The sequence below is a fragment of the Cryptomeria japonica genome, chromosome 1 (assembly GCF_030272615.1).
Source record: "Cryptomeria japonica chromosome 1, Sugi_1.0, whole genome shotgun sequence".
NCBI classification, from domain to species: Eukaryota; Viridiplantae; Streptophyta; class Pinopsida; order Cupressales; family Cupressaceae; genus Cryptomeria; species Cryptomeria japonica.
Genome location: NC_081405.1, coordinates 305920121 through 306064299, shown reverse-complemented (window position 1 = coordinate 306064299; position 144179 = coordinate 305920121). Strand labels below are relative to the sequence as shown.

Sequence of the window (144179 nt, the reverse complement as noted above, 5' to 3'; positions counted from 1 at the left end):
TGAAAAACATTATAAGCTTTAACTAGTTGTAAGATGTAAGCTTGAGAATTTAAACTGAATAAGTGTAACTGGAAATACGATAGATAGCATGGCAGTATTTTCTTTCTTGGTTAACAATATTCGATGCATTAAATATGAATATAAAAGAAGCTTAGGTTATGAACATCGTTCAACAATATTATAAAGGAGTTATTACATACTCATTTTTAAATGGTTAAACATTGAGAACACGAATTTCTTTGATAGATAAATGCTACGACTTGTAGAATAAGCTAGAAACAAAGGTTAAACATTTCATTGTGAAATGAAAAACATAATAAACATGAATGTTACCATTTGGATGCTACATAAAAAATAGAACAATGAGAGGATTAAACTGGGATGAAACTTAACTTCAGATACCAATTATAGTGGCCATTTATTGGTTACGTATCACTACAAACAACATTGGGATATATTAATGCTGCAAAATGTAATCAATCTAGCTGCTGCAATAGAAAATTACCTTATACCGAAAGGAAATTTAAACATAATTATAAGGAAAAGATAATTCAGTATAATTTTTAGATTGAGAGTTCATACCTATGAAGACGAGGTAGTGATACACTAAGTCGTGAGCACATGTATGGATTCAATACTAAATCAACCAAGTGATTTAATAAATGAAATATGATTTCATATGGATGAATTTTAATTAGGGGCTTACCCTGTCCAATACACTAGGCCTTAAGATTAAACATATGAGTAAACCAAAAAGCCACAAGAGTCAATATGTAGTTAGCATAAGGGACAGTCAAGATGGTTTGGAAACCTTCACTTGTTTGAATCTAGCCAAGTAGGGTGATGAATAATGACTACACGCATTAGCATGTTGCAACTTATTAAACCTTTGGCCAAGGTGATGCCATAGAATGTAAGTGTCAATTAGTTCATTTTAGTTCAGATATGTATCCTAGTCAGAGGTCATACTAGTTAGGAGTTGCCTATGGTGTGTGATCGACTAGGGATTGCATAGGGTCAAACACCAAGATGGCATTAGATCCAACATCTATTACTTCCATGTGAAGGGTCGGGCCTTTCCATTTGGAAATGGTATGAAGGACTAGTAAGTTTGTGGTTAGGTGGAAAAGCGCCATGATGATACTTCCCCTTTCAGCATTGTAAAGATTATCTAAAGTTCAAGATGGAAACCAAAAGTTGTAAACACTAAACCTCTCTTAAGATTTATTTATGTTTGTACTATGTTATGTTTATGCAATAAATCTCATGCAAGTGTTATATATTCTTTCTAGTTTATTTCCTTCTTATATTTAAAAAATATATATATATATCTAGCTTTTCAAACTTTCAAATTTTTAGTTGCTAGTTTTATGCATGTTATAATTGTATTATGTCAAATATAAGATACATTTATAGATCTAATGGGGCAACTATTGTATGCTATATAAAACCTATAAAATCCAGATTCTAGTAAAGTATATCACGGAAAACCCAATACATCTATAAATAACATATACAAGGGAAATATCATGAAATATCATTCTAGTGCTATCAAAACCTATGTTTCTACAAAAAGAGGCAGAAGAAGAAAAAATGTGTGAAGAAACCCCTATGGAAGGGGTTGCAAATATTTTAAGATGTGCCTAGGTAAATTTGAAGGCTTTAAAAATGTAATATTTTTTGTACTTACCTAGACGTCATGGCTAAGATAACTTCCAAGAGAAGAAATATAATGATAATTAAAGTAATTGAAAAAATGTTGCAAGAGAAATTAGGTTAGTTGAATACTCTCATCTTTGACGATGGAAACAATATTTCTACTAAGACTAGTTGTAAAAAAACAAATTTGTTCTACTCCTAGTCCTATGGAGGAGGAATATGCTATTTATTTAGTTACATTACATTTATAATGTGTTAGTTATAATTGGCAGCATCATGGTTTGGTCACACAAGGAAATATCCCTATGCAAACAATTGATAAGTTCAATTAAATGATTTTTGATTGCTATAAGAAAAATATGATAATGGGCATTTAAGAGAACATGCATACATCAAACAATAGCACTTTGTCAAATCCCATGTTACTTTATTTTGACAAGTTGTAGTAATGGTTCCTTACATATTTGAAAATAGATTATTTATTTATTTATTTAAGGGTTGTTTAAAACCTTCAAAGGCATTCTTAAGGTCTTTTTACCCATTTAGTTTCAAATCAAAAGAGTCATATCACTTGAGTTGTCTATGCTTAAGGGAAGAAATCCACCTCATTCCTAAACACCCAATTTTGGGTAGCATAAAGGAATTTTTTTTAAATGGCCTAATTGATATTCACACCCCAACTACATACAACAAAGAAGATGATTGAATAGTCAAACATGAAATTATACGAAAGAAGCTAAGTTTTTTCTATAAGGAGGCATGGAAACTAGGCCATAGATGCCTTGACAAGGTCCAATTCCATTATATTAATGTAATATCCAATGATATTTTGGATCCAAAAGAACTTATGCCAAAACTAACTATAGGTAAACATGATCTAAAAAAGGTGAAAGATCAAATCATGATAGAGGAACACTTGTAGCTCTCTCTAGAGCACCAAGATATTATTTGTTTGGAGTTTTAAAAGTTATATTTGAACAATGGATCATGATGCATGTTAATAGTGGCACAACCCATAATTTAATCAGGATTTAATGGTTAAGAGATGACTAAAAGCCAAGGATTTTGAAGGATTCACCATCCATGCACCAAACAAATCTAACAACTCAATATAGCCATGAGAAACCATAAGTTATGTAATGAATTCTATGTTATAGGTTTAGGAGAGGCTAAAAAGGTTTTGGATGTATAATGGTTGCACTCATTTGGTGATTTTTAATAGTACCATCAATCGACGAAGTTCAATTTTAGATTTTAAGGGAAAGATGTGGTACTTGGAGTATTTTTTCATGGATCACCTTGAGTGCTTACAACTAAAATAATGGAGAGGACTTTTTACAAAGGATAAGTTACTGAAGTGACAAGTTGTTTGGTGATTCCTACACATTCATCCATTGGTAAGAAAGGCACCTATCATATTGATATTTATAATATTATGTATGAGAATAGTGTGTTGCTTAGTGATTTAACTCTAGGATTACCATATAATAGAGGATTTCAATATATCATAAAACTAGAGCGAGGCTCTAAGTCTATCATGACCACTCCTTACCACCACCCAAAAATGTATAAATGGGAAATATAAAAGTCCATGAAATAATCTTGAAAATAAATCACATAAAGCCTAGTTCTAGTCTATTTTATTTATTTATGGTTCTTGTGAAGAAAAAGGATGGTACCATGCAATTGTGAATTGATTATAGAACTCTAAAAGAGAAGATAACAAAAAAATAGATATCCCAAGTTGGGAATTGGCACTCATCCGGTGAGTTCAGGTGGTTTCTGGTACTTTCATATTGGTCTAGGGTTGTCATTGATGGCAACTCTTCTTGGTGATTCGATCCGGCAATTGTGATTCATCTTATTCGAAAGATGAAGTTAACTGGTAAAATAGGGTATTTCAGTTATGTTTTGGTCTGGAATGATTTTCGATGATTGCGGTATTTTTGGTGATTGTTTTTGTGATCTCGGTGATTGGGAAGACCTTTAGGAAGCATGTGATTATAATCTTTTGGTCTGGTACTACGTTTTGTTTGAGATTGAAGCCGACTTGATCTACACATTACACTTATTGAAGCTGACATGAAGGAGGTTGCTTTTGTGGTAAGGCTAGATATATAAGATCGATTTGGCGATTGATTTTTGGTGTGTTAGAGTTGTGGTGATCTATTTTTGGTGTGATTGAGTGCAGCTTCACATGCATATTTTGCTTTCAGACCAACCGGTAGCTGACTGAGATAGAAACAGAGTATTCAACAAAGCAAAGACAATCAGAGAGTCAACACTTAACCATAACTCATTTTTGCATAGTCAGATACTAAGTAAGAGTTCATTCTATTGTACTTTCTCATTGTAATCAAATTGTAAGTCAGTGAGACTTCCCTGAAGGTTGTAGCCTTTTGGGCAACTTTATTTGAGTAGTGAGCTTGAATGCAAGTGCATTCCCCATCTATGTAATATTTATGTACTCCTAGCCATAGTATATGAATATTGTGGGTTCTAGCCCCACCATGGTTTTTCCCTTTCCGAGTTTCCACACAAAAATTTGGGTGTTGTGGATTTGTGTATTCTTAGTTGCATGTTTATGTTCTTTTTCTGTTATGAATTGTTAACCGGTGGATAAAAAATAAGTTTGTGGTCTTAACTTTTGGTAGATCACTGATTCACCCCCACCTCTCAATGATCTTTGATTCTAACAATTGGTATCAGAGCCTAGTTCCTCTGAGGAAGCTTAACTGCTTGAGGAAGATTTGGGAGATTGATTTAATGGATTCTGGTTTTCAGAGACAACTCAATGTGGCACTTGAGGATCTTGATGCAACTAGAAGTGAGGTATGTACCTTGAAGAAGAATTTGAATGTTGCTAATGAATTCGTTAATGAGATGAAGGATCAAGCAAGTATCTGCAGAGAAAAGAGGAAGTAATTAATGGACGAGTTGAAGGAGAAAGAAGATCAAATCATGGAATACTAGGACAAAGCTGATGAGGTTAACAAGATTGAGAGAGAGAATGTTGCTTTGAAGAATGAGATGCAATCCATTATGATGAGACTAACTAAAGAAATTGAGAACTGGAAGAAGAATGAAGAGAATTTGGCACAATCATTGAAGGAAAGAGTTGATGAATGCTTTAGGATTACTTATGAGAATGATTAGTTGAATCTTCAACTGACACAATCAAATAATAATGGTCAAGGACTTGAAAGACAAGTTGCTACCTTGAGGGATGAACTTGATACTGCCAATGAATACAAAGACAAATTCAAAGCTAGTTCAGTAAGGCTTGATGAGATGCTAGAAAGTCAGAGAAATGGAAAGGATATGCGAGGTCTAGGATTTGAGAAAGGTGAATCCTCCGAATCTGGACAAGGCAATGCAAAACCTGATAAGAAGAAGAGCAAGAATCCTTCGGTAAGACATCCTAATGCTCATAAATTTAATGGTAGATATTTTACCTAAAACATGTTTGGTCATATAGCGAGTCAATGTAGAAGTAGGATGAATAATGGAATGTGAACAATAACAATATGATGAACAACTTGAATAATTTTTATTTCTTTACCCGTCAGTGTTTCATATGCAATAACTTTGGACACAAGGAAAATATGTGTAGAGCATTAATGAATAAATTTTAGAACAAAAGATTCTATGCTTGTGGAATGTTTAAACATATTTCTAAACAGTGTAGGGCTGGATAGAATTAGATGAACTTTAGGCCTATGAAGAATAATGTTGTTTGTCGAGCATGCAACAAAACTGATCACATTGCAAAGTACTATAGAAACAAGAACAGTGCTCTAGTAGACAAGGACAAATCAAATGAGAAAGGAAAATTGAAAGTAGAAGAGATCAAGGAGAAGAATGAGAATATGTGGGTGAGAAAGGATGAATTGAGAACTGACAACGAGTCTGCACCCAAATCTGGTGCAGGATCTTCAACCGATAACTAGGGCTTTATGCCTTAGGGGGAGCTTTTCATGCAGATTCTAAGAACCCCCTCTTCGGTGGTCTACAATCGATTCTGAAAGATTACAGAAGGACTGAATCATATGTGCAGATGATATCCAGAAGTTTCTGAAGGATCTTGTGCTCCGATATGAAATTTCATGAAAATCATGATAACTGGTTGTTGCATTTATTACAGTGAAAATTAGGTTTTCGAAGGATAAAAGTGCATTTAAAGACTTCATTTGTCACAATGCGATCAAGCGAGTAAAAGCAAAGGTGAGAGCAAAGCAACTTGGCGATTTCAACAACAATTTCAACAACTTCTAAGTGAATTTTAGCGCCAGTTGTGAAGTAAGGTATTTATCTATTTAGATTTTCAATTTTTTGCAAACCCTAGGATTCAAGATGACTTCAGTTTCTGGTATTGCAACTCCTCGAGTGGTTGAAATCAAGGATAGGGCTCGCCTTATTTTTAAGAAACATCTATTTAAATCAATTGAGGATGATCTGAAAGGTGAATTCTCATCCATGCCATACGATGTGCTACACAATGAAGATATTGAGGCCTACATTCACTGGGACCTTGAGGAGCTTGGGAATGCAGATATGTTGGACCTGTATAACAAGCATTTGGCCGATGATTTGTGGAATCTTAAACCCGAATATAAGGTGCTGCAGGATAAGGGTTTCTCACAGTTCGTACATTTATCGTTGTTTGATGAGGCATGATGGATCCGCTACATCCATAGTCACGTGCACGATGAATTCATATGGCTTGACATGCCCCACAAAATTACCAAGCAAGCAATCCATGTTGTAACTGGTTTGGATGAAACCAGTGATGTGCCCAACCTGAGAAAGGTATCGAATGACACCATCATAGCTACCACTGGATCCAAGTTTGACAGCAGATCCATGACTATAAATGATATTTTGGAGAATGACATGAATTTTCTTCAATGGTAGTTGGATATAAGGTATACCAGTCCAACTGGTACAACTCTATCTCCGATACTACTATCTACTCTGCATATCAGATGCTCAAAGAAGATAATAGGTATGATCTATGCACTACACTTCTGAATGAGTTATTGAGAAATCTAAAGAAAATAAAGCAGGATAAAAAGCATACTTTTAAATATGGTACACTCCTTATTTGCCTGGCACTGTACTTTTGGCATGAGAAACCTGGTATCAATGACAAGGTCCAATGGGCATATGATAGATCGATGGCCATGCAAATCAAGAAAGGTCTATGGGGAGTTGGTGATGCAACCATGAGGATATCTACCCTTTGGAGATATTTCAAAACCTTTCAAGCAACCATGAAAATTAGGGAAAGGATTCTGAAGGAGGTGGTTGAGAAGTATGAGCAAACCATTTGCTTCATGGTGGATAAGGATCAATGTCTGATGGAAGCAGTGGAGCCCCAGATTGTCTGGATCATGCCCATGGGGTATGAAGTTGACTCTGTTATACTTGAGGTGTATGCACAACACCTTCTAAGTCAACCGGTAGATCCCAAGGAAGGGAGATTTAGGACATTTAAGGAAAAGGACCTTAGTTTGCATATGCAGTTCATTGCCCCTCCTCGGAAGAGAAAAGTAACTAAGATGTGAGAAGTAGTTGATCAAATGGGGTTCACCAAGGAGGAGCTAAAGAAAGAAAGAGAAAAATATGCTCAAAAGGGGCCCAAGGTTGATCCGGTTCCCTCCAAAGAAAAACCTAAGGCAACTAAGTCTGCTCATGCTCTGGTGGCACAACCTACAAAACCTACTCCATCCAGAAGAGGTGTGCTAAAGAAAAAGGAAAATCCCAAGAGATCCTATGTTGCAATATCTCCAGTGGCCTCAAAAACTGAATCTAAGGAAGAGGCAGGAAGAGCTAAAAAAAAGGGAGAATTTGTCAGACTGGTGAGAAAGCCTCAATCCGGTGGAGCACAACCAAGCAAAAAGACTAAGTCAAATCCTGCTCCCTTCGAAAGACCCCAAAGAAGCAAACAGGTCAAAATTCAACTCGACAAAGACCTTGAATCTAGGAATATACAAGGTAATTACACAACAATTCCTCCACTATCAGCAGACCAGTTGATAGATGAGATATTAGTGGATGAAAAATTGAAGAATCTTGAAGCAAATTTTGAAAATTTTGATGATGGTGACCAAAGAAAAGTTGAGGAAGCAGTAGTATTGTATTTACATAATTTTAGTAAGACATTAATTGAATTAGAAAAGTCCATTCCAAAGGACTTGTACAGTATAATAGATGCTATAAGGATGAATGCAGGTAAAATGGATAGAGAAATGAAGGAGAGAGAGCTTGTAAATAGATGTACATGTATTACTCATGATGAAGTTAATAGATTGATTTAAGAAGCTAATAAAAATGAATTCATAAGTAATAACATAATTAATAAATTAATGATTGGCAATGTAGAGGAGGTAAGGAAAGAGAGAAAGGAAATATCAAAAAAGATCATTCAAATTGACCCTCTGTATAAAGATGCATTTAAATCATCTCAGTCGAAAGACAAGCAAGGTGATTCTGGAAGTCAGAAGGTTAAGAGTCAGTCCAAAGATCAACCGGAAGACCAAGGGAATACCACAATTGATGTTGAGACCAGTGACAATCCTTCGGTGACTGATAGCACTGCAGCCCCTATAATTCAACAAATTGATATTGGGGACAAGGGAGAGAAGAAGGATGTTGAGTCAAGAGAAGCAAAGGCGGACAAAGGAAAAGGCATAGATTATCTGACAATTGTCACTCCTTCGGTTACATGGATCCCACCTCAAATAAATCTTGATGGCTCAATAGATCTTGAGAAGTTGTCTCCTGCAAAGAAGCTTATGGTTGCCACTGCAGTCCAAACTCAAGCCAGTCAAGATTTGTAAAATCAAAAAATGAAGAGAAAAAGATAATTTTGATTTCCATAGATGTTTTTGCAGAAGGTGGCTTCCAATGTACAATTAGATTCAAATAACAGCCCCTCTGATAAACTATTACAATTGATTAACGATGTAAATAGAAATTTTGATTCTTTGGAAAAGATGGCTACCCAGAAAGTTTTGGACAGATTTAAGGAAGTTTGAAAACAGACATTCCTGATAATGATTGAAGATGACAAGGTTACATTGAATAAGAGATTGTGGACCATTTCTGACACATTGTCAGAATCCGGTAAATTTTATAAACCTTGTCTCATTTTGCCTAAATTCACTATTGATATTGGTAAATAAATAAATGGTTGCTAGGGTAAGCTTGCAAGTATTTATCAATCTTTTGATCCCAATGTAACACTAACCAAAAGCATTGAAGGACATATTATAGCCCTAAATGATCAGATCTTCAGCGTTCAAGCTGATAAGGAGAAAGTTTTGAGGAAACTGGGTGAACTCCAGAACCTGATTTCCATCTGGATAGATACTATGCTAAGAAATAAGGCAAATTCTATGAAGGAAATGGCCTGACCCGTACCATCAGATCTGAGAGAGTTTGAAATTCATGCTACAGTATTCAATGCATTATTATAATTTTGGATAATCTAAAGAGTGGATGGGAAACTCACCTGGGATTTTTGAAGACTACCTATGCTGACCTATTCAAATATTTGTAAAGTATATATCATTTGTATATCAGTTTTGGGTTGCACCCCATCTTTGGCATTGTTGTCAAAGGGGAAGAGATGAGGTGAAAAATGTACAAACTAATTGTGTATAGAGTGTATAGTTTGGTGTATTGCAGATTCTTGGATTGTTGATCTAAGGGGGAGCCTTATAATTCTTTCATTATTTCCTCTGGTGTATAGGTTTCATAGGTTTCAACACTTAGCCATTTTTCATAGGTGTTGCCATCAATGCCAAAGGGGGAGATTGTTGGCAATTGACACTCATCCAGTGAGTTCAGGTGGTTTTTGGTAGTTGCATATTGGTCTAGGGTTGTCATTTATGGCAATTATTCTTGGTGATTCGATCCGGCAATCATGATTCATCTTATCCAGAAGATGAAGTTAACCAGTAGACAGTTAATCGATAAAATAGGGTATTTCAGTAATGTTCTGGTCCGGAATGATTTTCGATGATTGCAGTGTTTTTAGTGATTATTTTTGTGATCTCAGTGATTGGGAAGACCTTTAGGAAGCATGTGATTATAATCTTGTGGTCTGGTACTATGTTTTGTTCGAGATTGAAGCTGACTTGGTCTACATGTTACACTTATTGAAGCCGACATGAAGGAGATTGCTTGTGTGGTAAGACCGGATATATAAGATTGATTTGGTGATTGATTTTCAATGTGTTAGAGTTGTGGTGATCTATTTTTTTTGTGATTGAGCGCAATTTCACGTGCGCATTTTGCTTTCAAACCAACCGGTAGCTGATTGAGACAAAAATAAAGTATTCAACAAAGCATATGTTAGCGGTAATATTGTATGGAATAAAATAGTTAATTAGAGAGTACTTTACTTTCATTAGTAATGTAACCGAGGGATGGTAGTTACGGGTGCGACAGTTGGCCCTTGCATCCCCTCGATACCTTTATATATCTCAGAATGTAACTTGTAAAGGGGAGGATTATGAATGGAATAACATCTCTTATATTTTATCTGATATCTATGGCATTATTATTCTGCATTATGTGTTTTATCTGTATGCTTTAAGCTATTCACCCAAGAGGATAAACATTTGGCGTCACTGCCTAGACATACTCGGGAAAGGAAGGAGCGAATGGCGCACAAACACGATGGGCCTTCCCGTTGGTGAGATAAACCCAAAGGCCGACGATGCGCAAACAGAGCTATACCACGGAGAAGACACTGCAATGAGGGAATTATCAATCCTCCTTCAGGTGGCTATCGAGACCTACATCTGAAGAGAGGCCACAGAGGCTGAAGTCCCAACAAGTGTCATGTGGACCGCACTAGAAGTTAGCCCCGCAGTAAATCGATTGATGAACCACCTCCCCCGGTTGCTTGCACAGGCATCACTGGCACAACAAACTCGCTTGGAGGAGATTGCCTAGGAAGAGCGACACCAACAAGTCCTCCAACAGTACAAAGAAAATAGTCATTAGGAAGCGGAGTGTGATGGCACGAGATCAAGGGGAAATTGAACACTAAAACCCAAGAGGAATAAAGAACATTCTATACTATAATAATGGTGTCGTACTATTTGTTGGTATTTTGGTATGGTTTTGTCATTGATGTCAACACCTACTAAAACACTAGCACTTTGGAGATCCAACAACATTCACCGGCAAGCAAGTAACTACTGCACAGTTACTGGTATATGGTTCACCGGCAGGATATAATGATCACTGGCACTTGGAATGATATGGCAGACACTTGGTAATATCAAAGATATCGTTTGGACACTTTGTTTTGAAGAATTAATCATTGGTATATTCATATTTGCATATTTGCTTTTACCGGCAAATAGGTCCAAGGTTACCTAGGGTTACACCGGTAGGTTTATCTTTTCCAAATCAGCATGGCACGCTTTGGAGATGATTAATTATTGTTGTAAATGCTTTAAGCCGACATGTTTAATCAGTTATTGCATCGGATATTATATTGTTTGTAAAATGTTTTTATTGTAATATCTTGTAGAGTCGACCTACTAAAATTGGTCTTAGGTTATGGTATAAATGTAAGATCTTATTTGTAAGATCGAATGTGGAATGCGAAAAAGAATTGTGAGAAGGTATATGCGAGATTAAGCAGAGCTATACATGAAGATATCATTTGAAGGTGAATCTAGGTTTTTGTGAAAGCATATCAGCATTACACCGGTATTGAATCCAGCATATGAAGATGCTATTTTGTGCAATACATTCTTATTGGATTTAACCATCCAACTGTAGTCAGTGTGACTCCCTTTTTGTGATTGAGCGGTAAGCTCTAGGCTATTGGTCTTTCTGCATGTGCAGACCCCATTTATGTACACTTACTATCTGCAGTAGTATCATCTGATTGTGGGTAAGGTTTCCCACCATGGTTTTTCCCCTTACAGGGTTTCCGCGTACAAATATTAATGTTATGTGTTGTGGATGACTTTATGTTTATGTTTCATGCATTAATCTTTACTGATATAGCAATTAACTATTAACATTGTCTACCAGCATAGGGTATTAAGCATTAAGTTGGTTAAGTTGTTTTTGGTTTGAATTTATTTGACAACTGATTCACGCCCCCCCCCCCTCTCAGTTGTCTCCGGGACCTAACAATTGGTATCAGAGCTTAGTCCTCTTTTGTAAAAGTTTAACAACTTGAGGAGATCCAATGTCTACTAATTATTTCAGGAAGGACAGTCTTAAACTTGATGGAACCAACTATGGGATATGGAAGATCAGAATGGAGACACATCTGAATTGCATTGGTAAAGACATCTGGGAAGTTACAAAGAAAGGTTATATTGTTGTTGTAGCTAGTCAGACTAGTTCAACTACCTTAGCTAAAGATGAGGAGAATGATTGCAAAGCAAGATAAGCACTTTTGAGCGCATTATCAGATCAATAAATCATGGGATTATCAGATAGGTCTACTGCTAAAGCTATTTGGGATCATTTGGAAACACTGAATGAAGGAGATTCCACAGTCAAGATTGCAAAACTTGAAAGCTTCCAAGTCAGGTATGAACATCTGAAAATGGAAGAAGATGAAAGGATTTCTGCTTTGATGGAAAGAGTAAATGAAATTGTTTTGGGTATTAAATATTGTGGAGGAACCTTAAATGAGGATGAAATTGTTTCAAAATTTTTAAGAGGGTTGCCACCAGCATATAAAATGAAGGTTACTGCTATAAATGAGTTGAGAACAATGCCTAATACATCAGTAACTAGGGATACATTGATTGGAAAACTTTCAGCTTTTGAAATTGAGGAATTTGGTCCTGTTGCTACTATAAAGACAGATTTGGCCTTTAAAGCATCAACATCATTTTCTCCATCATTTGACAAATTAGATTGGAAATCCTTTTATGCAAGAGAACTTGAAGAAACAAGGAAGGAGAATGAATAGCTTGAAGAATGTGAAGCACTATTTGTAAGGAAAATGCCTAAAGGTCCAGTTAGAAGTAAGTATAAAGGTGAAGCACCCTTTAAATGTTTTAACTGCAATAAGATTGATCATATGGCCTTGAGATGCCCTGATAGACATGCTAGACTAAGAGAAGAAGCTAGAAGAACATACAAGCCTAATCTTGAATATCAGAGATACAAATTTAAGAAGAACAAAGACAAATCTTGTTACATTGTTGATGAAGGTGTGACTGATGATTCTGATGAAGATCCAGCAGACAATGGACGAGTTTTTGTTGCTATAACAGAAGATCAACTGGCACCTACTACTCAACCGGTAGAACAAGCCCTAGCAGCTAAAGTTGAAGTAAAGGATGAATGGATCATTGACTCGGGATGCCCACATCATATGACAAGAGACAAAGGTAAATTCTTGAACTTTCAAGAATACAATGGAGGTTTAGTAAGATTTGGAGATGACAAAGCATGTTCAATCAAAGGTAAGGGTACAATATCTCTTGATGGTAAGCATAACACTTACAATGTCTACTATGTTGAAGGATTAAAGCATAATATTCTAAGTATAGGTCAATTAGTTGAGAAAGGATTTCAGTTACAATTTAAGAATGGAAAATGCAAAATCATGAATAAAACTGGTTTAGAAATTGCAACCGGTAATCAAACTAGAGGTAATATCTTTTATTTGAATAACAGTGAAAAGGCATGCTTGATTTCACATATAAATGAGAGTTGGTTATGGCATAAGAGACTCTGTCATGTAAACTTTGATTACATGGTAAAGATCAGTACTTCTGAGGCAGTTAGAGATCTACCTAAAATTTTCAAACCTCATAATACAATTTGTAAGGAATGTCAATTTGGAAAACAAGTTAGAGCTAGTTTCAAAAGTATTCCAGAAAAATCCAATAATGCCCTTGATTTGATTCACACTGATTTATGTGGTCCAGCTAGAACTAAAAGCTTACAAGGTGATAGATATTTCAAGCTAATTATTGATGATTATTCTAGAATGTGTTGGGTTACTTTTCTCAGAGAAAAATCAGAAGCACTTGGAAAGTTCAAACTATTCAAAGCAATGGTTGAAAATGAAACCGGTAAGAAAATCAAATGTTTAAGATCAGATCAAGGAGGTGAATTCGCATCTAAAGACTTTAATACATTCTATGAAGTGAATGGAATTAGAAGACAGCTATCAGCACCTCGGACACCACAGCAGAATGGAGTTGTTGAAACGAAAAACAGAACTATCTTGGATGCAGCAATAAGTATGTTATCTGAAGCAAATTTACCACATGTATATTGGAGAGAAGCAGTCAGCACAACGGTCTATACATTCAACAAAGTTCACATCAAAGGTGAAACCGGTAAGACCCCTCATGAACTATGGTTTGGTAATACTCCTACTCTTAAGTATTTCAGAATTTTTGGAAGTAAATGTTATATTAGAAGAGATGAGTATATTGGCAAATTTGATCCTAGAAGTGATGAAGGAATATTTCTTGATGTTTTAACAAGAGATTGCAGAAAATTGTTGAGAGTACAAATGTAAAGATTGATGAACAATTCAGAGGAACTTCAAGGTATATAGACTCTGAACCAGCAACAAAAATTGTGACAAATGAACCTACGCTAAATCCACCGGTACAGAATGAAGATCCAGTTACCCCGGTACCATCAGAGAATTCCACAGTAATTGAAGAACAACAACAAACTAAGACACCCCGATATGTAAGATTGAATCATTCTGAAGATCAGATAATTGGAAACAAATTTAAAGGAGTTATGACAAGAGGAAGATTGGCAAATGAAGAGGTATGTCTTATTTCTCAAATCGAACCATCATCAGTTAATGAGGCATGTGAAGATAAATTTTGGATTAAAGCTATGGAAGAAGAATTAGAACAAATTGAGAAAAATAATACTTGGACATTAGTTCCCCGACCTAAAGATAAAAATGTAATTGGAACAAAATGGGTATTCAGAAACAAACTCAATGAAGATGGTAAGGTTGTTAGAAATAAAGCAAGACTAGTGTGTAAGGGATATTCTCAGAAAGAAGGAGTTGATTACAATGAAACCTTTGCACTAGTAGCTAGAATTGAGGCAGTCAGATTATTCTTGGCTAGTGCATCTCACAAGAACTACAAAGTTTATCAAATGGATATTAAATGTGCATTTCTGAATGGAGATCTTGAAGAGGAAGTATACATTGAACAACCTGATGGATTTTCTTTGACAGTTGACAATGATATGGTTTGCAGGTTAAGAAAAGCTATGTATGGATTGAAACAAGCCCTAAGAGCTTGGTATGCAAGGTTGGATAAGTATCTTTTAAATATTGGTTTTACTAAAGGAAATGCAGACAACAATTTATTTTACAAAATAAATAATGATGATATCTTGATTATAGAAGTATTTGTTGATCATATAATCTTTGGAGGAGAAGATGGATTATGTAAAGAATTTTCTATTAAAATGCAATAAGAATATGAAATGTCTATGATTGGAGAAATAAAATTCTTTTCAGGATTGCAGATTTCATAGACTGACAAAGGTATATTTTTGAGTCAATCCAAATACTTGAATGAGTTACTAAAGAAATTTGGGATGGAGAACTCTAAACCGGTAAGCACACCTATGACTACAAATGACAAATTATCTCAAAGGGATGAATCTACACCTGTTAATCCAACTAGATACAAATCTATGATAGGAGGTTTACTGTATTTGACACAAACCAGACCTGATATTATGAATGCAGTATGTATTGTTTCTAGATTTCAAAGTAATCCTAGAGAAAATCATGAATCAGTAGTAAAAAGGATTTTTCGGTACTTACAAGGCACTGCAAATCTTGGATTATGGTATCCTAGAGATGAAGATTTTGATCTATGTGCATACACAGATGCAAATTGAGCAGGAGATGTAGATGATAGAAAAAGCACCACTAGTGGAGCATTCTTTCTTGGAAAGAGATTAGTTTCTTGGTTGAGTAAGAAACAGAGTTGTACATCTTTATCAACAGCAGAATCAGAATATGTTGCAGCAACAACTAACTGTACACAGGTACTATGGCTTAAGCAAATGTTGAAAGACATAAAGGTAAAATGCCAGGAACCTATGATAACACTGCAGCAATTGATATATCTAAGAATCTGGTATTACATTCTAAAACAAAACATGTTTCTATCAAACTAAATTTTCTAAGGGAAAAAGTTGAAGAAAAAGAGATAAAACTGGTTTATGTGAATACTAAAGAACAACTTGCAGATATTTTCACAAAACCTTTGCCTAAGGAGACTTTTGAATATCTCAGGGATCAGATTGGAGTCATACCACCACCGGTAGAGACTTAAACAGTTGATGATTGTCATCAACCGACATAATTTACAAGAGAAATCTTTTACTCCGGTCTTTCATGAGAAAGCTACTTCTCAGGGGGAGTAGTTGGTATATTGAATTGATTGGTATTTTGTTGTTGTAACTTTGGCATTTGATGTCAAAGGGGGAGAGATATCTATGGAAAAACACATTATCTTTTAATGAGAGATTGGTATTGAAGAACTTTGGATAACACATGTTGCTCCTAGGGGGAGAGATTGTTGTTTGGGAGAGACTATTACTCTCTGTATTCTGGTTATGATCTTTTTGGAGATTGTTGGTTTTTGGCATTTCTGTTTTGGCACTTTGATGGTTTTTCCATCTTGTGTTGTCATCAATGCCAAAGGGGGAGATTGTTGGTATTTTGGTATGGTTTTTTCATTAATGTCAACACCTACTAAAACACTAGCACTTTGGAGATCCAGCAGCATTCACCGGCAAGCAAGTAACTACTGCACAGTTACTGGTATATGGTTCACCGACAGGATATAATGATTGTCGGCACTTGGAATGATATAGAAGACACTTGGTAATGTCGAAGACATCATTTGGACACTTTGTTTTGAAGAATTAATCATTGGTATATTCATATTTGCATATTTTCTTTTACCGGCAAATAGGTCCAGGGTTACCTAGGGTTACACCGACAGGTTTATATTTTCTAGATCAGCATGGCACGCTTTGGAGATGATTAATTATTGTTGTAAATGATTTAGGCCAACATGTTTAATCAGTTATTGCATCAGATATTATATTGTTTGTAAAATGTTTTTATTGTAATATCTTGTAGAGTCGACCTACTAAAATTGGTCTTAGGGTATGGTATAAATGTAAGATCTTATTTGTAAGATCGAATGTGGAATGCGAAAAAGAATTGTGAGAAGGTATATGCAAGATTAAGTAGAGCTATGCACGAAGACATCATTTGAAGGTGAAGCTAGGTTTTTTGTGAAAGCATATCAGCATTACACCGGTACTGAATCCAGCACATGAAGATGCTATTTTGTGCAATACATTCTTATTGGATTTAACCATCCAACTGTAGTCAGTGTGACTCCCTTTTTGTGATTGAGCAGTGAGCTCTAGGCTGTTGGCCTTTCTATATGTGCAGACCCCATTTATGTACACTTACTATCTGTAGTAGTATCATTTGATTGTGGGTAAGGTTTCCCACCATGGTTTTTCCCCTTACAGGGTTTCCACGTACAAATACTGGTGTTAGGTGTTGTGGATGACTTTATGTTTATGTTTCATACATTAATCTTTACTGGTATAGCAATTAACTGTTAACACTATCTACCGGCATACTTAACTGGTTTACCGGTATTAAGCATTAAGTTGGTTAATTTGTTTTTGGTTTGAATTTATTTGACAACTGATTCAACCCCCCCCCCCCCCCCTCGCTCTCAGTTGTCTCCGGGACCTAACACTATTGACACAAATTGTATCCGACAGGATGAATTAATAAAGAAGTGTTCTTTAAATTTCATGTGTTGTTTCTATTTATGGGGGTGTACGAGAATTAATGCCCAACCTATTAAACAAAGATAGAAATAAGAAAGCACAAACAGAGGAGTGGGAGGCCGCACAGAGGGCCTTGATTCTGGAACAACAAGTAGAACATAGACGGAGGTTGAGGCAACTTGTCGAAGGACAACCTGCCAAAGGATGGCCCGAAGGGAACCAAGGAGGTGTCATAGAGGGGGCAGAAGCCGAAGAAAATTTCTACGCATCACCAAAACACCGTAGGGTGAGAAGCCACGAAGAGTTTTAGGAGGAAACAAGGTTACGGAGGAATCTAGTCGAAGAGACCCGGGATCAGTTTGGGAACTTATCTCTTATGTCGTGAAGTGAGGACCACCAAAGGGAGCCAGTAGTGAGTGCGGGTGAGAACGGAGGGGAGGGCAACCATACGACTGTAGGTGCGGGGGAACCACAGACACATGATAGACAAAACATCGTACCCCTAGTCACCCAAGCAGGAAACACCATCGGCTCAGGAGGGAGTGGCGCGGGTGCACGACAAACACATCCACCTCCATGGACATGACCCCCATCAATGGCCAATAGGAAGAAGCTACCAAAATTCACGGGCGATGGGAAGGAGGATCTCGTCAGGCACTGCAGAACCTGTGAAACCATATGGGCAACCAATGGTGTCACAGACCAGGACGAATGGACGACGCAATTCCCAGCAACATTACGGGGAGTCGCCATTGATTGGTACTTGGATATTGATAAAACTACAGTGGCCACATGGGACACACTGCAGAAATCCTTCGAGAAGGAGCTTTGCCTACTCCGAGATGATAATGAAATAGTGGCAACACTAAACAAGGACAAAAGGAATCAGTTTGTGCCTACAGAAGGCACCTAAAGGAGCTAATTGGGAAAATGGAGAGTCAGTCGACCGACAGACTCAAGAAGAGGTGGTTCGTAGAAGGCCTAAAACCCAGTTTGAAGAGGAAAATGAAAATAGTCCCTCCTTTGTCATACGATGATGCATACAACAGGGCTATGGACTTGGAAAGTGAATACAAAACGTCCAAAAAAAGGGGAAGTCCTCCTCCGAGGAAAATGATTCTTCCTCTGATGCGAGTGGTAATGAGGGGTCGAAAAAGAAAGTGACAGCCCTGCAGAGGGACATGGAGCGCATGATGAGGGAATTTAAAGCGATGAAAGGCTCAACTAGCCAAACCGAAGGAGAGGTTTGGTGCACAGAGTGCAAGGAGGAAGGACATACGAAGGGTACATGCCCGAAGAAGGCCTTTTGCAAAATTTGACAAGTAATGGGACACTCCATCAAGGAGTGCCCATACAATATGAAGGCCCGAAGTACGCAAGTGTTGTTCACCAAGTAGGCCACAACATCCGCACCAGCGGGTACGACCCAACAAACCAACACAGTGACATCATTTGGAGGTTACCGAGACAACAAACGCGATGGCGGAAGGAATAACAACAATAACAATAACCGAAGCCGTGTCCAATATGATGCCAAGGGTCGGCCAATGATCCAATGTAGGGCCTGCAATCAGTGGGGGCACTTTGCTCGTGATTGCACGAAGGAAGTAACCCCTCAACACCTCTGCCGATGGTGTGGGCCAGGCGACCATGAGGATGCAAATTGCCCTACACCAGGAGTAAACCTTTTGAACATAGAACCTACAAAGGTAGAAGTCTTGGCAATCACAAGAGCACAAGCCAAAAAGTCTGCATACCCAGATCCTCGCACGGAGACCGAGAGAGTGCAGGAAGCAAGAGATGAGATCACAAAGGAAATGGCCGCACAAGGACAAAATAGCCATGAGGCCGCAAGACCGTCACGGACTAGGGGAGAAGAGAGAATCTTATGACAAATATTGCAATTGGAGGTACTCGTGAAGATTCAAGACCTCCTTGAAACCATGCCGCAGTTGAAAACGCCTATCTTAAACTCCATACCCACACAAGTGAAAAAAAAGAGGTCGTAAACCCCACAGTCAACCCCATGTTGTTGGTAGTCAATAGCAGACGCCAACCAGCGGTGGTAGAAATGGGCATCCTTGGGACTACCTTGACAGACACTATTATGGATGGAGGGTCAAGAATAAATGTGCTCCCAGAAGCAACATGGAAAAAACTGGGAAAGCCTACGTTGTGGTCTCCCACGTTCAACCTACTAGGGACAGATCAACATGGGATGAAACCCCTTGGTACCCTCATGGGCCAGTGGGTGATGATTGGCACACAACCATTCGTGCTAGATTTTGTAGTAATTCCACTGAAGTAGAAAGGATATGACACCATTCTCGGGCGTGGGTGGCTCATTTCAGCAAAAGTGAACCATAACTGGAAGCGGAATACTCTTTCCTTGGAAAACGTGGGGAGGAAGTACGTGATCAATCTTCATACGCAGATGATGAGCAAGGAGTTAGCTTCATCCTCTGACTCGAAATTAGAGGGAGAGCAGTTGGGCAAGGATGAAGATAGATGTGGCATGGAGCCTAGTGAAAGAGGGGTGCTAGAACTGGAAGCATGCTCGGGGGATGACGAGGACTCCTTGAATGGCCTCTTCCACTAGCAAATGGGAGATTATGAATTGTTTACACCCTCATGCAATGTATTGAGTATCAAGGAAAAACCAGATATATTTCCTCCAGAATACAGAGAGTACAAGGAAGGGGAGGCCTCGGTGAATGAGACGTCGGCACACCAATTCCCGAAGGGGGAGCCTATTAAATATCAAGAAGCCAATTTGAAGGAGACAAATCTTGGGGGGACGGGTGACCCCAAGATCATCCTTGTCGGAGATGACTGGAACCCAGTGCTAAAGGTCGCAGCCTTCAAAATTTTCCTTGAATACAAGGATGTCTTTGCATGGATGTACAAGGACCTGAAGGGCGTGCCCCCAGAGCTATGTGTACACCGCATAACATTGGTACCGGGAGCACAACTGGTAAGGAAACGACCTTACTATATGAACAAAAATTATGTTGCACGGGTGAATGACGAAATTGAGCGGATGTTGGAAGCGGGCATAATCTTCAAAGTGCAGATGGGTGTCTCCCATTGTGATTTCCCTCAAGAAAGAGGCCAATCAGATTCGGATCTGTGTAGACTTCCAGTGTCTGAACATTGTCACTATTAAAGACCCGTTTCCCATACCCTTCACCGACAATATCCTTGAGGAAGTGGTTGGACATGAAATCTATTCCTTCATGGATGGGTTCTCTGGGTACAACCAGATATCCATCACGAAGGAAGATAAGTTGAAAACAACTTTTGTGGTGGAGGACGGTGTGTATGCATACAACTGAATGCCCTTCAGTCTATGTAATGCACTTGCGACCTTTCAGCACATCATCTTGCACATCTTTGACAAGATGTCCGTGGGGAACTTCAAAGCCTTCCTGGACAATTGGTCTATTTACAATGGATAGGACATCCACCTAAAAACCCTCGTGGAGTGCTTGGAGAGATGTCGAAGGGCACGATTGGCCCTTAATCCGAAGAAATGTAGATTCATGGTACCATAGGGAAGATTGCTTGGACACATTGTGTGTAAAGAAGGATTGAAAATGGACCCGGACAAGATTCGGGTCATAGTAGAAATGGAACCTCCTACCGACGTCGTTGGGATAAAGTCCTTCCTCGGTCATGTAGGGTAATACAGGAGGTTCATCAAGAACTTCAATCAGGTGTCCCACCTATTGGATAGTTTGACACGAAAAGGGGAGCCATACATCTGGACAAAGCCACAGAGCGATGCATTTGAAGAGCTAAAGACGAGATTGATGGGTGCACCCATACTGGCATACCCGAACTGGGATAAGGAATTCCACATCCACGTGGATGCCTCAAATTATGTCATCAGGGCTACATTAGCCTAGGTAGGAGGACATGAGTTGGACCATCCCATTTATTTTGCGAGCAGGTTGCTCTTGAAGGCTGAAAAGAACTATAGTACCACAGAACGCGAAGCCCTTGGCATGGTCTATGCTGTACAAAAATTTCATCACTACCTACTCGCTACACCATTCACATTTTACGTAGACCACCAGACACTCATGTACTTGGTAAACAAGCCTATTATCCAAGGGAGGATAAGTCATTGACTATTTCTACTACATGAGTTCACATTTACAATTGTGGTAAGATCGGGGCGAAGCCATGTCATAGCCGATCAGTTGCCCCAGATTAAGTTGGGGGAACCTCCGGAGGGAGTAAACGATGATTTCCCGGATGCGCACTTGTTCCAAATAGTCGTACTCCCTTCATGGTACAAGAAGATTGGAGAGTACCTATCGATGTCTTGATTCTCAGAGGATATGCCCCCAGGGGAATGAAGGAAGCTAGTACTAAGAAGCAGTACCTTTTCACTAATCAATGGCTTACCCTACAAAATGGGGCCAGATCAGGTACTAAGGCGTTGTGTCATGGAGGAAGAAGTCCCCAGTGTATTGAGAGAGGCACACAAAGGACCTGTAGGTGGGCATATGGGCCCAGACACTACGGCCCGCAAGGTGCTTCTGGCAGGACTGTGGTGGCCAACTGTACATCACAACGCTAGGGAGTGGGTCGTGGGGTGCGACACTTGCCAACGGGTGGGCAAACCCTTGAAGCGGGACTTCATGCCCCTCAACCCTTCACACACATAGAAACTCTTCAAACGACAGGGACTCAACTTTATAGGGCCTCTTAAGGCTAGCTGCACATGACTGTGTCGTTACATTGTGGTCGCGACAGAATACTTGACTAAGTGGGTGGAGGCGAGGGCTCTTACAGATAACTTTGCAGTAAGCACGACTAATTTTATCTATGAGCAAATCATTAAGCGATATGGCATACCTTTTTAGTTGACCAGTGATCGAGGGGGGCACTTTGTGAACCATGTCATACCAATGTTGACCACAGAGTTTAAGATTTTTCACTCATTATCGAGCCTATACTACCCATGTGCGAATGGGCAGGCCGAGGCCACAAACAAAATATTGGTGTCGGTAATTTACAAGTCCTGTGAAGTAGAAAAGGAAGACTGGGAAGAGAAGTTACCCTCCGTACTATGGGCCTACAAAATGACTTATAAGGTGACCACTGGTCAAACTCCATTTCAACTGATGTACGGTCAGGAAGCTGTGGTGCCTATCGAATTTATGGTACCGAGTCTTCGAATAGCAATTGAAAATAGATTCGAAGACATGGAAAGCCTGCATGAGAGGCTTTACAACTTGAACAAACTGGACGAGTGTTGAATGGTGGTGTAATGGGCCACGGAGGCCGCACAAGCTAGAAGGAAAGTATGGCATGACAAGCATTTAAAATGGGTAAAATTCACCCCGAGATAGCTGGTTTTGAAATATAATGGGAAAAACAAGATCAAACCAGGGAAGTTTAAGGTGAGATGGCTAGGACCCTTTCGAATTTGTGAAGTCGGGGCCATCCGATGGCAACGTTGGACGAGAAGTAGGTGCCCGAGGTTGTGAACGACTCCGAATTGAAACCGTACTGCGAACGATAGTTGCACCAGTGGCCTCAGGGACAAAATAATTGATTTAAAAATAAAATAAAAAAATGTATGGTTGTACGATCCGTACTACAGCCAACCGTACGACAAAAAAAGCAAAAAAAGCGCACGTATGGCGGAAACACAATACGGGGGCATGCGACGTACGGTGGGACCACACAGGTGGCGCCATGTGCCCACTGTACAGTGGCACCGCGTGTCACCATGCGGTGGCCTTATAACCACACAAGCAGAATATTAAACCGTACGGTGGCCTTATAACACACAAGTAGAATATTAAACCGTACGACAAAGAAGGAAAACAACATTACCGTACGGCTGCAGCAATCCGGTATAGGTACGGGGAAAGAGAAAGAGGCACATGCTTGATTATTCTAACCCTATTTTTTTTAAAGAGGGCACAAACGATAAAGGGAGCATTATTTAATGGACGCCAGTGGGAAAAGTTGGCAAAAGTAGTTACGCCAGTTACCTGGTGTAGTGTCGTCAACCTCATGGAACAAGAACGTGGTCTGGATCCTACCTTTGGGTGTAAAGGTAAGAGACGCCATGGCTGACAGCAACAAAAAGAAAGGGAAGAAGGTACAATACAAAGTGCAGCAGACTCCAACAAAGAGGGAGGTGACGATGGACACAATCACTTTCAAGGGTTTGACTGGCACAGATTGCAAAAAATGGTGGAATGAGACCCCGAATGATGACCCTATGAAGATACAGTTGTGACTTGCACAGGTACAGTGGGCCATCCAGATGCCATTTTTTTGCATTAGAGAATTCAAGGTGGTGCTGCGTGCCATGATTGGTACCTACAACTCGCACAGGCGGCAATCAGTATTTGATTACGACCATAAACAGATTACAGTATCCTTTGCGTCGACCGAATTTACCAGAGTTTTCAGTATTTGGGGGGTGCACGGAAAGAAAGTGGATAAGGCACGGAAAATAGCCCCAAATTTCAAAGACAAACTTCTGAAACTGATGTGTCGCGATGACCTCACACAAGCAAAACTTCCTAGTCTTCAGCACGCAAGCAAGAGTCGCAGTCTGAAGAAGTCATTTCTGAGAGAAGGAATATGGAGGTGTATGGTGGATGTATTAAAGAGCCGATTGATGGGAACAAGTCGAGCTTCAGATATTGCCATGGCACAGGTGGTGCTTGTGAATGGCATTCGTAATGGTGTCATATATGATTGGGCATCTATATTAGCAAATAGGATGGAGGAATTCATGACTCTCCAGCATAGGACTTTCTACATGCCCTACCACGCTATCGAGCTCTTTCTAGATGCAGTATGCCTTCTGGGCTCACCGGACCAGCACTTGGCACCATAAGGTCGTGTACACCCTGACCAGCCCCCCATATTTTATTGGATTCACCTGGACACCATGGCACCAAATGAAACAGAAGGGTAGTGGTTTCAGCATCGACAACCTCGGAGTCTGCCAGTAGTGACCCGAGTGTGGAGACAGAGGACTCCAGTGATACGGCGACGGAGAGTAGTTTCAGAATGGTAGGTCAGGGTGGGCAACATGTAGAGGAGGACATGGGGGTAACATCAGCAGCAACCGCGCACCCTCTGGATGAGCAGACGACTCCAGCAGGTACCATGTTACCTCCTCCAAGCACGACGATCAGCGTGCTGACCGTGCCTGTTCCTGGTTTTGGGCAGGACCAGACACCCGTGATTATGGTTCCCTCACCTACAGTCATGACACTAGTAGAGCCTCTGGTGGTGGACAAAAGTCATCCCACGATAGTAGTAGAGGTTGGATGGACGAAAGATGGGGAGATGAGGGTACCAGCGAGGCATCCTGGAGAGAGTGGTACCCCTTCTCAGCAGGATATGAATGCATGGCTAAGCCGGTTCAAGCTGGCACCAATAGCCTTGGCTAGAACATTATTCCTTTCTCCAAGGCGTGACCAGAGTCTTCACGAGGTTGTGGACCTCGTTGGAGATGGTTCGCCAGAGCCGACGCGAAGTGTACCGACGGACCACTCACCCATCTGTGAGTTGATGTTGATCCCTACGCAGGAGGAGGAGTTGACCCCGAGCTTCCCATAGACTTCCCACGGGGATATGGAGGAGCATGGTATCGTAGCATCTTCAAGAGGGAATGGTGACAGGGAATTAGAGCAGTTCCTGGCTGATATGGCTGTGGAAGCCAGATGGGTGGTAGCCTCCATGAGGTCTCAGGGAGAGGCCTGGGCAGACGACGAGTTGGAGCAGCTACTAGAGTTTATGAGGGACAGATGCAGGACCCACTTTACTTAGTGCATTGAGTTTGGTAGATGGCCTACCACAAAGACTTACAAATGTTGGAGAATTGGGGCCTCCAGGAGCAGGTTGGTGAAACCAACAGATAGTCATTATTGAGGCGAATAGAGCAGTCCTTTCGGGAAACCTACTATGAGTTGCGGAGGATGCAATATATTGTCGACAGCACAGAGACCTAGCGCAGGGAGGTCGTGTTGGCACGGGATGAGTTGGCTACTAGGCTCCAGCAGACGAAGGAGCTCCACAAAGAGCAATTGGCTTGGGTGACGACCACATGGGATGAAGAACGAACTACCTTGGAGATAGTTTTAGCCAAAGAGAGGACGGCTAGGGGTGCCTTGGAGGCATGGTTGGAGGAAGTGCACGAAGATAGGACTGTGTTGGAGAACCGACTGAGTAGTGCTTTGGAGTAGGTGGACTAGAAAGATAAGGAAGTCTTGGAAGATGATGGTGAAAACAATGATGGAATGCCAGATGGTTACAGAGAGGGACCTCAAGTTGTGGACTGAACAGGTTTACGAGTTACGCGCTCGCCTGAGCATCGCTCCGTCTCCACCAGGGAGGCTTCCTCCACCCCCTTCTCAGTCCTGAGTTCTATGTTGTAATCCTTCCATCATGTTTTCCATTCGTCAAGAGACGACCTTGTTTTTTTGGGGGGGATGAAGTTAGCGGTAATATTGTACGGAATAAAATAGTTAATTAGATAGTACTTTGCTTTCATTAGTAATGTAACCGAGGGATGGTAGTTACGGGTGCGACGGTTGACCCTTGCATCCCCTCGGTACCTTTATATATCTCGGAATGTAACTTGTAAAGGGGAGGATTATGAATGGAATAACATCTCTTATATTTTATCTGATATCTATGGCATTATTATTCTGCATTACGTGTTTCATCTGTATGTTTTAAGCTATTCACCCAAGAGGGTAAACAACAGAGATAGTCATATATTCAACACTTAACTGGAACTCATTTTTGCATAGTCAGATGCTAATCAAGAGTTCATTTAATTGTACTTTCTCATTGTAATCAAATTGTAAGTCAGTGAGACTTCCCTGAAGGTTGTAGCCTTCCTGGCAACTTTATTTGAGCAGTGAGCTCTAGGCAGTGAGCCTGAATGCAAGTGTAGTTCCCATCTATGTAGTAGTTATGTACTCCTGGCCATAGTATATGAATATTGCAGGTTCCAGCCCCACCGTGGTTTTTCCCTTTCTGGGTTTCCACATAAATTTTTGGGTGTTGTGGATTTGTGTATTCTTAGGTGCATGTTTATGTTCTTTTATGTTATGCATTGTTAACTGGTGGATAAAGAATAGGTTTATGGTCTTAAATTCTGGTAGATCACTGATTCACCCCCCCCTCTTAGTGATCTTTGATTCTAACAATCCCATTACAAGATCAACGAGATAATTGATGAATTACTTGAATCTATTTATATTTCAACAATTATTTTAAGATAAAGATAGTATTAAACACATGTAAGGGACGAGGATGTGCAAAAAAAAGTAGGGTTTCACTTTAGACAACCTTAAAAATAAGTGTCTCTTAAGAAACACAAGAACATAAACTTACACCCAAATTTTGTTTCCCCAACAATGTTCTTCATTCAATTTATAGTGTAGCTTATAAGTTTAAACTTCCATCCTCTTCCAAAATTCATCTTATAGTCCATGCCTTATGTGTAAATAAAGTAATAGGTACCTAGATTCCAAGCATGTCATAATTGACTTGATTGTATGAAGAAGAGAAGTTTATTTTAGAGCTTGAGCCAGTAATACAAAAATGAGTGAAATGGTTGTGAAATTGAGTCATTTCAAATTCCTAATCAAGTATAAGATTTTTTCAGTTGAAGATGCAAGATGGGAAGATGAGTAATTTATACAAAAGCACATGGAGTTACTTAGCATCAAATACAATACATTTTTAAAGGGGAAGGGAATGTTATTTCTCTAATATTAATCTTCCTAAGTATAATAAGATTAAGCATTTATGACATATTTAAGCTTTACATTTGTTGGTTGAAAATTTTGTAAACTTGTGAGGTCTACAAAATTATGGTTTCAGCCACAGTGAGTGAGATTGAATCTCTCCTAATTATAAGGGAAGGCTCCCCCTTTTTCTTGAAACAAAATTCTAATTACTAAGCCTATTATAAGCTTGGGTGTTACGCCATCTCATTCTCTTTTTTTCAGAATGGATGTGTATCCTTTTCTCTCTTTTCAGAAATGATAGTACAATTTAGAGCAATAATGATTTTAAACAACATTTAAATTCCTAAGAAACAATCTAAGAGCATATATATGAGATTCACAAGTAAAGAAGAAAATTTTCTATGAAAGCACAAAGTATTTTGTTGCTTCTTGGGATGAGAAAATAATGGTGAAGCTCAAAGTATTTAGCTCACTATTATCTTATCAACCTTTTTACAATAACTTCTATAGCCCAAAGCAAATTTCTCTCAATATCAAAATAAAGCTCAAAGTCTTTGTACTGCTATTTTTACACAAAGTTACAAATTAAAACCTCATATACTTACTACAAGATAACAAGGTAAAAATCAAAGTCTTTAAGATGTTATCCTTCAACAAGTTCTACTCTATCAATTTTGAAATGTAGCACAAAGTCTACACAACCTAATTTATTCCACTCTTTCACAATATCCTTATAAATTGCTTTTACTCTTTCAATCCAATTACCATAACAAAAATGATGTAAGAACACTCTTACCATAGAACACAATGAACTCAATAGAAATTTTGAGCATGAAAGTTGCTTTATTTATTGATTGAATTAGCAAAATAACAAATGAGCTCAAAGTTTCACTTTGCTTTTTACTTCGGCAGAGTCTAGTTGCATATATATAAAATATGAAAATTACAATGAGCACCCTCATATGTAGGAGAGGGGCAATGAGAAAAAATAGGAAAAACTCAACTAATTATGACTAATCTAAAATTAGAGTTCGATTGACTTAGGACTTGTGCACTCCTACATAAAAACTATATATACAAAATGACACTTGAAGTGTTGATTGGAATTACAAAAAATAACCTACAAATAGAAAGCTTGGAAAATGACTAAGTGTCTGGATCTCCATCTTGAGCATCATAATTTTCATTTTTCTTGAATAAATCTTCAAACTTATAGAGAGAATCTTGTACTCTTGAATCCTTTGGTTCATCAACATGACTTGAGATGACCCGAGCTCATGCAATCGAGTCCATCAATCTAGTATAATTTTCTTTGGATTTCTTCAAGATAGATCCCAGACTATACAATATAATTTGGATTTTTATTAATTTATTAATTAATTAAAGAGTGAAATCAACTCTTTTGACTTTGTCTTGAACAAGCAAATTGAACTCTTCTATGGTTGAATCCAGGGGCAGCAGCTTGTGATCGTGGTTAACTAAATCACAAGGAAGCTCACCAATCTTGCCAGTGATCCTTTTCATTGTCTTCTCACCCAAACCCTTTGCCCCCTCTAGTTCTTCAATGAGTTTATCTAAAACTTCCATACAATACTTTAGCAACTCCTTATGTTGGGTGTACATTTTTTTGAAAGGAATCACATCATGGTCAACCAAAATATATAGGGAGAAATCCCCGAGCTTTGTCTAGACATAAAAAATATTCTCATGTGTAGTCATTTCCTCCAAGAAAACTTTTAGTGTTGCATCTAATTCAGATTGGACAGTCTTTACATTGTTGATCACCTTGGTAGCATAATCAAAAAGTGGGTTCCTTGACTAAGCATTTTGTCCATCCATTCACATGTTTCTCTACCTTATGAGGTAACTTGCTTAGCTTGCTTAATGACTTGCTCATCAGCTTGATCACCTTCAAAAAAAAAATTATCTTAATTAACACGGTGGCGAGTTGCTCCATTTGTGCCTTAAGCTTATCTTTCTTGACCTTCTCTTCATTATATCCTGCCACAAGAGAATCAAAAGCTGACTACCTTCATGGGTTTGCTTCCCAATCTCAACCCTTCTTATTACATAATTCTCTGCTTGGACTTCATTGATATTTTTATCAGGAAGAGGCTCTGCAATTTATGCATACTTGTTCTTGGCACTACCTACCTTAACCCTTGAGATGGTTTTGGTTTTCTTTACAGTCTTTAGTTTGATAGGCACTAGCTGACTGAAATTAAGATTATTAGGAGAAAAAGCTTGCCTTTTCCTCTTGGGAGTGTTATAAAGCAACCGGGGTGGCAGGATAGAATCACCATCAACACCTATAGCCAATGACTAGGAAGAAGTTCCTTGGCCTTGAACAACAGTGGTTACAGTTAGAGGAGTGGAAGTCATAACAAAAGATGGGTTTTCAATAGTTGACACATTAGGAAAGGGCCCCATTTCTAAAGTGAACTTGTCAAAGTCCTCAAACATGGATGTAGATACTTCAGATAAATTTGGGAAAGTGGAGAACACGTTTTCAGTGTTATCTTGAGGAGTATCTAAGAAAATTTCATTAGTGGTAGAAGAATATACAATAGGAATGGTCACACTGGGAGAATCTAACACATGAAATAGTGGACCCAAATGGTATTTGATTAAAAAACATGAACCTGTGAAGATGAAGCAACTAAAATAGGACTTCATACTTGTCAAACATGTCCTTCTATGTTTCTAGGTTTAGTGCCTCATGAAATCTTTGGTAAACCTTCTCCATCAAATTCTTCTTCTTCTTGCTCTCTTCTTGATGTTGTTGTTCCTCCTCGAGTTGGTACACATCAATAGGTTGATCCTTACACTCCCCGTCTTTTGGTTCTTGTTCTTTCTCTTATTGTGAACCTAAAGTAGAAGACCTTTCTTGTTCCTTCCCTTTACTCATTCCTACAATGAACTTGTACTTGGGGGATTTAAGAGAAGCAATAAGATCTTGCCCATTCTTTGTTCTTAGTTTTGATCTATTTTCAATAGGTCTAGTAGTATCATCCTCTGATTCAGTGGTAAATGGCTTCAATTGGGTTCCTTTTCATGTTAGCCAAATATTGGTATTTGCAAGAAATCTCTGAAATCTGGCTCTTATAGAAACCACCTCCTTTTGTGATCATTGGATGAAAGGGAGAGGAGTGTTGGCAGTCTTTTTGCTTTCATAAACTGGATCTAAGATATTTCCATCATCAACCAAGTCATCAAGAATATCAACCAAGTTGAGATTGATTATTTTATCCTTGGTGAGGCAACATTATTCAAGTCTCCTAATTTTTCTTCAGTTCGACAGCCAACCTAGATATCTTTGACTCTATGAACATGAGTGTAATTATTTTTTAGTTTTTTCTTCATACCTTTGTAATCAAAATAATTCCTAGACTTGAATTGCCTCATCATCACTCTCTTCATCTCATCTTCCATAACTCTTGCTTTGAAAACCGAGTTGATATAGTATCTCCCAATAGATAATGAAAACTTAAAACCTGTTTTATGAGAAATTGATTGTTTCTCATGAACAACCACCATTTTCCTTGCCAACTCCATCAAAAAAAAAATTATTTGATGGATAACTTGGGAGCATGAAAGGTTTATCATCATAACATCCCACCCTTAGATAGGTGAAGGTAGGAAATTGTAAGAACATGCATCCATATTGTTTGACAACTTCCCAAGCTTCACTAGAAACCCTATTCTTCTCGATCTTCTTATCAAACACGCACATATATGAACCAAATAAGGCATCATTAACCCTTTTTAAAATGATTTAAACTTTATTTAAGAGCTAAGTGAGAATAGTTTTTCCAAATCAGGACTTTTCTTCTATCTCCTTTTGAAGATAAACTTGCAAAATTCCTCATAGCAGCAACAACATACACTAAGTAGGAAGTCATGTAGAACTTCAAAGTGGTAGGTACCTTAGTGAGCTACTTGCACAAGGAGTCACTGATCTGCTTACCCCATAAGATCTTCTTATTTTTCTACTAATGATATGAATGTATTGATGCATCCACTCAGAGTATGTATTGGAAGTGGGAAGCCCCTTTTACTTTGCTGAGAAGAGTAATCAAATCAATCACTTCCTCCTTGAAGTCACTTCAAGGAAAGGTCTTGGGCTATCTAGAAGTTTTAGGCCTAGGAGTCTTCAACCAATTATCATCAATATTCCTCCTGCATTTCTATGAGTACTTCTCATAATAGGCCTCGATAGACTATATCTATATCCACATATTGCCCTATACCATGACACTTGAACAAAGAATTGAAGAAATCCTCATTCAACATAATCACCTTCTTACCATTTGCATCCTTCACACTTTGACTCTCAGGATCAAAATTATTTGCCACCCAAAGCATGAACTCTGGATTTTGAGTTGACATAGGGAAAGTTGCAATTGAATGAATATTACTATTAATGATGGGTTCCATTAGATAGTAATGTGGAGGATCCTCAATTCGCCTCAGAAACTCATCAATATCCATATGGCCTATTTTTGTGTCCCTGATATTTGTATTATTTGATGCCATTGTAGATGGTGGAAAGATTGGATGGGGATCTTGTTTATTGAATTTCGTTGTCTTTTTTCTTTGAGATGGTTCTAACATCTGTAAACAACTTGAACTACATCAAAGTTCAAAAACTTCCTCTAGAATCGTGGAAAAACACCTTCAATATTGATAAATCTTCAACATTGGAACAAATTTTATACTTAGAAAAATTCCAAGTACTGGATGTAAATTAGGTGTATGGACCTGATTTGCAAATTGGCAAACTTGGACATATTCACTATTTAGATGCGAATTGAGTATGTAGACCCGATTTACACCTCAAACTGAAAAAGTAAATGATTCATGTAAATTGGGTCCATAGACCCGATTTGCATCTTAGGACTAAAACAAGGTTTATGCGATTTGGGTCCATAGGTCCAAATTACACCAAAAAGAAATGATTTGGGGTGTAGTTCAAGTCTATAGCCCTGATCTACATCATACTTGATTTGATGTAAAATTTGACTTGCATATTATAACTATGTAGTTCGGGTCTATAGGCCTAAAATGCACCAAACAACAAAGACAATGGTGTCGTTTGGGCCTATGGGCCCGAATACACCATATAACAGTGGCAACAATTTGCGGTGTAGTTTGGGTCAATGAACTTGATTACACTACACCAAATGATAGTGTAGTTTTGGTCTATTGTCTCGAACGACACCACCAAAGGCAATGCGAATGAGAAATGACTATGATGAGGGATTATTGACATGTATCGCATGATATAATAGTGATGGTGTGTTGTGTGGTACGATCCTATAAACCCTAACCACACAACATAACAACAAGGATAAAATAATGAATAAATATGATTCAGGTTCACAGACCTGAACCACATCACAATGAAAAACGTTGTGGTGTGATTTGAGGCTATGAACTCAAATCATGGCATACCCAAAAACATAAAGATAAATGCAGGGTGCAAAAAAGAAGAAAAAAACATGGTCATGTGCCCGAATTTAGGTGAAAACAAAAATGCTAAACTTAAACAAAAAATTAAAATAAAGCAAAAAAACGTAAACGAATGGATGAGAAACATACCTAGGCAAAAAAAAGCTTGAGAATAGATGACAGTGAAGAAAAAGTGATAAGCTTTGCCTTCCAATCCGAATGATGAGGTAGAAAAGAAATGTAAAAGCTTAAAAGATGGATTCAAAGGGGAAAAAAAGACCAAACAAAACTCAAACTTGGAAACATTAAAGCTCAATTCTTGGGTAATAAATGTGCATTTCGGGTTCATGAACCCGATTTGCATGTTGGAGACAAACCAAGTGTAGAGTTGGGTCTAAGATCTAACAATACACTAAAATGACCAAAAATTAAACTAAGTTAAAATTGATGTTAGAGATGAATTAATCACTCTGAATCAAAAGAAAGATTAGAGTTTATGGGTCATGATTTGGACAAAAATTGTGTGGGTCTATCCCAAAATTTTGCTCAACTGAAATTGAGATAACAATATTTTAATTTATTACCTCTGGTTAATTCCTTAGGCCAACCTAATTAGAATAAATGGTTTTATCCCTACCTAATCATGTCTACAAAAAATAAAGATGAATGCTCTTGTAAATCATTATGAATGTTAAGATTAAATTCATATTATTGTATTCTAGTTTATGAAGATCATCCCACTTGAAGTGGTTTGATATTTTGTTGATTTTTCCCTGTACTTCCAAGAAACATTGTAAAAAAGTTCATAAATTTGGGAAATTTGAGATGTTTCCCAAGTGTTTAATAATTGTATGTCACAACCCTCCTTTATCACCTTTTGATTTAAATACAAACTCTATTATATTTCTTTTGGATAAACTATTGAATGAATAATATAAAGGAATAAAAATAATAAATCACACACACACATGGAAAATATATATATATATATTTTTTTAATTGGTTATTTAAATTCCCTCACCCAAATTATGGCACATGTTGTAGGAAGAATAAGAAGCTTCTAGAGGCTTCTTCACCACCTTGCATGTAACTCCTCCCACTAAGTCTAATCAATTTGCATGAAGGCCAAATTGGGAGAGAATCTCTATTTTATATTAAAAAAATTAGGTAGTGGAATTTGGAATTTTTTTCTTATAAAAGATGTACAAGTTTCAAAAAGAGGTGTTGGCTACTCCATAAGAAATTCTTCAAGTAAAATTTTCCTTTGTAGTCAATTTTCATTTTTAGCTAAGATTTTTGTTTGGGAGGACTTCTCTTCCAAGTTGAAGGATCAAGGGAGATTCATAGGGGATTCTACACCATTTTCAAGCATCCAGGTTCTTTCAATTTAGTTCTTTTATTTTATTTTTATGCATCTTATCCTTGCTGCAAATTAGATTAGATTAATTTGTTTAAGAAATCAGATCCATTAGTTTCAAATTTTTGATAGGAATTAGATTCATTTGTTTAAGAAATTTGATCAATCTTGGGTTATTATATTGCTGAAACTAGTTGAAATCTGTTTGTAGTGGATTAGTTGAAGAATTAAAATATTGTCTTTCAATTTCTTGTTGTAGATTGGACACTGTTAATTAAAATATTGTCTTTCAATTTCTTGCTGTAGATTGGATACTGTTAGTTTGAAGAATAAAAATATTGTCTTCCAATTCCTTGCTGTGAATAAAATCTTGTTTTTTTTTATTTCTTTTTGAATGAATTAAATCTTCCTGTAGGAATAAATTTATCTCTGTAAATTTTAGATTAAAATCAGATTAACGAAATACAATTATAAGCTTACATTTACCAGCATAATCATCTACCTTTCATGGCTGGAAACGATTTACTTCTCTGGATTATTTATCTCTAAGAATAGCTCTCTGTGAGGAAGCAAAATATAAGTTATCTTTATATACACATCTGGCTTTCAATCATCTGTACTCTGTTGGGATCGAATTATTCTCCCTGGGTTGTTTTATCTCTCTGGGTTATTTACTCCTGAGAATGAACCCTTATTATTGCTTTCATATTTTAATTTATTTTATTTTTGTCCTTAATGTTTGAAATCTACTCTCTATCTATTTAAATTAACCTGTAAAAACCATATATATATATATATATATATATATATATATATATATATATATATATATATATATATATATATATATATATATATATATATATATATACACGGAATTGATTAAACTATCACATGAGAAATAATGCAAGTAAATTAACATTGCAACGCAGTACATAGAAAGTACAGTGACTGGTTGCATGGGATATCGGCCCGCAGGCGGAGTTAATAACTCTGCAGGGGGGGAGTGGTACCGTTACGGTACCCTCCACTAACCTGCGGTCACTGCTACGGCAGTGGCCGCAGGGTAGTGGAGGGGACCATGGGGCCCCCCTCCCACTAAATGCCTTGGGCGCGCAATACCATGACCTTTATATTTCAAATTCTTTTTTTTTATGGAAATTATTTGTTAATACTTGGTAATAAAGTTTTAGTTGTTAATAATTGATAAACTTTAGATCATTTTTTTTATATATAGTTATTAATAAGTTTTGGATTAATTAGTAATAATTATTAATAACTTATTAATAGTTATTACTAATGTAATTGGTAATAATTATTAATAAATTATTGATAATTATTATTAATAGTGAAGTATATTTGGAAAAATTTAATAATTAATAGAGATTATCGTACGGTAGATTATTGTAAAAGAATGGGACCTCCCAATCCATTGAGAATCTATTTGATTCTTGGGCGATAAATTTAAGCTTACTTAAATCTTTAAGTCTTATGATTAATTCCAAAAATGTAAACTAATTGCTAGTAACTCTATATTTAATTGTTCTTACAATAAGAGTAAACACTTTTTCATTTTGTATGCAATGACATTATTTTACCTTGCTTTTACTCCGCATTCATTATCTACATGCAATTGCTCATAAGTTCACAATTATCATGCCAATTGTAGAATAACGATATTTCTCTTTTTCAAATAGTATTTAAAGTTTAAATTGTGTACATCCATTTCATAATTATATTTTCAAGCATGATGTTAGTTTAGAAAACTAAACAAAGGAAGTTGGAAAACCAAAACTAGCAGCGTTTGGTATATACGGTGCCTCTGGGTCACGCTTACGGGTAATGCCATCGTGTTGAACTACTGCACTTAACGCCTAATAAAGCTGCATTAACGACGTCTGTGGCATCGTCCCTATAAATCGTCGAGGAGTAATAAGGGACATTTGGAAGTTAAAATCCAAGGGGCGGGTAATCCCCCTTGGATCAATAATTTAATAAGATAACTTTTAAATGATTTTCACATCCGTTGAGATAAACCATAGTAAACCCCTTTTAGGGATGGTCAAGTTAAAAGCTCTCATGAAATTGATTTCTTTTTTGAAGGGATATTGGTGATTTGCAATTGGGTGACGCTCATGATAAGTATTAGGGTCTAGTTATTTTCTTTTTTAGGCCACAAGCAATAGGCCGTCTTGAGCCTTCACTTAAGTGCTACCATCGTGGGTAGCAACCACAGAGAAACTGTCTGGGACACTGACCCTAGAAAGGGTTGCGTACCCACAAATCAGTTTACATCAAACCATAGAATAGAAAATAGAACTACATATTTTACGCCTTGATCTCGTGCCGAAGCGGGTATGTAGGCAGTCTTGGGACGGAGTTGTCCCTCGTACTCAGGCGTTCGTGGGTGGGGTCTAGGCTTGGTTGGGTAAGAATCCTAATTGAAAGATAAGATCATCAAATTTAATTCAATGCATACTCGAAAGGAATCCCGTATGGATTCGCTTGACTTCCCGAGGCTTTAAGCCAAATTCCGAGGCGAAATTCAAGCTTGTATTATTTCCAATTACTCCTAAAGACGGCGACCTCGGTTCATTCTTGTTAGAAGAGTGTAGTACTTAGTGAGTGGCTCAGGACCCGAATGGTCCCGATGAGTCTAAGTCTCTGGCCAGAGCATCTCCTATCCCGTTTGGATGGATGCCTACCCCGTATGGGTAGATGCCTATCCCGTATTGGATAGATGGAATTTTATGTCCCGTATGGACAATTGCCTAACCCGTATGGTTAGAAGCTCATCCTGGATGGATGAATGCCTAATCCTAATTGGATGGATGCCCAGAGTATGCAATTGAATAAAACATAATGAAGAAAAAAAAAAAAAACTCAATTTTTGTTGAATCAATTTTGGTGGGTTATTACATTGTAAAGGCGATTGATTATTTTCATTTGGTCAACATAAATTTATTTTTCTCTCAATTTGAAAGCATATGATACTAAAATCATCAATATAATATAGAATTTAAGAGAAAATATATAAGTATACACTGTTCACCTCTATAAAAAAATAAATATATTTTTAATATATAATATTGAATTTTAGAATTATCCTATTCATGGGCCTTCTTGGGTTCATCCATCTGGTAATATTAATAAGTGGCGTGGAACAAGCTACATGAAGGATGAGTAAAGATTAATTTTGATGGGGCATCCAAAGGCAATCTAGGCATGTTTGGTGCGGAATATGTTGCACGAGATTGGATAGGCAATATTTTAGCCTTAGGGTCAAAGTAGTTAATGGATGCGACAAATAAGGAAGCCAAAGCGCAAGCTACTTTGCTCACCATAAACATGGCGAGCAAACTCTTGATCTCGAGGCTCCATTTAGATGGAGATTCAGAAGTATTAATAAACACAATTATCAAAGGGGAAGCTTAGGTCTCGAAGTTAAATAAATTCATTAAAATCATTAGAAATAAGTTATCCTTGTTCATATAATTTAAAATAGCTCACACAAAGAGAGAACGAAATGAGGTAGTGGACAACTTGTCTAAATGGGTGTATGCATTTAATCCAAATGAATTGGAAGAGATATGGGAGGATTTTATTGAGATGGTTTTCGAGGTGGATGGCGTATGGGACACGATTATTTGTAGAGAAAAATTATCACATTAAAGAAAATGAGCCCTTCAAGAAACAAGAAGCATGTGAAGTAAGCTTTATGAAGAAGGGTTGGTCACTTCAATCCTCATTTGGGTAATGTTTGGTGAAACACATGAATTAGAGAGTAAGTGGTGTGTTGCAAAGTTCAAGAGGATGAAAACCAACTTTACTTGAGAGTGAAGAAGAAAAAAATGGCATTCTTGGGTAAAATCTCTAAACAAAGACTGAAGAAATTCTTTAAAATCAAAGACCCAATGTTTTTACAAATGGTTGATATGATGTTTGGGGAAGATTTTATGAATTCAAAATATATGTTTCATACAAACATTGACATTGCATCTTTATTCTTGACACAATGTCTGGGGTTTGGCGAAAAATATGATGTGCATTGGGTCATGAATGAATGTGCGAGGAATGAATGGACTTATGACATGGATGCTTTATTACAATGGCTGAACCCGGTGATTCATTACTCATTGGGGTGATTGGCTTCATGTGGCAAAGTTTTCACCACCATTATGTATCTACATGATAGAGAACAAGAGTAGAAGACTACTAGTCTAGTGAGAGAGAAACCCACAAAAAAGTATTTGTAGTTCAATAAAGATGATTATTGGGCAGGAGAGTCGAAGAAGACCTTGAAGAAAAATTAAAACTAGTATGATAATGGTATTTTGATGCATAGTAGTTATTTTTAGTTGTGAATTGTAATCGTATATAATGTATTTTTGTAATTACTATAAGTATAGGGTTACAAGTATAGCAGTAGGCTGTTAGGGACTAAAACATTTTATAGAAATGAATATTTATGATTACTATAAGTAGTTGGAGCTTGTTGGGTTGTAAGAGAGAGTTTAAGTTTATGGTTTTGTGGAGGACTCAAAGTTCTTGATCAATGGTTCAAACCTTTAGAACTTTTGAATTTCGTATATTTTTTGAAAATTAATACTAAACAATCTTTCATCGATAAAATAATAATAATAATTTTAGAATAAAAATTATAAATCATTACAAACCTAACCTAAAACTAATGAACCCTCTTCTCCAATAGTGTAGGGAGAAAACTAACTTGTTGAAGAGATTATTGCATTTTGATAAATATAACAAAACAAGAGATAAAACTTAATTTTCAGAATACATAATTACTTCTCCCATAATAAATAGATAATATAGCCTTAAAACCTTAGAAGTTGAATGAACAACTAAGTTAATAATGCGAATAAGACATACATTCCATTCGTCTTCATGCCTTTCCATGGACCATATAGTCAAAAATTTAAATTAGATAATAACAATGGCATTCATCTTCTTATTATTTGTATGGTTGTAAGATCCACCCTTTCCTTTTATTTTGTGTACATATCTAAAATTGTTGGAATTTTGAGCACAAACTAAAACAAGTTAAAAACTAAGATATAAGATTAACGGGCATAGATAAAGAAGGATATAAATGCGTATGACCATGGGAATGGGAATGTGAATGAGATACTATAAAAGTGCTAATAACACCCACAATTAACAAAAGAGCATCCAAAGATCCAATGGATTAGAGCGAGAAGGAAATGTATGTATATTGTATTTTTGGCGGAATTTATTACATTTTGGTTGGTTGGTGGTTAGCTCAAACTCCACATTCAATAGAGGGGATCCCAATATGTATGCATTATCCATGGTTTATCCCTTCTTCCCTAGTTTGGATTACATTTTAATAAGTTTTGAATGACTATTTTCTAATGACTAGTCTATTTTCCAATTTAATGAATGGAACATGTAGATACATATTTAGACAGGTTCTTTGTGTGGTGCATAGTTAAAAATGATTCAAAATCTAAAGCTTCATTTTGATTAAGTGGAATAGAATTGTTGAGGTCGTCTATGCAAGGGATCAAACATTAAATTTCCTATTTATAGTGGATGAGAGGTTTTGAACTTACAAATCAACACATTTTAATTTTCTTTTTTCCTTTTCATCCAATAACAACAACATTGGTATCTCTAATGTAAATATTTTTTTTAAATAAAGGGGTAAAAACTTTATTGAAAATCAGACACAAGAATTACAAAGAGAACCAGAGCCCCAAGGCCTCAAAAATGAACCACAAACCCAACCCAAGATCAGCCAGCTTCATAACTACCCACGTCCTTAGCAAAAATCTTCTGCAAGACCTGACAGTTATCCAAGGAGAGATTTTCCCAACCTTCAACTTTCCAATCACTATCATGTTCAGAGGCCCACTTAGCCAAACAATCAGCTACTCTATTCCATTCACGAGGAATATGGATGAAAGACACCTGCTCCATTAAAGAACTAATTTGAAGAATCTGATGAACAATCCCTGCCAGCAGCCAATGAATCCCACTCACCTTCTACTCTGTCAACAAGTTAACAATAATTTATGAATCCGATTCGCAGATAACCTTCCTTCGACCCAACTCCCAAGCACACTCCAGGGCATAGAGAATAACAAATCCCTCCATAAGATTATTAGGCTGCCTCCCTTTATGCACCGAAAAGAAGAAAACCACCTCCCCCATACAATTCCTACCAACACCACCAACCCCAGCAGGGCCTGGGTTACCCCTAGAGTAGCCATAAGTGTTAATCTTGATAAACTCATCCTGAGGGGGTCTCCACCTTCCCACCCTTTCGACCTTCTTCATAGCACGTCTACCTCTCCCGACACAAGCTGAGGCGGGAGACAACTCCTGCTAACCAAACTCTAAAGTAAATATTGTTAGCACAAATGAAATGTATAAATTTACATATATCTCAAAAACCTAGGAAATATGAGATTTTTTGAGGTTTAGGGTGTTTCACAAATGGTTAATTATTTTCATTTAATCAAAATGAATACTTTTTTTTGTAGATTGAAATTCAAACAATATAATATAAAATCATTAATATAATGTGATGTAAAATGTAGTATATAAAAATTTACGCTTTTATGTAAGCTTGCTATTACTAGAAACATTGTTTTCCTCAAAAAACTAATGCGAGTAATTCTCAATGAAGGAGAAAGTTGAGTACAAGATTATCTAAAGAGTGAGGGCCTTGACAGTGAAGGTAAGGAGGAGATTGAGTTTAAACTTACCATCAAGGAGGAAATGGAAGTTAAAGGTGAGGAGGAGGACCCACTTAGAATTGCAGAGTTGATGGTCGGTGAAGTTTGTTGTTTAGATTGCCTAGTTAAAGCTAGAGATGAGATGAGGAAGAAGAAAAAGATGATATAAGGGTCTTTGGTTTTCTCCTTTTTGTTTATATAGTATATATATGTCAAACTTTACTGAATACCATGGTGTATCTACTTATCAGTGGGGATAGTTAGTTTGGGATACTTTTTATTGTCATCATTTCGTTGGGGATGGCATATTTTGTTCCTATAGATATGTTGGGTTTTGCTTCTATGTTTTCTACCAGGTGGGTGGGTAAATACCAATATTCTAGAGACCATTGGGCCTCCTCAGATTGGAAATGTAACAAGATGTAATTTTCTTTGATATCAATACTATGGGTGTTTCCCCTAGCAGCTATTAATTTACCAACAAAAAAAAATCTACACTTTTATCTTTCACAATAATATAGATATATAAATATTTTAATTTTTTTATATTAGTATTAATTAAAAAATAAAAAAAATTGAATTCATTAATTAAAACTTTCAAACTAATCAATCCTTCTCCCTGATGGGTTAAGGAAAATCCTAACTCGTCGAAGAGAATATTGCATGTTGCTAAATATATCAAAACATAATAGGAAGCTTAATTCTCCCACGAGACATAAATAATACAACCTTCACCTTAGGAAGGGTAGGAACAACTAAGTTAATAATATAAAAAGCCACATATTAAATATTTGTCTCCATTGTCTTTTCATACTATATAGTCAAAAAGTTGATGTTAGCCAATGCAAATAAACTCCTCTTCTTATTGCTTTTATGGTTATAAAAAATGTAGGGCCTTTATCCCTTTTTTTTGCTAAATTATATTTTTTAAGTCGTTGGAGTTTTAAGAGTGCACTACACAAGTTGAAAAAGGAATGTAAAGCAATGAGTATGGACAAACAAGGAAAATAAATGGATGAGTATGGGAATAGGAATGGGATATTTTAGAAGTACTAATAACATCAATGCTCAACAACAAGAGTCTCTAAGGAATTTAAAAAATAGGGAGAGGGCAATACATAGATAAAGTGTTTTTGGTGGTGTTTGTTGCATTTTTGGTTTGAATAATGGTTAACTCTAGCTTTGCAGTTAATAGAGGGGTTCATCATAGTATGCATTATCCATGCTTCCCCCCTTCTTTATTTGACTGAGTTGTTGGAATGCATATCCATTTCAATGAGTTTTAAAGGAATCCCATGTGATGACTAGGTTGTTTTCTAATCAAACTCACATGGTTTATGCATTTGGGTTGTTGAACGTTGACTAGATAAGAGGCAAAAACTAGGGTTTTGATCTATGTTGTATTTTATCCTAATGTGATGGATAAGGGAGAGAAGCAAAATATATGTAATAACTTATATAATAGTACAAATAAAACTCACATATACATCATACACATCTCTCTGTCACACATTATCATATATATTTTATATACATATCTCCCACTCTCATATATCCCCTCCTCTCTTTCCTACATACATCCTTCATATATCTTCCTCTTACTCATCCATTTCCTTATCTATCACTCATATATATTCCATGCTCTTGATTTCCACTTTTCCCTTCCTTATATAGTCTCTTGATGGATTTTCATCTTGTGTTTTCATTATAACCTTTCATAAATGCTCTTATTTATTCTCTTCACACAAATTTACCTTCCCCTTTATAATTATCCTTATTATAGCTCATTTAAGGATGTCAAGGTGTGTTTAAGGCTATTCAATGACCATATAATCTATATATGGGTAAAAAAATATATTCAAAATGAAATGTTCAAAGATTGTACTATGTTTCACTTGACCCACTAGATCTCTCCATTGATTGTTTAATGCTCACATCTAATACCACAAGGCCCTTAATGTAGTGTGTGACATTGCAACATCTTCTTTATTGTCTTTGCTAGATTTTGAACTTCCTTGTATAGTACAATAAATCATTTGTAGCATAAAATAATATCATGGAAGGCTGTATAATGCAATTTGCATCATCATTAACACTTGTTGCCATTGAGTTACATGAATGAAATGCTACATGTGTAAATAGGTGTTTGTTGTGGTTTGGAAGTAAAATTGATTTAGTTTCTAAAAACCTACATGATCAAATAACATAAAACATCAAGATCATTTATATAAGGAAGTAGATCAATTCGATTTCCTACTTGCTATGGATGATGGGTTTTTAAATCATAAATTAATATATTTTACATTTTTTAAAAACAATTCAACAAATTGTAATAGTTGGGTCACGCAACACATCTGTTCATTAAAATGAACAACACAAATTATTGATGAAGGCCAAGGCCATTTTTTTCTATTAAGAAGATGCATCACATGAGATCCACCAACAATAATCATTGAAACCTATGCTAAGGTCAATGAAGCGTACAAATTTTACAAATAAGCTTGAAAAATATGACACGTTTCCATGATTTTAAGGATATTATAAAGATAATTGTTTATTTTTATATGATCAATATAAAAAACTTTATGTGACCCAATTTAATAACATACAATACTAAAATATAAGAAAAACATTAGAAAAACACCTTCCTCTTTTATAATAATTTATATACATAAAATATTTATTAGATTTTTAATAAATAGTATTGGTTCTAAAATAGAAAATGTAAAATCATCACACCTCTAGAATCCACCAACTAATAAATCCTCTTTTCTTATAAAGTAAGAATAAAACCTAATTTATTGAAGAGAATATTTCATTTTATTTGATGTAACAAAACAAAAAATAGGACTCAATTCTAGCAACTAATTAGTTTTTTCACATTACATGCATGATATGACCTTCACCATCTTAATAATGTGATCAAGATGTATATTAAACATTTGTTTCCATGTCTCTCAATGGACCATACGATCAATAACACAACTCTTTTTATTACTTTTGTGGATGTAAAAACCATATTTTTCCTTTTTTTTGGGTTATATACTTGAAGTTATTGGAATTATAGTCTACACTTAAAAGTTAAAAAATAACATAAATTGACGAGTATGGATAAAGGAGAAGAAATGATATAAGTATGGGAATGCGATAATTTAGAAGTGCTAATAACATTGATGCTTGACAACGAGAACATCCAAGTAACAAATGATCTAAGAGAGAAGGAAATGCATGGATCTAGTGTTTTTGATTGGAATGGTGGTTAATGCCATCTTTGTATTCAAAATTTGGATTCTCACAAATAAACATTATGTATACTTCTTCCTTTCATTGCTTTGGTTGTTGGAATGCACATGTGTCTACATACACATACACATACATGCATGAATACATACATACATATAATTGGAAAATTCATACATAGATGGTGGATGAATTGAAATCAACAAGATAATTGATCACAAAGTGTGATCCGAAATGTTGATGCAAAAAAACTCAAACAATCAAATCTAAAAGCATTACACGTACATACATACATACATATATATAATTGGAAAATTCATACACAGATGGTGGATGAATTGAAATCAACAAGATAATTGATCACAAAGTGTGATTTGAAATGTTGATGCAAAAAAACTCACACAATCAAATCCAAAAACATTATACATATAGACTAATGGATTGTGGATCTCTAATGACATTAATTGCAAATTGTTAAATTGTAGGTAGAAATAACTTTCAAATTGAATCGTTTTGCCACTATGTCATTCAAACAAAATCTTAAAATTTAAAGTATTACAGTTATTTTAATAAAAATTGAACAACAAATTATTTTTGAGATAACTATTTCTCAAATCAACCAATAAAAAATACACAATAAAGTCAAAATATGTGACACATACAATAGTGATCATGCCATTCAAGCCATTAATACAATTGACATTTGACTCAATGAATTAAGACATATCATTTTTCAAAAATAGAAAGATAAAGAGAAATAAATGATATTTTTACATTAATTTAAAATAAAAAATTAAATATAATTATTAAATTTTGTTCAATTTTTTAAATTCTATATGATGATTGGTTACACTTTTAAAATAAATTGAATGCAATGAATGCATAAATATTCTTGAAGCAACTAACAATTTTATATACCTCAATATTAAAAATATTACTATAAAATAATATAAGATATTTAAATCATAAAAAATAAAAAATAATTTGAATGGAATGAATGCATAAATATTCTTGAAGGAACTAACAATTTTATATATGTCGATATTAAAAATATTACTATAAAATAATATAAGATATAAAAAACATAAAAAATATAGCTTTTCTCCTTTATAATATAAACACATATAATAAATTTGAATTTTTAAAAACATTATATAAAATCTGAAATAAAAATTCAAAATTCATTTTACGCCTAATCTACCAATTAAGAATAAATCTTCTTTCCTAATAAAGTAAAAAAAAAAAAACCTAACATCTGGAAGAGAATATTGCGTCTTTACCAATATAACAAAACATAAAAGGAAGACTAAGTTCCGACAGTAAAATATACTTGGTTTTTCCATAAGACATGCACGATACAGCCTTCACCTCGGGCAAGTGTGTGAACGACCGAGTTAATTACGTGAGAGAGACGTACATTTCAACTATCACCATGGCTATCCATGGACCATATAGTCAAAAGTTGAGGTTAGCTAATGACAATGCATTTTTCTTCTTACTGCTTTTATGGCTGTAAAAACAACCTTTTTCACTTTTGTTTTGTGGGTTACATATCTGAAGTTGTTGGACTTCTGAGCTCACACTGAACAAGCTGAAGGAAAGAAACAGAAGGTAATGGGTATGGACAAAGAAGGAGAAGAAATGGGTATGGGTATTGGTATGGGAATAGGATACTCTGAAACTACTATTAACGCCAATGCTAGACAGCAAGAGCATCCAAGGAACCGGCGAATCAGGGAGAGAAGGAAATGCAGGGATATAGCCTTTTTGGTTGTGTTCATTGCATTTTTGGTTGGAATGGTGGTTAACTCTAGCTTTGCATTCAACAGAGGGGATCCCCACAGGTAAGCATTGTCCATGCTTTCTCCTTTCTCCTTCCTCTGCTCAGGCTGTTGCAGTGCATACCCATCACAATGAGTTTTGAAGGACTCTTGTGTGATGACTAGCGTGTTTTCTAATCAAAGTCATATGGTCTATGCATTTGGATTGAGTTTGATGAATGGAACACCGCATGTGTAAAATGGGTGCTTGCTGTTCTGTGAAGGTAAAAACGTTTCAGATTCTATAACCCCACTTGATCAAATGTCAGAGAAACCTCAAGATCATCTATCTGGGGAAGCAAATGAACTCCATTTCCTACTTGTAGTGGATGATGGGTTTTGAACTCACAAATCGATACATTTTGCGCCTTTTTTTTTATTTAAAGCAACAACAAATTGGTACCACCGAACGTATATTGCTAAGGCTGAGGAAATGTAAAACTTTACAATTGTCCTAGAAACCTGGGAAATATAAGATGCTTCCCGGGTTTTTAGGACATTTCAACGTTGATTGATCATTTTTGAAAGTCACTCATTGTCCGGAAGCAGAGCACTCCCATTCCCACTCTTAACTGCCTATGTACTGTGAAGTCACCATCCAAAAAACATTGTTGTTTAAAACCAAAAGCAAAGATATTCCTGGAATCTTTATCACTAATGGTAACCTGTGGAAGCCTTAAAATTTTACCATTATAGATTTTCATTCTTTGGGTAGTAAATCGTCAGGTCCGTGCTTCACTTTTTGGTTCCATATAAAATGGGACCTAGGCAGTTGATTTGTTCTCTTGAGTTCAAGTGTGATCAATCAGTCTACAGGAATGGAATTCATCCACCTTTGCAGCGGCGATATCAAAAAGCTGTTGAGATTAATTAGAACTTCCTGTCAATATTAGTTCCTGCAAAAGAGAAAGTTCAGATACCATGGATTGCCTATGCCAGGAACTCAAAAAACATTGGATTTGAGTCAATAATCAGCTCTTTCACGAAACAAGAGTTTTTATCCCCAAACCCAATATCTCAAGCATGTCACCTTCTTGTATTCGCTTCCCTTTATTTAAACATTCTGTGTGTAGTCGTGATGCCCAGTTGATCTTGAATTTATCACTGCTCTGGTTGAAAATGGAGTAGATTTAACACTGACGAGTTGTTGAATTGTTGCTACTTTTAATGCCAAGTGCCATGTCTGCCTTTACTCTTGTTGTTTAGATTTGTTCTTGTGACCAACTTGTTTAACTATACTTACCAGAACACATAATAAAATGTATTAGGTAATTTATTTTATAACGGTGCTTGCAATTTAACACATAACTTTTTGTGTTTAATCTTTATTTTGATGTCCATTGAGTAGATTTACATTGTGATAAGAAATATGGACTTTTCTTGTGAGATTTTAAATAGGCTTTAGTGTTTTATTGTCTAAGATTTCCTAGAGTTTTTGCCAGGTTTTTGTCTGCATGAGCTGTACTCTTCCACTCTGCCTTCATTAACACCTTGCTGAATTCCGCTCGTGATTCTGACTCTCAGTTGTAAGCTTTTTGCTCACACTAAGAGTACTTGGGGCTCATGGTGACTATATGTGGATGGCTCTTTTGTTTATACTATTGTACATGCACTTTAACATATTGCTTGTGCAATAATCATGCAATGCTGACATATTTTAGTAGCATCTAGCCTGCCCCAGATCCAAATATTTGTTTGATTATGAACAAATATTCTTGTTGGCTCAAACAGTTTACTCAATGACATTCTTTTAGAGATTGTAGTGTGGGCCATCTCTGCTTGTAATGTTTTGGTTGAGAAAGATTGCTAGAAATCCCAATCCAGTTATAGAGGAAATTTGGAAGCTCCCACTTATAAATTACATTTCCTTCAAGTCTTGTTACGAAGTGCATTTGATATCTTACATGGGAATTCTGTGTTTTTTTCATGCATTGTTTTCAGCGGCAACCACACAGGACAAGTGTTTGACACTTAACTTTGATGCAGGCTTGTATATGGAACAGATTACAAGGGGAACGTCTGTGGGAACAAGAACTCTAAGCCCGATGTCCGAGAATTCGAGGTTAGATATTGGCAAAGTCCAAACCAGGTGTATCAAAGTGGGCTTCGAAAGAGTCCTATCAAGCTCGCTGATGCACGGAGTGTCTGTCTAAAGGAATGCCCAATTCCTTCAGATGAGGATGTCAATTGGGTCTGTGACTATCCAGAAGGGAATATAAAGCTCACAATGGATGAGTGGAATGACAGAAATTATGACTACTATGAGTTTCTGAGTTCGGAGGAAAGGAACAGTTCTCTTCAACTTCAGGGCCCATGCTATCCCGTTATATTTCCTAGCACAAATGGTTAGTCCTGATTCCTGGGTTAATTATTTTAAGAAACGCAATGCATGAAGAATTTTTTTAAGGCATGACAGTACTAGTAAAATAATGGTATGTTTTCTACTGAGTGTTTGAAATTTGAATGAGTTTTCTGTATAGAAAGTCACGCCAGCTGCATTTCTTATTTGTTCCTTAAGTTTTTAAATGTAAATGTTTTCTTTCTGTCTCATGGCCATCTTTCAATACATTATGTATTTCTAGTTGCTTTTACATTTTCTTTAATTTTCTTTGACAAAGTCAAGTTTTGTTTTGTACTTGGTAGCTGAGAACATATACTGCTAGATTCGGTTGATGGCATTAACTAATCCAACACGAATTAACTACGGTGTTAAGCTTGCTTAACTTAAATGAGTAAATACAGTCTCAAGTTTTGTATTAAAAAGGTGCATGTTGTGTATAGTTTGACCTATGCGATTGTCTTTTGAACTACAATTGAGTGATTTGAATGTTAATTGTTTTTGTATGAGTCCTAATGCTGCTAGACTTGGTTCAGAGCACTAACCAATTCAACACAAATTAGCTAGGATGCTTAGCCTGCTTATCCTATATACATTACAAGTCTTGATTTTTGCCTTAGAAAACAGTGCATTTTATGTAGTAGTTTGGCTTGTGTAATTGCCTTTTGCACTACAATTGACTGGTTTGAATGTTGTTGTGGAGTTTTAGTCAAGGTCTCAAGTTAACTTACACAGTGGCAGATGGAACAATGGTTACCTTTGATGCATGTAGAAGATATTAACCCTAAATGGAAGGCGAGGGTGCAACTTGAAGGACTAAACCAATGACTACACCTGTTAAGATGATGGCAATTAGGACATTAGCTGCAGTAACACAGAAAGTGGTCAATGGTGAATTGGGCAGGGAAAACCATCATGCTGGGTAATTTGAGGTGAGAGTATTGCCCTTTACCACCAACAATGTAATGTCCCAATCTAGAAGTTTATGTAGGATTTTTTTGTACTTTTCTGATATTTTTTTGAGACAAACTAAAATGGAACAGCAACTGGAAAATGGAAACAAGTAGCTCCAAATCCTCAACAACTTCTCAGGCAACCTTTATAATTAGATCTAAATTGTATTACATCAAACTAAGAGTAGATTTGCAAACCCTGGATTTCACAACATATTTATGTAATCTGCACTCATAGGGAATCAGCAACTATGACAGTCAAAGAACAATTCGCATGCTGTGCACTGTGCCAGAAGGTATATCACAGTGATATGTGGTGGCTAGTGACAGTCTGTGATCGGCATCTAATGTAATGTCCCACAAATTTTCTGAATGTGCATGAACTGAAATAAGATATGCAAATAGAGTGACAGCCTGAATTCAGTTATCTGCTGTGATCAACATTCAATATTCCCTGCAGTCTTTTTACTCATGAGCAACTTACAACAATCCAATTTCAATGTGTGATGCAGCTGTAATAATATCAAGTAGAGTACTATCAGGCCCTCAAACTACTTCTGTACGGCTGTGAGTGATGATATATGGCGGCAGCAGGCAATTAAAAACATATAGGGTTCAATCTTGGTGTAGCAGATGACAGCTCCCTGAATCTCCCCTTACAGCTGAATTCGCTCAATAATGTTAATTGCCCTTCCTTGTATAATTATATGCTGCAAGTGCAAACAACTCAATAAACTTCCCTGTAATAGGTGCAATCATCCCTTGCAAAGTATGCTGAATGCTGTGGATGATGTTAATACGGCTCACCAAATCAGTGATGAAATAGGAATAAACTCTGAAATCAGCAATATGGCTTCCTGATATTTAATTGCAAATGAAAATTGCCCAATCTGGAATATCTCAGAAAATCAGCAAATCTGAAACTTGAATGAAATCACTCAATTTAGCTTCAATGCAACCTTTGTGTGGTGATACCTTAGATAGAAACAAGGGTTTTCGCCCCTGATTCGGATAATAGAAATTGAAGTGGATTTTTACCTTCCAAGATCCTGAATAGCCAAGGTTTTTTGTCTGTAGTCGTGTAGATTGAACCAAAGCTCAAATTTGGTAAGTAATAATGCCAAGTGAAATCAAGATGCCAAATGAAGCCAACTGCCACCTTTTAAAACCTCTCCAAAACAGGCCCTTGAATTAAAAATTTCCTCCAAGTATTTAAAAATACTTTTTAATATATTATAATTAAGTGTTTAAAAATACTTGTTAAATCAATTATAATAATATATATTTTTAAATGAGAGATCTATTAGTAAGAAGAAAACAGGTACAAATTACAATATATGGTGAAGGAATCACAAAGTCCCGTTGCAAGAGTCTGCAAGAGGCTTAAACCCAAGAAGTTACAAACCAAAATTACCAGCAAAAATAAAAAAAATGATATACCACAATTTATTCCATGAGAATAACAAGATTAGAGATTAATCCTAGCGGCGCTTTTGATTGCTGCTATTCTCATACACATCTTAATTCAATGGTATCAATAATTGGGTCAGCCATGTCATTTAGATCCTAATCTTTGACCACCAATTCATAGTTTGGATTATTAACAGCATTCAACTTCTCACCTCTCTCAGGTTTATCAATATCGAGCTCTTCCATTTACTTGTTCAGGGTCTGCAACTCTTTTTCATTTTGTTTGCTTCTATTGTGAGGTCAAAAATAGGCCTGCTTAATCTCTTTCTTGTACACAAGGGTGAGCCCTCCTTGTAGCAAGATGATGAACCTGTCTCATGGAATCTGAAGAATCATGGAAACTTGCATCAGAATAGATAATAGTGCGAGTTCGCTATTCGAATTAGTAAGATGCCTTCTTTTCCCCTCAAAGACCTCCTGGTTCCTAGTTTTAAAAATATGGCATAAAATTTCATTAGTCAGTACAATACAAAATTTATTAAGCTTTTTAGAAAAAAGTATGTACATAACCAAATAGTATTTCTGTTACCCGAATTTTGCAACTGCCCAATTTCAAATTTTAGATCCTTTGTTTGTCCTATAATCTGATCAATTCTTGCACATATCGTACTCTGAAAATCATATTGACTATCGTTATTACCAGGAATTGCTTAAGTGCCAAGCTCAAGACCATTCAGCTATTTAGTCAATGAAAATCCAAATATGTGGTCAACAAAGAACATTAACTTTGTTTAATTTAGACTTCCGTATATTGTCGGGTAATATTAATGGTTCATGAATCATGGAGGATACCCGACATAGTTCCAATTTAATTCCAAAGCCCCGACCTAGTAGTATCGGGCCCACAAAAGACCAGCGAGTGATTATAATAACAATCAGCAATATGGACTGGTTGAGTACTAGCCTAGTGCCAGATTTTCTACATCAAGTTCGAAGCTCTTTGTGGAGTCGGGGAAGTCGAGCTTTTTCTAAACTCCCATGCGGTTCTAAAGTTCTATATTTCACCAACTCCCCGACATTGTGTATTATCGGCAATATGTATGATTCCTGGACTCCTCAAACACCACGGCTTAGTGGCAATCTCGCCATCGGGCATTACAGCTGAGTCAAAGATTCATTCAATTAAAGTCACCGATCCAAATCTGCACGGAGAAAGATCATAAAAACGTGCTACAAAGCCATGCATGGGAGGATGATGCATCACGGTATGAACAAGCTAGAACTCGGATGAATCGCAAGATTGAGATCTTGCTGGCTAAAGATATCATTGGTGCATGTTTGGTTCCACCGAAAATAGTTTACTTTGTGACCTACAATCCTGGAAGAAGATCTAAGCGTTGGGTGCTCATATGTCGTCGGTAATCACAATGGTTTTTCGTACCATCATCCAACTCGACATGGTTCGTTGGGCCACTCCAAAGGTCGGAATATCTTCCATGAAATGGGAAGCATTAACGCCATTCGTAAATGATTTTGGAATGCTCCTCTACTGTGTCAAAGTAGAAATTTTGCAATAGTAATGTCACCTCATGGAAAGGAAAGAAATGTTGGAGAAAAGTGCACATATTGAGATCTTCGAATAGAGTATAAAGTTTCCTCAGAGAAAAAATAAAGCACACAGATTATTTGATTTAAACGCCTTAAGGGAATGAAGTCTCGAAAAAGGCAAATCTCATGAGATGACCCCAAAGAGATGTCTCCTCATAAAATGCGAGGATGTGAAACTTCAATTGCATGTCGGTCATACCCATGGGTTTGAATCCAATTTCTTCCAAGATGAAAATATTCTCATGAATCAAGGGGCTTAAGTTGCTCTAAGGTATATTGGAGATGCGGGTCCACATGTTAAGATGGATTGTTAATTGGCAGTCAGAGAAATATCTACATTTGAATATTTTTGCTTCGGATATCACTTGTTAAAGTCCTTGTTATTATAAAGCTTCCCTTTGGTGATTATAGTTCTGGAATTTATAAGACAGACAGGTTGGGATTCTTTATAATTCACTTAAATTTTACAAAACCTTCGGTTATAAAGATTCAGTTACCAAAAACCGAAAGGTACCAGGTACTATTTATTGTAAAAATTCTCAAGAGGAAAATGGGGGGGGAGGAGCATAGTTTTCTTTTATGCACAGTTTTATTGTACAGGGGTGTTGAGTCTGTGAACTCACATTTTGACATTGAAAGAATAAAGAGGATATATATGAGTCTTTGAATTTATTAATGTTTTCTTTTGATTGCAATGAATTGTGTTTCTTTGTAATTATTTTCAGTGTCATTTTGTTATATCCGACTGTGTATGTATTTAATTTTGAAGTTTTGAATTCAGATTAAATCATTTGTTGAAAAGGGTCTGCTGTTCTTTCTTTCCTTGGATATCATTTGTGAGTGTGGGATAAGTAAACTTTATGTTGTTTGTCTACATTCACTTCATTCTAAAATCAATCTTTTGCATCTACTTTCATGGTTATAGGTAGGTGTTAGTTTGCCTTTTCTACTTTCTGGTGAAAAATATACCTTGTGTTTTCATTCATTGCATATCATTCGAAGGTAGCTGCACCTTGTAAAATAAGCAAAGGGCACTTGCAAATACCATTGCAAGTGACTCAATTGTTGGTCAGGTTGTCAATTATGTGGGCTAGGGAGTATTAATTGAAGTGACAAATCTGTTGACCAACAATTTCTTACTTGGTAAAACCATTTCTAACATCCCAACCTATAATGTTACTTAAAAAAGAAGACGAATGCTTAAATAAATAGGTAAATTCAAAAAATAAATGTTCAAAGGATTTAGTCATGTTGCAAAGAGCACAATATCTAATAGGGATGCCCAGGGAAGCTAGCTCATTATTCACAACAAGCTTCTTTAAGATAAGAAACCATCTATAACACACTTTCTTATGTTCACAAAAATTTAAAAGGATGCTCAAATAGACTTTAACACACAAGACCAAGAATCAACATACCAGGATAGTTTCCAGCTCCCATTAAGCTTGTTAATTATTTCCCTCGAGTCAGCCAACAAACCATGTAACTTCTTTGCAGTTATTTTTTTTTGAACACAGTACCATCTTTACAAATGAAATTACTCAACATCTGGTTGAGTTTTAAGGAAACAGGGAAGTTCACGCCATATAAAAGCCTTTTTCAGGACAAAGAAGGTTCTTTTCTAATTACTGTTAATAGTTAATACCAAATTCCTTCTGTAACATATCGTAGTTTTTCAACAGATCATTTTCAAATATACCCATAAAATCATTAATCCCTTTAGAGGTCCATTGTTTAGCTGAACACTCTTGGGTAAAAGTTGGAGGTTTATTGTTCCAATTCAAATTTGACCAAATTGATCTGAAGGCAATTAAACATTCTGCAATCTGAAAAGAAACCTTCTTTATTCTTAATCAAATGCTTCGCACTCTCCCAGGCCCTTCGAATATTGCTAAAAACAATAGACCCAAAAGTTTGAATAAAAAATTTCCCAAATAATAAATCATGGAGATATAAAGTAGTCCAATTTCTACCCTTTCTTCTAGAAAGAGCAATGTTATTCCCAATCAAACCTTTCCAAGTTTCATTTCCCACAAAAGGCTTTCAAAATCCACTTCACAGCAAGAAAAATCCCCTGAAGCTTAAGGTATTTTAAGACCCAACCCCCCCAAATGCTTTTTGACCAATTGACTTACATGCCTCTACTTATGATCTTTTCTATCCAACCACAAAAAGTCCCTCAAATTTTTGTGAATTTTTCAAACTTGATGACTACCAAAAAGCCAAGTTGATGCATAGTAGATACTATAGGAAGTTAGAACCTATTGATAGACTTGCAACCTCCCAGCCACAGAGAGCAAATGAGTACCATTTAGAATCTTTTTTTTTTTCAATTTTATCTAAGTTACCGGGTTCACCTATATAGGCCCCTGTATTGCCTAAATACTGTTTGGGTATGGGTTTGTATTCGGTATGGCATTGCCAACTTTAGTGCTTCCTATCCAACGTTTGGACTTTTGCTCAGATATTGTTTTGAACAGCTCCATAGTGGTATATTTGGAATTGCCGCAGTTCTTGTTATATATTATTATATAATATATATTATAATATAATATATTGTATAGTAATATATTTCTAATATATAATATATTTATAATGTATTATATAATAGAAATATAATATTATAATATATTATATAGATGGGGATGACCCCACAATGCAGCCGTTAGTTGCAAGCCTCCTACGTGGGAGGTCTTGGGTTTGAGTCTGCTCGAGCCCCATGTGTCCCACACACAAACAATGGAGAGATAAGGTGATGCCTGGGCGTGGAAGATAGGACGACACAAGCAGATATAAGGGTGTTATTGCCGAACAAATATGAGGATGAGGCCCCTCAAAAATATGGTCTCACTGGTTCATAGCTCTAGTCAAAAGCGATTTGGCTTCGGCTCATTACCAAGCAAAAAAAAAAAATATTATATAGACAATATATTATTTTATAATATATGTATTTACAATATATTATATAATATAGATATATATTTTTTATGTAATAGTATATATTATTATTATATTATTATATATACTATACTATAATATTATATATATATATATATAATTTTTATATTGTTTTTGTACTAAAGAACCCAAAATGAACCCATACTCCTTTTCAAAATTTTGCCGAACTGGCGAATCGGGTTTTTGAACTTGAACCCAAACTAGCAACTTAGAATTTTATTAAGCTTCCACTTCCATTTATTCCTTCAAAGAAAGTTCCATAGAGAACAAAATCCCCAAGTACCGGACAATTTTTTTTAGATTGCCCTTTACCAATTTTAACCACAAGCCAACTTGGAGGAGTCTCTTCCCAGCCCAAGATAATATATTTGCTATTAGAAACTTTTGCCTCAGAAGCATCATGAAACAAACTTAGTCTTATCAATTTTTTTTAACTAAGCTCAATGAACAAGAAGTATCGTTTGCAAATTACACATTAAGAAGCTCAGTGTTATTAGGAAGGATAACACCCCTAATAGGAGGTTGAACAACTCAGTCTTCAAAATTTAGTGGAGAGCATTAGTGACAATAACAAAAAGAGTGAGTGCAAAGGAACACCCATTTTTGATAGATTGTTGAAGCCAAATAGAATCAATTAGGGAACCATTAATGTTGATTTGGTTAGAAGCATCACAAAAGAGAATTTTGACCCATTTGCAAAAGCCCTGAGGGTGTCCAAAAGCTTCTAGCATAGTTATTACAAAATTCGATTCCACCTTTGTCATAAACCTTTTCAAAATCTAGAAACATCATACAAACCTTCTACCCAGAAACTTTAGCCCAATTCAAACTCTCCCAATTTGTAATTAAATACTATAGAATGCACCTATCCTTAATGAAACTAATTTGATTCGTAGGAACAATGTTACTCAAAACCTTTAGCAAAAGCTTCATCTTATGCTTCCAATAACTCCTCTACAATGCACTCACTATTGGCTTTACAAAACTCAATTGGGAGACCATCAATACCCAAAGATTTGCCATTGTTAAAAGACTTAATTGTTTCGATTATCTCTTTCCTACTAAGCCTTTCACTAAATTCATTTACTTCTTTTGCTTTGATCTATCTTGGGATAATTTTCTTACAGAATTCTCTAGCAACAAAGGTCTAATCATTATCTTCAAAATAGACAACTTTTGATAGAAATTGTGAAAAGCCTCTTTCATACTTTCCAGCTCATTAGTTTGTGAACCCTCAACAACAATAGGACCAATTTTCTTTCTATTTTGCTTAGCTTTCAAAATGCTCAAAAAATATTAAAATCCTTTGTCCCCTTCCTTTAAGTAGTTAAGCCTAGCCCTAGTTTTCTCTCCCTTGTTTTTGTAATTTCAAGTACATCTTAGCTGTTGCTTTATTTTACAAAGATCCTCATAAATTTCCTTATTCTCAATCTCCTTTTGCATCTTGAATTCAAGATCTAAAAATTTCTCTTCCAACATGCTTTCTCTCTCCTCCTTTCAAGTGCTTTCTTCTTGCCCACAATTTCCAACATAGCTTTCCAAGAACACAACATATTTTTCCATATTTCAATGGCATAATTACTCTAAAAGTTTAAAACTTCTTATTAATGTTTCTGAAATTTGATATTCCATCTAAACAATTTGTGTCCAAACAACGAGCTTTGGATCTGACATTTTGGAGGTGATAATTGAATTGGATTGTTCTCCTCATTACCCACAAATACAATTAAATCTTTGTTTGCATAGAATCTACCCAATCTTGAATAGTCTCTCTTGCTCGTTGCTTGGTTATTACACTAGGTATACCAAATCTTCTTATTGCTATCTTTTTTCTTTTCAAGAGGATCCACTACATTAAGAAATCTTTTCAATTTAGACCAGAAATATAATTCATTCTCTTTCCATAAAGCTTCTTTACCCCCAATTTTATCCTCCTCATATTCCACCATATTAAAATCATCTCTCAAGATCCTTGGGACTTTAGGGAAGGAATAAGTTATCCTATTCTATAGATTGCATCTCTTTTTATATTCATCTGGGACATAAATTGAGCATATTGTTGTTGTGAATGAGGTTTTTGACTTACTTGGGTCACCACCTAGGTCCTATTCACACTAGTTACTTAAGTTTATTTAGAGTGCATGTATTACTTAATCATTTTATGTCAAGTCATAATATTAGGACAGACGTCATAATCTTATGTAATTCTATATCTCACCTTGGTCTTTATAACTAATGGGTTTTCATTGTATTCTTAATCAATCCATTGTAATCTATCATTTGCATCCTTTGATGAAATAACATTATTTTCTTATATTTGATCTCTCACGTGCTTTGATTGAAGCTCTAGATTTTGGGGTGGCTACATCTTTAGCTAAATCTTACATGGTATAGAGCATTTTATGCCAACTCTTATATGGTATCAAAACCTGTGGGATTGCTTCTTGTTAGTTTTTATTGAAAGATCTAGGTTGTAAATCTTGGTATATCTTGAAAAGTTGAGTATGCTTTTGTTGTATGGAATTTGACCTAGAGAATAATAAAAATTGATAAAAATACCAGATTTTTTTGGGGTTCCTCTTTGTAGCTTTATATTGTAGGTTCATATTTGAGCATGATGGTACAAATTTGAGCTCACTATTGAGTTTAGGGTGTCCAAGAAAGTCAGTTTAGCCTTTTGATTTGTCCAAATTGGACATGCGAGGCTAGAGCTACATGAGTTTGGAGTTGGTAAGTGTTTTTTAGATCCAGAAGGTAGCTACAGTTTTGGAGCATTTTGGGTCAAATATGACCTTATCATTGCATTCAGGAGGCCTTAGAACCTACGGATCAACTGCCAATTTGTCAAAATTGGATACTTCTCCCTTAGACAATGTCCATACAATCATGCGATTGTTGACATTGCTGACATTGCTGGCACAAGTGTCATCCTTTGTGTAGTATTGGTATGGTTGGAATTTTCAAATTATTTTATATTATAATTTTTCAGATTTTAAAATGATTATTCACAAGTACTGCAGCACAAGAAGGTATGTTGCAATTGGCACCTGCCCTGCCAGCAAACTATCGCCTTTCGAAAATATTGCCAGTGAACTTGTGGTTATTGGTGGTTTTTTGCCACAAAACAGCTCAAAAACCCAACAAACAACTTCTACCAATTGGAGGGCGGTTTGTGCTTAAAAAAAGACAGTTTTTGGTTCACTTGGGCAGTTTTGGAGAAATAAACAACAGATTTGGGTTAGTAGGGAATATTCCAACCCACATAAGCATATTTTGGCAATTGCTCATGCTAATGTCAACATTTTCACCCTCTAACCAATCTTTTTATCCCATTGACGATGTCAATTTTGCACTCCAACTTCACCTGCTCCATTCTTTTTTTTGTTGCCACAGGGTATCCCCGCGACCTAGCCTAGCGGCCATTTGGGGCGAGCTGAGGCGAGATTAGTCTCTGGGGATGGACCCAGCAGCCCGCTTGCTCGATCCATCAGGTGAGTATAAGGCCTTGGAGTCGAACCTAGAACCAATGGGGAGCAAACCCATGGCCCAAGCCAACTACACTACATTCTTGATCATACAAGCTTTCTTTTTATTGAGCAATTGTTTGTGATTTGGGGCATAATTTCGTGAGCTTGGCAGTGGTGCTAACAGTTTTTGATTTTGGTATTCGATTTTTCTAGAAATTACAGATTCTCACAAGTATTGTTGAGCTGTTCTTGTTTTGAGAATTTCTAGGGCTGTGTTTGGGATCATACATTAACATTGTTTCGTGCATTTTTTAAAAGTGCACAATTTTTTGTGTACTTTGTAGTGGTGCAATTATATTGGTTTCATTGTATCATAATATTTTATTTTAGTTCTGTGGCCAAATTTGACATTTGCATATACTAAGATCTGGACCACTTCATTGTTTTTGGCAAGTGGCACTTGTAATTGCACTGAATATAAAGTGCCAAGATCATATATTGTTGAGGGATTTTTGATTGAGTAATTCGGGGGGATAATATGGTGGTGGTTGATTGCTTTCAGTTCTTTGCTATGTAATGGGAAAAACTCAAATTGAACTCCTAACTCCATAGACTTATGCTCAATGGAGACAATCGGTATGGAATTGTCTAATGCAAAAAGGTTATCTAGGATATCTAAGAGAATCTATTCCTAAAACTACTGATACTAGTGCAAAGGCAACATGAGAGATCAATTGTGAGAAAACACTTGGATGTATTTGTTCATTAATCTTTTTTGATGTACAATTTCATCTTAAATCATGCAAAACACCTAAGGAGGCTTAGGAGACTTTTGAAAAATTGTCTAGTAAAACTAACAAGATTAGGGGATATCAAATTGATAAAGATTTGATGAATCTTGATTCTAAAGGTTTTGGCTACATCTAAGATTACATCTCCAAGATTAAGCAACTAAGAACACAACTAAAGGATTGCAAGATTATTATGGAGGATTTACTATTGATTCTAAATGTGTTATCTTAGCTTGGTCTTGAGTATTTAGTATTTGTTTTTGGTTTTCATACTGATGGGACTTTCCATGGGAGTTGTATACGTTGATCCAAGTTTTGACGACTTTTCAAATTTTATAATCCAATAGGAAACAAAGTTAATTTAAATGGGGCTCATCAAGTTTTTAATTCAAATTAGACTCATTAAGTCTTCTAAACTGCAAGCATTGGTGGCTAGTGTTGAGACATGGACCAGCTAGGACTCGAACCTAGGACCTTCCATACGCTGCTGGAGTGCTCTACCACTGAGCTACTGGCCCCTCTTGGACCAGTCCATCGTCAGTCCGGGTGTGGCTTATTTCCAACACCAACACCCCCCCTTAAGCTACACCTCTCGTGTGCTTGGGGCTCCTAGCCTGGACTTGGCTCTGATACCATGTTGAGACATGGATCAGCTAGTACTCGAACCTAGGACCTTCCATACGCTGCTGGAGTACTCTACCACTGAGCTACTGACCCCTCTTGGACCAGTCCATCGTCGGTCCGGGTGTGGCTTATTTCCAACACCAACAGCTAGAGCCTAAGGTATAGAAAAAATCAGGGAATCTTAAAAAGAAAGAAAAGAAGAAAAAGAACAAGCCACACAAAGATTTTGAATCCTCTCCCTCTCAAGGGGAATCATCTAAGAAGGAGAGGCCTAAGTGTGCATATTGCAAGAAATCAGGGCATGATGAACATCAATATTATTCAAAATAGATTGATGAGTTGAAGCATCTTCTTGAGAAGAATCAAATCAATTTGCCTTAAACTATGTCAAAGGGTTGTTCTTCTTCTTCTTCAAAGTTAGAGAAACAAAAGGGGCAAGCTCTTGTTCAGTTACAAATTTTGAGTTAGAAAGGTGTAATGTCCTCTTTTTTTAAAATCAAGATAAACCCAAAACACCCATAATAAAATATTATAAAAATACTTATAAGAAAGAGGGCCTCAAATTTAATTTAAATGTTAAACTTTATTTTAAATAATAATAATTTCTCTTAAAGGTCATGACGGAATGTGAAAGAGTTATGGCCATTGGAGGAAAGGGGTATTTAAATAGAAACCAAGTAAGGAGAAGGGAATGGTTGAGAAACATTTTTATTATCTAATTTTCTACTCCTTGTTGGAGCATTGGACTTTGGTTCAATTGATTGGAGGACGAAACCCCTCTAGGTCTGGAATTAGTGGCAGAAACCCTTGATTCAAATTTGGGCAATCTCACCCAAGGATTGCATATGAGCTTCATGTTGATAGACAATTTGATGTCATTGTGAAATCTTTGTTATATCTATATTGAAGAACATATTTGGTATTTTTAAGAGTTGATTATATAAAGCAATTTGCAAATCAAAATATAATTTATTATCTCAATTCATGATTGTTAAATAAGTGTTAGAGATGTTAACAACGTGGTACAATGACTTTGTGTGTCTGTAAGGCTTAGTGATTTATTTCAATAACTTAGATTGTTTGCAACAATGTATTTATCACTAACATTTGCAATCCATATCAACTCCAACCATCTTCTCTGTCGGGCATTTAGATTGGGTTGGGTAAATATATATTTTAGTTGTTGATGATCTGATCTGATTTCAAATGGTTTTCCCATTAAATAATGTCACCACATCTGTAGAGCATGCACAATAGTTGCAAGCTCGAGATCGTGAGGTGCATAATTTTGTTCGTAGTTTTTCGACTTCCTTGACTCATATGTAACTACTTGCCCATCCTGCATGAGAACTCCTAACCCTCCAAAAGCATCTGTGACAACCACAAAATGCCCCTCAGGATCTGGCACTCAAAGTTGGCGTTGTAGTTAGCTTCTTTTTCAAATACTCAAACACTTTCTGAAATTCCTTCGTCCAATCAAATCCTTCCCTTTCCTTTGAAGTGTAGTGATAGGATGAGCTATTCGGGAGAAATTCATTACAAGCTTCTTGTAATAGCCTGCCAGACCCATAAAACTTCTAACCTCTTGAACATTTCTTGGGATTGGCCATTCTATTATGGCCTTTATTTTTGTCGGATGTACTGCTATACCCTTTCCGGAGATAATGTGCCCTAAGTACTGTACTACCTTTTGGAAAAAGGTGCACTTGGATAACTTCCCATATAATTTGTGTTCTCGAAGTTGTTGTAAGACTATTTGCAGATGTTGGAAGTCTTCCTCATTTTTAGAGTAGATTAGTATTTCATCAAGAAATTCTAACAAAAACTTATCCAGACAATCCCTAAACACACTGCTCATCAGATTCATAAATGCTGTCAGGGTGTTGGTGAGCACGAAAGGTAATACAATAAACTCATAGTGCCCATACCGAGTTGTAAACACTGTTTCATGAATGTCCTCTTCTTTCAATCTAAGTTGATGATAACCAGACCGCAAATCTATCTTGGAAAATATTGGAGTTTCTCGCATTTGATTGAATAGATCATCAATCTGGGGTAAAGGGTACTTATTTCTAATAGTAACCTTATTCAGCATTCGATAATCTATATACATAGATGCAAAGTTCCATCTTTCTTCTTAACAAATATCAGTGGAGCTCCCCATGGTGATACATTGGGTCAAATCAATCCTTTACCAATAAGCTCTTGCAACTGTGCTTTTAGCTCCATAAGCTCAACAATTGTCATGCAATAAGGGACTTTACATATAGGTTCAACTCTTGGTGCCAAGTCAATGGAGAAATCAAACACTCTCTTAGGCGACAATCCTGGCAATTCTTTAGGAAATACATCTTCATAATCCCGAAGGTAAGGATGTTTTTCTGTGAAGGATTCTTCCTTCTTGTTGGCTTCCTTAAAGCCATTCTCATCATGTGAGGACATCTCATACTTCATCATGTCAACATGATAAGCAATCTCTTTAGATTCCATGGCTTCTTCCATTTTAACTACAAACACTTGACACCCCTTCATATTACTTTGAAATTGCACCTTGTTTCCGAGTTCATCCAAGCATTCCATAGTCTTGGAAAAATAGTTGACTTTGGCCCTATGTTCCCATAACCAATTCATTCCTAAAATCACATCATAGGAACCTAGGTGTGCTACATACAAATTGAACTCTGTAGTAAACCCTAGAAGTTCAACCTTAGCTTCAAAAAAACAGTGCTCTACCAACGCTCTTGTTTGATAGCATATTCTACAGTCCAAGAATTAGCCATAAAACTAGTTCTTTTAGGAAATCTACTTAATAATTTAGGAGATATGAAGCATTTTGTGGCACTAGTATCTATCAAAATAGTTATAGGATTCCATAAAGCATACATGTCGTTTCAATTGGTGTAATTTGATATTTTGCTTGCTCATTATCTAGACCAACGTGAATTCTTTGCTAGAAAGCTGCTTGTTGGGTGGGTAAGGGGTTCCTTTGCTGTTGGCCGCCCTGGTTCTTAGTTGGGATTGATTTGCATAATGGTCTCTGCCACATGTGAATTATCCACTTGGTGGCCCTTTTCTTTCTGTACCTTTGTCGAAAAGGTCTCCTTCCTTCCTAAAATTATGGAATCCCTTTTTATCCTTTTTGGACTCTTGTTTATTCCCTTTGAATCCCTTCTTAAAAGGTTATGAAGACTGTGTCTAGTTGACTTTATTCCGTCCTTTATCCTTGTAAGCATCATCCTTCTTCAATCTTTTTTCTTGCTTAACTGCTTTCTCATATAATTCATCCATAGGACGAGATGCAAGCATGTCTTTTGCTCCTCCAATTTGGTTATTGAGCCCCATGATAAACTTCTTGATGCGATAGTTCTCATCTTGTTGGATCTGTGGTACATACTTTAGTAATCTAGTAAACTTTTCCCAATATTTGTTGATTGACAACTCTTCTTGTCTTAGGTTCTAAAAATCCATTAATTTTTGGTCGTAGAGTAGTTGTGGAATCCATCTCTATCAAAAAATTCCTACAAACTGTTCCCAAGCAGTCTAGGATATTTTCAATCCCAACTCAGCCTTTTTATTCTCCCACCAAGTAGTTGCCTCTCTTGACAGTTGATAAGCGCCCCAGGCTGCCTTGGAGTTGTCGGAGTAATTTTGGATCTCAAAGTACTTTTCCATCTCCGTCAACCATGCCTTAGTGGTATCATCAGATATGGAGCCCTCAAATTTAGGTGGTTTAATATTTTTCATGTCATTGGAAAGTTCGGTTACTAAGTGATCTTGCTTGACATTAAGGGTTTGGTTTCCGAAGTGTTCTTCTTGTTGCTCACTTTGCATGGTGTGCTCTTGTTTGTTGAAATTTCTTCTAGACCGAGTTTCATGTTCCTCTTCTCTGGTTCCATGTTGACCCTCAAACCTCCGTTCTAGGTTCATAAGTTTGGTTTGGGTTTCATTCATCATGTTTAAGAGCTGATTCAATTTAGCTATAGGGTTGTCGGCATCCTTAGATTTCCCATGATCATTCCTAGAGTTGTCTATTCTCAATTTTTATTCTCAGGAAGGTATTAAGAGTATCCTTTCAGTTTCTAATAAAATAATATTCTAACAACATTGAATAAAAGAGAATATACAATTAAGTCCATAATTTGTTAACACAACAAAATTTAGCTTATATTGCTCAAACCAAAAGTTTACATTCAAAATTGCTAGTTATTACAAAATAAGACTCAATCTAAGAGTCACTATCCTCATCGGTGATGGGCTCTTCTTGCCCATCAAATTCAGAATAAGGAACAAGTCTAAATGCAAGGGTTGGTGTTCGGTGGTTTCTTGGCCCTTCTGGCTCAACTCTTTTCTTAGGTAGGTTTCTCGGAAGTGGTTCAGATTTTGATTTCATCTTAGAAAGGATGGATGCTTTTAACTGCTTATTTTTCTTGAAGCTGTCCACTTTCGTCTCTCCCTCTAAAGTCACTTAATAGCTTTTGCTAGGGTTTCGGTTTCTGAAGGGAGTGAGCAACATGAGTAGTTATATTTAAGCGTGGTCTTCCATAGATAGACATATGCTAGGTCACAAACCCTTTTTCATTTAGTGGTTCGAATCCACATCTTGGAATCACTAAAATGCTTTGTCTTAGTTTTCTATCTTAGGCTTTCTAGGTGGCGAGCCCTAGATTCACTGTCAAACCTGGTAGCTCTGATACCATATGTAACATGCTGAACTAAAACAATTAAAAATGAAACAAAATACTTTCAAGTATAGGATATATATATTTTATTTAAAAGAGAAAAAACTAATCGTTTCAGCTGAAAGTAGTTTACTAACTAACTAATTGATTTTCAGCATCAACTGAAACTAGCTAACTTTATTTGGAATTGGAAATGCAATAAAGTAAATCTTTCATAACTTAAATTAAAATACTTAATAACAAGAATCAGGCATTTATACATCAGGAAAGAGAAAGGATTAGAGATTATTGAACAAGTGTGCTATACAACTGGAATCACTCTTACAAGTCTCGGCATTCCTATGAAGAGGGAGAGCATCATCAAAGGGCTTTACCTCCAACCATAGACCTAGCGGTCCCTTGCACACCTTCCTTCTGGATTTGGCCCTACCCTTCATGAGGGTGTAGACCAAGGTCTAGGACTAGTTGCCATCTGCACCTGGTGTTTAGAACCTACACAACTCTAGTCGGTCACACACTATAGGTACCTCCTAACTAGCATGACCATTTGACTAGGATGTGTATATGATTCATGTGAATTGACGGTCGCATGCAAAGCATTGTATCACCTTGGCTAAGGTTTAAAAGTTGCAAGCACGATTAACGTGTTGTTAGTATTCACCACCCTTACTTGACTTGTACCATACACCTGAGCCCAACAGACTCATTGATTTACTATTCACAAGACAAACTAATTGTTCAATGTCCTTTGTGTCATGCCATAACTTCTACTTTTTTAGGAATTTGTCTCAAACTTCCCAATTTTTTTTGGTGATCTAGATCAGACCTAGACAAGTGGAAAGGAAACAATCTAACCCTGTACTATTGCATCGTTTGTGAATTCAGCCTTATATCTTAGTTGCTTCTGGATTTGATTGTGTGACTTTTTTTGCATCAACATTTTGGATCACACTTTGTGATCCATCATTAGGATGTTTAGAGAATGCCAGGATATGAAGATGTTTAGAGAATGCCAGGATATGAAGACTTTCATATCCTGGCATTCTCTAAACATCCTAATGATGGATCACAAAGTGTGATCCAAAATGTTGATGCAAAAAAAGTCACACAATCAAATCCAGAAGCAACTAAAATATTAGCATGGATTGTGGAAATCTGATAATATTAATTCAGCCTTAATCAACAATTAAACAATAATAATTACATAGATCGCATTAAATAATGTTAATAGCAGATCGTTCCTCCTTTCCCTATGCTATCATTTTCCCCAAGCAACATTTAAACAATCAGTTAAGTGAAGAGAGTATTGCTAAGGTGCGATGGATGGGAAGTTAAGAAACAATTCCATAAGATTAAGCAAGCATTAGCCGAACGGTCACCTCTCTTACAAACGGTGGTGAACACATAAGGGGTTGTGACTCTCCACCATCCATAGGTAAGTATAAGTATCCAATACAAGAAACCAAGAGGGCATTGAGAAGATTAGATGGAACTACTGACAATCATTATTGTAACAGTAGATTGGTATGCTGTATCTTACTTATGAACTAAGTGCTTATTTACAGTAATGTTATATTTGTATTCTATTAGGAATAAGGGGCAAATATATGGCCTATAATATAAGCTATTTCATTTATTCCTAAGTTATCGGGTTCTCCTCTGGACCCCCCTGGTTCGGGTTCTGGTTCGTGGTTCTGGGCCTGGTTCGACTAGGTTCGACCAGGGTTCTTAAAACCCAGAGGTGGTTCGTCTTGGTTCGAACCCGGGTGAACCCAGGTCGAACCAAAGAGAACCCAAAGCGAACCCGGGCGTCTAGGTGGCCCAAAAAGTGAGTTTTTATGCCAAGTTTTTTTTTTTTCAATTCCGCCTAGGTGGTTCATCCTCTTTTTGCTGTTTGTACAAAATTTTCCATTAGTCGTGTATTTATGCATGGCACACATGCAATAATTCCTCAACTTTCACCAATGGCAGCACCTATTCCACAAACTTAAACCTAGTTATGAACGATCTGTATCTTAATGCACCTAAAAATTCAGGGTTTAACACTTCTTCCCATGGCCAATCTCCTAGTAAGGTCTACGGTTTGGTCCAGTGAACTGGAACTATATCAGCAGATAGATGCTCAAAATGTGCAGTGGAAGCAAATAAAACCCTTCACGACCTTTGCCCCAACGACATAGGTGGGAAAATATGGTTGGATGACTGTTTCATGCACTATCACAATTCTAATTTCATTTCAAGACTAGATACTAAAAGAATTCTCTTGGTGAACACGATGGATATTACGAAAAGTAGAGATGCTTTCGGGAACACAACCAACAACCTTTTGTCAAATCTGTCTGAGAAAGCTTACATCCCTGCAAATAAGTGTTTCACTGTTGGAACAACCAAATATAATGCTAGTGGAACATTATATGGTTTAGTTCAATGTTGGAGAGATATATCAGTACAAGATTGCAGAACATGTTTGGCTAGAGCAAGAGCAAATCTGAGCAATTGCTGTTCTACAAAACAAGGAGCCCAGTTTCTGAGCGTGAGCTGCTGGGCAAGATATGAGATATACCCAATTGAAACCTACTATTGAGATAGGGATACTTGAATATTTTGTCATTTTGATATTAAACTTGATGTATATGATGCTATTATGGTATGATCATGATGCTATGATTACAAGTTTATGTTTGTTTTGTTGTTTATATGATGCTATGTGACATGCTAATCTTAATTCATGCTTATAGGCTGCACAAATATTTATATATATATATATATATATGCAAAATTTACATGTTTTTGTACTAACAAACCCAAACGAACTCAAACCCCTTTTCAAAATTTTGCCGTATCGGCATACTGGTTCCGCAAACCTGAACCCGAACCGGCAAGCTAGGTTTAGTCGTATATATATACATATAATAGAAATAATGCCAAAAGATTTATGTTTGTTAATAATAGGAAAATCAGATTTATATGACAATTATGCTTAATTTCATTTGCTTACATATACATTCATAATACATGAGAGATTAACATATTAATGACTTAATCCTTAATCATTCTCTATTGCCCCTCATGAGAATAGGTTAGTTTTGTTAGGGAAAGGCGGTATTAATATCTCACAAAGTAGATGAGCACCAAGAGGTGGTATGGACGGGTGTTCTTGAAACCCTTAGGGGGACCAAGAGGTGCTATGGACGGGTGTTCTTGAAACCCTTGGGCCTATTTGTGGAGATTTTCTAGTGCCTTAACATAGTAATTCCCCATCGTCTGTCAGGGTTGATGATTAGGAAAGAAGTAAGGATTGGGAGCTTAAATATGGTAATTATCAATTGTATTATGATTACTAATTGTTGTCTAGTTTTAATGATTTGATTTAAGGCATAATAAGTATGATGAAGTATCTTTAAGGCAAAATAAGTATGATGAAGTATGTTTAAACAGTTTAATTATAGGAAACATGCATACTCCTAGTAGGGGACATTACATTGCCGAGCATAATCCAAACCATATTTGGGAATTCTAGGGCAAGTTGAGTTAAGTCTCAATAGGGGACATTACAATTTGTATTGGAGATTTGATCCTACTATCTTGCAAGGTAAAGATGAATCAACAAATTCATTCTAGTCAATAAGAAGGATCTAACAATATGTGTAATCACGTGTATGCTTCATGACTAAAGTGAATTCATGTGTATACTTCATGCTTTATGTGCTATGTGTGCTCACTTGTTTGCTTCATGACTTAAGTGAATTTATGTGAATACTTCATGCTTTATGTGCTACGTGTATTCACGTGTATGCTTCACGACTCAAGTGAATTTATGTGTATACTTCACGCTTTATGTGCTACGTTTATTCATGTGTATGCTTCATGGCTTAAGTGAATTTATGTGTATACTTCATGCTTTATGTGCTAAATGTATTCACGTGTATGCTTCATGACTTAAGAGAATTTATGTGTATACTTGATGTATTCACGTGTATACTTCACGTCTTAAGTGTATTCATGTGTATAATTCATGCTTTACATGTATTCACATGTATGATTCATGCCTTACATGTATTCATGTGTATGATCCATAGTTTACGTGTATTTATGTGCATGATTCACACCTTATGTGTATTTATGTACTTTATGCCATACTTCATGCTCTACGTGTAATCGTGTGTGATTCATGCCTTATGCATACTCAGGTAAATACTTCATGCTTTACGTGCTTGGTTCATGCCGAGTATGTTTCCAGTGTGGTTACTTCATGGGTGTATGATCTTTCCTGTACACTTCATGTTTGATGTGCTCCCAAAAAAGTTTATTCCATGGATGTTTTATGACTACATATAAACATTTCAAGAGCTATATTCTTGCATTCAAATTAACATGGGGTGCATGATTTAGATTATCCAAAGTTCCAACTTCTGTCTACAAATAAAATTGATAAGGCACTAGTAAAAACAACACAGGGATTGTTTAACATAACAATGCCATGGAAATGTATAAGTGGTATGCCATAGGATAGGAAGGAAGAATGTGTGAAAATACAGATGCTCAAACTCCATGAAGGGATGAAGAACTTATAATAAGTTTGCCTATAAAATGTGAAAGGAAATGGGTTGAATCATTCATAATAAATTCATGACAAACAATAGTAAGGCACTAAAAACATAGGTCAATAACCATAAATTAATATGAGGAACAATCCATAAAATAGTACCATCCTCTAGGACACACAGTAGACTTAGTAATCCTCTTTTGAAATCTATCCGATTTAAACATTATTACCCAAAGTTCAAATACATAGCTTGGTAAGCTTTTAGAGTTGGTTGTCATCATGCATATAGAAAAGTTATTGGGCATTTCCAAACTCTTGTAGCATGAGGGTCCTAATGCAATTTGGACCTCTTCTTCATAACTAGGCATCTCAGTCTCCAAGTTAGATAGTAATTCAGTCATGTCCCAGACAATCATCATGAAATTGACATCAAGTTAAGTTTTACACGACATCTTCTAGACCTATTAGGATTGAACGTCTTTCATAAATGATGCAGCCCCTACCCATTTTCGAGAAATTTATCTAACCAGTTGTCATAAGATCACTTAACCCTTGACTTAGACATGATCACCCAACAACATTTCTTGGTTCATGTTTTGCAACTTAAGATAATATCAGAGGAGTGCAACGGAAGATGTGAAGTGCACACAAGCAATACTGAGAGGTTGGGGGCAGGGGGGGAGGGTGAATCAGTATTGCAGATTTTTAAAGTTTCAAAACTTGAAATCACATAGAATATATAATGAACAATCATAAAGACACATACACCAGAATTCTCATGGAAAACCCTTTCGGGTAAAAGACCACGGCATCAAAAGCTTCCATTAAAAAGATGGGCACCAGCCCAATTACAAACAAGAGCTCCAACTCTCAAGCATAGAAACGGCACTCGGACTCGACGAGGCCGACTTGACTTGGGACTTGGACTCAGCAAAAAAAACTCGGCTTAGATTCGGCTGGACTTGGCAAAGTGAAAAACTCAAGAAATTTAGAGATTTTTAAAGATTTAAAACTTGTTTCATTCACCCTTTATTAAATACACCTTAAAGACACAATAACATCATCAAACAGAAACTAATTTGATTACATACACAAGTATACATCAATCACATAAGCATAAACGCAAATTGTAGCTGAAGGAAATAACAAACATAAATATATAAATATTGTCAAATGTATACAATATTACAAAACTCATGGAATAAAAAATACATGTCATCATATGATCAAATGAGATGCAAACTCTTACTTTCCAACTCTTGATGCACCAAATGACGGTATATGTTGTTATATGAATCCTAATCAGACTCGGAGGTTAAAATTTCCCTACTTTTATTAGCGCAGTTTCCCCCCTAATTTTATGACGGGGGTTTGGGGTCAAGGGGCAGCGCCCCTGGCGCGCTCCTTGTCGCGATATAGGGCGGGGTTGAGGGGCAGTGCCCCATGAGGCCAAAAGACTGATTATTTTATAAAGGCATCGGGTGTTATTTTTCTATTGTTTCTCCTTACAACTCCCTTTCTCCTCCTATTTTGCCAAATGAATGAAATGAAGTTCACTTTTAGGCTCAAAGCATAATATAAACCAAAAAAAATCAATTCGAAATATATTGGAAATGTTTTTTTTTAAACTTAAAGTTACATGCCGTCGGCCAAGTTTGGGAGTCGGGACTCGCCAAACTCAGCCAAAATTGCCGAGTCCGAGTTTGGGCCCCACACTCGGCTGAGTCCGAGTCCGAGCCCCCTGGACTTGCCCAGCCTGACTCGACTCGGAAATCGCCCAAACTCGGCTATTTCTGGCGATACTTGTTTCTCTATTCTCAAGAACACCAACTCGAAACAGCAGAGGCACCAACCTCTGTTCTTCCGATTTTTTATATTTTAAAGACAAGTGGACCTGAGAATAAAAATATTGTTCAACCATACACAATCTCTTCTTTTCATTGACTAAAACCAAAGACATGAACCTGAGATCACTTCACTGTACTGCTTGCACTTCATTTCTGCGCTTTTTCATACTAACATAGCATCGGAACCAAGTACTCTATTCTCACAAAAACTTCTGACTTGCTTCACGGAGTATATAAATTCTTTCTGCACCTGTATATTTCACAATTTCTACAAAACTCGATCACTTTATGTGGCTAAAAACATACTTTCACTGAAACCAAATCCCCAGCACAAAATTTCTGAGTTCACTCTTGCTTAAAATCTCAGCTTCAGTAACTCCCACTATTCTGTATCTTCATGATTTATCAACACACAACTAAAGACCACCGTACCTCAGCATTACTCAGTATGTAACACCTTTTTATTTGCTCTTACTGTACCCCACAATCAGTTCATCAACCCGACACACACACACATGCGTTTTTTTTAAGAGCACTTTTTAACCTTCTGTAAAAATGTTTTTAGAAAAGAATCTATTCACAGCACAACCACCTCACAACTTCAACACGTATTTTTTAAAAGTATGCTGAGACCAAATGAAGAGTATAAATTAACCATTATATCAAGAACCAGATTATCATTTTGTTTGAAGAAAATAATACCCTGAGACGTAACAGCTTCCACTACTCTTCACGGCTCCATAATGATTCGCAACTATAAGAAACAGCTCTGTCCAAGATGACAGAAGTTGACTCTTTTTTTTAAAAACAAAACGCCCAGCATTATTGCGTTCAGAATACGCACCTCGTGTTTTTTTTAAAAACAGCATCAAAAGTTCCTCTTACAAAGATGGCAGAAGACAAATATGGCAGAGATGTTACACAAAGCATCACAGTCATCCAAAAATGACAGAAGAAAACCATTCTTCAACCACATAGCAAAGGTGTTGCACAAATGGTTATGCACAGCTGGAATCTAAAGTCATCCACAAAACTTCTAAAAATTTGCAATAAGAAATAAGAGAACCGTCTCCACAATTCTGTAACTGTCCAAAACTTTTAGCTGCAATCAGAAAGTCATTGTACACCTGTAGCCGGCTAAATGTTAGCTGCAATCAGAAATTTGTTGTACACCTGTAGCCTTCAATATGTGATAAAGTGATAAAGACTTAAATAAAAATTGAAGTTTATATTAAGTCTTCTTATAATCGATCCCTTTGAAAAGTCAAATGAAGACATGGCATGAGATATGACTTGACAAGAAATAAGGTGTATACAACGTCAGCACAAACACATAGGCAACTAACCAGCTCAACCAGCTTAAGCAGGTCAAGCACCTGAAGCAGCTCAAACATTTTTTCTGAAATTTAAACAATCTTGATCATCAACCTTTGACATCAATGACAATATGTGCAAAAATATGAATCTCCATAAATAACAAGCTACCCAGACAACAAGAGGTTTATTTTGGAAAGATAGACATCCTGAAGAAGCAATACAATAAAGTAGATTACCAGAACAAGTAATGATTTTATACCTACCCCATTATATCTGAGTTGCTCAAAAGAAAGGAGAGAAGCCTTGGGTAATATGTCTGGAAACTTTGTATTAGCTATATGAGAAACTTGAAAGTGATCATTTTCAGAGAACATTGCATATGTATCATGCTCCTAATCCTCATCTTAAATACATGAGAAGCTCACTTCCCTACTTTAAATCAATGAAATATTTATGAAACTATGCAAGGTTTACACCGACCAAATCTGTTCTTTACAATTATAAATTTATAAATGATGCCAAAAAGAAATTGATTTTCAGAGTGATGGTATGTAAGATGTCTTTGTTAATTCTCTCTGGGATGAGAAAAAACTTGTCTTAAATCCTAGGCCTTGCCAATTACCAACTCTGGGTTTTGTTGTTAAGAGATATTGGGAAATTTAAGTACGTGAATCCGAATTTTCCTCACACTTAGAAAATGTTATCAACCTTAGGATCCTAAAGAACTATGATGGTGGTTGGATTGAAGCGAGTATACTAACTATGATGGATTGAGATCGTTATAAATCCAAGAGCATATTAGTAAGGGTTTGCTTGAGGACAAGCAATCTTGGGAAGGGTGGACTGTCGTGTCCCCGCTATGACTTCTACATTTTCAGGAATTTGTCTCTGACTTCCCAATTTTTTTTGGTGATCTAGATCAGACCTAGACAAGTGGAAAGGAAACAATCTAACCCTGTACTATTGCATTGTCTGTGAATTCAGCCTTAATCAACAATTAAACAATAATAATTAAGCAGATCGTCTCTCCTTTCTCTATGTTATCATTTTCCCCAAGCAACAATTAAACAATTGGTTAAGTGAAGAGAGTATTTTTAAGGTGCAATGGATGGGAAATTAACAAATGTTACCATAAGATTAAGCAAGCATTAGCTGAACTGTCACCTCTCTTACAAACGGTGGCGAACACATAAGGGGTTGTGACTCCCCACCATCCACAGGAAAGTATAAGTATCCAATACAGGAAACCAAGAGGGCATCGAAGAAGATCAGATGAAATTACCGGCAATCATTATTGTAACAGCAGATTGGTTTTCTGTATCTTACTTATGAACTAAGTGCTTATTTATAGTAATGTTATATTTGAATTCTATTAGGAATAAGGGGCAAAATATATGGCATATAATATAAGCTATTTCATTTATTCTTATACATACATATAATTGAAATAATGCCAGAAGATTTATAGTTGTTAATAATAGAGAAATCAGATTTATATGACAATTTGTGCTTAATTTCATTTATTTACATATACATTCATAATACATGAGAGATTAGCATATTAATGACCTAATGCTTAATCATTCTCTATGTAATGTCCCCTTTTCCGCTCTAGTTTGTTTTGGGGACTGTTGGCCAATTCCGAGACCCATTGGTTAGTCAAAGGCAGAATTAGGGTTTTCTATTTTCAAAGAGGATGTTTTGGCATTTTTGGTGGCTTGCATGTTGGAGTTTTACAGTTTTGATTCTGGATTGATTCTGGGTTTTCAAAAAGCTTCGCAATGATGGTACCTGCGTAGCAATCAACGGAGTTTGGTAAACTTACTATTTTTAGTAAGTGGGGGCAAGGACAACTCATTTTTCTGGTTTTTTGGGTTTTCAAAGAGCTTCGCGATGGTGTGACATGCAAATGAATCTAAATAATTTTCCGAACTTACTATTTTTAGTAAGTTGCGACGACTGCTTAGAATGTGGTTAAAATGCATTTGGACACACTTACTATTTTTAGCAGTATGCTATTTTTAGTAATTACTATTTTTAGTATTACTATTTTTAGCAGTGTTTTTTTAGCAGTGTTTTTTTTAGCAGGGTTTCAGCAGGTCTGTTCAGATGGCTATTTCTAGCAGGTCAGTTTGAGTAGTTGGTTTTCTAGCATTTTTGGAGCTATTTTGGCAAGTCTGAGCTTATGTTGGGCGAATTCATGGTTGAGGAAAAATATTTTATAAGTGAAATTATTAATAAGGCAAGATGGACGCCTTAAGAAGAAAAATTTAATTTTATGAAATAATTCACTTATTTACTTTGGACGCCATAATGCACTTTATTGATATTTTTTTATAAAGTATCATTTTCAAGACATAAGGTGGGCGTCCATTTTGGAGATATTTCATTTAAAGATTATAATCTTTAAAGTGACCAAGCAATAGTTGATTTTGGCGTTCCTTTTGGAGGAATATATGATTTAAAATAAAGGCAAATATTATATTGCTTTGGGCGTCCAAGTTGGCATTTGACTTCATTTCATTTCATGTCAATTTGGAGGGAGTTGAATTTGAATTTGAATTTGAATTTGGAGCTTCAAAGGCTATAAATAAGAGTGTTGGGCTCATGTTTTTGGTATCCATGAATATTGCGACGAAGTGTTGCCGAAATCATTTCAGACTTTGCTTCGAGGAATGCATACCTCCTAGCCTCCTTTAGTTTCGTGCTTGAAAGATATCCCCTAGCTAAATATTGTGATTGTTTCTCATTTAGAGGAGCAGATTGAGCTCAATGAAGATGAGGTTATTTGATGCTTTCTGATTTTGGAGTGTTGTTTTCAGATTTTGGAGTTTGCTGTGTGTATGGCGCTGAAAGTGAAATTCATTCATAAGTCTTTGAGGGTTCAGTTGTCGTTTCTAAGTATTCGTCCTATGTTTTCCTCATGGCTAGGTGATTCATTTTGCTAAGTTTCGTGATTTTTAGAGCTGATTTGGAATTTCTAGACAAAATCACCCTATCTCCCAGGCTGTACCATGCTGGAGGTTGCCTTGAAAAGCGTGCATTGATGTTTTGATCTGATTTGCAGCGAGTTGTTGGTCTTGTTTTGGATGCCTCCTCTCCAGGGACCATTTGTATTTGATTTCAAGTCATTAGGAGCTGCGTGGAGAAAGTTATGAGCATTTAGGGGATTTCTATTCTTGTTGGTCTGTTATTTCAGTATACTATTCTTCATATCAGACTTGAGTTATTTAGCTGTTTGGATACTTTTCATACGCTGGATAGCTCATATTTGTTAGAAGATCAATTCCTAACATTTTGGTGTGTTTGGATATCAATTTCCTATTGTAATCTGCAAGTTAATACTCTGATTGTAATGCTGAAATCAGTAGTACTGATCAACCTTTGTTTAATTGTATTTTACATTTTGTATTTCCATTGAAAAAATGGAAGAGGATGGCCTAGCCGCCTATCTTTTAATTTCAGTTGGTTTCATAGTCCTCCCGCTGAATAAGTGGTTGAGTGATCTTATTTTCAGTATTGTAATAATTGCCCTCCCGCCGAAAAGTGGTTGAGTGATCTTATTTTCAGCATTGTAATAATTGTCCTCCCGCTGAAAAGTGGTACAGTGATTTACATTAAGTTGTTCTTGCCCACTCGACAAGCGGAAGGGGCTGGCTTGTCGCCTAGCATTGTACTTCAGTTTGTTTTGGAGCTAACGATCCCCTATTCACCGTATGCTCTCACCTCACCCACACTGGGCTCTTGGTGATTAGAAAGTGGAAGGGTTACCTTTCAGCAGTATTTTTTTCTCTTTCCTAACCTCAACGGGTGCATTGTGGTGTTTAAAACCGAAAAAAAAGTAAGGGGGACACTTCACTCTATTGCCCCTCATGAGGATAGGTTGGTTTTGTTTGGGAAAGGCTGTATTAATATCTGACAAAGTAGGTGAACCCCAAGAGGTGGTATGAATGGGTGTTCCTGAAACCCTTGGACCTATTTGTGGAGAATGGTTTTCTAGCGCCCTAACATAGTGATTCCCCATCCTCCGTTAGGGTTGATGATTAGGAAAGAAGTAAGGATTGGGAGCTTAAATATGGTAATTATCAATTGTATTATGAATACTAATTGTTCTCTAGTTTTAATAATTTGTTTTAAGGCATAATAAGTATGATGAAGTATGTTTAATTATGGGAAACAGGCAAACTCCTAGTAGGGGACATTACATTCCCGAGCATAATCCAAACCCTATTTGGGAATTCTAGGGCAAATTGAGTTAAGTCCAAATAGGGGACATTACACTTTGATTCTACGGCCAATAACGACCTTCAGTGGAACATTAATCCACTAACAAGCCAACTGCTCAATAGTTTACTGATCAAATGATCTTCACTGACCATTAAGAAGGGTTTCTAACCAAATTAATTGATGGATACATTATTATAATTTTATTAACAGTCTTCTTATTCAGCTGAACATGACTTTACCATCATTTGGCATTTCAAGACTTAACTGTCTGATTTATAATGACAACGCGTTAGATATCAGGTAGACAGATCCATTATTTAAATTCATTTATCTGAAAAGTGTATATGTGACTGTACTGATCTGGGTTCATCGACCCTTAAGATAATGTTAATACATTCATGCAGAGATGTAGTACTCTTCTTTCGTTATGACTAGTTGATGTTAGCCAATCGGCTCTGCAGAAATTAATGACATGAGTTCGATATCAAGACTCAGGCAACATTTCTTTCCACTAATCAGCACTAGCCTGTCTGTGTTTTAATGAAATACAAAGGTTTCTGAGTCATCAACTCTTCTTCGAATGCATTTATGTTGGATTTGACATGCATAGAATCACGATAAACAATTAAGTGATTGATCTTAATGATCTCACAAACAAGATTCCACCTTTTTCAATTTCTCTTTCACATACAAAATTACATTACATCTGATCTTACAATTGAAGGATTATAAAGATTCGAGAATAAGATATAAAAGAATTCAATCGACTTATTAAATATGAGCTTTCATTTGATCTTTGATATTTTCATATTGTAGGCAATGATTGAAGGTATTACAGAAGAGACGTATAGTCTGATGGTAACTAAATAAATACTACATAAGACAAATGCAACATGCCTGATTCTTGACTGGAATTGAGAGCTGCAGAGAAAGCTCCTTTCCTGTCCCGTCTTTACTATTTCTTCTGTTGTTACAGTGATGATAATGGACAATAACAATGGCTCTGCATTTTTACTCAGTACCGAGAAAATGTGAATGATTTCTTGTGTCGTGAGCATAATCTCCCATTCAATTATGAACATTCATAAATAAGCCTTGACCCCACAATGTAACTTATGGTCTTGACTGTTACTCATGGAGGTGGTGTGGTGGCATTACACCCGCCACGCCCAGCTTGCTAATATGCAACAATAATGATAATATCTCGGCTATAATAGCCGTAGTATCCATTAACCCAATCCTTTCTCAAAATCATTATATATATATATATATATATATATGAGTTACATTCCCCACACACACACACACATATATATTTGTATGTATGTATATGTATATATGCATTGATCATTAAAATTACAAATGCACACACACACACAGATATATATATTCTCATGCAATTATATAATTAAAGTCGACTTTATATAATGTCTTGTTTTAGTTTAATTATTACAAGATAAGATTATAGTTCTGATTCTCTCTTTTTAAATCATTTAGATGATTAAAGGGATAGACCAAAACCCAACTGACTGACACTGTCACGACTCAACTAACCTGACATAGGAAAACAATAAACTCTAACCCAAAGCCAACTTATTTCTAGGTTCATGGCTCGTTGGCAATTTCACCCTCTTCCAAGGTTTACATTCCTCTCCTTGATGATACTCTTCCTCCCCCCAGAGGGCATTAGTTAAGGCCGAATTTTAGCCATCCAAGATTCCTTAAATTAAATAAAGCATTGTAGTAAACATCTATATAAATATTCATGCTAATAATTTCATCTCTCTGATGTTCATATCAACTGCAACTGTTTGCAATATAATCTCTAAAACAAAATAATCTCTAAGCTATCTATAGTGGCCACAGCACGGTGTTAACAAATTTCCATTACATGGATATAAAGAGCCATACAGATGGCTGTAGCATGACACATGCTACTGCCACCACCACCAATAAAGAAGGGAATTATGTCTTCATCTATGCATTAGCTTAATAAATTATTGTTATTGATGGTACCATGTACCTAAATTATCTAATACTTGTCAAATGCTCACAGTTCGTTTTTGGGGAATACCATTAGGGGATGTAGGTGTTATTTATAAAGATATTATTTTTTGATGTGGAATTTTACTCCAGATGTCTTGCAAGTGGATATATGAGTATCAAGCATGATGCAAATTATAAGACCGGATCTAAATGATTGTTATATCTGAAATCTGTAAACATTATAACGATGAACTCTTATTTTGCCTAGCTGTGCAGAGTTTCTTAGTGAGGAGCTATTATATCTGATTAGAGTGGTGGTTACATGATAATTATAGAAATTCATTGCTTAACTGATTCCGGTACAGACAATTTCATGAACTGCATGTCTTGTTCAGTTGTTATAATCTGTTCCATTTGCTTGACCAGTCTCAGTATGAGTAGTTAGGGGTAAAATGAATGAGACGAACACAAGCTTGGATGACTAATATTGGGGAAATTATCAGCAAATGAATGCATTTTCTTCTATGTTTTTTTATCAAGTCCATAACAGATGCTTATTAACTTTGCTTTGTCTCTTTGACCATGTTCAATCAGTATTTTGGAGTTGTCAGTTTGCGGCTCGCCCCTCAAATTCTTCATTGCAGTTTTGGAAGCAAATGGGCGGTGTGGATATTGATGAAGGTGGTATTATAGTAAAATCCGTCCATATGTCCATCAATTCCCATCAAGCTGTTCTCAAGGTGCATTTCTGAGTGATTAGTTAAATATGTAAATCTTCAAGAAAGGATGTAACTATCCAGTATTTAGTGTTAACAATTCACAGAATGAGATCACTACTTTATAGTTGAATGCTTTCTCTCTTTATTACACAAATCATCAGGCATTCTCACTTTGCTTTTTGTGAACATTAAGTAAATTAATATAGTGCATACTTATGCCCATTTTGTTACCTTAGTTTTTTGTTTATTAGAGGCTTCTTTTAACTTAACAATTCTTTTATTTAACTGTTATTTTTTTTAAGAGTTGAGTAAATATTTTCAGATTTGTTGACTTGCAGAGATATGTAGCTGATGTTGGTAAAGCATGGCCTGTTTTGATTGTATGTGGGGGACTGCTGCCATTGTTTTTGTCAGTGATTTGGTTGGTTATGATTCGCTACTTTGTTGGAGTGATGATATGGGCAACAATTGTGCTCCTCAATATTCTTACCTTTTCTATCACACTGTTTTTCTACACAAAAGGTCAGTCACTATTATATTCGACCCAATATTATTGGAAAGAAAGGTACATTCAGCAACAAAATGCATGTACACGGTATGTTTGGGAATGCTTTTTCATATGAGGAACCGAATTAGGAAATAGTTAAACTAAGAAGAGGACAGAGACATGTGATATTCTTTTCAAGTTCTGTTTCCAATGTGGAATCAAAGCAAAATCTAGTATGGTTTTTCGATTTGCTAGCTTTTTCATTACCATGTCTTATCTATTTAAGCAGTAGTTCAAATGTATATTGTGGAACACTTTTTTGTTACAAATATCCATTTAAGTTGCGCTTACTTTGATCAATTGTAAATCACAAAATTTTCATTGGTATCTCTTGTGATACTAGTTTGTGAAGCTTTTTCTGTCATTTCGTAAATCTGCCTGAATAAATTTGGTGATTGGGAGATCTGAACATTATTTGTTAATGCTTACTCTGTCATTTCATAAATCTGTGATGAATGTGAGATCTGAACATTATTTGTTAATGCTTACTCTGTCATTTCATAAATCTGTGATGAATGTGAGATCTGAACATGATGGTTGTTAAAGTATGACCATTCCTGTAGTTTTGAAGAACTTGGAGGATTTGCTTGTTTAGTGAATTCAAACTATGCAAGTAAGCTGAGAGCCTAGTACTCAAGCCTTCTCTCTATTTCTATATTCTTTGAACTATAATGGAGGTGAAATGAACTGGGACCGATTTTCTGAATGACTAAAATTAATGGACAGTATTTGCATTGTTTCTTTGAGTAGGAGAGTGGGTGTATGGAAGGCAACTTGTGCCTGAATATAAGTCACATCTGTGATAACATTAATAGAGGACAAAATGTTTGTTTGTTATGCGATGTATTTAGCTATAATGTGCTCCAAGTAGAAAGTAGAAACCATTTATGAGAAAAACATATAAAACTAGGATACTAGTTATATGCTCATAGTCATTAGAACCATTATTATCACTGTCCGTTATTGAGGGCTCCAAAATTTGTTTATTTATGATTAGAATATTTATGCATTTTTAGCATGACGAAAAATCTTACTTGCTAAAGGCTGTCATGTCCCCTCCTTGATCGTTATATATAGCATAAATGAAACATTTATTATTATTAATTAATAAAATATTTATCAACGAATGATTATTTGAAATTATTAAATATTTATTTATTTATTTATTAAATATTATTATTTAATATTTATTAAAATTTATTACTAATAATACTCTCAATATTTATTAATTAATATTAATGTCCATTAATATTTATTTGATACATATAAATTTAAATATATGTACATCACGGCTGACGATCCCTATTGTCTCCAATGAAGTACGAATACCATCAACAGAACCTATCGACGGTATCAAACTTACGATGAGTTTCCCACCATGCTAAGAGTTAAGTGGCAAGAGAAGCTAACTATTGGTTGAGCAATCATTACATGCATGCTTTTGTCCATATAGAAGAAAAACTGAAATAACGAGTAAGTGGTCAGCAAATAAGAATATGAAACGATTTGTTATAGATATCAATCATTCTTATTACAAGTGCAATTATCGTTTTAAGAAAATGTTTTTTAAAGAAATCAGAACCATTCGATGGAAGTTAAAGAAACATGACTTTTGTGAAAGGTCACATAAGAGATATAAAGGAGATTAAGTTCATTGCATTGAAAGAAGGGAGAAGGGAGAGGGGATATCCTATAAGATATTAAATATTTAGCAGTCCACGTTTCAGATCAGAATCGGAACTATTATTAAGTTACAGGCAGCAACTTCCTTGTTCTTGGTGATATGTATGGGGATGTGCTTGATATATGAAGTCGATAATGTTCTTATGCAGAATTTTTAATAATTATATAAATATTAATAATAATATAATAATTTTAATTATTATAATAATTTCTGGAAACTGCTCTGCAGTTATATATAATAAATCATATAATAGGTAATTAATAAATAGGTAACTAATAAATATATAAATTATTTATAATATAACATAATTCATTTATTTGTTTATTTATATGTTCAAATCAGAATAAGGATAATATATTTATAATATCAATAAGATTACATACATACATACATATATATAATGTCTTAATCAGACAAATAACAATTTTAGATTGTAAATCATAAAGAGCTCATAAGATAATAAACAATAAGGGGAATATATATATATATATATAAAATTCTTGTTACTAATGTCAGTGTTTAAGAAATTGGGAAAGGAGATGTTTTCACGTAGGCGACATTACAATTGGTTTGACACTTGCATTAAGAACTATGGATGTATGATAATTTATTTATTAATAGTTAATTGATTGAACTGCAGGATATAACTGATTTGATTCATGTTAAGGTGGAATTGTCTCCTAATATATTTAGTTTTAGTCATGAGTATATTGAAATAGATTAATTATGGTTAAAACATGCCTAAACCTAGTAGGGGACATTACAAATGCCTTCTCCATTGCATGCTAGCTCTGGCCGGTTGTCAAGGATTCACCTTCAAATATTCCTAGCTACTTTATCTCAGAACTATGTGATGAAAAGATGTGATCCATGTTGTCTTGTCTGTGACATGGTAAAAACATTTGATGGAACATGTCAAGAGATTTGTGGCCCATACAAGGTGAAGGTTGAGAGATTATTTGTGTGAAACTATTATTAAACTATCAAAGAACGGCTGGGTAAGGATCTAAATATGAAATGGTTCTCTTCATTGCTAGTGATTACTGCATGATTTTTATTTTCAATAGTTGATTTTGTATCATGGTTTGAATATATCTAAGAAGTGTTTTTTAATTGCTTTGTGAATTTGTGTAGGCACGTTGACCTTACTTCCAGTAAGGTTAGGATTTTATATTTACTAGAGTGGACAAGCGCGTATTTACTAGAGTGGACAAGCTCTCATTTGTGTGTGCATGATGAATAAGAAAGTATAACAATGGCAAGACAAGGACACATAAATTGGAATGAAAAATAATGCTATTGTGGATTTATTGCGAATAACAATTAGATGGCAAGGGTCCATAGAACATATTCGGTGAAAAAATGGGAAAATGCGAAGAATGAAGGGAAATATCTATAAAATGATTAGTGTTGAGACTGGGTTTTTCTTAATTCTGTAACTGAGTCCAGCAAAATTTTGGACTAGACTTTGACGTTATCACAACGAGATTCTGGAATAGGTTTTTAAAGTTCTTTTTTGAGTTTTGATTTGGCTGAATTTTGGTTGAGTTTTTATTTCCCGTGTTTGAGTTCAAGCTTAAAAGATGTCTGTCAAGTCTGAATACCAACACTATGGACAGAATACTAAAAATTGCTCAAATTTAAACAAAAAATTAACCAAATATGAATTGTGATTAATTAAGAGGAATGATAAAAATTCAGGAAAAAGGTAAAAATTGGGGGAATTTGGCTATATGGTAAAATGGGTGAAATTTCCTTAAACTCTTTTTTTAATTTTGATATTTTAGGGGAAAAGCTTTGCCTCAGCTATTGACAATATTAAAATACAGAAAACAATATTTTGGTTGAAAATATTGCCTTTATTTTTAATCAATGAAATCATGTGATTATCTAATTAGAGGTTAGAGCTATATTGTTGGGTTGAGTGCCACTTGTATTTGATTATGAACTTTTTTGGAAATGAAGAAAGCTTCCTTGGTTGCCAACATACCTATAAATACTAAATTAATGATTGTTAGTCTTCATTTCCTTTCGACTTCTTCCACCACTAGTAATTTTTAACTTTTGAAGATTGAATTCCCCATACAAGTTTATTAAATCCATTAGGAAGGTGTGTCTGCTTCATTTTAGACGGGAAATAACATGAAAAACTGCTATCAGTATTTGGTTTCTAAAACCATAGAAATCTTCTTTCAAACATTTTCCATAGTATTGTTTGTTTTTGTTTCTTTTGTTTGTCCAGTTTAGATAAATCTGAAGTTACTGGAAAGTATGTACATACCACAAACATAAAGAACACTTATAAAAACATATGCGTTATCAATCACTTTATAAAAACGACCACTTTCCTAAATGAATACTTAATATTCATTTTAACCTCATTCCTCTATTTAATTAAATTCTTTACATTCATCTATTTGATTAAATGAATTACTTAATTTATTTAATTAAGTTCACCTAAGCCTTTTTCTAACTTTTAATTAAATAAATCACTCTATTTAATTAATTTCCCTTTCTCCCCTTTTAATTAAATTTACATTTAATTAAATTGTTTATTGCAAATAAATAAATCTAATTTATTTATTTAAATCCCCCACTTGTATTTATGCAAGTTGCATATATTTTAGTTGAAATAAAGTAATTTATTTTAATTAAAATTCCACTCCATCCACTTGCATTTTCCTACGTCTCCCACTTGTCTCCCTAAAACCTTTCTAGATTCTTCTAATCACTTCCAATTTAGCCTAATCCATCTCCTAAATATTGTCACATCCCTAAGCAAAGGGAAGTCACTTCTCAAACCCTCAAAAGTCTTCAATAACTATTAAAGGCTTTGTGTCTTCAACAAGTTAACCTTCAAAGTCTTCATAACCATTAATGGTTAACTCAACTTTCTTGCATGATTAGAGACTTTCTCTCTAACTCAACCCTCATCTAACCCAAGGGTCTCATCAAGCATTCATGGCTTTAACCTTGGTTATCCTATTAACCCTTTCACAAGAGTTTACCCCTTGGGTAAAAGCTTTATCCAATGGATAACCGTAACTTAACCTTAACCCTTACCTCCTAGGGTAACCATCATGTCTTCTCAAGCATTTAATGCTTCTTACATCTCCTCTCAAGCAACCTCTTGTTGACAATTGTCACCATTTCATTGGCGAGAATTGTAAACATGGATTGATAACTTTCAATCCTGACCCTTGTTAAGATTATCCAATCTTGACCATCCATTGCCCTATTTTTTTTATAAATAGAGCTCTCATTCTCTCATTTTCAGAGATCCAAGTTTCATGCATCTAATCTATAGTCATTTTACTAAGCATTTAGCCTCTCTTTGGTAAAATCATCTTAATAGCATTTTAAAAGTAATTTTCAATATCATAGCATATCCATGTTAGACTAGTATATATTGTTAGGATAGGATTACTAATCTTTATCATAACATCATATTCATGCTAGTTTAAATCATCATAGATTCAATATCATACATATCTAGGAATGCATTCATGTTAAATTAATCAAATATCACTCATTCTTGGAGTTGTTATTCCCTAGTCACTTTGCTCAGTGATATGAGAGCAAAGACATTGACTTGAGGGATCCTATGATATAGAGAACAACGGAACACCCCTTGGGAAGTTGAGCTATTCAATATAGTTCCATAACTTGCACCAAGAGTCCCATTGGTGTTTGGATCTGTTTGAAACCGAATTTTGTGTTTTTGCTAACCACTTTTCCCGCACACACCAATTATTAGGACTATCTTGTTGACAATACATAAGGATCCCCATATGGATAATAATTAATACTTCTCAATGTCATTTTGCATTGAAGTCTGTGATGTCCCCATCTTTAACCTTATAATAAGAAGAAATAAAACTCTTATGTGATCAAGTGTGGCATCCTTGAAACACCTTCAACTAGTTAGTAGTTAGGAAATGTCAATTTGTACATAGCACTTAAGAAGTTCAAGTAGGAAAATTTGCATGTTCTATCAAGAAAGACTGAGATGTCCCCATCCAATCTGTAAAACCAAACAAACAATTATGTTCTGAAAAAGCTGCTTGTCTTATCTTTATAGATGATAGCATACGATACATGAACAAAGCCACTACAAAGACAGTGACAGACAGTGATACATGAGATTGTTTGATGTCAAAGATGAGAAGTGAGGGTGATGGGAGATTTACCATTGATGGACGATATTGTTATCAACACTAATGTCAAGAAGAAACTCATTGTCCAGGTTATTGCATTAAATCAAAAGTTATGATGGGAATCTTTGAGTTTAGATGCCCCAATTTCAGATAGGCATTTGATGAATGAAATGAGCATGATAATGGCTCCATATCATAGTGAGTTAGAAGACTGAGTAAAACAAACAATGACCGATTAAGTTTGAAGTTTAAATCTATTAATATCATAAGCCACCCTAGTCGGCTAGACAGCAATTCATATGTCCAAGATGACTGACTTGGTTATGAGTCAAATCGACTGGGCTATGGTTCACAAGAAGCAATGAACAGTAAGGGGACGATCTGGTTAGCGATCTGAGTCGGTCAAAAACGCATATGATAGTGAAGAAAGTGGAAGAAATGATTTAGAAATAGTTAAGATGGCAAACCAATCCATATTCGGATCAATGCATTAAGGAATACATAAAGTGTCAACTAACACAAGCAAACCCAAGAAGTGCAATTACCAAAGGTAATATAATCTGTTTGTTTAAAGGAGGACATCAACATCTGAAGGTACTACCAAGAACGGGTAGTATGAAATATGGAGCGATTGTGATTATCGCTACCCATAAAGTATCAATAAAATACTCCTTTATTACTGCCTAGAGATCAAATGCAAACTGAAGGTTAACTAATGAAATTGTTAGTTAGTGGGAAGGGGTCCGATGAGAGGCATAACTAATTAGTTGTCTACAAGAGAAATGAGATTTGAGAAACAACTTCTCACATTACGCTTCTTCATTTTATAATAAATAAGGACTAGCAAGTCATCCAAAGGAATCATCGGATTTTGTCTTCTATTTCTTATTTATATCCATTATTGGATTGGCTCGATTGAGCATCAGCCTTTTGGCATCAAACCGGGTTGCATATATTCAAGGGAGAAATCAGGAACAGCACCACCACCTTGCATATTTCTAAAGACCAAATCAGACACAACAATATAGCATCATTGCTATCATTGCTATTTTATTCATAACATATCTTATATCGATATATTAGGAAAATCAGAGATCACTCCATAATCACGGATTGGATCAGATTGCCATTGCATAATTTCCAAAGCTATATTAGAGACAGCACAAATGCTTAATTCAATCAGTTAGAGTTACTTATTGCAGATTTGATAATACTTGAATATCATCTACTGATATTAATTGTATGTTTCAGAACTGATATATGTTTATAGCAGATCATCAATTGTCATTCTATTAAATATTTATTATCAGCATTCATAAGGATTTTGTGTTTTTGACAAGTAGTCTCTTGCAATTGATTTTTAAGTTAATTGTTCCCTTATTCCTTAGAATATACTAAGTGGACATTACAAAGTCATGCTGCTGGATGGGGAATGATGTGAATAGCTTGAAATTATAATAGTCCATGTGCAGAGAAAACACAGAAAATAAACTCTAAACACAACCAAAAAATCCACATCAACACTCTTGAACTTGGACTCCATGAGAAACTAGAATATATCTGACAGACTGACACATTGTTTTGTATTATGTGCCTAGGAATATGATAATATAATATATATAGGTTGATGGAGATGGTGACTGGTGACACACATTCCTTAAGTAAATTATATTGGGCAATGAGTAGGACTACATAGGGATTTGTGGTTTGCCCTCCATTATGTTATTAGGAGGTCTGTATGAGGGAAGTGCATATCATTGTAAGGTAGGTGAAAGAGTGTTTTAGATGTTGGGATCTCAATGTGGAGATATAGTGTGGGTTGGCTTCTTCTGTGAGGAGCATTCTATGATGTTTCCCTATCTCAAAGGTTTATTATAGTTTTGAGAATATCAGATATTAAGGCATCTTGTCCTACAAACATTTCTCATGTCGTGAGATCTCTCTTTTATATTCTCATATTGCCATTACTCAAGTTCCCTATCTCAAAGGTTTATTATAGTTTTGAGAATATCAGATATTAAGGTATCTTGTCCTACAAACATCTCTTATGTCGTGAGATCTCTCTTTTATATTCTCATATTGCCATTACTCAAGTAATTCTATTAGTATATGTAGATTCTGAGCACTTTGACATTTCAAAATCAAATTAGATATCTTATTATTATTTTTTTGATAAAGGGTATAACCGTATAAGGGAGGTTTTTGAAAGGGTCTCAACCCTTACATAAGAAAACATAAAAAACAAAAATGCAACAGTCCATCTGCAGAAACTTCAGCAAAACAATAGTAACAAAACTATAAAAGTTAGGCCCGAGCCACCACAAGAGACCAATATCTAAGTTGCAGAGTTCACCGGGTTCAGGGCCTGGTATTGGTCTGGTCCGGTTCAGGTTTGGGTCCTGGTTCAGTTTCCCTTTGGGTCTAGCAAGGGTTCGTGCTCGAGTGAGCTGGTTCGTTCGGGGCAAACCTAGGGCAAACCTAGACACTTGGGTGCCTTTTTTTTGCAAAATTGTATAGAATTTATAGCAATGAGGGTTTCTTGTTTGTAGAGATATGTGTTTCAGACTTACAGATTTGTGTGATTGTTTTGTAAATTATCATGCAAGTTGAAGACTTAAAATTATTAAGAACAACAATAGACAATTGATAGATTTATTCAAATTTTGTTTATGTCTGAAGCAAGATAAAACGATAAACTTTTGGGGACAGTTAGGTTCCTTGGTGGAAGCAAGTTTGGTATAAGTTCTAATGGCCTAAGTGTAATTTTTTCATGTGGTTTGTGGTCCACAATTGGTGTCTTACTTGGGATAATTTATGCAAGCATGGTTTTTAAGGCCCCTCGACGTGTGTGTTGTGTCGTAATAGTGAAGAGAGTGTCTCTCATCTCTTTTTCCAATGTTCCTTCACTAGACATATTTGGCACTTTCGGTGGGATGTGTGGAACCAAGCTTGTTGGCATGTCTCTTCTTTGGTTGAGTTTTTTGTTCAATGGGGCAATGCTCCTGTCAAAACCTCCTTTCTTCAAGTTGCTTGGACTTTTGGCCCTTCTTTTATTATTTGGCATATTTGGTTGGAGAAGAATCGTCGAATCTTTCAAGATGTGCTTTTGGGGGCCCACCACTTGTGGTGGAAAATTCTTCACTCTTTGGGAGAAACTGTTTCGGCAAAATGTGACTTGACAGAGGCTGTGGATCCTAGCGATGTTATTTGCTACAACCGTCTCCATCTTCCTCCTCCGCAAGGCCAACTCATGAGAAATAGACGCAGACACCCTCTTTGAAAGATAAATAGTCTGGGGAGGTGGTGTCCTCCTCCGCGGGGCATTTTGAAAATCAACACGGACGAGTCTTTTCGAGGAAATTCTGGTCCTATTGGAATTGGTGGAGTTGGTAGAGATAGCTAGGGGACTGTTCAGTTTATTTTTTCTGTTTATAAAGGGCATCATACTAATAATTTGATGGAGGCTCTTGCTATTTTATATGCTGTGGAGCATGCTTGTGCTCTTGGATGGAGCAGGCTCATTTGTGAATCTGATTCGCAAGTGGTGGTGCATTTGTTGACTTGGCAACATTCTGCCGATGTTAGCTGGCAGTTAGTTTTGGTTGTTAACCAGATTCTTAATTTGTGTGCTTCTTTGGATTCTGTTACTTTCACACATATCCCTAGGGAGTGGATTGTCTGGCCAAATGGGCTTCCGATCAAATGCAAAATTGGAATATTGTGGATAAGGGTCAGTTACCCCTAGGTTTGTTTCAACAGTTAGATCACTTAGTGGAACTTGATAGGGCTGTTTGATGCCCCTGCATTGTATTTCTTCTTGTTTGAATAAATTTTAACCCCTCTTTTATTCAAAAAAAGCAAGATAAAATAGAGCAGCAAACAATTGAGTTTTGACCTCTTACTTGTTAACCTTATACAATGTATTGGAGCAATGCTCAATCACAACAGCAGAATACCCATGCATTAGCTCATTCTGATTTATAATCCTCGGCTTATGAATAGCAACAAAAATATTCAGTTTCCTAAGCTCACTTATGAGCTTATGATTTACACTCTTAAGCAGTTGGACTCATTGAATATAGAAATCCCTGAACTTGTATCAGACCTTACAATCTGAGATATACACAATACTTTTAATATAATAGCTGATCTCCACACAGATTTAGAGTCCCAATCTTCTCCTAAAATAAACATAAGCTAAATTGCAATTAGCTTCTTATTCCCATGCCACTTTCATGATTAGTAGTAGTCTGATATGATTTGTATACATTCAACACTTCTTTAGTTGTAAGTCATAGACAAGATCTAACAAGTTTATGGTGGTTTTGTTGTTTATATATATATATAATTTTTATATTGTTTTTGTACTAGTGAACCCAAAACGTACCCAAACTCCTTTTCAAAATTTTGCCAAACCAGCGAACTAGGTTATTGAACCCGAACCCGAACTCAAACCCGAACCCGAACCGACAACTTAGACAAATATAGATCAAGAGAAAAACCACAAAAAGAGCATGAACAAAATAGACTGCAAGAAAGTTAGACCTTGTTGAACACCACAACATTCCACACCTCCTTCAAAAAGTTTAAATGCTCCTTCACAAAGGTTGTATCATCCATGTCTGCCTCCTTCATCACCTTGGCTTTGTTTCCTCTGGTTCTTGAACTGGTTCTAGCCTGATCTAGAATGGAGTGATATTTTAGTCTCTCTTATAGCATTTTGATGCTTTTGGCTGATTTCTTAATGGTAGTTTTACTGTAATCTAGTGCCCTCAGATTAGTTTTAATTTTCATTAGGTCTTTCTCTAACTCTTCAATCCTTTCATCCCATTTGGTGTTTTCCATTTTCAGTCTACGAATTCCATCTATTGGACTACATTCAACTATTAAAGAGGTTTTCAACTTTGTTATGTTGATCCCAATGAAGAACCCCTTGAGAAATCTTATGGTGCATGATAAACTCCTTGTTCATTTCATTACTTCTATAAGCAAGCAAATTCACAACTAAAGCCATGGCCTCAGAGATGAAGAGGTGTATGCAACATCAACAAGTAGTTTAGAAGAGCAAGGTCATAATCCTTTTACCTTAGGAATTTTAGAGCTCACACCAATGTCATCCCGCCTTAGGCACTTTACCCTTTCCCTTAATATTGTGTTTGTTGCTCTACCCCCTTTTGTGGCTTGCACTCCACCATAGGGTCCTTTCCATCACCTTTTTCCTCTTCTCCCTAGAAGGGGCTTTAGCTCTTCAACTAATTGCCACCACCAAATTCCTTGTACCTTGATCCTCAATTCTAGTAGGGACAAAGGCAAGACTATCTTGAGAATGAGACATGGGGTCAAGAGAAGAGGAAAAAAACATTTTTGTAGATGAGAGCGAATGACGTTTCTTCTTACGAGAATTCAAGGTTATGAAGGAGTAGCTTGGGTTTCAAGGATTAAGCATGTTTGATAAGCAAAGGGACTAGAGATTGGTGCAAGAGGCAAATCCAATTCCTTTATGGAATTCAAAAACATACCATATTACTATTTTTTAAGGTTTGGGCTTTAACCTCGTTAAGGATTTTTTGATTATATAGTGAAGGTTCTATGGAGGTCCTGTTGACGGGTGTTTTATGACCACACCAACATAGAATAAAGTTTCCAACAGTCACTCTATCCTCTCTTGAGCAAAACCCTGTGTATGCTAAGATTGCGGAAGATCATACAAGCGATTCCAAGGTTCCTACTGTGAACTTGCGACTTTATGATGGATATGAGCTCGTTTGGCTTGATGTTTGTTGGTAATCCAAGGGGACTTATGCGTAGTGAAGCAATCCTTTAAGAAGACTTGAACAAATTTGGATTTCAAGGGAAATTGGCGAATGATTTAGCAATTAAAAGTGTTTTTTGGAACGTTTTCTCAATGAAAAATGCAGAAAGTAAATAGGAAAGGCTTTAGAGAGGTTCTAGTCTAATCTAAAGAAAAGACAACAAAGGTTTAGTTAAAATTGAGTAATTGACCACACTTTGTTTCACAAACTTTAGACAACTACGCAAAGGGAGGTGCAATCTTCAGGGATGTGCAAAAGATTTTCATATCACCAATGAATACCATCAAGACGAACAATATTCATTTGATAATGGAAGTTAAACATACACATTCAAAAGGCTCAGTCCAACCTTGCATTGCAAGTAGAAATCATCTACTTACAAAAGGTATGAGCGAATGATTTCACCATGAAACAATGCTATCTATCTCATTCATCTAATTAGTTGAAAGCAAATCTAATCTATTTGAGGAAGAGAAACCATGCGACTTCAAAATAACTCAAGTAATCACTCTTATTATCTTGATAGCTTGTAGCAACAATTTCTTGCAGATTCTCCCTCTTTTACAAATGAAGGGGTGAACCCCTTTTATAAGACCCAAAATGAAAATGGATGCCCAAGATTACAATGAGATCAATGGCTAAGTTCTATCCTTGCAAAACCCTAATTAGGGTTTGACCAAAAATGACCATATGTGGTGCCAAGTAGGGGGTATAGCAATAAACGAGAAATCACGCCCACTTTGTATTAAATAACCACTCACTCCATCAAAGTGCCCAGCATGCATTGATTGACCCATCACTCCATGTAATGTCCCCTTCCAACCATTGGTCATTCCTGGTGAAGAATAGCCTATTCAGGAGGCCCGCAGGCTATTTTTGGCAAAATTAGGGTTTCCATCTTCCGAGAGGATTTTGAGTAGGAAGCAGTTGGAGTTTGGGACTTCTGATTGTGGAGTTTTTTTTGGTTTTTAGAGAGCTTCGCAGTGGTGATACATGCATTGTGTTCAGTTGAGGTTTGCATACTTACTATTTTTAGAGCATCGTGTTCAGTTGAGGTTTGCATAATTACTATTTTTAGTAAGTAGGGTCAGAATAGCACATTTTTCTGGGTTTTTCAACAATTTTCTGATAGTATGACATGCAACTCCTTCTGACTATTCTTTAGTGGACTTACTATTTTTTAGTAAGTAACAGTTGGTCTCGATTTGTGCCCTAACGAAGCTGTGATCACTTACTATTTGTAGTAAGTATGATTTTTTAGGGTTTCAGTTGAGCTAGACAACATCAACTATTTTTGGCAATCTTATGGGATGACTCAGCGACTTAGTTCTATTTCTGGCAGGCAGAGATGAGTTTAGAATGTAGTTTATTGGACTTAGTCATTTATCATTTAAAAGACTTAAAGTTAATATTTTATGATTGGAGTCATATTGTATTTTTGAAATAATTGTGTTATTTTGGCAACATATTTGAGAAATATTTAGCAGGGACTTTAGCCTATGGTTAGAGTATTTTGACGCCACTATGGAGAAATAAGTGGGTTGAATTTAAAGATAAATTTATCTTACATTATGCCTACATCGGAGTTGGATGCCCACTTGGGAATAGACGAATGTTTTTATTTTAAAAATTTTAAGTGTCCTTGTGCTTTTGGTGCCCATACATGAAATGAAGTTTCATTTCATTTGGAGATGAATTTGAAGTGAATTTGGTGAGTTTTATTCTATGAATATAGGGCGTGGGGCTTCATTTTGGCATCTCAGAACATTTTACATCGTTATGTTGTCGGATTGACTCCAGACGATCTTCGAGGGTGAATACCTCCTAGGGTTTTTGGTAGACTTTGAGTGTGAGACATCACTCCTAGTTGTGGTGGGATCTTTGAAATGCTTGGTTCGATTTTTGTGGGCATTGTTTTGTGTGGAAGCTGATTTTGGGGCGATTTCTACCTCAGAAGGGCGAGTTTTTTGGTGTGGTATGTGATTTTTTAAGGAGTTTGTACCATCTTGCTGGCCATACCCTCCTTGCTGGCCGTATTTTCCTTGGTGTGTGTGCTGCTGGGCGCGTTTTGGTGTGTTTGTGTGGGCGATTGGTGGTGTGAGTTCGGTGTTTGCTTGCTTCTTGGGCATTGTGCGAGTCTCCAGTGTTGCTGTAGCTTTGTTGGAGATATCTTCTTTGTGTTTGGTGTGGATTGTGGTGGCTGTTGTGAAGTTGCAGCAGGCTGTTTTCTGTAACAGCAGATTGGTATAGTGGTTTCTTCTATTTTGTGTTGTACTTATCTCATAGTCCAGTATTTGTATTAGTTTGTATCTTCTTATTCTCTTCCATCTTATGTGATTTTATTGTAAAGCTAAATGGTAGTACCATTAGCTGTTTCAGTTTGCTTTCCTCTATGTAATTCCCACTGCACAAGTGGAAGAGGCTGGCCTAGCCGCCTTCAGTGATTGTAATTTTGGTTTGTAATTGTCCTCCCTCCGAATAAGCGGTTGAGTCGATTGTATTGTTGTCCTTCTGCTGAATAAGCGGTGGAGTTGATAATAATTTTCATTTCTAGTCCTCCCGCTGCATAAGCGGTAGAGTGATTGTCATTTTCTGTGTTTGGTTTGTTCTTGGCAGATTGCCACAAGGAAGTTTCAGAGTTTCAATCTCCCGCTGAATAAGCGGAATGGGCTGGCTTGCCGCCCAAATTTGTAATCAAAGCTGCCCAAATTTGTAATCAATTTGAGTTTTCAAGCATCTAAAGATCCCCTCAACACTGTATGCTCTCATCCTCGCAAATTGGACTCTCGGTGATCAAAAGGTGGAAAGGGTTACTTTCAGCAACATTGAGATTATCTTTCCTAACCTTAACGGGTGCTTGAAGTGTTTGTTGTGTTTAAAAATAAAATAAAATTATTGGGGATATTACAGTGGTATCAGAGCCACACATCTTGCCAGCCTGTGTGACAGAAGGGTTCCATGAGTGACAAAGATATCAGATACTACAACTGAGAACAAAGAAGGCAGCAATAGCAGATACCATCAGTGCCAATAGAGGAAACCTTTTTAGAGGTTTTGAGAAACAGAGATAAGGAAGTTGATTCTGTGGACTCAATGGGAGAGAGAATATTCGGTCAGAATGATGTAACTGTGGATGTGGAGAAAATGGAGAAAAAAAATGATACTATGATGGACATGATGTCCCAGATGTTAGCCACTTTTAGACAGAATGCTGAAGGAGGACATAGTCAAGACCAAAATCAAAATACTAATGGAAATAATGCCAGCACTTCCAACAATTTTGGTGTTAATGGGAATGGCAGCAACCATAGTAGCAACAATGGTGGAATTCCTATTCGATCAGTGTCAAGGCCTTTGCAACCATTTTTCCTTCCAAAGGAAGCATCGCCTCTTGAAGTAGAAGTCCTTGTGGCTGATGAGATCCGGGCTAGTTTCGTGGAGTATGCATCACTTCCCCAAGAGATCCGAAATGTCTTGTCTCTTGACTAGTTTATGAATCAAAAGAAGAGGAGGGAAGGAAGATATAATAATTGATACTCCACTCCAAGAGACTATCAACAAGCTCTCGGGAAGGTTACTCTAGCGCATTTTGATGGAAGCAGTAAGAGTACAACTAGAGCATGGGTGCAAAAGTTGGACAACTATTTGTCCTTGAGGCCTATGCTCGAAGAAGAAGCCATCGAGTTCGCCACCTTGCACTTGGATGGTGTTGCTCACGAATGGTGGTACCATGGGTTGGTCACCCTTGGTCATAACTTGATAACCACCTATGCTGAATTGACAAACAAGTTGATTGAGAGGTTCGATTCTAAGGATCCGGAGGTCAAGTTCAAACAGCAAGGCTCCTTGGATAATTACATAACTGAATTCCAAAATCTCTTAGTTATGGTCAGCAGCATTTCAGAGAAGAGGTAGCTTGCTCAACTCAAACAGCAAGGCTCCTTGGATAATTACATAACTGAATTCCAAAATCTCTCAGTTATGGTCAGCAACATTTCAGAGATGAGGCTAGTTGTTCTTTTCACAGAAGGTCTTGAAGAGCCCTTGAAGGGATGGGTCAAAGCATTTGATCTGCCTACCTTAGTTGAAGCCATCAAGAAATCAAGAAGTATGGAGTTGGCTGCCCCTAGATCCAAATTTCAGTCCAAGCCTTCTTCATTTCGGAAGGATAAGAAGAAATTTTCCAATCAGCATAAAAAGTTTCCTTCGCGGATGGATGATGAGCTCCATCAAGAGCTCTGGAGGAAGAATCTTTGCTACTCTTGTAGAGAACCTTGGGCTCCAGGACATAAATGTCATGGGAAGGGCAATTTACATCAAATGGAGTTCTATTCAGTTGATGGATCAGATTCTGAAATTTCAGAATAGTAGACTAAAAATGAGGACAGCGAGTACGAAGAGGCTCCCGAAGGGCCTGAAAGTGAGCTAGAAGATATAGAAGTGTTTGCTCAACTCTCAAGCATTCACAAAAATGAGTCCTTTAGAGTTCGGGGAGCAATAGGAGAACATCGTGTCATTGCTCTCATTGACACAAGCGACTCAGAATTTCATTGATGAGAGAATTGTTGCAAAGAGAGGACTAGTGGCTGAGGAAGTAGAAGGCTTTAAAGTCATGGTAGGTAATGGCTCCACTATATCATGCAATCGAATGGTTTCCAACATGTCTTTGAAATTGGAAAATCATGAAATTAGAGATGACTTCTTTGTTGTTAGCTTTGGAGGGACTGATGATGCAGTCCTTCGGATTCAGTGGCTAAGATCTCTTGGTGAGATCACATTAAATCTGCAAACCAAGCTGAAATTCATGTCTGATGGGAAGGAGGTATTGGGAAGAAGGTCCAACAGTGGTCTTAGAGTTGTTTCATTGAAGAGGATGGAGAGGCTGATCTGCCATAACCAAGTGGAGTGGGCAGCAGAGTGCTAAGTGATGCCATCAAGTCCACTTGAGGAAAAAGGGAGCTACTTTGCAGACATTCAAACACTAATCACAAATAAGAGTAGGGTCTCTGGGAAACCACCTCTTGATAGATCTCCTGAGTGTATGATCATGCCATCTAATTCACTTGAAGAGAAAGGAAGTTATCCTGATGACATTCAAGCTTTGCTTACAAAAAGGAGTAAGGTGTTTGAGAATCCACCTCCTAGTAGACCGCTCGAGCATGGTACCGAACACATCATTGAGTTAGAAGAGGGAACTAAGCCTGTTATGACAACTCCTTATTGGTACCCAAAGAAGCATAAGGATGAGATTGAGAAAGCCATTAAGGAGCTTCTTGATATGGGATATATTAGGCCAAGTTGTTAAATTTGTGACCTAGTTCAGTAATCAGATTTCTAACATTTAATTATTTGCTAGCATTAAGTAAACCATAATCAAGTAGATGCAAGAATGAAAACAAGAGAGCAAGAGAACAACACAAATACCCTGGGAAAACCTCCAAGGAGGAAAAACCCAACACTAAAGACCCACAGGTCAGATTATGTATTCAATCTTAATTGCGTCAATATAATACTTAGCTTGACTCTTCAGATCTGATTCCTTTTATCATATCAGATTTGTCCTTCTAAATACACCAAGTCTTCATCAAGGAATACCAAATGACTTCTATCTCTTTGAACAAGTTCGCACAATCCTCTCCTTTATTTCGCACCTTCAATTGTAGAGCTATTTCGCTAATTGCATCAGAGATGAAAAGTGAATGATTGTATTTGCAAGTTGACTTTATTTATATGAGTCTTAACCTTTATTAAATCCAAGTCGGCCTTCCTCCTTTTGGCGCCAATTTATTTATTGAGGCGTGGTGTATTTTAGGGTGGCGTGAAGGTTAAAGGGCCTGACTTTAACTTGGGGGCACGTTACCCCTTTAGGACTCAGTCCTATATGGGTTCAGATGTTGCCTTAAGGCAATCCGAACCCATCTTACCTAGTTACAAACAACACTCCCTCTTAACTAGGGAAGAAGAGAATACATAATCTAAACCTTTAGAGTTCCATCTAGCACACAAGCATAGAATGGATCTAGCACACAAGCATAGAATTACTTCTTCCACCTAGCACACAAGCATAGGATGGTTCTAGCACACAAGCATAGAAAGTGTAATACACAAGTGGCTCTTTACATAATTACAATTTTCCATCTAGCACACAAGCATAGATTGGACACATTTCATTCTTGCACACAAGCAAAGAATGATCAAAGTGCTGCCGGTAGAGTCACTGAGATTGGAGCTCCCTCTCAACCAGGGTTCCATTTTCCACAATACCAAGTCTGTCTCTGAAGTATTTGAACTTCACTCTGGATAAGGGTTTGGTAAGAATATTTGCAACCTGTTCATTTGTGCTAATATACTTTAGCTGAATGGTGCCTCTTTGCACCATATCCCGAATGAAGTGATAATCTTACAACCAGGTTACAAGATTAGGGCCCAACCCTAAGTAATGCATACAATGTTTAAATTGTAGTCCGAACTTAGTTGACAACTTCAAATACTCCTGAGAGAGTATCAGAGCAAGTATTCCATAGTATCCACCTTGTACTGCCTGTGGAGGATGACTTCAAACTTTAACATGTACACTTGCAAGTCATGAATACATACACAATTATTCATGCACAACATGGAGTCTTTTCATGCCATCGATCACGCATATCCATCATTCATTGTCTTTACCTCAGTCTTCTCCCAAAGAAGAATGTAACACCATAATCTTACATCTTGGACGCAAGCAAGAAATGGAATAGACATAATCAGAAAATATTGTAGTCTTCCATCTTGCACACAAGCATAGAATGGAACTATATAACATAGTCTTCCAGCTCGCACACAAGCATAGACTGGATCCACTTTACATTGCCCGCAGAGGGTGGTTGATACAACACAATGTATCATTGAGGTTGAGACTCCCTCTCAACCAAGGCGGTGTTCTTCACAGCTCTAAGTCTATCTCAAGCTTCAAGAGAACATCTGCAACACAGGATTGTCCTGCCATAAAACACTGAATTGTTAGGCATCATTATACAACCCTGATAATAAATCAAAACATCATAACAAGAATTTTGAGAAACCACACTGCTTCTCTTGAAGCAACACTTGCAACAATGTATTTAGCTACAGTAATACTTAATGCAACTGAGGACTGTCCCTGTAGGTCCAAGAGATCGCAGTGGGTGAATGCTTGAAGTGTTTTTCCTTATCCGTAACACTTCTTGACCAATCTAAACCTAAGCAGCTTCAGCCCATAATCAATTGTGCCTCGCAAGTATCTTAGGACGTGCTTGGCTGCAACATGATGAACATGTTACTGCAAAGCATATGTCTGGTCTAGTGTTATCTGATACATCAGTGATCCAATCAACTGCCTGTACTCTTATGGATCTGCAAATTCAAAATTAGCTGCAGAAACATTTAACTTCTTTAAGTTAGATTCCATAGGAGTAGACATAGGTTTACAATCCATCATTCTAAATATTTTCAAAATATCAATAGTATACTTTCCTTGACTTAGAAAAATTTCGTTAGACCTTTGCCATACTTCTAGACCTAGGAAATAATGCATTAAACCTAAGTCCTTCATTTCAAATTCTGAAGCTAGTTCTTTCTTACATCTAATGGTAAGTTCATCTTTACCAGTAAGAAATAAATCATCCACATATCGAACTATAATTAACATTTCATCATTGGATGACTTAAGGTAGATGTTAGAGTTAGCATCATTTTACAAAATTCTAAACTTAACAAGTATTTATCAATTCTTTCATACCAAGCACGAGAGGCCTGTTTGAGGCCATACATGGCTTTCTTCAATCTGCACACCTGAATCTCATAACCCTTTAAGATATGCCAAAATAGCTGGAACTCCCTCTCAACAACAGCTGTGTCCAATCACAGCTTCCAAAGCACTTGAACTTCCTTCGAGTGTATGCCCATCCCAATAATTTCCCTTGAAGAATTAGTATGCCTTGTTTCAGAAGCATTCCAAGCTACTGAAAAAATCCAATCATTTCCTGTACTTCAGGATAGGAAATCATACACTTAAGCATCAAGGCAGTTCAATCATAATGAAATTGAAAGTGCTTGACCCAAGAAAGAATTACATGCTAATACTCATAATAAAAGGTAATCAACCAACATAAGTTAGAGTATACCAACTCAAAAGGAGGCACTCCCCCTTAACTTCTGCACAATCAATCTTTTATGTTAATCTCAAGGATCCTGTCCATCTATCTTTTAATAAGGTGGACCCATAGCACAATTGTTGAGATAAGATGAGGATAAATTCCATCAAGAGATTACACAAAATGATATCAATAGAAAACGAAAATCCTAAGAAATCAATTGCGAAGTCTTTCAAAGAGGAATCACAAATAGAATCACAGATTTGTAGAAAATAGTTTCAGCCAATGAATAGCAACATTATCAACGTTAGTAAGACAAGATATAAATTCAATCTCTTGGAACAGACGACGGAGTAGGCACAAAAACCTCACAAATCATCCAACCGTGCCCCATCAATCTCTTTATAGGAGAAGTGATGAATCTACAATTATCAGAACTCAAGATTCCATTAAGGTCCATAGTTGATCATTATCTTTGGTATTACAAAACCAAACAAGAAATATTTGCCCTAAAACATAACTTCTTCATAAAACATTTATAGTAGATCTCATTCTTCACATCAATGGTCAGATTTGAAGGTTGAGAATATCTCAAAAATACTAGAACAACTTATTGGTGTAACAATAAACGAAAGTAATAGTTCACTCAAATCAGAAGAAGGAACATAGAAAAGACCAAAGACTGAATGCAGCCATAATATCCATTAGTTCATCTATTTGCAGTTCAGTACAGAGGAAGTAATTAGAAGTAAATCAAAACAAGTGAGCATTGATAAAATTGATCTAAGAACAACATCATTCTGCAAGGTGATATTAATGAAATACTCATTAGTTATACTCTTTGTTAACCATCAAGCACAATTTTATACTTGATCAAAACCAAACAGATCACAAGGTAGTTTATGATAGTAGAAGAATCTCATACGTCAAAGGGCACATGAAGAAGATCTATATTATATGAACTACAAGGCTGTGTAATAGACAGGAGAAATAAGTTTCTTCGTCTAGCATTAACCCTTGCATACTACGAACATGATTGCAGATCATCTTTCAACTAAACTTTTCTATCAGGAACACCTAGTAGTAAAATTACATAGGCCAAAATATTGAGTCAACGTGATCTCGATCTGTTCATTAACAGTTCATTTCCATAATTAATAGAACATAAAATTCCTACACCTCAGTCGGTATACTTATCAATGATGCCAAGGCAAACAATCATTAGCTCCTCATGATTGTACACATCTCCATAAGTTGTTCATGTCAAGTAGAATTCAAGTCAATAAGAAATGTCATGAATGAAGATCATTTTAAAAAACATAACTCAACCAAGCATAGCTACTCACTTAGAATGCATATAAGTATTCATCACAAGGATACTTAGAACTTTTAGATCAAAAGTCAATAATAGAACCAGTCCAACATAATAATAATATCTAAATTACATGTGCGGAGAACATAACAAATATTTAGATCATAGTTATATAGATGACAACTGTGGGTGATGAGTCCAAGACATTCCTGATTCCAATCAAAGTATTAACAAAGAATCGATCTATAATACCTTGCAATACTCAAATGGAGATTTAGAATACCTTCAAAAAGGTATGCAAATCATGATGATATCTAAATAATGTTCTATATTAGATAAGTCTACCAACTAAGGCAATTAGAATTATAAAATCAATACGACCTAGAACTAGGTCAGCCAAACGATAATACTTCAATCCTTTGGATAAGCTGAATATATCTTGCAATCAAGAATGCAATGACTCAAAAAATACTTAGCTGTGAATGACGCTGAAGAGTCGGATCTTCAAGCATGCTGGACCAAGATGTGATCATGCTAAAACTTTGATCACAAAACCTTTTCAATCTTTCCTCAATCCTGGAACCTGTCATCATTATATGACAGCAAGAAGGTGCAAGATCTAGGCTACAGGGTGCTAGATCTGATTACAACTTGGCTCTGATACCATGTTAAATTTGTGACCTAGTTCAGTAATCAGATTTCTAACATTTAATTATTTGCTAGCATTAAGTAAACCATAATCAAGTAGATGCAAGAATGAAAACAAGAGAGCAAGAGAACAACACAAATACCCTGGGGAAACCTCCAAGGAGGAAAAACCCAGCACTAAAGACCCACAGGTCAGATTATGTATTCAATCTTAATTGCATCAATACAATACTTAGCTTGACTCTTCAGATCTGATTCCTTTTATCATATCAGATTTGCCCTTCTAAATACACCAAGTCTTCATCAAGGAATACCAAATGACTTCTATCTCTTTGAACAAGTTCGCACAATCCTCTCCTTTATTTCGCACCTTCAATTGTAGAGCTATTTCGTTGATTGCATCAGAGATGAAAAGTGAATGATTGTATTTGCAAGTTGACTTTATTTATATGAGTCTTAACCTTTATTAAATCCAAGTCGGCCTTCCTCCTTTTGGCACCAATTTATTTATTGAGGCGTGGTGTATTTTAGGGTGGCGTGAAGGTTAATGGCCCTGACCTTAACTTGGGGGCACGTTACCCCTTTGGGATCCAGTCCTATATGGGTTCAGATGTTGCCTTAAGGCAATTCGAACCCATCTTACCTAGTTATAAACAACACAAGCAAGTGTCCTTTTGCTTTGGCTGTTGTATTGGTGAAAAAGAAGGATGAGACCATGCGTATGTGCGTGGATTACTGAGCACTAAATCAGAAAACCATCAAGAATTGGTACCCTATTTCGAGGATTGACGAGCTCATTGATGAGCTACATGGTGTCGTGTACTTCTCAAAGATAGATCTCAGATCGAGCTACCATCAAATCAGAATGAGAGCATCTGATATTGAGAAGATTGCTTTCAGATTCCATTTTGGGTATTTTAAATTCTTAGTCATGCCTTTTGGTTTGACTAATGCTCCTGCCATGTTCCAGTCTTGCATGAACAAGATCTTCCAGAAGCAGTTGAGGAAGTTTGTGCTCATATTTTTTGATGATATCCTTATCTTCAACAAGTCTTGGAAGGAGCACTTGCAACACTTAGATGAAGTGCTCAGTATATTGAAGTCCAAATCCTTGTTTGCTAAGGAGTCCAAATGTGAATTTGGAATGAGAGAGCCACTCTATCTTGGTCACATCATCAGTGCAAAAGGTGTGAAGGTGGATCCTGAAAAGATTAGAGCTATCATTGATTGGCCACCACCTGAGAACATAACACACTTGAAGGGATTCTTGGGTCTATGTGGTTTTTACAAAAGGTTTGTGAAGGCTAACTCTTAGTTAGCTACCCCCCTCATAGATTTCACTAGGAAGGGAGCTTTTGAGTGGTCAGAGAAGGCACAAACAATGTCTGATCGGTTCAAGGAGATTATGAGCTCGTGCCCTGTTTTGGCCTTACCAGATTTCACCAAGCCTTTCGAACTACAGTGTGATGCATCAGGAGAAGGTGTTGGTGCGGTCCTTATGCAGAACAAGCATCCTATTGCTTTTGAAAGTAGAAAATTGAGAGGAGCTGAACGATTATATTCCATATATGATAAAGAGATGCTTGCCATAATGCATGCTCTTGCGAAGTTTAGGCAGTACCTTGTGGGGAGTAAGTTTGTTGTTAAGACTGATCACAACAGTCTTAAACACTTCATGCATCAAAGGGACTTGAATGAGAGACAACAAAAATGGGTGAGTAAGTTGCAGGCTTACGACTTTGACTTTGAGTATGTCAAAGGGAGGAATAACATTGTGGCTGATGCTCTATCTAGAAGACCCCACTTGAGGTCTTTGTGTGAGCTTACTGCAAATTGGAGAGAGTTGTTGCTTGCTGATTATCCCAAAAATCAGTTTGCAACCAACATTATTGAGGGTACTTTTCATGAAAAGTACAAAGTGGTTGAGGGGCTGATCTTATACAAGGGATGGATCTTTATTGTGGTTGAATCTAAGCTTAAGGAGAAGATTTTGCAGACCTTCCATGACATTCCCCTTGCTGGTCACCAAGGCTATTTCAAGACTTATAAGCAGATCCGAGAAAGATTTTCTTGGAATGGGTAGAAAAATGATGTCTTGAGATGCATTAAGGAGTGTCATACATGTCAGAAGAACAAAGATGAGAACACTCTACCAACTGGTTTGTTACAACCTTTGCCCATTCCCAGTCAAAAGTGGAAAAGTATATCCATGGACTTCATCACTGGGTTGCCACGGGCTCAGGGGAAGGATTGTGTATATGTTGTGGTGGATGGATTGACTAAGTTTGCTCACTTTTTCGCCATCACCAGCTCATTTACAACAGCACAAGTTGCTGATGTGTTCTTTCGGGAGGTGTTCAGGTTACATGGATTGCCGAAGAACATTGTAAGTGATAGGGACAACAAATTCCTCAACACTTCTTGGTAGGAAGTCTTCAGACTATGTGGTACTGTGTTCACTCCAAGCACAAGTTATCACCTTCAAACTGATGGGCAAACCGAGATAGTGAACAAGTGGTTGGAAGGCTATCTCAGAAACTATGTCTCAGAGCAGCAGAATGCATGGGTGAGATGGCTTCACCTAGGAGAGTATTGTTATAACTTTTCATATCACATGTCCATCAGAATGTCACCATTCATGGCATTATATGGTTACAAAGCTCCTAGCTTCATTGATTTGATATTTGGTGACAGCAGAAGCCCTCAGGCGAAGGATATGATGCAGCAGAGTCAGGACATTTTTAGGTCTTTGAGGGATAATCTTCAGCATGCACAAAATCAGCAGAAGTTGTATGCTGATCAACAGCGGATTGAGCGCACCTTTGAGGTGGGCGACATGGTTTACTTGAAGCTCCAACCTTACAAACAATCTAATCTCAAGAAGAGTGGAGCTGAGAAATTGAAGCCACTTTTCTACGGACCTTTTAGGGTCATCAGGAGGATTGGGAAATTGGCGTATGAGTTGGAACTTCCGGTGAGCAACAGGATTCACAATGTATTTCATGTGTCTCGCCTTAAGAAGGCTTTTGGACATAATGTTGTAGCTTCAAGGGAGTTGCCTCCACTTGATGAGGAGGGAGAGTTGGTTTTGATTCCGGAATATCATTGACTTTAGGGAGCGTTCTTTGAGAAAAAGGGTGATCAAGGAGTACTTGATCAAATGGAAGAACTTATCAATTGAGGATGCCACTTGGGAGAATGAGTAGATTTTGCAGCATTCAGGCTTGCGATTGCTTGAGGGCAAGCAATCTTGGGGAGGGCGGACTGTAATGTCCCCTTCCAAACATTGATCACTCTTGGTGAAGAATAGCCTATTTAGGAGGTTCGTAGGCTTTTTTTTTTGGCAAAATTAGGGTTTCCATCTTCCGGGAGGATTTTGAGTAGGAAGCAGTTGGAGTTTCGAACTTCTGATTGTGGAGTTTTTCTGGGTTTTCAGAGAGCTTCGTAGTGGTGATACATGCATCGCGTTCAGTTGAGGTTTGCATACTTACTATTTTTAGTAAGTAGGGTTAGAATAGCTCATTTTTTTGGGTTTTTCAGACGTTTTCCGACAATATGACATGCAACTCCATCTGACTATTCTTTAGTGGACTTACTATTTTTAGTAAGTAACAGTTGGTCCTGGTTTGTGCCCTAACAGAGTTGTGAGTCACTTACTATTTTTAGTAAGTATGATTTTTTAGGGTTTCAGTTGAGCCAAGCAGCACCGGCTATTTTTGGCAGTCTTATGGGATGACTCAACGACTAAGTTCTATTTCTGGCAGGCAGAGTTGAGTTTAGAATGCAGTTTATTGGACTGTCATTAATCATTTAAATGACTTAAGTTAATATTTTATGATTAGTGTCATATTATATTGTTGAAATAATTGTGTTATTTTGGCAACATATTTGAGAAATATTTAGCAGGGACTTTAGTCTATGGTTAGAGTATTTTGATGCCACTATGGAGAAATAAGTGGGTTGAATTTAAAGATAAATTTATCTTACATTATGCCTTCTTTGGAGTTGGATGGCCACTCGGGAATAGACTAATGTTTTAATTTTAAAAATTCTAAGTGTCCTTGTGCTTTTGGTGCCCATACATGAAATGAAGTTTCATTTCATTTGGAGATGAATTTGAACTTGAATTTGGTGAGTTTTATTCTATAAATGCAGGGTGTGGGGCTTCATTTTGGCATCTCAGAACATTTTACATCGTTATGTTGTCGGATTGACTCCAGACAATCTTCGAGGGTGAATACCTCCTAGGGTTTTTGGTAGACTTCGAGTGTGAGACATCACTCCTAGTTGTGGTGGGATCTTTGAAATGTTTGGTTCGATTTTTGTGGGCATTGTTTTGTGTGGAAGCTGATTTTGGGGCGATTTCTACCTCAGAAGGGTGAGTTTTTTGGTGTGGTATGTGATTTTTTAAGGAGGTCGTACCATCTTGCTGGCCGTATTTTCCTTGGTGTGTGCTGCTGGGCGCGTTTTGGTGTGTTTGTGTGGGCGATTGGTGGTGTGAGTTCGGTGTTTGCTTGCTTCTTGGACATTGTGCGAGTCTCCAATGTTACTGTAGCTTCATTGGAGAGATCTTCTTTGTGTTTGCTGTGGATTGTGGTGGCTGTTGTGAAGTTGCAGTAGGCTGTTTTCTGTAACAACAGATTGGTATAGTGGTTTCTTCTATTTTGTGTAGTACTTATCTCATAGTCAAGTATTTGTATTAGTTTGCATCTTCTTATTCTCTTCCATCTTATGTGATGTTTATTATAAAGCTAAATGGTAGCACCATTAGTTGTTTTAGTTTGCTTTCCTCTATCTAATTCCCACTGCACAAGTGGAAGAGGCTGGCCTAGCTCCCTTCAGTGATTGTAATTTCGGCTTGTAATTATCCTCCCGCTGAATAAGGGGTTGAGTCGATTGTATTGTTGTCCTCCCGTTGAATAAGCAGTGGAGTTAATAATTTTCTTTTCTAGTCCTCCCGCTGTATAAGCGGTAGAGTGATTGTCATTTTCTGTGTTTGGTTTGTTCCTGGCAGATTGCCGTGAGGAAGTTTCTGAGTTTCAATCTCCCGATTAATAAGCGGAAGGGGTTGGCTTGCCGCCTAAATTTTTAATCAATTTGAGTTTTCAAGCATGTAACGATCCCCTCAACACTATATGCTCTCACCCTCCTAGATTGGGCTCTTGGTGATCAAAAGGCGGAAAGGGTTACTTTCAGCAGCATTGAGATTATCTTTCCTTACCTTAACGGGTGCTTGAAGTGTTTGTTGTGTTTAAAAATAATAAAAAATATTGGGGATATTACACTCCATCATGCATTTAATAGATTCTTGCCCAAAATAGGACGACCATTATCTTTCTCTCTTTGATGGCAAATGTGATGAACCTAGCCATGATGGCCTCGAGCTCTCCTACAAAGACACTTGGCGTAGTCTCCAACTTATATTCCAACATAGCATTATCCTTTTCACACTTGGTGAAAAACTTCTTCTATCTTGGCACAGTCTCCTAGGTCTTGTGCTTTATGCTTGAGAACAAGGGAACATTCTCTAGATGACCTCTTGAAAAGGATTCCATGAAGAAGAATTCATGCAGTGTGTCCTTCAGGTTATCCATTGTCAGCTCCTTGTCGATTAGTCTTTTTGCAAACATTGCCTCAACAGTATTGAGGATTTTTTCTTAAATTTTCTTGACTGCTGTCCTCAATAGACCTGACTCTATATTTTGATCTTTCAAAGAATTCTTTCCCAGTATTTACTGCATAGAACCACCGATGGAAGTCATATGCTTCATTTTTTCTGATGACTTCTCCATCTATTAATGCCTGCGTGGGGATCTCCATTGGTGCCTCAAAACGTGGAATAGTCAAGTCTTGATAGACGTGCGTATCCTTACATGAATTGTTCACACTTTCCAATTTGTCAAGGATAGCTAGGAGCCTCCAGTAAAACTGAGCGAAGTCTTCAATGAATTTGCCTGCTGCAGTGAAGATGTTCTCCACCCATTCCTTAGATCATTGGGCAATTTTCCTTATCTCTTCAAGTTGATTGCTCAGAAATCACGACCAAGTGTACCCAGCTCACCAAAAATAAACATGGACTATCACCATCAGCCCCAAACACACCAAACTTCACTCAACACTCCCCAAACAACGTGAAATGTATTTGCAGCTCTGGAAATTAGTAACCAATAGTCCCAACAATTGAAGCATAGATTGTACGACCCTCCAATATCATGCATCAACTTCAAAGTTCAACGCCAAAACCAATGAAACATCATTACCAGATCAAAATGTCACTGTGCAAGGAGAAATGTGCTCAAAAGGATAGGCGATTGGGTTCCTAGCTTAGACACCTACTCTGCAGGTTGTTGGTACTACCTGGTACAAGGTACAACCTTCAATTGAGCCAAATATCTGTACAGACCAGCATGAAAATGCAATTTGGGGTTTACAACAGCAATAAACAATCACTCCCAAACTTCTAAGGTTTCTTTGTCAAGGGGTATGACCAGACAAGGGTTTGCAATGAGTATGGCCTGCTCCTGAGAATGGTACAACCCAGCAACTCCTTCCTCAAATGCCACACACAACTTCAAGAAATCTCTGCTAAACTGAAACAATTCTCTCCAACATCTATGTTGGTTGAAAATTTTGTAATTAGGGGATGATTACAAAATGTGCTTCTCAGCTACAATATCATGAGATTGAATCTCTCCTCACAAAAGGGAGGCTGCCGTCTTATTGCAATCTAATAACTAGTATCTATCTAACCTCAATCTTCTATGCTATTTCAAAGGTGTTACAATCACTTTATTCCCGTTTTTTAGAATAAGTGTTTATCCAACTCTCTTACTTCAGAGTGGAATTTCTCCTTCACAATAAGTCACAAATTACAAGATACTAATTTAAGAAATAATAACTGATATAGCTTCCAGCCAAACAAAAGAATGACTCAAAGATGTACCAGCAAATCTATAATAACTAAGAAACCTTTTGTAAGCCCAAAGTCTTGTACGATCTCTCTAACTGATTCTTGAAATTAAATAATGATATGCGGATAACTTAAGTTCTTTCACATATATTACAACTTTCACTACTCTAAACAGATAACCTGATGTAGCACAAAGTCTCCACATTGTTATCAATCACAAATAAATGGTTCTCAATTTTATACTATAGCACAAAGTCTACAATATCTTTATATCTCTTAATCCAACAACTTCTCACACTACACAATTCAATCCTTAAGATAATATAACAAGAATGACATGAGAACACTCTCACCATATAATAAAGTGAATTCAAGACAAAGATTGAAAAACAACTCTACTTCTTTATTGATAGAATTTTCAGATTTTCACTTAAAGCACAAAGTCTTTGCTAGCTCTACAATCCGACAGAGTTTTGATGCATTAGCCAAAAGATAATATTTACAAAGAAGCCCCCCATATTTATAGAGGAGAGCTTATGAGCAAAAAGAGGGAAAGTTGCAACTAACTTTGACTTATTCAAAGCAAAGTCCTATTTGACTTCGGACTTGTGCTGTTTTTACATGTAAATTTATATGTACAAAAGGACTTGTAAAATGTCGATGACAAACTACAAACTGCATAACTTGAAAGCATGAAAAATGACAGTGTTTGAAGACATGTCATCATCATCATCATCCTTCTCGAGAAAATCTTCATATCATTGCAAGGTAGCCTGTGCTTCAGAGTCATCTAGCCCTAGTGTGTAGCAGTAGGCATTTAGAATGGAATTGTAGTACTGAATTGAAGAATCCCTAGAGTTAGAAAAATTCTGCCTTTTGGAAATAAAATTGCAAATCAGGTTTCAAAACCCGACTTGCATGCATAATCCAATCTTAAGTGCAAATTGGGTTTCAAGGATAGTGCAAAACATGCAAATCAGGTTTCGAAACCCAATTTGCACTTAAGACTAGATTATGCATGCAAGTCGGGTTTTGAAACCCGATTTGCACATAGGATGGACTTATGGTGCAAAACTTGTTCATCGGGTTTCAAAACCCGATCAACATTTCGCATGCAGTGTTTTGGAAGGTTGCACATTGGGTTTTAAAACCCGATGTGCATGTGACAAGTGCAAAGTGATGTAAATCGGCTTTTAAAACCCGATGTGCATGTGACAAGTGCAAAGTGATGTAAATCGGCTTTTAAAACCCGATTTACATGTGTGTGAGGAAATGCAGGGAAAGTGCACATCAGGTTTTAAAACCTGATGTGCATGTGGGACAAGAGAGAAATATGCAAATCGGGTTTTAGAACCCGATTTTCACTTTGTGCAACATGGATGACTTGTAGTTCAGGTTTTAAAACCCAAACAACATATGAAGGAATTTCTCTAACTCTTGGAAAACAATGACTTGCAAGAAACGACAAGACAAGAAGGAGATCCGATCAAAAGGACTTTTTGGGGATCAAATTACGTGCGAGGGGACTTAAAAAAGGCCTCGCTATGCGTGCTTAGAGGATATGGGCTACGAAACGGACATATTTCGCAGCGGTTTCCCACAATTGAGCAAGCTGAAATTGGGATAACAATTTGCAAACTAAAACACATCAAAAACCTCCATAGATTAACAAATTGAAACTTCAATCTTCACAATGGTGATTCCTAAATGAAACCACACCCAATCTAGCTAGGGATCATCTTTCAAATTCAAACCTAAAAATACTAAGAGGGCTTATGTCCTTAGAAGATTATGGAAGAACTCAATATGATAGCATAACAATACCAATCAACACCATATGCACAAATGAGCCCCTCTCAAACTCCTTAATAGCTTTTGGAGGGAAAATAAGCAATTTGAAATTATAAAATAATTCATTATCCCATAAAAGACCTTTTTGAATTATAAAATGATTTTTCGTGTGTAAACTCCCTTCCTTTTCCTAGGCGTCCACTTTTGAGGGGGACATATAACAACTTTATTAAAAATTTAAGTGCATTTTAAAAATATTTCACCTGAGTTGCTGAAAGCACTACAACATCAAAATCCAAATTGATCACAGCATGAGGAAACTGAAGCAATAGAACGATGAGTCAACTTGGAGACTTGCTAAAAATAGAAGTGCTCTCTAAGAAGTTTGGAGTACACCTTAAGAGCTTGAAAACACTTTTAAAGTGTCATTGCAATTCATACAGCTATTTGGGTTCACTACCATAAATAGAAATCCTAAAATATTGAAGTTGTGCCCTCCAAGATTTTTGGAGTCTCCTTTCCCTTACCAATTAGCCTATGGGAGTTGGAAGACTAGGCTAATTGTCACCAAATTGACTAGGCCCGAGAATGGGACATTACAATTTTATATTTTGCTAGTAATATCCTTGGATGGAATTACTTACATGAATAAAAGTATTTTTTGTCCTTGAATCTATTTGTTAAAAGGGTTTCATCCTTAGGCATAAATATAAACATGTGTTCTATCTCAAGAGAAATGAGGGTTTGATTTCATAATTTGATAAACCTCTTCGATGCTCATAGTAACAATATAAAAGAAATAGACTAGCAGCAAGAATCATTGCACAAGTTACCATATCAAGTATCATTATACAATAAGAAATCATAATGATATGGGAATTTTCCATCAGCTGAATTTTACATCTTGAAATTTAACATAGGTTCTTATTTCTATGGTAAGGCATTCAGTATTCAGGACATCCAAAGATCAGCATATGAATATTCCATCCTTGCAACCAAATCATGCACATCATTGAGAGCATAATATAGTACGAAGAACTTAAACTGAAATAAGAGTCATGTAAGTCCTAATTTAACATAGTAATGAAGGTCTTATTTCTTATTTTTCGGTAGTTGCTTGTTCTTCGTGGCAGTTTTCTGGTATGTATCAACCAAATCATGCACATCATTGAGAGCATAATATAGTACGAAGAACTTAAACTGAAATAAGAGTCATGTAAGTCCTAATTTAACATAGTAATGAAGGTCAGACCTCTGCCATCCATTCTGTTGAAACTAATAGCCAGATCGGATTACCTAATTTAAATTTTAAGTGACAATTAAAATTTAATGCATATTGTAATAACTTAAAGCATGGTCCTATAAGCTATGTGTAACGTGCCATAAGGGGGCAAATGTAACTTGTAACTGACATAATAGGTCAAGACCTATTTATGTAACTTGTAAATGAAAATTGAAGTTATTGTATCTTGGCGCCAAATGCATTGTAGCCGACTAAGGCAAATAAGTTACTTGTATCTCCTATATAAACAAGGCGATGTAATCCATCCTATCATTCATTTTTTCAAGCATTCAAAACTACATTCCTATCTTGGTATCCTACAGCCAAGTATCTCTGTGATCAGTGAACCATAATCAGAAGACAGTGAATATCAGAAGAAGCACAACGAACATCATTAGCAGCACAGCGAACACCATTAGAGGCACAGTGAACATATTCCAAGGACAGCGAACCAGTTCAAGAGATAGCAAATCCACTCAGGGGCAGCAGGCACTCCAGTATCAATGAACTGTGTTTATTATATATCCTTCTTGATCAGCAGATAAGTACATCACACTGCTGTGCCCTAGCTTGGTTTCATCTGTGCATATATATTGTTGTTCTAAGTGTAAAGATACCTACAGATTATTGCTAATAAAGATTTGAGAAGTGTTGCTAGTTTTTTCACCTCCAAGAGGGAGGTTTTTCCAGGGTATTTGTGTGTCATGTGTTGATTTTGTGTTTGTCTAGCTTGCATTCTGATTTTCTGTTTCTTAATGCTTATCTGGTTATTAAAACGAACACATTCTTCATCAACTGAGAGAGAGAGAGAGCATCACCGGAACGATTTTCGCCTTGCCACTAAGCCATAGGCTTCCCCGTTCTACTCCATGAAGGAAGCCTGACCCATCACGAGGAGTCTAGCAGTCTGTGGCCAACATGTGTGAAAACTATGGCATATATGGAGCTACTGACACATGCAACCTATTAATGTCCCAAGCACAATTTCTATGCATATGCCTTTTTACCCATGAAGTGACGCAAATTTAACTCAAACATTTCTTTGTCAAATTATTTGAATTAACTGCTTTGACCAAAGCATTCATTTCATTTATTTGTTCCGTTGGGACCAACTCAGTAGCCACTTTGCACCTTTACACTTTGTATAATTGTATATTCATTTTTAGGGTTAACATTAGCCATTGATATAAGGACTTAATCCTGAAAATTGCATTATCTTACTTGGTTTCTTTGTTGCAATCAATTATAACATACGTTATTGTTCTCGTTGAACCACAACGGTATTTCCAATGAACAATGGAATGAGATTGCACTCAAAAGTGTTTTCCATCTAATGTTGCTGGAAATTTAACAACTTCTGAGGTCAAATTCTATATTTTAAGTACACAGGCAACATAGTTGCACAAGTTTGCTGGTCATTGGAGTTCACATTGTACAAATTTTAGGCAAGGTTCTGAATATGTTTATATAATAATAACAACATGAAATGGAAATAAAATTAATAGTCCTGGGGTTGATTAACTTATTCTTTCTTATCAATAAACTGGTTTTAGAATCCTAGGGCTGATTTTTAACACAAGGAACACAAGCTGTGGCTGATGATGGGAGGCATATGTCTGCTATAATTTACTACAGCAGTCATGTGGAAACTATATCTTAATGTCTGCTATCTTTTAATTGCTTTGCCCATGTGGAAACCATATCTTAATTCCTTTGCTTCCATATAGCCCAATTTTGGCTGATCACCATATTACAAAGTGCCACTTTAATTTTCACAAATTGTCTCAAGACGATTGTGTTAGATACAAAATGGGTCTCTCCAACCTATAACAAAAATTAAAGCCAAAATGATTATACATTAAAGACAAACTTTAAAGAAGAATACACATACACAATCATATTATGAACATTGAAAATTATAAAAAAAAAAAAAAACGTAAAATTAAATTACTATTTCACTTGCTTTCAATAGCGCCAAACTTGAAAAAGATCTAAAAATCCCTTGAGACATTTGGTGGTTTGTGATGAACATCTGGATGTCCTCAGCTTCTACATACACCTCTTTGATCCATTATATTTTATTCCCAATCTTTTGTAGCATAAGATTGAGTGAATGGACTGCTCAAGGTGTCCAAAAGATATGGTGATAGCGTTTCTCAACCAACAAACCAGCAACTCTACAATTCTTTGCATTGTTTGTTATCACTTGAACAACATTACGGGGCCCCATTGTCTCAATGGAAGAGATGAGATATCTGCAATAAATTGCTCATCTTCTACATGACCCTCACAATCCACAACTTTCAAAAGCATTGCCCCTTCAAGGGACATTGCTATGACATTGATCAAGGAACATTTTTGGAATCTTTCCATCCATCTGAAACAATGGATACACTTGTCTTAGTCCATGAATCTCTTATGGGCTTCAATGCATCTTCAACCCCCTTGACCTCTCTTTCCAACAAGGTGCCATGTAGCTTCTCATTACTTGGGCCCTTATACCCTCTTGGAGCTTCATTAACACTTTTCAACATCTTTTTCCAATATGGGGAGTGAACAACATTGAAAGCCAACCCATTTGCATATATGCATCTTGCTACATCTTTGTCGGCAATGTCTCGACTCTCATTTCGAAATGCACTTTCTAAAGGTCCCTTTGATCTTTTGAATGCAATGGGTGCTTCACTTTCAGGCTCACTTGTGGAAAAAAATGGGCGGATTTCTACTATAATATTGGAATTAGATGGGGGTTGCATTCCCTTTGATTTTTTTTGAAACAATTTGATTTAATGTATAGGCTTCTCTATCTTCTTCGTCATGCTCCCTAATATATTTTAACATCGTCTCTTGTGGTAGAGACACACCATTTTTTCCAGGGCATTTTTTGATGCCTCTTCTTCGTATTCCACTCAAACGGCCCACCACCCTAAAATATGAACTATTACGTTCTTTATCACAACCATGGCATTTCCAACGAAATTCTCCACCTCCTAGAAGCGGTCGTATAATATCAACATACTTCCGTAGGGGAAAATTTGGATCTGGTTTTTGTTTTTGTTGTTCATTTGTGCCTTTGGAGGAAGAGGTAGATGCCATTCTAGTTCCTATGGAAATAAATTTTATGAATACATTCAAAAACAAAAACAAAAGAATGGAAAAAAATAGGTAAATTAAATAAATAATGTTTCATGTTTGTGAAACAAAAATGGTTGAAAAAAATGTAAAAACACTTACGTCTTTCAGCTAACGGAAGCTTGCAAATAAGTAGGAATGAAGCTGCAACACTTGATCAAGCTTCAAAAATCAATCTCACATCTATTGTCTTAGCAAAACAAATGAGCAAAAATGAACCAAGTGAATGTTATAAAAGTCACTTTTAGGGTTTTGTTTCTATTTTTCAAGTGACTGATTTCAAAATTTAATCAATTTTTGCCAAAAAATGATGTTTATGGGCACCTAGGCGTCCTCGTTCGCCTGGGTTCACCCAGAACGAACCAGTTTGCTTGAGCATGGACCCTAGCCGGACAACCAGCTTGCTCGAGCATGGACCCTACCCGGACCTATAGGTGTACCGGACCATGATCTGGTCTCGGACTGAACTAGATCGATACCGAACCCTAGGCAAGCGTACCCTACAATTTAGATTGTCATACCTTGTATTAGGAAACCATGTTCACAAAAACACCAAGCAAGTAGAAGCAAGTGTTTTGCCCCTACATGATCCAAACATTGCTTTTTAAGTTTACACAAACTCAATTTATCCAAAAGAAGATAATAGACGTGAGATTCAAGCCCTCAAATATCACCTAATGACTTAAAGAATGGATGTAGGTTGTCATTGAAGTACTGAAATTTATAAGCAATTCTCTTGCTAGCTGTCAAATACAAGTTTTAAGCTAATAACTACATAGAAACTTCTGCTCTTGTGCATTTTAACCTTGTGAATTTTTAAAAGGAATAGTATGATGTGCTTTAAATGAATCTCCCTTATATGAAAACCTTTGCTCAAGTCTTTTATATAAATCTTTCTAGACGAGCCTATGCTTGAAAGTGGGAACCTTTTTCTGTTGCTCCTACCTGCATGTGTGTTTTCTACTTGTGCTTGCACACACTATTGTGCATGCTCGTGTGCTACTCATGGTTGTGCTCATTGTTTCTTTCTTCTAGTGTCATTTGACCTTGTGACATTCCTTTAGGCTTCTTTGTGAATGGATTTTTCTGCTAACAGCTTGTGGGTTTTGAAGGCTCTTCCATCTAGATTTCCATCCATTCTTTATGTCGTTAGGTGATATTTGAGGGCTTGAATCTCACATCTATTGTCTTCTTTTGGATAAATTGAGTGTGTGTAAACTTAAAAAGCACTGTTTGGATCATGTAGGGGCAAAACTCTTGCTTCTACTTGCTTGCGTATTTTTGTGTGCATGGTTTCCTAATACAAGTTACACATATACACTTGCTGCAGTTTTCAAAATTTTGAACTCTACTTCGCTCTCTAGAATTTCCAAAATTAAGGATTATGGTTCCAAAATTTGGAAATTGCTTTCACTTCACCAACAAATATAAATGACATCATCGATTCATCATTAATTATTTACGTGCATGCATCTTTGTGCTTAAGAAATTTCATTCCTTTCATACGAGACATTTTCAGCATCTCCAAGAGATTGTTCCATTGATAAAAAAACAATTGGAGTTATTCATTCAACATGACCACCTTAAAGAAGAAAGGAACACACATCAAGAGGTCTATTGAGATATAGGTTGATGAACAAAAATTGTAGGTTTACGTAATTAAGTCAGTAAGAAACTCCCTCCCATTATTTATTAAATTATTATGGCTGTTTAGGCAAAATTTGATGACTAAAGAGCTAGGGTTGCCAAACTGCTTACCTTAGAGTTTGTGGACTTCCTAAGATGATTGGGATTCCATAAGTCGGTCACAACTTCTTGTAGGATTCTCTTGTTTTGAAAGATATCTCCCTAGACAAAGCTTTGTCATTTCCTAATAAAACCTCATTATTAGATTTCATCTAGTGAAAAGCACTTATGAGTCCCTAGAGCTTAAAATAAATCTTCTTTCTACCCCAATTCTTTTGGATGCATATTTCACACGACTTCAAGTAGAGGAACATCAAAACGTTCATGCTTTGGTTGTTGTTGCCAAAAAGGAGAACAAGAAGGCCATCATTAGGGACAAGGCTCTTAATTACAATTCCCCACCTTACGAGTGGTGTCACATTGGATCATCTATATGATGACATTCTTGGTGTGATGGCATTCTTGGGTTTTAGTTGGTGGTAATGGTTCTATCTGGTCTTCTCCAATACCTATGTGGACATTGTTGCTTCATGGGATATCATCTTTCTTACTAAGACCCATGAGAACCTTGAGTGCCTTTTTCTCCAGCCACAAGTTAGGCTTGGGCCTCTTCCTTTGGATGTGAGACTAGTCTATTGGTGGGTGTTTGCAGTTTAGGTGGACTGGTTTGCCTTTTTTTTGATAGTTTTCAATCCAACATATCGTGGTTGGCCTTTGTTTTAATTCTAGATGCATCCGATCTATGATATTGTGGTTGGCCTTAAATTTACATTTGAGAAATATGTAGCTTTAAGTTTGGAGGCATCCACCCCTACTTTGAGATGTATTTATTGCTGCATGACTATGTTGCACACATTAAGGGATACCCTTAGCTTGATTTCTATCCAGAGATTCCCACTACTCCTTGGATGATGTTATCCTTCTTTGTGGCTTTAATGCTCATCTTGGCAATGATGATGAATTAGATACGGATTAGTTTGGCTTATCACGGACTTAGGTTGACAAGAATAGTCCATCCATTGCTTATGGTAGATACCTTCTTTGATTGGGAGAAATGTAAAGTCTCCACATTCGGATTAAGCTCTCTTGTTTCACTAGTTCTCGTAGATCTAATTTCTTCCTCACAGCGATGGTGCTACTGTTGTTGATTATGTTCTTCCTAGCAAAGTTTTCATCTCTCATTTAGGTTCCTTCCTTGGGTTTTACATCAATCCCCCTAGCTGGCCATTTCCTTTTATCCTCCTCTTGCTCCTCCCTCCCCTTGCCCCTCTCTAAACCATCAAGATTTGTTGTACCACTATCCATCTAGACGTTCGTAGCTCCTTTGATTATGCTTCTTGGCTTTCCTAGCTTATGTCCAATTTCAATTCCCATCAACTCTTTAGTCTTGCTACCCCTGATGAGTTTCTCTACATTGCTCTTTGGGAGGCTATTAGCAACACTTTTCCAAACATTGTTAAATTAGTCTACTCCACCCAATCCTCGTGGTTTTTTCCTTATGAATCATTGGTTGATGATGAGTGTAAAGAACATTCTTGGGGATGGTGGCATTGGGATGAAATGTCACCCACTGACGGTTTGGAAAGGGTCCTGTCCCAAGGATGACCCTAAAGTATAGGGATGTTCTACTTTGTAGTGTGCATTTGGGGATACTTGCCTTCCCTGAGATGACAAGGGGCATGCAGATGTCTCTTGACTGACCCAGGGATGAGAAGGCATTCCCATGCCATCCAAAAACATTCATTTCAAAAATTTGTAGTTAAGCTCTGTAAATTTTCTTTTTACAAATGTTCACAAGTTTCTAAATCCACATTTTTTATTTTCTAGGAAGTAGGTGAAGTTAACTTGAGAAGAAAATAAATAAAAATGCCATTAATTACAAGCACTCTTTTGTAAACTTTACATTATCCTCATCATTTAGTATTAATTTCAAAAAATTCCTTTGCTACTGGTTTGCTCATGTTCAGCCCGGATCTAGGTTCAGTTTACACTTGTTTTGAATGATGGTCTAGTTCCCCTATGGGTCCAGCCAAGGTCTTACCTAATGGATTTGGGGTTCTTATGGGTACACTCTAGCATATCCAGGTGGAACAAGTAGCTCAAAATGATTGTAAAATTAATTTTTTTAATTTTTATTTTCTTTTTTGACTTTGTAAGTTGATTATTCAACCTGAAAAGTCAGCTCTAATCCTAAATTTGATGATGATGATGATCTTTATGAAAACCCATATGATGCTGATTTGAGATTTAATAATTTTAATTTGAACAATGAATACCTATCATGACATTCTAGTTTGACAGATTGATATTGAAGTAGTATTTTTGATTTTTATGGTGGTTTTGTTTATTATTTGCATGTTATGTGGTATTTTGAACTTAATTCCTGTTTTTAGGATGCAAATATGCATACATTTTTTTTTATATTTCTTGTAGGGGCATATTGAAAAGAAATCCAACCCCAAATTTGTTTTTGCCATATTGGTAATACCCAAACCCATACGGGTAGCTATGAAAAGTACAATTTCTTTTTAATGTCAGTTAATTTATTTTTTAAATCTTAAATTTCAACCAGATATGTGAAACAATCACTTCAAGTTCGATTTTTTTTACAAATTTCTTCCTTTTATCAACAGATTGAATAAATTATAAATTTCTACTTTTACTACATGAGCTCAGTACATTTAATAATGTTCTGTTGTATTTGTTGTCTCTTATCAAATACCAGTTTATGAATGAGCAAAGAGATGGTCTACCTTGGGGATTCAAGAGTTAAAAAGGCATTTAACAGTTGTAATGATGAGGATTATGCCATGACATTTACATTGGACCTAACTCTAAAATTACATTTTTTGAAGAATTTGGAGCTTAGAAATGGCATGTCACCCCCACACCCCTGCTCTAGTTTTAATAAGCAAAAAATGAAAATTGTTCTGGGTGTACCATGTGGGAAAAAAGCATCTTTTCTTGACTTTTTTCCTATTAAATCTTGAGTAATCAAATTCCATTTATACTTTTGATTTGCAAAATCAAATGATTTTAAGTAGTGCTACTATGATATAAACCATTTTGATTTATTGTTTGGTATTCATGGTCTGACAAGTGACAGTGCATTTTCAATTATCAACTGTGTTCTTAATTCGGTATTCAATTTTGTACCTTTTGTGCTATATAAAAAGATGAGGATCATAAAAAGGGCAAACTGCCAAACTTGAATTTGAACTGGACATTTTACTTGTAAAACTAAATTTTGATTTCAAGCTTAATGAAATCATGAAGCTGAATATTATAATATGTATTATGAATATTCCGAATTTTGTTTCAATTGATGGTCAAATTGTTTACATAAGTGATAAATTGCAATTTCTTTTTCTACTTTTTTATAATTAATTTTTCAAATATCATATATTATTTTAGCCAGTCCACAGCCATCCCAAAATTTTGAGAAAAAAATTGCTGCCCCTGAAACCTGGCCCTGCAGCCACCCATCCCAAGCTTCTATAGAACATTGGCTCTTTCTTTATTTCATAAAATAGCTCAATAGAGGAGCCAATCAGCCATTTCCGTAACCTTTTAATGTAAACCAAGTAAATAATATGTCCTTCACTTGAAAATGATTGGATAGATGGTGAATTAGTCAACTTGTTACTTATTGATCAAGATAATTGTTAGAATAATATATCTCTACATAGTTAATGGTCAAGTTAGTAGGTAGAGGTTGTTAGACATCTTAAATGTCTCCAGTTGTAGTTAGTTAGAAGTAGGTGATTTCTTTAATATCTATAGTGCTTTGTAATTCCTATATATTGTAATCTTTTCTTTGATAATACATTGCATTTTACCAGTGAATCTCTGATTTTCACATGGTATCAGAGCCTAGGGGACTAAAAAAGAAATTTTTGGTCTTCTAAAATTTTGAAAGGAATTTTTAAAGCTTTTGAAGATCGTTTTTTTCCTAGTTTGTGGGCAAGATTGAGGATATTTCTGAATTCGCGTGTTTGCTGGGCTGTTTTTCTTCTGCAAGGTCGCGTTTTCATTTTTCGCTTCCATTTTGTCCGTGCGATTTTTGTCTGGCTTGCAAATCTCATCTGGACGACACGACTTAATTTCTCCTTCGACGCTATGATTTTTGCCCTCGACTTGCGATTTTTCTTGTGTTAGCCTTTGTGCTTGGCTGGATTATTTTCCTGTGTTGGATCTTCGTGCATTTTTTTGCACGATCTTTCATAAAATCGCGATGCATTTTTTTGTGCTGCCAATTTTCTCTGCGTGTGTTTTTATTCAGCGCGACCCACAATTTCTTCCTGTGCGACGTGTGTTGTTTTCTCTGCGACCTCCTGCAATTTTTCATTCTGTTCAGACCGCGCGACACGATTTTTTGTTTGCGATTTCTACTTTGTGCGACATAGGGTTTTTGGCTCTGATTTTTGACGACGGGAATTGTGGGTTTTCTTCCTATTGCGGCTTTTCTCAGCACAAATTCTGTGACCTAGGGTTTTCCTCTAGTTGACTAGGGTTTTGTCAAAATCCTCAAATTTTGTGGTCGGAATCAAATTAGCCCTACATATTCTTTGTGGGTTTTTTGCAAGGATTTCGAGTCATCAGAATTTCTAGGTCTTTAGCAGTCCGTACATTGGGATCTGTGCTGAGAAAATATCCGTTCAACCTCGAAATTTGTGCCAATTTTCTGCCTCAGTTTCTTTCATGTTTCGTGTTTATGCGATTTCACATGTTGATTCCTCTTGCCTCGATATTCATGCCATCATTTGGTCAACCGACTTTGACCTCAGTTTTTCCTGATGGCATCTCTGACGAATATTCTGCTCAAGGGCAGTCAGAAATTCAACGGGAAGAATTACAATACTTGGAAGCAGTGCATGATGACTATCTTTGAATATCGCTGCTTGGCAGAAGTTGTTCTCGGCACCATCTCTCGTCCTACCATTGCGGGAAAAGACCAAGACAAATGGGATGAGCGCAACCGTGAAGTGGTGATGCTCATCAAACTTTTAGTGATTGATGATCACCTGCCTCAAGTGTCGTCCGACAAGACAACTGCTGAGATCTGGAAGCACCTGAAAGATCTCCATGAAACATCAGATAAGAGCCGTGCATTCTTTCTCAAGAATATGCTCTTCACGATCATGATGGATGAGAAAACATCTCTTCATGATCATCTGACAAAGATAAACGATATTTGCGACCAGCTCCAAGCTATTGGTCGAAAAATGGAGGAAGAAGATATGGTGGTCATTACTCTGAAGAGTCTCCCACGTTCGTATGAGCATTTCATTGAGACGCTGAATATCACCTCCACCAATGTTGATCTCAAATTTGAAGATCTTTGCAACAAGCTGCTACAACAGGATCGTTGGAGACAACAGTTTTGGAGTAGTACCAGTTCTAGGTCCACTAGCAAGCGTTCTCTACCAAATCTTCTGCTAAGAACAAAGTGAAGGCTCAATCTTCTCAATCGAAAGACTCTAGTTCTTCTCAGGACAGCAAGAAGAAAAAGAACGTTTAGTGTAATTATTGTCATAAGTATGGTCACATGAAGGCTAATTGTCTGGTTCGATTGGCTTCTGAACAAAAGAAGCAGGGAGGGTCTCAACAAAAGGCAAATGTTGCAGAGCACTCTGAGCAGAAAGAATCTGCATTCTATTCGTTTATGGCCAAAAGATCTGCAGATCTAGAAAAATCTTCTGCTTGGTATATTGATTCAGGGACGTTTTGGCATTTTACTCATCGTCGGGATTGGTTCACCAAATATGAACCATTCATTGATTTCGTGATCTTTGGAGGCGGCGAAGAGTATACCGTTGCTGGTAAGGGCAATGTTTAGATTCACTCTGGAGGGAGAAATTTAATAATTCTCGATGTCTACTAGGTTCCAAGCATGGAGCATAATCTTCTCTCTGTCAGCCAGATCATGAGGCATTCTCCCCAGTTGGATGTTGTTTTCAGTTCGTCCACCTGCAACATTGTTGATAGGGAGACTCATACTCCAATCACTATGGGACTTGAGGATCATGGTCTGTATAGACTTGCTAATTCCGGTGATTCTCAAGAGCATGCTCTCACAGCCAGGAATAATTCCATCATCAAACTTTGGCATCAACATTATGGGCACTTGAATGTGCTCTATCTCTCTCAACTGTCTCGGGAGGGTTTGGTTGCTGGTCTACCTGAGATCCAAACTCAAAATCATGGAGTTTGTGGAGCCTGTCAAGTTGGGAAACAACATAGGACACCATTCTCGGATGGTGATTCTTGGCGAGCCTCCAAGGTCCTTCAATTGGTTCACGTTGATGTATGTGGGCCAATGAACACTCCATCCGTTACTGGGTCCAGGTACTTTTTATTATTTGTTGATGATTTCAGTAGAAAAATGTGGGTGTATTTTTTGAAAAATAAATCAGATGTGTTCAGTACATTTCAATAGTATAAGGCCTTAGTTGAGAAAGAATCCGGTTCTTAGATTGTCACTCTAAGGTTAGATAATGGGGGGGAGTTTTGTTCCACTGACTTCTCTACATTTTGTGCTACACATGGCATTAAGCGCCAACTCACCACACCATACACCCCTCAGCAGAATGGTGTCGTTGAACGTAGGAATCGCACCATTACTGAAATGGCTCATTCTATGGAGTATAGAAATGTCCCCAAGGAATACTAGGTTGAAGCAGTTTATATTGCAGTCTACCTCCTGAATCGATCACCTACACAGGCCGTTAAGAAGATGACTCTAGAAGAAGCTCGGTCAGGATGTAAGCCTAAGGTGGGCCATTTGAAAGTCTTTGGTTCTACAACTCATGTATGGATTCCAAAAGCCAAGCGTGCTAAGATGGACTCCAAGAGCCAACAACTTATGTTTACTGGTTACAATGACAATCACAAGGCATACAAATTGATTGATGTGGAGACATATCATCTCATATTCAGTCGTGATGTTGTGATTGATGAGACTACTGGTCCATTTCTTCCTACTACCAGTCTTGCAGATCAGCCTATGAAGGTTTCAGATGAGGGTGTTCGTCTTCCTCTTGGTTCCTCTGATGGGAGGGCTTCAGAGCATTCTGACTCTGAAGATGAGGAGTCTACCGGTCATGGTATATCACCACCAAATTTTCCTCAGGACTCACATCCAGATGACTTTGTTCCAGAAATCCTAGGAGATGTTTCTCCTATTCCAGATGTTTGTACTTCTACTCTCCGGCCTAAGTGGTGGGCCAAGACTATTCAAGATCTTCATGATGATGAACTCACTGAGGGCAGATTAGCTCGCAGGAAGAGCAAGTAGCAAAACACAGTCAATTTTGCTCTTATGGCCAACATCCACAACATCTATGAGCCTCAAATATATTCAAAGGCTAAATGAATTCCAGAGTGGGAAAAGGCTATGGAGACAGAATATCAGAGCCTTTTGAAGAATCACACTTGGGTTCTTTTTGATCTTCCTCCTGGGAAGAAACCTATCAGCTGCAAATGGGTTTATAAGGTCAAGTATCATGCAAATGGTACTTTGGATAAATACAAGGCCAAATTAGTTGCTTTGGGATTCACACAGCGGGAGGGCATTGATTATGAGGAGACCTTTGCTCCTACTGCCAAGATGAACACAATTTGTCTTCTTCTCGCTATCACAGCCCTATTTGGATGGACAGTTCATCAGATGGATGTCAAGAGTGCCTTTCTCAACGGTGAGTTGCAGGAAGAACTTCAAGGAAGTCTACATGACTCAGCCTTCTGGTTTCAAGGTTGTCGGCAAAGAGCATTAGGTATATAGGCTTGTGAAAGCACTCTATGGATTGAAACAAGCTCCTCGTGCATGGTACATCAAAATTGATTAGTATTTGGTTGATCATGGTTTTAAGCGCAGCGCTTCTAACAGTAATTTGTATGTCAAACACTTTGGTGATGATATTCTCTTTCTTGTTGTCTATGTTGATGACTTGATCATCACTGGAAATTCAACACATTTGATTGCCGCAATGAAACAGGATTTGTGTCAAGCTTTTGACATGATAGATTTGGGGCTTCTCCATTACTGTTTGGGTATTGAGGTTTGGTAGACAACTGATAGTATTTTTATCTCTCAATCTAAATATGCTCGAAGTTTGCTTGACAAAATCTCAGATGCAGGATTGCAAACCTGCCCCCACACCTATGTTAGCCAACTTTGATTCACCTCCGGTCAATGAAACGACATTCAGGCAACTAGTGGGCAGCGCCGCAGCCTCATCTATCTCGCTGCCACTAGACCTGATCTCAGTTTTGCAGTGAGCTACATTTCTCGCTTCATGACAGCTCCAAAAGTTGATCATTGTGTTGCAAGGAAGCGAGTGCTGAGATATGTGAAGGGCACTTCAGATTTTGGCATTTTGTATGGCAGATGCAAGGATCCAAAGCTGATTGGTTATATCGACTCAGATTGGGCAGGTTCCGTGGATGACCACAAATCCACTTTTGGGTATGTATTCAGTTTGGGTATAGGTGCTGTAACATGGACCAGCAAGAAGCAACACGCAGTGGCTCTTTCCTCGATTGAAGCAGAGTATCAAGGAACAGTAAGGCAGCATGTGAGGCAGTTTGGCTCCGCAGGATGCTTTCTAACATTCACATGTCACAAGCAAGACCTTCTCCCTTGTACATTGATGATCAAGGGGTGCTCAAATTGGCCAAAAATCGAGACTTCCATGAATGCACCAAGCATGTCGAGCTTCATTGTCACTACATCCACAAGCTGGTAGAAGACGGATCAGTTCAGTTGCAGTATGTTTCGATAGCGGATCAAATTGCAGATATTCTCACCAAGTCTCTGAGCCTGGATAAATTTGTCAAATTCAGGGGGCAACTTGGTGTTGTTGACAGATTGACCATTAAGGGAGGGTGTTAGAATTATACATCTCTACATAGTTAATGGCCAAGTTAGTAGGTAGAGGTTGTTAGACATCTTAAATGTCTACGGTTGTAGGTAGTTAGAAGTAGGTGATTTCTTTAATATCTATAGTGCTTTGTAATTCCTATATATTGTAATCTTTTCTCTGATAATACATTGCATTTTACCAGTGAATCTCTGATTTTCACAATAATTGGTCCCATTCAATGCATTAACTTATAAAAAAAGGTGTTATATGCTTCCCCAAGCTTGTGTCATCGTTTTGGAGATACAATTAGAAATTAATAACATATTTGAAAAGACTTGGTACACTGGAAGAATTGGCCCTCTATAAGACAATGACTAGAGTCTGATAGCAATGACTTCGGTAGAGGCATGTATGTTTCTGGGTCTTTTAGCCAGATGTTTTTACTTTCTAGAACAGATTTTGATCTGGGTCTTTTAGGAAGATGTTTTTGCTTTCTAGAACAGATTTTGATTCAGGTGCATGCCTATGATGAATTTGGTGCATAAATTTCTCCTAAATGAGAGCTAAACTGCAAAGTTTTCTATAATTGCTGTATACTCACATTTCTTTGAAATTAAACATATATTTTATTACTGTAGTTTTGTTCCTTTTCTTCATATGTAGTGCTTGTGGATGTATGATGCACATGTAATGCATAAGTGATATCAGAAAGAAGACAGACACTTTTACAGACTAAGTCATGTGCTTGTAAACAAAGACATTGTGAAAAGTATGAAGTGGTGAGGATACTTTCCATAATCACTCTCCGGAAGCTTGTCTGAAATTTCAAGTGCTCAATTTTGGTTAACTGTTTGCCAAGGTAAATTCTGTAATGTTATTCAACTATTCAGAGGTTCCAGACCACTACCCAATATTATATGGAGTTTATGCTATGAAGATAAGCTACAAGCCTAGATTAAACCTGAATAATTAAGCTTATTCCATAAGTTGGTAACAAGCAAGGAAGGAGCCATTCACTAGTTCACTCTATACCTTCTCTGATATACCTTTTCTGTTGAGAGTTTCAACCCGATCAGAGTGAACAACTGATGGGAAGTAGAAACAAATATTGTATGGGAATAGTTTTTGCTATTTCATTAATTGTAGATATGACATATTTTAATTGTTTTATTGCTTCACTTGTGCAGCTGGTTGGATTGGGCATGATGGCATCTCAACTGTCATTGGACAAAATGCGGCAGATTATGTAAAAGCAAATGGGAGGGTAAGCTCTACTTTTCTTGATGTATTATGTTTTCTTTATTTGTGTACATTGCTCATGGTTTGAATTTGAAATGTTCTAATAAGAAGGAATACTGAACATATTTATATCCTTTTTTGCTCAGGAACTTGATCACCTAAGGGCTATTGCTGTACTCATGACAATCGTAATAGTAGTTGTAATTTTGTCAACAATTGCCCTTATCAAGCGAATCCTTATTGCTCCTGCTGTTTTAAAGGTATTATTCTATTTAACTCTTATGAAATTGGAAATTACTTTGCGATTTTTTGACAGGATTCTTGATATTAAATCTGTTCAATGTATTTTATTTTTTTGCTTTTGTTCCTAGAACCATAAACCATATTGTCAGACATGTGCTAATATGACTTTTAGCATGGTGAATTTAGTTCTAATTTTTCCTTTTTAATACGTAATCAACAACAGAACATTTTATTCACGACACCACTATGGAGCTGCAACTAAACATTAATAAAGGTCTACCTCCATAAATAAGAAATAAACAGAATGGTTCAATGCTTTTCTGTGGACCCTATCTTGATCACTTGTCAATTAGAAATGTCTTATCTTACGAATTTTTGATATTATATAAGCTATTTTTTTTCAGACAGGCAGAGCTATATATACTGACATTAAACAAATAAAGTGGATTTAGATTGTGATATATAGATAGGTGTTGCAAAAATGAAAACTTGTAGAAGTAATCTCAAAATAGAACAATATGATTTTTTCTGATAATGACAACATTGTATACATGTAGGACTTGTATGCTTCGCTGATACAATTATGGTTACCAAATCCGGCCAGATCCATATTTTTTGGACAAGTCAGACTTGTCCTATTTGGTTCGGACTTTTCAATTTCTATAATAAAATTATTATTATTTTTTTTGTTGAAAATTCTGGATTTTCAATTTTTTTGATTTCTCAAATAAAGTGATGTTTTCAAACCCGGTAACTAGTATTGTACATAAGCCTGTGGAGGAGTCTTTTATTAGTTCCATTCTGTCTATGGTCAGAAGTCTGTTGGATCTTAGGTTGTAGTGTTCATTGTGCTCCCAATAGATATGACATAAATTTCAAGAAATTGCTTGACATGTTTTCTGGACATGTTACAAGGATGCAACTGGTGGATATCATGCTACAATGCTTAGCTAGTTCATTTTACATTTTTTGTTTCATCTTGGAAGTTAAGGGAACATTCTTAGTATTGGCAAGTCTGTGAGATGCATGGAGACTTAACTGCGTTATTCATATAACTTTTATTTGGGGTCTATGCCTAAACCATATTGACCATATGATATGCTCAACCATATGAGGTGAGTCGGGTTTCAAGAGAGAATGTCCAAATGATGGGCCATAGAAGGTGAAAAATAACCTAATTTGGAGGCAGCAGTGAATTCAAATGCCAATCAAAGCTTGAGGAATCCCTTTGATTCTGCAAGGAGTTTTACCTATTATTTTACTTTTACAGGTTTAAGTCATAAAGCAAGTGCACATACAAACATAGATGATAGAAGTCAAGGTAGTTGTTGTGGGGTTAGCTTGTGATGCAGTCCTACTAAAAAATCAGGGAAATTCAGCCTAAACATTTTCAACCTAGTAGTAAGGAAGGATGGTATGACATTTACCAAACTTTCTGTAGAGATCTTACGTATGTTGTCTGTGCCCTATTATCATAACCAAATCATATGAATATGGAAGTGTTTGGAAGTTCAAATGGGACTTCTTTCCTATGTTATTGTACCCCCATAGTCACAAGAGTCCGGGAACCTCCATATAGGGTAAGGATGAATTAGAATCATCAATAGGTGCTTCCTTATGTCCAAAATTGTATTGCCTTTGCACACAAAATAATTGAATTTGTGTGTTATTTCTTTGATGCTTCATATCATAGTAGATTCATTGCACAAGCATGCAGACATAACACAAAAGCCAAAGATGTGATAGGTAGTAATAGAATTTGTCTTAGAAAATCCATTGTCTAGGATCTGCCTTGTGTTTGATCCTCATCTAAGTCACAAGGTTTGAATTCGAATTCATGTTCGGCAACAATAAAATTCAGATGAAATTTGGCAAGAGGAAAAATTTGATATTAAATTCGACTAATATAAATAAATAAATCCACAAAATTACCAAAATAATAACCTTTAATATAAATAAATAAATCCACAAAATTGCTAAAATTAAAAATCTAAAAAATATATTTTAAAATATTAATTCTTAATGTATAATGTTATTGTTGGTGTTGGAAATAAGCCACACCCGGACTGACGATGGACTGGTCCAAGGGGGGCTGATAGCTCAGTGGTAGAGCACTCCAACAGCGTATGGAAGGTCCTAGGTTCGAGTCCTAGCTGGTCCATGTCTCAACATGGTATCAAAGCCAGGTCTAGGCTAGGAGCCCCAAGCACACGAGAGGTGTGGCTTAAGGGGGGGGTGTTGGTGTTGGAAATAAGCCACACCCGGACCGACGATGGACTGGTCCAAGAGGGGCCAGTAGCTCAGTGGTAGAGCACTCTAGCAGCGTATGGAAGGTCCTAGGTTCGAGTCCTAGTTGGTCCATGTCTCAACAGTTATAATATATTAAAGAAGATAAAAACAAAATAAAACAATATTGATACGTTTTAACTTTTAATATATTAAATTTTATAAAAATGGAAAATGGGGGCACCTATTCCGTTAATCAAAGTTGCACTCACATTATTTAATCTCAGCTTGGAGGATATTGCTTAGTTTTATGAAGAAAAGAACATTAAACATAGCTTACTTTAATAGAGAAGATAAAAACATAAAAAATAAAGGTTTTATTTAGCGGAGGTGAATAAGAAAATTCATCGCTTCAATACTGAACACTGCTCGATGCAATAGACGTGATTGCGATGGATGCTGATGTGAATGTGATTTGGATGCCATCACAATGGTGTCTGATCTCGAATCTTTCCTGTGAGTTTCAAGCTCCCTTCTCCTACGAACTTGAGGCGAACTTCAACAAATTTTTCAGATTTTTATGAAGTTTGCCGGATTTTGAATTTCTTCCTTGAGATTTGGCGAATGCTGTGACGAAGATCCTCATTGAGTAAGGATCATCACAAGCTACTTACAATGAAGGAACGTGATCATAACTTTAAAGGGGCAATGAAAATGGCTCATGGTATGCATAATGCAATTTGTGCACTTGCAGATGTAAACCATAGTTCCACGGAGCTTCCTAGCTAGCGCACAGGTGGACCAAGGGCCTAAGTTTGGGGATGGTGGTGGGGCCCAATTACATATAGTACTTGAAAAATTAGTTATAAAAAGATGAAGAATAAGTATAAGAATTGTAAATGAAACTTTTCCACACTATGCAAAGTTTATACTAATAAGCATTAAAAACATGAAAATGATTGCTTTGAAATTTGAACATTAACAATGGTGGGCAGAGGTTTGGAACTTTGGGAGCAAACCAAGTATAAGTATAAGAATTTCAAATGAAACTTTGGCTACTAAGTAATGTTTAAACTAATAAACATACAAAACATGGCAATGATTGGCATTAACAATAAAGAATGGTAGGTGCCAGTTCGAGGTCAAGGGGCAACACCCCTTGCGGGGGTTTGGGGGAAGAGGGGCATCACCCCTCACAAAGTCTGGGGGCAATGCGCCTAGAGCACTCTCAACAAGCACAAATAAGGCCTCCAAAACTTCACAAATGTTCATTACGAATGTCATTTTCACAAATTTTTCACCAATTTTGTTTAGGCTATGGGAGACTCCTTGGCGTCCCCGTGACGGTCAGGGGATTCTTGGGAGAAGTCTCGACGGTGATGGCGGTGGGAGGATGTTTCCCCCACGTCCTCGAAATGTCCCCATCTCAAAAATGCAGGGATTTTGGTTTGGGGGGGGGGGACGTGTCCCTGTGGTTTACTACCAGATTTAGCAACAAACTATCAATAGTCAAGCCCTCCAATTAGATTTATAGAGTAAGTAGGATAAACAGTTAAAACAAGAACAAATACAACTTCCTACTGGTCAAAGCAAAGACCAATATTTAGCCATAAACAAATATTTAAATGAAAAATACCAACGAATGTTGACCATTGGCTAAATCAAAGACTAATATTGTACATCAATAGGAAATGGTTTATTTAATGAACATCACAAGGTTCAAGAAGATAAGCGAAAGCAATAAGCAAAATTACTTTAAAGAATAATGAGCACTAACATTAAAGCTTGACATGGTTACTAAATTCAATTTAACTTGCGAGGTTACAAACATAAGGTTAGCAATTATTGATTATGATGCAGGACCATCCCCAATCGATAAGCAATCTTGCATCAGCCAAAAATATTTCCTTTCAGTTTTGTTCTTGTTTAGTCCTTTGTGTAGTTTTTTGTGTTCTTACCAGTATGTACCGGTAGTTACTTGTTCCTCATGGCAGTTCTTATTTTCGGTTTCCTGGCAGTTTCATGTGCTTGATTCCAGATTTTCAGTTCATTTGGGTTCTTTTCCGATCAGTTATCGCTTCCGGTTGACTGTTTCTGGGTTCCGGGACAGTTCTTATGCTTATCAGTTGGTTTTCCTTCATTATCGGCGCAATTCTTGGCGTGTGGATCCATCTTGGATCTTGTCCGATGTTCTTTGGCGTGTGTCTGACCTTCCTGCTTAACCGCATCACTTGGTTGTTATTTTTTGGAAAGATTTATTTAATTCTAAGGGTCGACCTAATTACACGTTTCATTTTCTTGCATTGGTGAATGTAATCTTATGAGGCCGACCCGGATATGTTCCGGTGGGTATAAATATGATATTATGTAATCATTTGTAGGGGTAGAGGAAGTAGAACTAAGAATAAAGATTGAGATTCGCATATTGTGATCCGGTTGATTCTTAGAGTCTCGGTTGGATTGTATCTGGGTTGAAGCCTGCATGTAACTGGTTAATTACCGGATGTTCTTTGATGATAATTTGATGATCGCTGGAAGTTCTAAAGGCTTTATTATGATTTGTTTATGTGAATTTGTTGTGTTTTCGTATTGATTTTGTGGCGTGGCTCTGGCTGCATAAGCCGGTTGACTCCTTTGAGGGTTTTTACCGGTTATGGCTGCATCAAGTGGTATCAGAGCCGGTTATGGACCGGTTGGTGGAAGAATCGTTTGCGAACATTGAGGCATTCCTTGAGGTGGACAGATCGCCGATTGGAGGCAGACTGCACGTTTGTCAAATAGATCGCCGAGGGGAGGCAATTGAAACCGGTAGTTAGATTGCCGAGTTGAGGCAGTTCACCGGAGTGGAAGAAGAGATGCCGTCGAGGAGGACAAACCTCCGGAGGGTAGAGCAGATGATGGAAGACTTCAAGAATGAAGTAAGGAATGAAATCCGAAATGCTTTGGCTGGTTTGTAAAGAAACCTTGATTCTGAGGATGAATATGATGAAGCCGGTGAAGAGCTTGAAGAAGCTGAAGGATCAGAAGATGAAAGAGAGGAAAGATTCCTGAGAGTGGTGGCACAAGCGAGTAAAGTTCACAAAGTTGAGGTTTCCAACTTTATCGGAACACTAAACCTGGAGGATCTGATCGATTGGGTTGGAGGACTACTTTGAGTTTGAGGATGTCAAGGACCCATAGAGAGTCCGGTTGGCACAGACCAAGTTGAAAGGGCATGCTGCCTTGTGGTGGAAAGAATTGCAGAAGGATAGAGTGGAGAATGGTGAATTGAAGATCACCCGAAGGAGACAGATGGTTGCAAGATTGAAGGCCAAGTTCATACCAGGAGACTATGAATTAGAACTATTCAAGAAGTTGCAGAACCTGAAACAGAGAAACATGACTGTGAAGGAATATACTGAGGAATTCTACAAGGTGGTGATTAGATCTAGACATAGAGAGATGGACAGAGAAAAGGTGGCGAGGTACATCAATGGACTTGCTTTTAACATTCAAGATGAGATGAGTATGTTGAAGGTTTCTACAGTTGAAGAAGCTTACTAGTATGCTTTGAAGGATGAGGAGAAGGTGAGAAGAAGACAACCAAATAAGGGAAAGGGGAAATTCAAGATGAGTGATAGTATGAAGAAACCGGTTGAAGAAGAGGAGTCAAAACCTAAGTGGAGTAAAGAATCAGAACAAAAGACACCAAGGAAAGGTAGCAGCAGTACTGGTAGAGAATTTTTTGGCATATGTTTTTTAGTGTGGAGAAACCGTACATAGATCCTATGAATGTAAGCAAGGAATGGCAAGAAGTTGTGTGGCAAGTGAAGAACCGGATGGTACTGGATCTGACTGTGCACCAGAGAAAGGAGAATCCCTTATGTTTAGAAGAAAGGATACCAGATCTACTCAGAGGAAGAGTCTTTTCCGGATTGTGTGCAAATCAAGTGGTAAGTGTTGCAAGGTCATTGTAGATAGTGGAAGTATTGATAATTTAGTATTTGAGGAGATGGTTGTGAAGCTTGGGTTGAAGAGGCTTAAGCAACCTTGTCCTTATGAGGTAAGTTAGTTATAAGATGATCAAAAGATAGAGATAACAGAGCAGTGTTTGGTGAGTTTCAACATTGGGCCTTTTAGAAATGAGGTTTCATGTGATGTTGTGTCTATGAGTGTTTGTCATGTCTTGTTTGGAAAGCCTTGGCAGTATGATAGAGGAGCTATTTATGACTGTAGAAGAAACCTGGTTACTATTGAAAAGGATGGGCAAAAGTTCACATTGATTTCTTTGAAGGAGAAAGAGAAAGAGGTGAAGAATCTGAGTCTTGAAAGAAGTTGCACTATTGAGAAACCAATGGCAGAGGTTATACCAGAAGGTTTGATAGAACCGGTTGTAGAGGTCACACCAGAAGTTTTGAAGAAAGATTTGATAGAACCGGTTGTAGAGGTTAAACCGGAGGGCGACATGAGTTTGTAGAAGGATTTGACAGTTGAGCTTGATGGACAGATGGAACCGGTTGACAAAGAGCTAATGGTGACAAATCGGATGAAGCCTTGTGGCAAAACCAAATTAGAGTTGCAGAAACAAAGACAATGTGCTGATCTGAAGCAAAGAAAGGGAAACAAAGAGGGTTAGAGGTTAGAGAAGCCGGTTGAGTCACCGGAGGAGCTAAAGCAGAGGTTGGCAGATAAGGAAGATGTTTGGATCAAAAATGAGCATGGGATCTTCATTCCGAATCCTTTTAGATGTTCATGAGTTGCCTCTCATGGAACATCTTTTTCTACCTGGGTTGTTTGATGTAGGAGCATCCCCGGTCGTTGAGCAATCTTGCATCAACCAAAAATATTTCCTTTCAGTTTTGTTCTTGTTTAGTCCTTTGTGTAGTTTTTTGTGTTCTTACCGGTATGTATCGGTAGTTGCTTGTTCTTCATGGCAGTTCTTATTTTTCGGTTTCCTAGCAGTTTCATGTGCTTGATTCCAGATTTTTAGTTCATTTGGGTTCTTTTCCGGTCAGTTATCGCTTCCGGTTGACTGTTTCTGGGTTCCGAGATAGTTCTTGTGCTTACCGGTTGGTTTTCCTTCATTACCAGCACGATTCTTGTCGCGTGGATCCATCTTGGGTCTTGTCCGATGTTCTTTGGCATGTGGCCGACCTTCCTGCTGAACCGCATCACTTGGTTGTTATTTTCCGGAAATATTTATTTAATTTTTAGGGCCGACCTAATTACATGTTTCATTTTCCTGCATTGGTGAATGTAATCTTATGAGGCCGACCGGGATGTGTTCCGGTGGGTATAAATATGATATTATGTAATCATTTGTAGGGGCAGAGGAAGTAGAATTGAGAATAAAGATTGAGATTCGCATATTGTGATCCGTTTGATTCTTAGAGTCCTGGTTGGATTGTATCTGGGTATAAGCTTGCATGTAACCGGTTAATTACGGAATGTTCTTTGATGATAATATGATGATTGCCGGAAGTTCTAAGGCTTTATTATGATCTGTTTATGTGAATTTGTTGTGTTTTCTTGTTGATTTTGTGGCGTGGCTCTGGCTGCATAAGCCGGTTGACTCCTTTGAGGGTTTTTACCGGTTATGGCTGCATCGGAATAACAATAATAGCTGAACAGTTTTTATAGCATCAGGTTTACATTCATCATCCTTTGCTACACACTAACACAGTGACTTGATTTCCTCCTTTGAATGACAATTTCTATAGCATTAGTCTTGCATTCTATCATCTCTTTACAATGTGTTTTAGGCACATATTTATAGCCTTTTCAAAGGTAGCCTTAGGGCTCAAATGATAATAAAATATACCTTGCAAGCTTTTCTTTAAAAACTCTAATCTTATCTCCTTGAAAGAGGCAAAAATGGCCTAAAATAAGCCTTCATCTGCTTTCTTTCTTTTAGCTGGTCACCTAATCAAGTAAGGGCTGAGATTTGATGCATTTTTTACTTTAGAACACATTCTTGGGCACATATACTTACCTTGGATGACTTGTTTTAGAAAGGTGAAGTTTGCGGTGGGAGTGGCATCATAAAAGTATGCCATTTCGCTGTTAAAAACCTCCTCTTTATGCATGCGAAGATCACTAAGGCATCTGCCATGTTTGGTACACTTCATTGTTGGTTAAGCAACTTAAAAATGATGCTATATTACTTAACCATTTACTTCTTCTAGGTGCAATTTCATGACCTCATTTGCCACTTGAATTGCAGTTTTTTGTTGGCCTTACCAACCAAATTGTGAAATTTCTTTAATGTTTTCCTTCATAATATGCTGGATTTGTTTTACATTATAACTTGCTACTTGAAGTGCACCTTTCTATGAACCTTGCCATTGAAAAATTGTATTATTCACTCAAGTTTTCTTACCTATCATGCTGGCCGCATTTTTACCCATGTTTGGTCACTTTGGGTGCTGATTTTACATGGCTGCGCCCTTGTCAAAGTGTGAAATTCATGTGTTTGGCTCTAGGCATGCTTTACTAATTCCTTTTGCCTTGTTTGGTGTAGTTTCCAGTTTGGTTGCCACTCAAAATGCGCAATTTTTGTCCATGTTTGCCTTACTATGGGTTTCATGAATTAGATGCCACATAAATTGTGGTTTTCCCTTGGGTTTCATGAATTAGGTGTGTGTATTCTAGAATGCGTTGAAGGACCCAACCATGTTATCATCAACCATTGAAGGTGTATCGATGCAAACTTTGAGAATTCATCGGGGAAAGGCTAGGGCTAACGTGGTTGGGTTGGACAATAAATAGGAGGTAATTGATTTTGTATAGAACCTCCCTTACACTTAAGGTCAATGAACTATTGGTGATAGGAAATAAGTTGATAATGTGAGCTTGTCCTCATAATTTGTGTTGTGAAAGAGAGGTGTTAGAGGGTCCTTGATTGTGATAAGAGATGAAGCCATGACCATTATAATGAGAGTTGAGGTATGAGGAGCCTTAGCATAGTAGACCACAAATTTGAGCACTACCTGACAAATGTGTCTCCATTTGTACATGAATCAATAGTATTTAAAGGGCACTCAAAGACTCCAACATCTATGACAAGATGAAAGATGTAAGTAATCAATTTGATGGATCTAGCGCCTTTATAGAGAAATCTATGCTTGGAAATGGTGACCTCACAAAGAAAAAGGCGCAAGCATTTCTGATTAGGGTCGTGGAAGAAAGTGGGTAGATAATCATCAAAATCTTTATATAAACATTGGTATCTCCCACAAATTTTGTATAGATTAGACTTTAGAGATAAAATGCTCAATCACCACCTCTTGGAGAGGACAAAGATCGCATGCTTGTTCATTTTGTAAACATGGTGGTTAGTCTCAAGTTGAAACTGATGGGAGAACACTTGCAACTAGCCAAGGGGAGTCTTCAAATTGTGAGACCAATGATGTTGAAGATAGTTGGGCTAAATAATGGTCCCATTTGCAACTTGAAAGAAGTGTTCAACATAGAAAGCCATTTTGGAAATGAGAGAATTTAGAGGGAAGGTCCAAGTAACTTGGATGTATTGTGGAATATGTCCTCTCTAATTGATTGATTGAGCACTATGTTCCATGGGGACACGTCTTCGTAAAAAATCCAGCCATTTTCTAGACTGAGACGTCCTTGGGACATGTTGACTTTGGGGAAATGCCCCCTTCTTGTTCCACTACCACAATTACCCATCAAAGGATTTTTCTAGGACCAATTCTTCAAAGAGGACATTTTTGGGACGCTCCCTTGTTATGGGTATTGCAAGGGAATGCTGGGATGTCCCTAGTATGCTTAGGGACTTTGGTTGCATCTCTAAAATGCATTGGAAATGCCTAGGTGTCCCTTGTGTCATTTAATTTAGAAAGAGCTTTTTTTAGAATCATTTTGTTTTGATGTTTGTGTTAGTAATCCCCTAACTTTACTGGTTTATGGGCCCCACCCACACTCAAAGCAATCACAATATATATTTTTTTAGAATGAAAGATTTAGTTAGACATAATAAGGACTTGGTGTTGCAAAAAACATAGTGATAAAATTGTGAAAACTGGTGCTACTCCTCAACCTTGTTGGGGGTTTCACCCCCATACCTCTACCAAACTTTGTCTAGCCACTATCCTATTACTGCCCTCCCACCATCCCTCAATCTAGGCCCTTGGTCCTCCCATCCCCAAGATGCATTCTAGCATCTATGCATCCCTTTGTCCCAAGACTTCGTGGAACATAGATTGAGAACCTCTTTCTTGGGAAGAAGGTGATGATGGGCACGTAAGGAGTAATTTGGAAGGAGGTGGTGTGTCTAAAGAAACGTTGATAGACTAGAAGAGAAAATGAACAAATGTTGACATCCAGAGGGACCAAAAGAAACAATCTCTTCCGAAGAACAAGTGCCAAAAAGGATACCTCCAACAAGATGAAGCATAATCGTCCATGGATCTAACCTTTTGTATAAACTGAGTTTATACACTCTATTAGTAGGCTGATCAGGGATCTCATAAAGAGATTTAAGATAGGATGCCCAAGCAAGTGGGGTGATACGTGTAGTGTGGTTTTTCCATGGGAGGAAGGTATGCTAGAAGATATTAGGGGAGTGATGGAGGGCAACGAGGAACTGATTTCACCTTGATGCAATAAATCCGTGTTTCTAATGCTGAAGGAGGCGACAATAATCTCAACAGGTGGTGAAAATACAGGGAGGATAGCAAACAAGGATAAAATGGAGTCTTTGATGCTTGGATTTGCACTCATCAGTAAACCAGTGATTCGTAGGGAAAAACACATTAAGATGGTGTGGAATTGAATGATGGATTGTATGGGAAAGGAGTCAAGGGTTGCCTCCCAAAAAATATTAGAGAAAACACATACAAGGCAGCAGCAGTGGAGGGTGGAAGTGAGTAGAAGCTGGACATAAGCTAGGAAAGCCTAGGAGCATGGTTAAAGGAGTACTCATTATAAAAATGTATGGTGGAGTACTCCAGCAATTTGTTTGGCTATTAATGTGCCTTAAGTTTCTCCATCTTTTAGCTGCACCAGGTGTTTATTACTTACACAACTGTACAAGGCTTCTCCAGTGATTTCTCTAGCTTTTCCATTTAATTCTCAACTTCTTCAAATGCTCGCTGTTGCGATCATCTTCTTTACCTCTGCCAAGTCAGGATGAAGGGGGGGTTTCGATGCATACTATTTCACCTTATAATAATCCCAACTTCTTGGTTTAGTTCTTCATGAGGTACATTTTCCATGTATCTTGGTAAATTATCCATTTACTTTAAGATCCACTAATTTTGGGTCCTACCTTGTAGTTCATGTATAAAATCCAATCCGCTTTGTGTAGATAATGGGTTCGGCATTAGATCAAGTATCTAAAGGGATGTTGTAAGATTGGTACTCTCTATGTGTCATCATTTCATGTCATTGTGGATGCTTGTACAAAGATTTCTATGGTGTACAAAGATTTCTATGGTGTACTAAGGGAAGAGAATAACTTTCATTCTTGTTGTATCATCTCAGTAACCTGGTTGGGATTATGTAGATCTTGAGATTATCAACTTCCGTTTCAACAATTATGTCATCAACATCTTCCAGGTTTTTTTTATAGTTCATCTTGTCTCTGGTCATGGGTTGTTCACCTATAATAAAACATGCAATTAACTGTCAACTTTACAGTTTGAGGTGTTCTCAAGGCTGTTAGCCTCTTGGTTTAATTAGGTCTCTATCTTCCACACTGGTTCCACTTAATTTAGTTGATGTTGTTTTCCCTAGCACAGCTGACTTCCTTAATTCAACTTGGTGCAAAGGATAGGTGGTGACTTAAGAAGGGTTTCTGATACAGGTGTTTTTTATGCATCAAGGGCTCCTCTTAAAATGCCACATTAACTCTGAAAGTGTTGGCAAGAGCCTTATCTAACAACTTCTGCTATTCGTAACTGCTATCTGATGGTCCTGTATCCTCGAGTGTTTGCCAATTGTTCTCTTCAAATATAGCAATTTTGAGATTAGTAGTCACTAATTTATAGTCCACATGTAATTTCTAATACCTACTGCACATATCATTCCTGAGTTAATTTTTACTTTGAAGGCTTTCAAATTTCTATTTTGATTCTTAAATATTATTAGCTGATTGACATTTTTTGGCAAATGCTTGGCAGGTAGCTTCAAAGGCCATTGGAGCAATACGAATGATGATTATATTTCCGATTCTTCCTTTTGCTATTCTTGGAGTATTTTATATGTATTGGGTTGGAGTAGCATTATATCTTTTCAGTGCAGGTGAAATTCGACAGAATGACTGCAATGGTAATTGTTGTGCATATGATCTTCTTGCTGGGAAGGTTAAATGTGATGGATGCTGTGGTTACAGTATTTACTATACACACCATCTTACTCTCGCCATCCTTTACCATCTGTTTGGTTGTTTTTGGATCACTCAATTTATAATGGCATGCTCAGTCACAGTTATAGCTGGATCAGTTGCTTCTTATTACTGGGAACGTGGTGAAAGCCCTGTAAGCTTTAGTTTCCTATTTCAAAGTTTCTAGATCGTTTGATTTACTTTGTAATCTTTATCCATGGAGTGAGATAACATTTAAATTATATTGCAGGAAATGCTTTTACTTCCACTTATTTCTTCAGTAAATCGACTTTTACGCTATAACCTTGGTTCCGTGGCACTCGGTTCACTGGTTGTGGCACCCATTGAGTCAATCCGCTACATACTGGAGTGTGTACGGCGACGGCTGAAACTTGTGGAAGCTGGATCGGAAGGCTTCATTACAAAAACAGTATGGTGTTGCAGACAGTGCTGCTTAGGCTGTATTGAGCGGACCATAAAATTTGTAAATCGTAATGCTTACATCATGGTGAGAATGCAGATTTGCCCCAACTCTACCTGTTTTTACTTTTTACCATTCAGCCTTTTATGAAGAACATTACATGCATAATTTCAGCAATTATGAATCACCGACAACTTTAATGTGTTATGCAGATTGCTATTACTGGGAAAGGTTTCTGTACAGCTGCAGAAATGGCAACTGGATTAATCATTAACAACATATTAAGGATAGGCACAGTTAATGTCATCGGAGATGTCATTCTGTTTTTGGGCAAGCTATGTGTTAGTCTTGCATGTGCACTGTTTGCATTCCTTATGCTAGACACCCACCCATACAAGTCTGCTCATGATAAGATCTCATCCCCATTGTTTCCAGTCCTGGTAAGCTGGAAACATACTTCTGCCAGTCATTTTTTTTTTCTTATTGGGATATTGACAAATATATTTATTTACTTTTTGATATAGCTTTATTTTGGTGAAGTGGCAAAATTTCCATCGTGACTTTTTGTGTGCAGGCTTGTTGGGGCATTGGATATGTTGTTGCTTCTCTTTTTTTTAATGTTGTAGAAACAACCATTGATACAATTATGCTATCCTTTTGCCAAGATGCTGAAGAGCACCAAGGAACGCCACAATATGCACCACCTCTACTTATAGAGACATTGGGAAATCACAGTGAGATGCAACGGTTAACACAGTGAGTTGAATTGTCATGAGACAAGGAGTGGATTGCATTTCATTAATTCATGAGAATTGAGCAAATTTCAGAGATTTGTCATAGCTTGCCTTCAGTTAGTGTATTGGCCACTTGTGTGAAGGATCAAGAATAGTATGGACCCTTTCCTAGGAAGGTGATCATTTTGAGAGAAATGCTCTTAGCTACTCAAGTACACATCGGGAGAAGCACATAACATTTTCAAGGAAATGTTATCACTTCATTACGAGTGTCTGTACTTACCTCAAATTAGCTCATTTGTTTCGACTTTGAGGCACGAGCTGTATATTGTAGGACTAGGTGGTTTTGTTAGTTCTAGTGTGTTTTGCTAACCAGATCTTTTAAAGTTAAGTTCAATCTCAGTAAATTTCAGTCCAAATGTGTAATCCTATATCCAAAATAAGTAATTATATGGAAGCAATGGCGATTAATTTGAACCTGTTCCTCATTATATCAGTACTGTTGGTTTCAATTGAAGCATTTATTTAGGTAATTAATATTATATCAAAATAGAAATTGTGTCAGCAGGTCAGATTCTAGTTTTAGATGTATAATATTGCATTACACTAGTGAAATAAGAAATGCCATGCATACAATGTTTTAATCAGTTAAAAGAAACTTCCAAGTAGACTTAGGTGGTGGGTGAAAGCAGTTTGCAGATTGACTATGAGATAAACACTAATTGAACCCGAGGGTTTGGTTGTTATTTTTAATCATTGATTTTGAGGGAAGCTCTTAGTGTTTTTATAGTCAATTTAGTTTTTGCATTACTTTGGTGTTCTGATCAACAGTTGTTTTCATGCAGCATATTGAAGCTCTCCTAATCCTGGTTTAAGTAATTGAACAGATGAAATAAATTTTACATCAGGGGGTATGTTGTAGGTTGCTTTGTTGAGTTTTCCCAGCAAAGAAGGGAACAAATGCATCATGGAATTTACAGCTTTGGGGTTATATTGAGTTACAGCCTGATTTCGCTCAGTAAACAAGTGGGTAGATATATCACAGACAAGTGGGTAGATATATCGCAGACAAGTTGTCATTTAGAGATAGATTTGATGTATAAATGGCATACAAAATGTAAATACTATTGTAATTTATTGTCTCCAACAGATCTTATAGGGTTTGCCAAGGTTGGAAATATGAATGCTATTCTCGTGAGTCAGACGTTTACTCATTTTACAAGCCCTATAAAAAATATTAATTACTGCCAGAACTTAACCTTTAGAATTGTCTTGTCATCAAGGTTCACGTGGGTGATTGTAAAAGTAGTCATTATGAACAATTGGATTATGAAATGGATAGAAGCTTTTTCAACTCTTTTGTCATCTATGGGTCAGTTGAAGGTTCACGTGGGTGATTGTAAAAGTAGTCATTATGAACAATTGGATTATGAAACTTCATCAAAGCATCTCAACAGAGGAAGTGTCTATAGCTTTAAATCAACTTCCCTCTGACAAAGCCCTTGGGCCAAATGGCTTTCCCATTGGCTTCTTCAAAAAGTGTTGGCACATTATTGGGTCGGATCTAGCGATGGCATTAGAATCCTCAAGAAAGTCGGGCAATATTCTCTAGGAAATTAATAATACTTTTGCAGCCCTAATTCCGAAAAAAGAGAGTAGTTAGGTTGGGTGATTTTATGACCAACAAAATGAAACCCCTAATGGACAACATTATATCAGAAGAGCAAATTGGCTTTGTTCTAGGTGGTTCAATTTTTGATGGGGTTATTGTTCCTCAAGAGGCTATTCACACTCTTCAGAGCACAAAAAGACCAGGGATGCTATTGAAAGTAGACATTCAAAGTCTGTGACAATGTGGATTGGCTCTTCTTATGCAAGATCATGCAAGCCTTTGGTTTTAGTAAGCAATGGATTAATTGGATCTTTGAATGTATTTCTACCCCAAGGTTCTCAATTCTTATTAATGGCAGACCGTAAGGTTTCTTCCCTTCCTCTAAGGGGATCGGATATCTTATTTCCTTTTTATCATAATGGCGGAAGCATTGGGAAGAGCCATCAAAGACAAGTATTCTCGAAAGGAGTTGGAAGGCATCAAGATCACTACAAACTTTGTAGCTACCCATCAACAATTTGCTGATGATAATCTCCTTCTAGGTGCAGCTAAATCCAGAGAAGCAGTTCAACTACGAGGCCTTCTGAACTCTTATGGCAAAACAATTCAACTTTGATTAAGTTTCATAATCCATTCGTTCATAGTGGGTGATAATTCATTTCACAATCCAATTGTTCATCTATGGGTCAGTTGAAGGTTCATGTGGGTGAAGCTTTTTCAACTCTTTTGTCATCTATGGGTCATTTTAAGGTTCACGTGTGTGATTGTAAAAGTAGTCATTATGAACAATTGGATTATGAAATGGATAGAAGCTAAAATGTCTATAGCTATCTCAATAGAGGAAGTTAATCATAATCCATTTCATAATCCAAAATAGAGGAAGTTAATCATAATGTCTATAGCTTTTTCAACTCTTTTGTCATCTATGGGTTAGTTGAGCCAATCTAAACTGTGCAGCTATTGATAGCGTTTTCATAAATGAAGAGCCCATGAATATACTATGGAGGGGGGATGTGAATTAGTATATAAACAAATTTTACTTTTTAAAACTTGATTAAATACAATAGCAATCCTTTATAAATATAAATCAACCGCACATGCAAGATCTAGCAATTACAAACACAAAAGAACATAAGATTTATGTGGAAAGCATAAAGGGAGAAAACAACGACAAAATATTGCTTATATTAATGTTATCTATATGCACTTTGTAAGCACCAACCTTAATATGAATCACCAACTTCACCACTATGAGGCACCAACCTCAATATCAATTTCTCCTATAAATTCTGCTATAATGGCGATCATAAAACTTCCATAAAATTGATAACAATGCCATCTTTAAAATCTGCTGCAAATTCCTCATAATCTTATCCTTAATATTGAAACAATTTTCTCATGTATAGCCCCTCTATAAATCTAGTGTATATATATATCCTTGACTGTCTTTATACAACACACTTCTATCTCATAAATTGCACTTATGAAATATCAAGTTGTTGCTACATTTTCATTGCATTTTCTTTTTGAATAGATCACACCTTCTCAAAATGAAATCACATCAAAAGAGAATGGAATTGCACCTTTTCAATAATAGACTCTCGGAGTATGAGGACATTCTTTCTAAAGAGGAGATCTTTTGGAAACAAAAGTCTAGAGAGAGTTGGCTCCAAGCTAGAGACAAGAACACAAATTTTTTCCATAAAGTCACGAGGCTAAGGAGAAACGTGAATATAATTACTAAATTAGAAGATCAGGGGAATCAAACCATTGATGATCCACTGGCAATAAGGAGAGAAATCATTCAATTTTACTCTTAATTTCTCAATAATGAAGAAGGCTTTGATTTAAGGGAGCAAATGATGTTTTCTTTCAGTGATTCCAAAGGAAATCTCAGATGAACATAATAGGAAACTTAATCAAAGCATCTCAATAGAGGAAGTGTCTATAGCTTTAAATCAACTTCCCTCTGACAAAGCCCTTGGGCTTGATGGCTTTCCTACTGGCTTCTTCAAAAAGTGTTGGCACATTATTGGGCTAGATCTAGCGGTGGCATTAGAATCCTCAAGAAAGTTGGGCAATATTCTCAAGGAAATTAATAATACTTTTGTAGCCCTAATTCTGAAAAAAGAGAAAGCAGTTAGGTT

The 144179-nt window shown here is 36.7% G+C and overlaps 1 protein-coding gene across 2 annotated transcripts; it reads left to right on the top strand.

Annotated features, from left to right (window-relative positions):
* Nucleotides 1-45338: 45338 nt before the first annotated feature.
* LOC131026902 (choline transporter protein 1) lies at nt 45339-140897 on the top strand. Of its 2 annotated transcripts, XM_057956914.2 has the most exons (11): nt 45339-45473; nt 45567-45850; nt 47813-48171; nt 79172-79317; nt 79635-79818; nt 126424-126500; nt 126622-126735; nt 139063-139419; nt 139516-139773; nt 139899-140126; nt 140261-140897. In XM_057956914.2, the coding sequence occupies exons 2-11, from the start codon at nt 45621-45623 to the stop codon at nt 140444-140446; spliced, it is 2139 nt and encodes a 712-aa protein (XP_057812897.2). In that variant the 5' UTR covers nt 45339-45473; nt 45567-45620; the 3' UTR covers nt 140447-140897. The 2 variants fall into 2 exon arrangements, with proteins under 2 accessions (XP_057812897.2, XP_057812896.2); XM_057956913.2 differs by having other exon boundaries at nt 45358-45850.
* Nucleotides 140898-144179: the final 3282 nt, after the last annotated feature.

Excerpts from the sequence above, each read along its gene's own strand:
- LOC131026902 (XM_057956914.2), top strand. The coding sequence starts at position 45,621 with ATGGGTATGGACAAAGAAGGAGAAGAAATGGGTATGGGTATTGGTATG. Across the intron at positions 79,318-79,634 it reads CCCATCAAGCTGTTCTCAAG|AGATATGTAGCTGATGTTGG; the intron begins GTGCATTTCTGA and ends GTTGACTTGCAG. Across the intron at positions 126,736-139,062 it reads TTGCTCCTGCTGTTTTAAAG|GTAGCTTCAAAGGCCATTGG; the intron begins GTATTATTCTAT and ends AATGCTTGGCAG.